The following is a 136181-nucleotide window of genomic DNA, read 5'->3' as shown; positions in this document are numbered from 1 at the left end:
GTTTTGTTCTCTGTCCACTAAACACTAGTGCTGTAATGCCAACGGTGGGGAAGGAGGAAGGTGTGTGTGATGTATGAGACTCCAGGGAGGGGAGTGATGTCTAAATCAGGGCTGTGGAGAGGTCCCAAGACCACCCTGCTCTACTGCGCTCCCCCTCTACCCACTACCGCTCTCCCGCTCTCCCCCTCTACCGCGCTCCCCCTCTACCGCGCTCCCCCTCTACCGCGCTCCCCCTCTACCGCGCTCCCCCTCTACCCACTACTGCGCTCCCCCTCTCCTGCTCTCCCACTCTACTGCTCTCCCCCTCTACCCACTACCGCTCTCCCCCTCTACCCACTACCACTCTCCCCCTCTACCCACTACCACTCTCCCCCTCTACCCACTACCACTCTCCCCCTCTACCCACTACCACTCTCCCCCCTCACCACTCTCCCCCTCTACCCACTACCGCTCTCCCCCCTCTACCCACTACCGCTCTCCCCCTTTACCCACTACCGCTCTCCCCCTCTACCCACTACCAGCTCTCCCCCTCTCCTGCTCTCCTCCTCTACCCTCTACTGCTCTCCCCCTCTACCCTCTACCGCTCTCCCCCTCTACCCCACTACCGCTCTCCCCCTCTACCCACTACCGCTCTCCCCCTCTACCCACTACCGCTCTCCCCCTCTACCGCTCTCCCCCTCTACCCTCTACTGCTCTCCCCCTTTACTGCTCTCCCCTTTACCCACTACTGCTCTCCCCCTCTCCTGCTCTCCCCCTCTCCTGCTCTCCCCCTCTACCGCTCTCCCCCTCTACCCACTACCGCTCTCCCGCTCTCCCCCTCTACCGCTCTCCCCCTTTACTGCTCTCCCCCTCTACCCACTACTGCGCTCCCCCTCTCCTGCTCTCCCCCTCTCCTGCTCTCCCACTCTACCGCTCTCCCACTCTACCCACTACCGCTCTCCCCCTCTACCCACTACCGCTCTCCTTCCCTCTACCCACTACCGCTCTCCCCCTCTACCGCTCTCCCCCTCTACCCACTACCGCTCTCCCCCTCTCCTGCTCTCCTCCTCTACTGCTCTCCCCCTCTACCCTCTACCGCTCTCCCCCTCTACCGCTCTCCCCCTCTACCCACTACCGCTCTCCCCCTCTACCCACTACTGCTCTCCCCCAACACCTTTCTTTTCATCCAGCTTCCCCTCTCTCAACCCTTCTCCTCCTCTTCCTTTTGCTACCACTCTACCGCTTCTTCTCAGCCATCTCTACCATCCTCCTCCCCCTCTTCTGCCATCTACTACACCTTCCTTTCCTCCCTCCCTCTCATGTCCCCCACACCACCCTCCTCTCCCTCAGTTTCTCTTCCCACACACGTGCACCCCCCCCACCACCACCACCACCACAACCACACAGTAGCTAAACCTTTCCATTGACACATGACAGTGAGACATGGTCCTCCAATCCCTCCTATAATAAAAACACAGGAAATGCATTTAAACCTCGGTCTCCAGTGGACCCAGAAGACCTAGAGCCTCAGTAACTGGAGGTGCTAAAAGGATGGAGTAGGTACAAGTGTTCCCTAAACACTGATACAGGGTCAGGGGCCACATTCATCAAGATTGTCTCTGAGTAAGAGTGCTGATCTGAGATCAGTCCCCCCGTCCATGTAATCTAATTCATTATGATTTATAAGGCAAAACTGATCTTAGATCAGCAGTGAGATGCTTTATTAATACAGGCCCTGATATATTCTAATCCTCCCAATGGTTAAAGGTTGGTTAATCTGATACTAGATCTGTGGTTAGGGTCAACAGGGTTGGTGGTTGGTCTGGGTGGTATAGTAGAGTGCTAGTAGAGAACAGCAGAGTGCTAGTAGAGAACAGCAGAGTGCTAGTAGAGAACAGCAGAGTGCTAGTAGAGAACAGCAGAGTGCTAGTAGAGAACAGCAGAGTGCTAGTAGAGAACAGCAGAGTGCTAGTAGAGAACAGCAGAGTGCTAGTAGAGAACAGCACAGTGCTAGTAGAGAACAGTAGTGTTGTGTCCCAAGGTTTCACTAAACAGCTTCCTGTAGAGAAATGCTTCCTCTCCTACGGTGTTTGGCATTCTAAACAGCATGGGACCAGCTCTCACCAGCATGATCACACACACCATATGTTTTACTATGCTTGTGGCGACCTAAAATTGATTTCCATTCAAAATCCTATTTTCCCTAACCCAAGATTAAAATAGCTTTTGTCCTCGTGGGGATGTGGGAAATTTCCCCCACGAGAGAGAATTTTCCTTGCGCGCACACACACACTTCTCCCAGTCAGGGAGTCAACACACTGAGCACAATGCCTTGGGAAGAGCAGTACACAATCCTCTCAATGAAAAATGCACTCAAATATCTCCCTCGCTCTCACTGGCACAACGCAGTTTCTCTGGACCCCCCGCAAGGTCAGAGTTCAGTCCCCCCTCCCTAAAATATAATAGAATGCGTCTGCCAGAGAGCCACACAAAGTATACACAACCGATCGCTGTCCATGACGCTGAAATTGCGACATGTCTATGCAGCTGCCTATCAAATCGATGACATGCTTTCTGTGGTGCCAGGGCATGTAGCCTATAGCTTTAGCTAATGGGTAAATGTTTATTGGTAGGCCTAATCGGTCGTCATTTCCTCATGTAAAGCCTAATATTTCACAGTTATACACGTTGTAGTAGGGCGTCCATTTAGACTGCTGGCTGGTGGCAATAATGTAATTACTTGTTCAGTAATTAAAGTTGGAAATTCAAACATTGCAGATAGTAAAATACATTTTCGATACAACAGCATACTAAATCAGCAACCAATTGATGTATTTATTTGATATAAAACTGTCGTGTATAGCCTACCTGAACCTGCATGACATGATCTGTAGTAAAACCAGTCTATTAATGCCAATCTCTTTTTTCCTATGTAGAGGCCTATGGTAGCTACAGTATGCTACTGCGTCACCTTGCATTTTTGTGTGCAAATGTTTTCACCACGGCCTGTAGGTCCAGGTTGCAGGCCCGACTGTTTTCTATACTGAGTATTGACAACCCAGACAGTCTTTCCTGAAACATTGTGCATTATATGTCCATGGCGCTGCACACAATTTAAACTTAGTCTTGAATGATGCATAGCAAGATATACCAGAGATAAGGGACTGTTGAAATTGCAACCACACAACTGAAATGGCGGTTCACCAGTATGAACAAAATCGCAAACCGCTTTTTTTGTTTGAGCTCTCAAGAACTGCTCAAGATAATAATCTGTTTGCATCTGCCAATTTACTGGCTGTCCAGTATCCAGACGACGTGTCCCAGAGATTCCTATACAGTTAATCTCTTTCCGTAACGTGTTGAGGCCGACAATTAAGGAGAATGCGAGAGGCTCAATTAAAGATGTTGCAGAACTGCTATATTTGAAGCACCCACTCCCTTCTGCCCAGTTCACCTTGTCTTGCTACAGCAATCAAGCTGTTTTTAACCATCCCTGTAACTGTCGCTTCTGCGGAGAGATCGTTTTCTAAATTAAAACTCAAAAGAACTACCTAAGGCTCTCGGTCTGACATACATTTTTGAACTCCTGGTAAGCTCCACTCATTGCACTGGCGCCGTCGTAGCCATGACAACAGCATTTGTTCACCGATATCCCCTTATACTTTCAATCCGTTTCATTATTTCTTTTTCAAGGCCTGAGGCACTTTGATCAGTCACATTCTCCAAGCCCAAGAAACAAATGCTTAGCTTCCTAGTACATTAAAAAGATTCTTAATGACTTTTTGGAGGGTTACTGTCAGGAGCATGGGCCCCAAGAGCTCATTGGCCCCCGGGGCTGTCTGGTATGCCAAAACACTATGCGTAGCTCCAGCACAAAAAACACTGGCTGAGGAAAACATGATGCTTTTTATAGATTGCGTCATGCACGACCATAAACTCCAAGTAACCGAAAGTAATGAGAGAGATGAGGTGGAAATAAAGCCTGCTGCCGCCCGCCTCCCAAAGACATGCAGCAGCAACCCCCAACCACACACACCACTCAGTGGTGCATGGGCATATATTACATTACATTATGGGAGAAGACGGATTGGGTGGTTTCTGGCTGGTTTCTTCACAGAGAGAGAGAGATGGTGAGTTAGCAGCTGTACTGAATGTGACTTATTGAATGGTCTGGATCAGACTATGTATACAGTATTATACATGTCTCTGGTCTTGACCATGTCTTAATGAGAGGTGGATGGATGTCATCAGAGGGCCAGTCAGGCCTGGAGGCTGGAGAGGAACAGACTACATTAGATATGTTCCCCCTCTCTGTACGAATGGCCAGAGACAGACAGACTGGGGGGAAGCGGAACGAAGGAGCTTCATCTTCTGAAGGGGGGCTGATTTTTATGTGACACCACTACAGGGGAATATGTGAAACGGAAAGGAAAAAGGTTAGTCTTCTGAACGGGTGGGGAAGGATTTTGATGTGACACCAGTGCATGGGAATTGGAGACAGTGGGGATGGCAGAAAGTGGGTTAGCTAACCGCGGCGGAGCAGGTTCCAGTGCAGGATCGGGGGAGCTAAGCAGTGATTAAGAGAGCTGGAATTTAAGCGTTAAGAGAAGGAGAGACCAGCTCAGCAGGATGAGAGAGAGAGATAGGGGGAAAGGGGGGGATGAGAGAGAGATAGAGGTATGAGAGAGAAAGGAAGGGAGATGGAGAGAGAGAGAAAATGGGGTGAGGCAGAGAGAGGGAGAGTGATCGAGAGATGGGGTGTGAGGGAGATCGAGGGGAAAGGGAGACAGGCTCAGTGCTGTGGGCTGGTATTGAAGAGAGAGAGAAAGGGGGTCTCAGAGATAACTAACGGCATGTCTCTCCACTGAGCACAGATCAGTACAGCGCTGTAGGAGCATGATAGGAACACTGACAGAGAGTAGAGAGAAGGGGGAGAGGATGAAGGGAGGGGGAGAAGGGAGGGAGAGTGAGAGGGCCTCTCCCTCCCCCTCCTTCCGTCCTTCCCTGGGATTGAGGCTAGTTAGAGAGGAACGGACCAGGGGCAGGGACACAGACAGACAAAAGAGACAGGTCCCAGGTCAGCTCATAACCCTGTGCAGGTCTCTGTGAATCAGTTGTCACACAGCTGGGGGCAGGACAGGAGCAGGACAGGGGCAGCAGCAGGAGCCTGCTATAGTCATTTCACACCCATCGCCCCCTCTCAGCCCTGTTTGGACACAGCTCCACTGCATTAGCACTCCATCGGTTTTTACACTACCTCTCTCCGTCTCTCTCTGTGTGTGCCTGCACTCAGTTCATTCATCCCCCTTTTGACTCTCTTACTCACTGAGGAGGGGGAATGACAGGAGAAAAGAAGAGAGGAGGGAGATGACTGGACAGGACAAGGGGAGGGGTAGGGAGGACAAGAAAAAATAAGGGAGGGGAGTATAGCAGGAGAGATGAAGGGGGAGGGGGGGAAGAGGAAAGAAAGGGAGTTAAGAGGGAAAGAAGAGGGAATTTAGGGGTGATGGACCAAGGAGGAGGAGAGAGAGGGAGGACAGGAAATTAACAATTCTGGGAGACAGGAAAGGACAGCAGAGTTTATGGGAGACAGGATGATGAGGGGGAGGAGAGGGAGGGAGGGAAGACGGGAGGGAGTTAAGAAGGAGAAGCAGCCAGGAGCTGAAGCAGCAGAGGCCGACTGATCCGCTCAGAGAGGATAGAGAGAGAGAGACTACACTACAGCACCCCGCTACACACACACACACACACACACACACACACTCACACTCACAGCACTGTCAGCCTGCTCGCTCACACACAAAATCAGAGAGAGAGGAGAAGCAGTGCCATAGATTCCCAAAAGGCTTTTAAATGCCATCAGCATCCTGTTCCCCTCTCACCTCCCTCTTTATTCTAAAAGCAGACACTCTCTCTACCCCTCTACCCTCTTCCAACCCTTCCCCTTTCTCTCTCCCAATCTCTCCCCATTTCAGTCTCTCCATCTCACTCGCTCAATCACCCCTCCCATTTTTCTCCCCTCCTCTCTCTACCTCCCTCCCCCCAGCCGCCTGTCCTGTACCCATACCCAGGCCTGTAATACCCAGTGGGCCTGCATGGGGACGTCCGTTATGGTCCAGAGAGACACTAGTGGCCCATCAGAGAGAATACATTAGTACCATGGGGAGGTGAGGGATGGAGCGAGGGAGAGGAGAGGTTTTTAAAACACATTCACCAGTGAATTGCACTTTTTATCCATTTGTCCTGCATTCCCCCGTGTCAGCACAAAACGACTTCAGGTAAAGTGCAGATCAGGGGGGTGGATGTATTTTTTATAAGAGAGAGAGAGCAAGGTGGAACTCGTGGAGGGGAAAGCTAAAGCTGTAGAGGGATGGAGGGATAGATGGACGGAGTGTTCTTTATTTAAACGGGCGCGGTCGACCGAACACGGAACATCCCTCTTTCAAGTGGTGCCGTGTGGATCTATCCCTACCCCCTCTCTCTCCCTCAGACCCCCCACAGGTGACCATCGTGGGCTATGATAATAACTGGTACGTGGGTCGGACCAACGTGGCTCTGACCTGTCAGGCTACTGGCAACCCCATCCCTACCACCCTCACATGGAAAACGTGAGTGTCAGTCCGTCTCTTTGTCTCGGTCTCTCTCGTTCTTTAATTATCACTCTATCCACAGGCCACTATAAACCACATATAGTTTTATGATCATAATTATCATTCTACCCACAGGCCACTATAAACCACAGATAGTTTTATGATCATAATTATCAATACTACAGCCACTGGCCTCTTATCTTATTCCATAGTGGAGTTTGTCACAGTACACAACAAGGAGATAGCAAGGCCATGGGGTTGCGTTTCAGTCCAGTCCAATGCAAACCGTACCCTCAATAAACTAACCCTGCAAGTGTATGGAGACTTGAAACTGTCTCTGATGATGATTCAATCCATTCTACCAGTAGATGAACAGACGAGTAGAGCTCAAACATCACAGCCAGGATCCATAGGTATGAACAGAAAGAAAGGAGTGATAAGGTTTCAAAGGGTAGAAGATGGATAGATGGAAAACCCAAACGGAGGTATAGAGGCCCAGTAAACTGTCTCACACCAAACACCCCCCACCACTAACCCCAGGGACAGAGCATGCTTCTACCTGACCCCTACAGTACAGGAAAGCGTCACCACACCCTCTGTGTGTGTGTGTGTGTGTGTGTGTGTGTTGTGTTAACCCGGCATGCCTGCATGTATAGTAAGTGTGTTTTCAGGTGTGTGTCCAGGTGGGTTTTTAGCATAGCATGCACATGTGTATGATTACAGTCATTTCAGGTGTGTGTGTTCAGGTGTGTGTTGACTCACCTCTGACCATAACAGTGACCTGGTCCTTGCCGGTGCCCAGGCGGTTCTTGACCTCGCAGACAAAGGTTGTGTTGGTCTGCTCATCCACCTTCAGCACGGTCAGCACATTTTCTTTTATCTGCACTGTGTTTGGCATCTGACCGCTCATACTGGGAGTAGAGGGAGAGTGGAGGAGGAGGAGGAGATGGTGGAAGAGAGGGAGGAAAACATAAGTATTGGAACCTGGCCCAGATCTCCCTACAAAAACATAATACAAGTAACTGACTTTGAACCAGCCAGTCAGGACATCGCATGGCTTATTGTTTCTACTGGGGTTGAACCTGGAGTCAAATTCCACTATGGAATAAAATAACAGGCCAGTGGCTGTAGAGTTGATAATTATGATCATAATACTATATGTGGTTTATAGTGGCCTGTGGATAGAGTGATAATTAAAGAACGAGAGAGACCGAGACAAAGAGACGGACTGACACTCACGTTTTCCATGTGAGGGTGGTAGGGATGGGGTTGCCAGTAGCCTGACAGGTCAGAGCCACGTTGGTCCGACCCACGTACCAGTTATTATCATAGCCCACGATGGTCACCTGTGGGGGGTCTGAGGGAGAGAGAGGGGGTAGGGATAGAGAAAAAGAGAGAGGTTCATTAGTGTAACTTCCTACAGGGAGAAAATAATTGTATTCTGATGCATGAAAACATTAAAAAGGTCTGAGAATACAGTCTGCATGAGTAAGTGTGTGTGTGTGCAGCGGCCTTACACTCTATGGTCAGTTTCATCAGGAAGCTCTCAGGCTTGGCCTGGGTCCGGTGGGACACCACACAGCTGATGTCTTTGCCGTTGTCTGCTGCTGTGGGAACCAGCATGTACTCGCTGGATACCGTCACGGTGTTGTCAACGCCCGCCTTAGAGGCGGAGGTAGCGTTGCCGTTGACAGCCGTCACCCAGGCGATCTGGGCAGCAGGGCGACCGTCGACCGACTCACAGCGGGCCACGACAACTGGCTTGGCTCCTGCGGCGACAGTGGAGGCTATCGCTGTTACCCCGGAGGCAGAGTTCCTGGGTTTGGCTGATGGAGGGATGGAGGGAGAGAGAATAATGAATGAACACCAATATTGATAAACGACGAGACCGGAGAAAACAAGACAGCCTTTATCTGTTTGTTCTCCCTCTCCCCCTCTCTCCATGGGTGTTGAACGTGAGTAGAGCAATCAGGAAAAGAGCCGACACCAAGCATGACAAGCAGCCGGATCAATAAACGCCCGAGGGGAGAGTTGCACCAAGGTTAGAGCAATGGTTCTAACGCATTAACAAAAACACAATTGATCTGACAATACCATTTATAATAGCAATTAAGCTGCATGGACAGGATTTTAGCCTGTAGGGTAGAGGTCGGATGGGATGGGGGGAGGGGGAGGCACGAGAGCACTTACACACAGATACATAATAGAACGTGGACACACACACATAACAGACCACACAAACACACACACCCTAAAGAAAGACACACATACGGTCCTACCTAGCATGACGAGGGAGGTGACGCCCTGTTCGTTGCCGCTGGGGTAGGTGGCGTATTCACAGATGTATTTCCCCTCGTCAGTCATCTTGACGTCCGAGATCTGGATGGAGGGGTTGCTGAGGGAGGGGGGGTTAGTTGTGAAGCTGACACGCCCCTTCAGGGGCGATGTGGGGTAACTTGCCCCAAAGCTAGGGTGGTACACTGCGATGTTGAGCCTCTCGCCCTCCTTGGGTTCATAGATCCAGGACACCTGCGTAGTACAGTCAAGTTTATTCATTCAGATATTACACAACCTGTCAAATGGGGAAAATAAATAACAGCTACTTTTACTATTTTCTTTGTGTACATGTATTACCATCTAAACTAAAGTAGATAAAAGCTTTCAAATCAAATACCATATCAGACTGAATCCATGTACAGGGCATGTAAACTTGGATGATCAAGGACAAAGTGTCTTTATAATAATGTATAATTTTCTCTTGTTAATGGCCATGGACGTAAATTGTTAAGACGGAAAAACCCACCAGTCCAGACATTAGTTCCTGTATGTGTGCCTTTGATGATCATTTATGACTTTCTTCTCAAGTTGTAAAAACCTATCCATTTGTCTACATTTGAGTTCCTGTCTGTCGGACACTGACCTGTGTGAGCTGTATCCCTCCAGCGTCTGTAAAGGCACACCTCAGGTTGACCGCCTGGCTGGGGTATGACATCACCTCCGGTTCCACCTTCACCCGCTGAGACACCACCCCTGGGAGGAATAGGAGAGGACGTTAGTGCACCTTTCACCACGGCTTCCGGTTTTCCCCTCCCTGTTCTACGTCAGAGGCCATGAAGGAAAGGAGAGTAGGAGAGGAAGCTTGTTGAGACTATTGGGACCCGGCCCCAGCCCCAGTCTGCCTGATGAGGAGACCCATGGGGCGGCGCACAATTGGCCCAGCGTCGTCCAGGGTAGGGGAGGGAATGGCCGGCAGGGATGTAGCTCAGTTGGTAGAGCATGGCGTTTGCAATGCCAGGGTTGTGGGTTCGATTCCCACAGGGGGAAAAATATATAATGTATGCACTAACTGTAAGTCGCTCTGGATAAGAGCGTCTGCTAAATGACTAAAATGTAATGTAAAATGAGAGGAAGCTTGTTGAGACTATTGGGACCAGGCCCCAGCCCCAGTTTGCCTGAAGAGGAGAGGAAGCTTGTTGGGACCAGGCCCTAGTCTGTCCGATGACAGATTATAGTACTGTGGAATCGTCTGGAACACCATTAAGACTACCTACAGTAAGCAAGTAGGTCAACGCTCCAGGAGTCTGCTAGAGGGGTGTGTGTGTGTGTGTGTGTGTGTGTGTGTGTTCACGCACGCCCCCCATTCTAGCGATGAGTGGAGGAAACAGGGACATATAGTGAAGAGGAAAAACACCAGTCTGCTCCACACAGGTCATAAATCATTTGGATGGCTTATGCTTTTCTAGAACCAGCCATTTACTCGGTGCAGGCACACACACTGTGTACAGGGATTGGTGTGTGTTTGTGTGTACATGTTTCCTACATTATCAGGACCACAACGTCCTGACAAGTCACCAGAATGTGTCTTTCGTCCATGTCTGCGTGAAAATGTAATTAACTGTATGAATGAATCGGTGTGTCTGTCTGATCTACCTGTTCTACGTAAAGACACAAACTATCTGGTGTGACACACCTGTCAATGTTTACCAACATATCGATCTCTCTCTGTGTCTCTCTGTGTGTGTGTGTGTCTTCTTCTTCCCATATTGTGTGTATCAATCACACGCGCACACACCCATGTGATTTGATACTGAAATCGATGTTCCCATCGAGACAAACAATTAGCATAAAAATAACAATAATGTATGCACTCACTAACTGTAAGTCGCTCTGGATAAGAGCGTCTGCTAAATGACGTAAATGTAATAACTGGTTCTACTGGTTTGTCCATCCTCTAGAGACTAAGACTAGAGAAGACGATGGGGTGGAAAACACACCATCCCTATAGAGACACGAGTCAAAGGCCAGGACTGACGTCTTCTCTGGTGGTGATGAGCAATCCACACAGCCTACCTCTGCTACCATGGTCTTTAAAAGAAAGAGAAAGAGAAAGAAAGAGAGAGCGGAAGAGAGAGGAGAGAGAGCGAGAGCAAAGAGGGAGGAGAGGAGACAAGAGAGGAAGAGCGAGGGAGAGCGATAGGAAAGAAAACAAGCAAGGTATTTCTAGAATAACCCACTATCTCTCCCAGCACCGACTCAAACCACAAAATAACCCTTCTGCAACCACAACCTCTTTACAACCACCCTGAGACTGCTGCCATGACTGAATAGAGCCAGAAGCACTGGTTGCAATCCCATTTCCCAGTCTTCTCTCTGAAGTGTGCACTTGTTCACTCCCCCTCATGGTATTAACAGCATTCAGTTGGTGTAAGCATGGGGCTATATGGAGTTTCCACCATATTCCTTCACAGATAAGGTTCAGTTCTTATACTGGCAAATCAATGAGTGGGAGTGAAGTGAATGAATCAGTGCACGGGGTGAAGGGTTCAGAATCCGAGTGTGTTCTAGCTGGATCCTGGTGCCTCTCCAGACCTTGAAGCCCTGTATGTATTATGCCCTAGTGTAGGGCCTATTGCTGTGTGATCTAGGTGTTGGGAGTGTTTGGGAGGGATCAGGCAGCAGCTAGACCCACTACAGATTAGCTCTGGGACCTGCTCGGCTCTAGCGAGGGAAGGATAGAGGGATGGAGGGCTATTGAAACCCAGGATTGATACTCCACTGGGGAGTATGGATTGAGTCAACTTTGCATGCCACAGGTCATTACACAGACCTGTATTGATAAGCGTGCACACACACACACATACAATTTGTAATCCCGGGAAGAAAGGCAGGCAGAAAGCCCAGAGGGACAGGGCTGAGGAAAGCCTGCCTGCTGTCAGTCACACAGAAAGAGCAATAAGAGGAAAACCAACCCAGTTTACGTCTCTAAGCCAAGAGAGGGGGACGAGAGGAGAAGAATGGTTTGAGACAGGGCTATAAAATATAACCCCCCCCCCCCGGGATGTAGACTATCATTAGAACGGCAAGGGTTGACTAGAATATTTATGGTGTGTATGTGTGCGTGCATGTGTACAGGAGGTGACGTGTGTGTGCTGTGTCACTAAGGTAAGGATGCCTTAAACAGATAACTAATATTAAACTATAAATACAGAGGAGAGAGATAAAGAGAGAGAGAGAGAGATAGATAAAGAGAGAGAAAGAGAGAGAAAGAGAGAGAAAGAGAGAGAAAGAGAGAGAGAGAGAGAGATGAGAGAGAGAGAGAGAGAGAGAGAGAGAGAGAGAGAGAGAGAGAGAGAGAGAGAGAGAGAGAGAGAGAGAGAGAGAGAGAGAGAGAGAGAGAGAGAGAGAGAGAGAGAGAGAGAGAGAGAGAGAGAGAGAGAGAGAGAGAGAGAGAGAGAGAGAGAGAGAGAGAGAGAGAGAGAGAAAGGATTGAAAGGTAGAGAAAACTGAGAGCGAGAGGAGTCTGGAACCAACAAGACCCTGAACATCTTCTACCCCCAAGCCATAAGACTGCCAAATAGTTTGTTAAATATACTGACACAGCATGCAACAATTAACGATTTTACTGAGTTACAGTTCATATAAGGAAATTAGTCAATTGAAATAAATTCATTAGGCCCTAATCTTTGGATTTCATATGACTGGGCAGGGGCGCAGCCAATCAGAATGAGTTTTTCCCCACAAAAGGACTTCATTACAGACAGAAATACTCCTCAGTTTCATCAGCTGTCCAGGTAGCTGGTCTCAGACGATCCTGCAGGTGAAGAAGCCGGATGTGGAGGTCCTGGGCTGGCGTGGTTACATGTGGTCTGCGGTTATGATGCCGGTTGGACTGCCAAATTATCTAAAACAACGTTGCCATTGTGTTGTGTGACAAAACTGCTCATTTTAGAGTGGCCTTTTATTGTCCCCAGCACAAGGTGCACCTGTGTAATGATCATGCTGTTTAATTAGCTTTGTGATATGCCACACTTGTCAGGTGGATGGATTATATTGGTAAAGGACAAATGTTCACTAACAGTGATGTAAACAAATTTGGCCACAAAATTTGAGAGAAATAAGCTTTTTGTGCATATGGAAAAATTCATAGATCTTTTATTTCAGCTCATGAAACATGGGACCAACATATTACATGTTGTGTTTATATTTTTGTTCAGTATAGTTAACCAATAGCTACCCGGACTTACTGCATTGATCCTTTTTGCACCAACTCTTTTGACTCATCACATACACTGCTGTTACTGTTTATAGTCTATCCTGTTGCCTAGTCAGTTTTTCTATTATTTGTATTTTCCCCCTCTCTGTATTGTTGGGAAGCGCCTGTAAGTAAGCATTTCATTGTTAGTCTGCACCTGTTGTTTACGAAGCATGTGACGAATAACATTTGATTTGAGAAGGGTAGAGGAAACAGAGAGAGAGGAGATGGTTGAAGGGTAGGATGGAGAGGGAGGAGAGAGAGAACAGAAGCTGTGTGTCAGTCAGTGCTGCTCTACTTTACTGTGCTTCAGTTTACCGCCTAAAGGACGGGTGACACACAACACGCCCACCAACACACACACACCCCAACACCGATTTGGGCATCTAAAAGAAGCACATCAATGTTCAAGTCGGCATCCTAAGTACTGTCACCAATCATTAAGTCGCTCTCACACACACCCTGAGAGCAGTGACACCCCTGCCATATTAACCCCGTCCTCTCTGATCTCTGCCTGACACGGACTGACATCTACATATTTCCCCCCATGCCTTTGATGGAGGTAAAACGGATCAGGAAAAGAGGTGGATGGAAGGACGAGAGGAGGGGAGACAGCTAGGAGATGTCAAAGTGATGCAGGATGAGTGGACAGCAAGAGAGAGCGGGGGATGAAAGGTCGAAAGAGAGAGAGGGTGAGAGGAATGGAGAGAGGAAGAGAGAGAGATGAGAGCCTGAAAAAGAAAGGGAGACAGCAGGGTGAGAGTGATGAGTGAAGGAAGGGACATGAGGGAGGAATGGAGAGAACAGGGAATGAAGGGAGGAGGGAAAGAGGGAGACCGAGAGAGGAGAGAAGGGGAAGCAATAAACAAGGTTGATGAGCGACATCTGAGGGACAGAGAGAGAAAGAAGGAGAGAGGGAGACAGAGAGGAGAGAAATAAAGTAGGAGAGAAAAGTAGAGAATGAGAATGAGGAGAGTGGAATCACAGAAGGAAAGAGGAAAAGGGAGAGAGGGAGGTGTGGAGCAGTAGAGGAGAGCAAAGGTAGACTACACACACTTGACCTTGAGAGAAAATGTGGACTGTCTCAGAATAGAGGGCAGAGGAACAGTGGGAGTATGACACACACCATTTGAACAGCCGAGGCTTTAAAGGGAACATACGCCTATTACCCTATCCTTGATTGTCTGCCTCCCTGCCGGCTTACCTCCCTCCCTCCCTGCCTGCCGGTCTACTTACCTCCCTGTCGGTCTGTCTGCCTGCTTACCTCCCTCCCTGCCTGCCTGCTTACCTCCCTGTCTGTCTGCTTACTTCCCTGCCTGCCTGCCTGCTTCTTACCTCCCTGCCTGCCTGCTTACTTCCCTGCCTGCCTACCGGTCTGTTTCTTACCTCCCTGCCTGCTTCTTTCCTCCCAGCCTGTCTCCCCGTCCGTCTCCCTACCTACCTGAATCAGTGCGTGACTGAGTGAGGGAGTGAGGCTGATGGCTAATTGGTTCTCTTGTCCTCGGTCTGATGGTCAATGTGATGCAGCACAGTCCATTTCCATTCCCAAAGTGGCCAGTTATTTACAGAGTAACACCACATCCCCAGTATTCACTAGAGCATTTACTGGCCAAAACAAGCATTCAGCCTACTGTCTAATACCATACAGGCTTAACCCTCAAACAGTATCCCTGCTGTGTGCCCTCTGGCCCCAAGTCCTGTTCAGTAGGGAGGAAACTGAAAACATTTGGAAATTGAGTGAAGCAGGGAGGTTCAACCTGCATCCAATAAGAACAAAGAATTTTGTTTTCCATTGCTAAACATTGTGCTGTGATATATCCAACTGAGAATGACTTTGTACATTAGCCCCTGTGCTACCCTGTACTCCACAGAGCTCTGTGGTGGTCCATTTGTTAAATGACCCTGGACCTTGATTTATTTGATTACCTACATTACCTGCTGCATTCCCTCTGGCATTCAACCAAATGCATTTAGCCTTTTAGCTTCTCAGTGTGATCCTGTGGGTTTGCCATTGGTTGTCTCTCTGGGGTTGATGCTAAATAACCTACATCTGCGCAAGTACTCCGAGTGTCATTGTGTCACTGTCATCCGTCCCAGATGGCACCTTATTCCCTATATAGTGTGCATTTAGAGCTCTGCGGGCCCTGGTCAAAAATAGTGCACTACATTAGGAATAGGGTACTATTTGGTACAAAGCCTGTGACTGGGCTAATAAGGTAGTCTTAATAAGTACTTGCTGCTGTAGGCTCTGTGGTGGCGAGGGAGAACGTACATTAGCCTTTGTGCCTTCTGGTCAAGGAGAATAATAGGATTGATGCATGCTACAGTGGTAGAATCTACAGTAACTGTGTAATGGCGGGCATTTGCCCTCTAAACTGCACACACTTCTCTTAAAGTAACAGCAGAATTGGGCTGCTCTGTAGTCTGTACAGTATCTCCACATGAAGTGAAGCCTCATCTTGGGCTGTAAAAAACATCCTTTGCTCTTTAGACGAGCATAACAACCTGTACTGTAGACAAGAAGTAATAACTTTGGTTGACTGTGTTTATTCAGCAAATTAAAAACACCCACCTGAAATATCTCCTTATTCAATGACATTGTTAGACTCGTACAATGACATTCATATTTCAAAAGAGGAAAAACGTTCTCTACACACACACACACACACACACACACACACACACACACACACAGACATGGTTTGGTATGCAGGGAGCAGAGTGTAGCGTAGTAAGACTTAGGTTGGACAGCAGCGGGCAGGGTAGGCAGTTGACATGCTAATAACAACAGGAGGAGAGGAAGTGGAGAGAAGGTGAAACGTGCCCCATCCTCTCATTGACCTTCTCACAGCCCACTACATCACCAGATAATCAATACACAGGAAGGATACATTTAGATACACTACAACTATAGGCAGCGCCTCAAATGACAGCCTATTCCACATATAGTGCACTACTTTTGACCAGAGCCCTATGGAGGTAGTGCACTATATTGGTAAAAGGGCTCTGGTCAAAAGTAGTGCACTATATATGAAATAAATAGGGTGTCATCTGAGATTTGCACACATATCACCCAAATGGATAAATATTCAGTCATATCTAGACTATTCAGTATTCAGAGACCAATCCGGTAGTGTTACAGTGAGGTTGCATGGGTTCTACTCCAGGTGAAAGCCTCTCTCTCTCTGACACAATAACACCAAACACCCAAAGGAGGAGAGAAGGGCATAGCTAGTACATGACAGTTTAACAATGACATGATGAAATATTGGAGAGTACAAAAGTCCTAAAACAGTCTGGAAAACACAGAGCCATGACAGAAAGAGGAATAGAGAGAAGGATGGAGGGCAGAAAGAGGAATAGAGAGAAGGATGGAGGGCAGAAAGAGGAATAGAGAGAAGGGATTGTATAATGAAAGAGGGATGGCATCAGGCAGGAATGAGCTTCAAAGTGACAGAAATTAATAGCTGCGGGAAATCTGTAGGGAGATAGAGGTGTGTGTGTGTGTATATGGAATAAAATTGTATTTGTCACATGCTTCATAAACAACAGATGTAGACTAACAGTGAAATTCTTACTTACGGGTCCTTTTTACAGGTCCAATGCAGAGTTATAGATAAAAATATATAATAAAAAATAAAAACAGTGACATGAGGAATATATACGCAGTGAATAACAATAATGAGTAAAAATAACATGGCTATATACAGGGAGTACCAGTACAGAGTCGATGTGCAGGGGTACGAGGTAATAACATACATACATATATACATATACATATACATACATATATATATATATATATATATATATATATATATATATATATATATATATATATATATATATATATATATATATATATATACAGTGAGGGAAAAAAGTATTTGATCCCCTGCTGATTTTGTACGTTTGCCCACTGACAAAGAATTGATCAGTCTATAATTTTAATGGTAGGTTTATTTGAACAGTGAGAGACAGAATAACAACAACAAAAATCCAGAAAAACACATGTCAAAAATGTTATAAATTGATTTGCATTTTAATGAGGGAAATAAGTATTTGATCCCCTCTCATTCAGAAAGATTTCTGGCTCCCAGGTGTCTTTTATACAGGTAACGAGCTGAGATTAGGTGCACACTCTTAAAGGGAGCGCTCCTAATCTCAGTTTATTACCTGTATAAAAGACACCTGTCCACAGAAGCAATCAATCAATCAGATTCCAAACTCTCCACCATGGCCAAGACCAAAGAGCTCTCCAAGGATGTCAGGGACAAGATTGTAGACCTACAAAAGGCTGGAATGGGCTACAAGACCATCGCCAATCAGCTTGGTGAGAAGGTGACAACAGTTGGTGCAATTATTCGCAAATGGAAGAAACACAACAGAACTGTCAATCTCCCTCGGCCTGGGGCTCCATGCATGATCTCACCTTGTGGAGTTGCAATGATCATGAGAACGGTGAGGAATCAGCCCAGAACTACATGGGAGGATCTTGTCAAGGATCTCAAGGCAGTTGGGACCATAGTCACCAAGAAAATAATTGGTAACACACTACGCCGTGAAGGACTGAAATCCTGCAGCGCCCACAAGGTCCCCCTGCTCAAGAAAGCACATATACAGGGCCGTCTGAAGTTTGCCAATGAACATCTGAATGATTCAGAGGAGAACTGGGTGAAAGTGTTGTGGTCAGATGAGACCAAAATCGAGCTCTTTGGCATCAACTCAACTCGCCGTGTTTGGAGAAGGAGGAATGCTGCCTATGACCCCAAGAACACCATCCCCACCGTCAAACATGGAGGTGGAAACATTATGCTTTGGGGGTGTTTTTCTACTAAGGGGACAGGACAACTTCACCGCATCAAAGGGACGATGGACGGGGCCATGTACCGTCAAATCTTGGGTGAGAACCTCCTTCCCTCAGCCAGGGCATTGAAAATGGGTCGTGGATGGGTATTGCAGCATGACAATGACCCAAAACACACAGCCAAGGCAACAAAGGAGTGGCTCAAGAAGAAGCACATTAAGGTCCTGGAGTGGCCTAGCCAGTCTCCAGACCTTAATCCCATAGAAAATCTGTGGAGGGAACTGAATGTTCGAGTTGCCAAACGTCAGCCTCGAAACCTTAATGACTTGGAGAAGATCTGCAAAGAGGAGTGGGACAAAATCCCTCCTGAGATGTGTGCAAACCTGGTGGCCAACTACAAGAAACGTCTGACCTCTGTGATTGCCAGCAAGGGTTTTGCCACCAAGTACTAAGTCATGTTTTGCAGAGGGGTCAAATACTTATTTCCCTCAGAAAAATGCAAATCAATTTATAACATTTTTGACATGCGTTTTTCTGGATTTTTTTGTTGTTATTCTGTCTCTCACTGTTCAAATAAACCTACCATTAAAATTATAGACTGATCATGTCTTTGTCAATGGGCAAACGTACAAAATCAGCAGGGGATCAAATACTTTTTTCCCTCACTGTATGTATGTGTGTGTATATATATATATATATATATATATATATATATATATATATATATATATATATGCCATTTAGCAGACGCTTTTATCCAAAGCGACTTAGTCATATACAGGGAGTACCAGTACAGAGTCGATGTGCAGGGGAACGAGGTAATAACATGGCTATATACAGGGAGCACCAGTACAGAGTCGATGTGCAGGGGTACGAGGTAATAACATGGCTATATACAGGGAGTACCAGTACAGAGTCGACGTGCAGGGGTACGAGGTAATTGAGGTAGCTATGTACATATAGGTAGGGGTAACGTGACTAGGCAACAGGATGGATAATAGACAGTAGCAGCAGCGTATGTGGAAGTGTGTGTGGGGCATCAATATGCATGTTATGTTATGTTATGTAGTGTCTGCGTGTGTTGGTGTGTAAATATGTGTGTGTGTGTGTTTCCCCCTGTCTGTTTGCATACCAAAGCTTGTTTGCTTACATGCTTTGTATTGGAGTTTGTTCTGTAGGGAGTATGTTAATATTTGCGCACAAAAGTCAAGTTTGTTCCTTTATTACACAAAAACAAAAAATGAAAACTAGTTCATTTAAATAGTTATTATGCCTCCAATTGAAAGTAAAACTAGACAGTGCACCTACCTGTACTCTCAGGTCACTGAAGCGTACTGTATATGACTGAGTGAGTGTGGGAACTACTACAGCAAGATCTGACAGAGGCCTCCAGTCCCTTTGCTACAGGGACCCCAGCAGGATCTGACAGAGGCCTCCAGATCCTTTACTACAGGGGCCCCAGCAGGATCTGACAGACTAAATATATTACATGCTGCATCTCTGTGGATTTCCACCCTTCCCCCTCTCCTTCCTCCCTCTCTCCCTGTCCCTCCATCTCGCTCCCTCACTCCTCCCCTCCCCCTCAGCAGGTATGCACATACCAGACAGCAGAAGGTGAATTCCGTTCCAGTGAGTTTGTTTGGATAGAGTGATCGTTATAGGAGTAGACTTTGAATAAGGCTCCACTCAGTCATATGATGCACCCCAAATGGCACCTTATTCACTATATACAGTAGTGCTCTACCTTTGACCAGGGCCCATAGGGCATGCATCCTATGTCCGCGTGCAGCCATACAGTAGCTGAATTTAGTTTCAACAGTAGTGTACTAAATGTCCAGAGTAGTGTAGTCTCCTAACAAGGGCTATACCTACTTACATACAGTACTGAACATTGACATGGTTTTGTACAATTCTGTACAGTACATACTACATCATTTAAGAGGTACAGGCAAAGCAAAAGCACAGTACTCAACTAAACAAAAAAACATGCATACCCATTCACACATTCAACTCAAAGCGTGTGCCCACTCAAACGTATAAATCACACACACACACAAGGCCAAGCGGACACACACGGCGGGGCCCAGGCAGGCACTCGTCTCTACAGGCTGAATTATTCATTTCCTTGTGAAAAAGAGAGCACAGCGCTCTCCTCTTCTCATACCTCCATTATTGATCAAGAGAAACATCTACACTGGAGAGAGAGAGAGAGCGAGCGAGAGAGCGAGAGAAAGAGAGAGAGAAAGAAAGAGAGAGAAAGAAAGAGGGAGAAAGAAAGAGAGAGAGAAAGAGAGAGCGAGAGAAAGAGAGAGAGAAAGAGAGAGAGAGAAAGAAAGAGGGAGAAAGAGAGGGAGATATAAAGAAAGAGAGGAAGGGTGTGTGACTCCAGACAGAGACTACAGAGGAGGATGTAAATGGTTGATGGCCTGTTCAGGCTCCATAAAGACAACACATGCTCGTTTCCAGAGGACAGAGAGGACACTGCTCTCCTCAGTCAAATATACTGCTGCTACTGACTCAGTATCTCTGCTGTTATACTGCTACAGTCTCTACGGATGCGTGGGCCCGGGTCAAACATAGTGCACTATAAAAGGGAATATAGGGTGGCATTTGGGACTCAGCCTCCTGCTACAGTACAGTCCACCTCTCCTCTGGGACTGTGTGGCCATGATAGCTTTGTCCTATCCTAGCCCAGGCCCAAGCCCAAGTCAAACTAGTCTTCCCTCTACACCTCATTCCAACCAATACCTCCCCAGGCAGATCCTAGCTAACACAAACCAGACCTCAGATCAGTGTAAGGGGAAGTAGTAACCCCTAAACACAGATTCGGGATCAGATTCTCAAAAACGTCCCTGATCTCACTTTTTAATTCTAGCCTTGTCCTACACCTCTTCAGCGAGTCTAGCAGGCTGCCAGCTTCAGCACAAAAAAACAGGTTCCCCGACATCTCTCTCACCCAGTCTGTCTGTCAGTATCTCACCTCCTCAGCCCCAGAATAGAGTTACCATCATTTATACAGGTGTAGGATCACAGGGAGTGGCAGGTGATCGGGTAGACACGCTGCACCAGACAGGTACTTCTCCAATAGGTTTTTAAGTTATGGACATGTTGCCTTAAAGATAAATAAATCAACACAATTGCAACTTTACGCTGGCCTTTTGTACTACTCACAACTGTCTGCATTCTATGTGGGTATGTGTCTGAACTGTGTGTGTGTGTGTGTGTGTGTGTGTGTGTGAGTGAGAGAGTCCATCATTCCTGTGCAGTGTAGCAATGTGCCTATATTAAGGGGATATTTTGGGTTACAGTAGGTGTGAGCTTCTGATTCATCTGCTGTATAAAATCCCTCCTGGGGTTTAGGGAGAGAGATTCCATGACAACACCTCAGTTTACACCTCGTCGACAACACAACCACAGCTGTGTTGCCGCGCTCCCTCGTTGCCATCGGTTACATTCAACTTTAATTCACCTTGGGCCGTTTCCCAGCTGCTCTTCCTACTTTGTCAGAGCTGTCACTCAGACCTAATTACACACGCCCATTGGTTGCCGTCGTGGCTGGTAAGGGCCCGTACCCCAATCAAAGAGGCGGGAGACCAATCCAATTGCTGATACTTTTAAAGGATTCAAATAGTGTACGTCAGGGATAGGCAACCCTGGTTCTGGACAGATGCAGGCACTTCATGTTTTTGATTTAACCGACCTGGAAGACCAGGTGACTTGAATTTAGGCAATTACTGAACTGATCAATTAGCTCAGTTGGTCGGGGCTGCATTCAGTACATCAAAACTTCATAGAGCGTTCAATTGAACTGAAACAGTGCTGTACTGAACAACCAGTTTAAAAAACGGGGAGGAGTTGGGTTGTGAGTTCAAAATGAACCGCTGCCCTTTAAATAGGTCACTTATTGCTTCAAGCCACAACACAGCACACCTACCGAACGGCGCAAACGTATCTCAAAGTCTGTTCAAGAACGTACAAGAACGTTTTGGGAAAACGTGTCGTTCAGTAGAAACCGTTCCACAACGTAGCAAATGTTCAAGCAAACTAAAACGCACCCCTGGTGTGGTACCTAGTTGGAACAAAATCTTGCACAGTACCTGCGGCACTCCAGGAACATGGTTGCCTACCCCTGGTGTACGTGATATAAAGAGGGCATTAAACCACAACAATCTGACTGGATCAGGACTTCTGCATCAAACCAATGCCAAGCCATATGGCTGGCTAACAGAAAGCTGACTGGGGGACGGTGTAGTGAACGGTTGGTCAGATATTATCAACTGATGATTGTCTACATCAGAACAGCTGAGGAAGACTCTGGCCTAAATTAGAAAGCTAGCCTGCTGGAATGAATCACTGCTGACAAGCAAGAGAGGTGAAGGAGAAGGAGAGCGAGAGAGACCGAGACCGAGAGACACAGAAAGGGAGACAGACATAATGTGAGACACACAAAGAAAGAGGCAGAGAATGAGCGACAGAAAGGGGGTGGAAAGAGAGAGAAGTCTTTGTGAAGGCAGTAACAGAACAGTTCCATTGTCCTGCGGTTTCTCTCAGGTCTGTTAGGACCAGTAGAGGGATGGGTTCCCTCCTGCCATTGTTCCCATTCTGAATAGGTGGCAGGCTATAATAAAACCCAGCGCTCTAACACACCTCCCATAGGCTCCCACCTCACTGGAGGTAAAGTGACATAAGAAGAGAGGGATGGGGTAAAATAGAGAACACAGCCTTCCTTCCTTTATGATCATCAACTGGATTTAAATAGGAGCTTTAGTTTACATTGTAAGAGAGAATGGTGTGAACCAACCAACAGCACTGTCCTATACCTCTTTCAAATCTAACACCTCTACAGCACAGGTCTATAGGGAGTTGGTATATTACCTACATCACCATGGTGACAGGCGTTGCGAACACTGTGAGCTTGCGGGTTTAAACAGTGTTATTAGTAAAGTGGTCCAAACATTATTATATCACCGAGGGTTTATTAAAGCAACAATCATTGAGTCGACATTTACCTGCTTCTCTTTGGGCTTTGAGTTTCTCATCCAGCTCCTGTGTTACGTATCCATAATGATTAGACTACGTCCTCAGACAGACACAGGACAGGAGGGAGGCAGCGGTGGACTGTGTCTGGGAGACAAGTCATTTAGCCTACAAACTCTGTCTGGCAAGCACACTGATCTAAGGCAATGGCAGCTCTCTGAAGATCACAAGGAGAGCTCTTGCCTAAGATCACACAGGAATAATAGCACACACACTATTACACACTATTACACACTATTACACACTATTACACACTATTACACACTATTACACACTATTACACACCATCAGGCAGGAACAGTCACCCATCTACCAGTCATTACAGTTGGGAGGGGCTGCCTTTGTTGACTGTATTCTGTTAAGATCGAGTGATCGATAGAGAGATGGAGGGGATAGATAGAAGGATGGACGGGAAATAGGACATTGTCCCTAAATAGACCCTCTCGCTTGGCCGTCCCTGCCATGCTCTGATGCCCTACTACAACAGGGGCCCATAGTCATTAGACTGTAATCAATAACACACAGACAGAGGGACAGATCATTGAGGCTGTGTTGTGTTGTGCCCTAATTTGACTGTATTCTCCACCTTGTCATTTCTGTTTAAGAGGCAAAGTTGTTCACCGTTTCCCCTTAACCAAGACCTGAAACTATTCATTTCGTTATCACACCGTGTTCTAACTTAGTTCACTAAAGGACCAGAACTGTTTTAATTCTGCCATTAGTATCAAAGTACACAGTTCTAATTTGGGCCAGAGGACATCTTTATAAAAAGCGAATTTTTAAAACACACACACACACACACACTTCCATTCCAAGCTATAACATACAGAGTCCATTATAATGGGTGGGTTAAGTTCCCATCCAGTGGACTAAATTCCTTACTAAGCAACCCAGACTGGTCTTTCAGGGAAATTTCCCATCAAACTGTTTCACTATGACAGTCAAATTCCAACAGACAAAGTGCAGCTGCAGAAACTGAACCCTGCCCATAATGTCACCATCAAACCAAATCTGTCCGTTGCCAAAGTGAAAGTAAATGTCTTACTCAGTAAACATTGTACATGTTTTCTAGTGTGATAACTCTTATGACTGACAGGTTAATAGAGAGCTTCCCTCCCACCTTCCTTCCCTCTCCAGGTGTGTGATGTTGGGAATAAAGGACACCTGGGATGCTACCTACCTGAGGACAGAGCTGCTGTGAGGTAACACACCAAGTGAGGACAGAGGGCAGTGCTGCTGTGAGGTAACACACCAAGTGAGGACAGAGGGCAGTGCTGCTGTGAGGTAACACACCAAGTGAGGACAGAGGACAGTGCTGCTGTGAGGTAACACACCAAGTGAGGACAGAGGGCAGTGCTGCTGTGAGGTAACACACCAAGTGAGGACAGAGGGCAGTGCTGATGTGAGGTAACACACCAAGTGAGGACAGAGGACAGTGCTGCTGTGAGGTAACACACCAAGTGAGGACAGAGGGCAGTGCTGCTGTGAGGTAACACACCAAGTGAGGACAGAGGGCAGTGCTGCTGTGAGGTAACACACCAAGTGAGGACAGAGGGCAGTGCTGCTGTGAGGTAACACACCAAGTGAGGACAGAGCTGCTGTGAGGTAACACACCAAGTGAGGACAGAGGGCAGTGCTGCTGTGAGGTAACACACCAAGTGAGGACAGAGGGCAGTGCTGCTGTGAGGTAACACACCAAGTGAGGACAGAGGGCAGTGCTGCTGTGAGGTAACACACCAAGTGAGGACAGAGGGCAGTGCTGCTGTGAGGTAACACACCAAGTGAGGACAGAGGGCAGTGCTGCTGTGAGGTAACACACCAAGTGCCACATCAAAGGCTAATCACACACTAGTTAATGAGTCAGATCCTCAAAGGAGAGCCAGGGAATGACTGATCCTTCCTTTGAATCTCCATCAGCCCAGGCAGGAATATTCAGATGAACAGCAGCTCTACAGAGAGAGGGAGAGGTCGAAGGTCATAGGAAACCTGGAACCAGCTTGTCTTGTGAAATCTGATCTAAGAGTACGAGGGCAAAGTGGCGTTCCATATCTCTGTTATGATGCTCTCTGTTCTCCACATGAGCAAAGTAGCACACACACACAGTCGCAGGCAGGGGCAGACACGCACGCACACACACACAGGAAGGGTAGAAGCTTTATCTCTGCATCTTTTAAATTAGACTGCTTGTTGCGTTTCCCATTAAGGGATTTGAGCGACGGTTAAATCCCAGCTCCTGTGATATTCCGGAGCCGTCGTTCCCGCCTAGTGTTCCAGGGAACAGCGTTGATTAGGAGCGGATCTGCCACGCTGATCCCAGATTTCTACCCCAGATCAGATCAGAGCCCCATCCATGAGCATAGAGGTCAGAGGTCAGAGGAACTAATTGCACACGTGGCAGCTAGTCACACACACACACCTAAGCCCGGGCAATGCCCCCAGGGCTCCAGACATCAGAATGACGCGACCCCCCCTCCTCCTTTTCAGAGAGCGAGAGCAATAAAAATAACCTTAAATTAGTTTCTCAAGTACTGAAAGGAACCCATACACAAACTCGTCACACTTACAGCTGACTACACTTGACGTGATGACATGTCTATCAATATCTAGTTCAGGCCAATACAAGCCCCTTAATACTACAGTACAGTATAGTCAACAGTAGTCATTGGCTTTATGTGACTAGCTATAATGTGGCAGGCAGTCAATCCTCCAACACCCAGCTCCATTCAGTCAGTCTGTTCAGCCCAGTTATGCTTTCAACCTAGCCGACAGAATTAGAGGGGAATGAGAGACAAATAGATGGAGACACAGAGAGATGCTCCAGAGTTGAGCAACAGCTGCTGAGCATCACATCTGTTCAGAGCAGAGTCATCAGCAAACAGACCGACTGGAACAGACCCCACAGAGCACTGCCATAGGGGGAGAGGGAGAAAGAGATGGAGAGAGGAGGGAAATCGCATAGATGGAGATAAAGCCATGGCAACAACCGGCTACTCTGTGAAATGGTAGAGGAATCTAGAAGCACACGTTCTCTTCCTGCCTCCCTCATCCCTTCACATCCCCCCTCTCCCTTCCTTCCTCCTTCCCTCGCTTTCTCATGTGAGACTGACAGAACAAGAGAGGCCTGTGAGTGTGAAGATGAAAGGCTGGGGGGGTGGGGCAGAGGGGTGTGTGTGTTTGTGTGTTCTCATGAATGAATGACCCCTCTTGTCGTTCCCCCTCACACAATGGCTAAAAACATATATACCACGGGGTAAGAGGTCACACTGTGTTAGTGATGGGGGAAAAATCTATACAGTTACATATCAGGATATTCTTTTTGACGATATCGTATTGACAATACCGCATATAATTTTTTTGAGGCATTTGGCTGTACCTGCACCAAGACTCCAGTATTTGTATAGCTTGTTCTCCATCTTCTTTTTAAATAGGAAGCCAAATTATTTCCATGACTGATCAAAACTCATTTTGTCATGGCTCTCTCTTGTTCCCCTGCAGCAGACATATGGTGAGCAATATGTTTGGAACGTCGAATCACAATAAAATCACAGTATCGAATCGCAATACATATAGAATCGTGAGAATCGCAATACATATCGTATCGGCACCTAAGTATAGTGATAATATCTTATCGTGAGGTCCCTGCGAATTTCCAGCCCTATTGTTTGTGTCCTTACTGTCCCCCATCTCAAGTTCTCATGGGTGGTATTAGCAAGTGAACCCCACTAAACCACACCTCCAACAAACTTGTCTAATCTTATCATCTTAGTGCAGGTAAAACTCATCGCCTCATCCCAGCTCCAACAATAATACTGAGTGTACTGAGCTATAGTGGCCATTCCACCCTGAGGAACACACAGTACTAGGAGAGGAACTAGCTGTCCAGTCATGACCGCGTCCCAAATAGCACCCTATCCCCTTTATAGTGCACTACTTTTGACCAGGGCACCACATGTCTATGGCCAGAGCCCTGTGGCAGTGTGAGTGCTCTACATCACATGTCATTTGGCAGCAAATGAAGGGAGAGAGCAGAGTAGTTTATGTTGATATCTCTCCAGGGTCCCTGAGCACAGCACAGAGCAGACTTTATGTGCATATCTCTCTAGTCTCTATAGTGGGGTAAACAACTGCACTCCTTTGAGCTCTACAGCTCTCCTCCTCCCCTCTTATCTCTCTCCTCCTCCTCCTCCTCTTTTCTCATCCGACGCCACAAATAACAATCTACCCCACACAGCAGGCCCTTCCAAAATATTTACTCAGTTCTGTTCTGAATACAAAGGCCATTCTCCCACTTCCTCTGATCTCCCACACACACAATTTATGACTATATCGTATTGACAATGTCACAATATTATTTGTGCACTAGTTGGATGTACCTGCACCAAAACTGCAGTATTTTTTCTTCATAGCTTGTTCTCCATCTTAAAAAATAAATAGGGATCCAATTTGTTTTCAGCACTTTTATTTCCATGACTGATCAAAACGTTGTCTCTCTGCAGCAGACATATGGTGAGCAATATGTTTGGAACATCGAATCACAATAAAAATCACACTATCGAATCGCAAAACATATAGAATCGTGAGAATCGCAATACATATTGTATCTGCACCTAAGTATCGTGATAATATCGTATCGTGAGGTCCCTGGAAATTCCCAGCACCACACACACGTTAGAATTCCTGTGTCTCTAGGCTCTCTCCTGCTGATCACCTCTGACTGTTCTACCGCTGTTACCGCTCTCTAATGAGGAGGACTGCAGGTCCAGTACAGTAGGCCCCCTTGGCTTGTCGTGTGTTGCTCACACTCTCTCCCACACAGACACTTCTCATTTCTCAGTGTTCACACCTCCTTTGTCCTCCATCTCTTCCTGTGCAGCTTGTGTCCTTCCTTTGTCTCGCTCATCATCCATCTTCACCTCTCTCTCCTCATCAGCCTCTCACTCTCGCTTTGCCCCTCTTCAGTCACTCTCCCATCTCTTTCCCCTCCTCTCTCACACTCCCTGTCACCCCCCCTCTCTTCCCCTCCTCCCCCTCTCTGGTTCCACAGGCTGCACCTGTGTCTCATTACCGCCACTGATGGTGTTGAAACGAGCTTCCCTTTCTCCTCTCTTCCCTCTCCTCTCCCCCTTTAGCTACTGCCAAGGCACATTTATCTCTGTGTGCTGAACAATAACCTACTTCTCACTTTCTCCCTCTCCTGTCCGTTCAGCCATGGTTCAGATGGTTTCCTAGGTGGTCTGGTCTGATGGTTGTGTTAGCTAGGTGGTCTGGTCTGATGGTTGGGTTAGCTAGGTGGTCTGGTGGTTGGGTTAGCTAGGTGGTCTGGTCTGATGGTTGTGTTAGCTAGGTGGTCTGGTCTGATGGTTGGGTTAGCTAGGTGGTCTGGTGGTTGGGTTAGCTAGGTGGTCTGGTCTGATGGTTGTGTTAGCTAGGTGGTCTGGTCTGATGGTTGTGTTAGCTAGGTGGTCTGGTCTGATGGTTGGGTTAGCTAGGTGGTCTGGTCTGATGGTTGGGTTAGCTAGGTGGTCTGGTCTGATGGTTGTGTTAGCTAGGTGGTCTGGTCTGATGGTTGTGTTAGCTAGGTGGTCTGATGGTTGGGTTAGCTAGGTGGTCTGGTCTGATGGTTGGGTTAGCTAGGTGGTCTGGTCTGATGGTTGGGTTAGCTAGGTGGTCTGGTCTGATGGTTGGGTTAGCTAGGTGGTCTGGTCTGGTGGTTGGGTTAGCTAGGTGGTCCTGGTCTGGTGGTCCATTCAGCTTCAATCTCCTCTATCCATCTATCTATAATATTCAATTATACAACAGGCCTTGTTGCGCCTCTCCTCTCCCACTGAGACTGATTCAGATGGGGTGGTACGGACAACAGAGAATGTACAGTACATACTGAAATCTAGAGAATGGTGGAAGATGTATCATTGTATGGGGGTTTTGGTTAACTCCAGCTACATCTGCATGGTAGGACAATGCCTTCCCCTTCCTCTAAACCATGACTCGCATCATTTACACTGAGTATACAAAACATTAGGAACACCTGCTCTTTACATAACAGACTGACCAGGTGAAAGCTATGATGTCACTTATTGATGTCACTTGTTAAATCCACTTCAATATCAGTGTAGATGAAGGGGAAGAGGCAGGTTAAAGAAGGATTTTTAAGCCTTGAGACATGGATTGTGTATGTCTGCCATTCAGAGGGAGAGATTTGATGACAAAAGCTTTAAGTGCCTTTGAACGGGGTATGGTAGTAGGTGCCAGGTGCACCGGTTTGTCATCAAAGCGAGAGGAACGTTGCTGGGTTTTTCCACTCTCAACAGTGTGTATCAAGAATGGCCCACCAACCAAATGACATCCAGCCAACTTGGCACAACTGAGGGAAGCACTGGAGTCAACATGGGCCAGCATCACTGTGGAACGCTTTTGACATCTTGTAGAGTCCATGCCCCAACAAATTGAGGCTGTTCTGAGGGCAAAAGGGGGTGCAACTCAATATTAGGAAGGTGTTCCTAGTGTTTTGTACACTAAGTGAACAGACATTTAGCACAGAGGGCAGTCATCTCACATTCACTAACAACACTAAATCTGACTATCACCAAAGATAGTCCTTATGAACAACTAACTGAGTATTAAATCACTGGGACATACAAACAAGCTGAGTAGTGTTAGTTCACCTTCCCACGCTGTGAATATTAATTTGTTCTCATTATGTCGCTAGGCTGCGGTTGTCACATTGGACACCGCATAATTATGTCATCAACAAGGGGACGAACCATGAACAGAAGAGGGGAAAGGAGCTGTGGATGGGAATACACCTTCTGCATTATTATGCTTCAGTCTCTAGAATGAGCTCCAACTCTAGATCTCTGCCTTATAAAAGGCCAGTTCATACTCTAGTTACATTTGGCACTAGTTTGAAATCAGCTTTAGTCCTAAGAGGAGAGGACTTGAGGAATAGTAAATCTAAATCTTAGAACACTGAAACGGAAGTAACTAATTGATGACATTGACAGAACACTAAAACGACTCAACGAACGCAGGAAGCCATTCGCCAAGTCATTAGCCATGTTTAGATTGACAGAACTGTTCAGCGTCTGTTCACATCCTGCCAGCCACCGAACCCCCTCCGTTCATCCATCCCTCCATATATACCTCTATTCATCCATCCCTCCATATATACACCTCTATTCAGCCTTCCCTCCATATATACACCTCTATTCATCCATCCCTCCATATATACACCTCTATTCATCCATCCCTCCATATATACACCTCTATTCATCCATCCCTCCATATATACACCTCTATTCATCCATCCCTCCATATATACACCTCTATTCATCCATCCCTCCATATATACACACCTCTATTCATCCATCCCTCCATATGCATGTAAATAAATATAGGCGGAGTGGGGAACAGACAGAGAGAGAAAGTAGGACACTCCAACCTGAGACAAGTAGGCCAGAAATGGAGAGAGAAATAACAGAACAAGAGAGAACAAGAGACAGGGGAAGACAGAGAGCGAGAGGAAAGAAGAGTTGAGCTGGGAACAGGAAGGAAGATGACAGTGGTTTTAGGGGGATAGATGGAGTCAGCTGGAAGGAATGAGGGGGGAGAGATAGCGAGGAAGAGAGGAAGGGAGGGAGGGAGAGCGGAAGGGAACGGACTGGTGCAGGGAAGAAAGCCAAAGGACTGAGGAAAAGGGAGGATGGCAGAGAGGAGGGTTATAGCTAGGGAGGACATCAATAATCTATGGCGGATAAAGCTATTCCGTGTTGAAGGGAGAAGAGAGAGAATGAGAAAACGAGAGAGAGAATGAGAGAGATGCAAAAGTTGGTAGGTGGGGCCTTGGGGACATCTATTTAAAACAAGAGAAATTAAAAGACGCTTGTGTTCGTTTAGAGAGCGGGGGCAACCCCCCCCCCCCGCTCCCTAGGCAATGTCTATTTAAATGTGGGTTTAAAATCAGCAAGTGTTACAGCTCTAATCATGGCTGGCTGGTGTCACAGCACATTCCCTCTCTCTTTCTCTCTCCCCATCTCTCTCTCGCTCTACCTTTCTCCCACGCCCAAAGCCCTCACCCGTCGCTCAGAATGAACACACACTCACAAACTGAACACACACACACACCAAGCCCCCCTGGAGGGGCTGTTGCACGACAGAGCTGAATTCATGAATCACTGATGGACGAATCAGCTGCGAGCGAGTGAACGCAGGGAGGAGGAGTGAGAAAGGAGAGGGAGGATTGTTTCGTTTAAAGACTTTAAAAGTTAAGCAGAAATCAGGAAATTGCCCTTAGCTGCCTACAAGGCCAGGACACGCAGGAGGGTTCCCAGTGACATGCCTGGCTCTGCGCGCACACACACACACACACACACACGTGTGTACTGAACAACAGCCCGTAAGTTGCTAAGAAAGCCAGTCAACTAGCATGAAGGAGATACACCAACACAGACACAGGAACTAAACACACAAACCAAAGTAGTGCTACCATCAACTAGCCACTGTCTACACCTGTTACTCCAACTGCCATTTCCTCAGGGGAGCTGGATAGTCAAAGGCAGCTCTGTCCATTCACACAGACAGACAGACCGGTGAGCTGGACAGGAAGGAGGGGAGGTGGGGGGGGTGAGCTGACCAGGTAGAGGAGGAGGAGGGGAGGTGGGGGGTGAGCTGACCAGGTAGAGGGGGGGGGGTGAGCTGACCAGGTAGAGGAGGAGGAGGGGAGGTAGGGGGTGAGCTGACCAGGTAGAGGGGGGGGGGGGTGAGCTGACCAGGTAGAGGAGGAGGAGGTTGGAGGCTCCCAGGTACAGGCTGCTCTGTGACGCTCTAGTGGCCCTGGGGGAAGGAGGGAGAAGGGGAAACTGGGAAAGTTAGGGGAGGGAGGAACTGGGGACTTCACTAGGAACACAATGGCAGGCCTGTTTCACTAACAGTGTATTATTGACCCACCAATCCCTGGCTGGCCCACAGTACAACAGTAACTTGATTTGAATGGAAATAACTCATCAAGTCAAGGCAAGGCACTGTTCTTCCTCAAACCTGCTGTAGAACCCAAGCATGGTACATTTAAGGGAGGTGACCTGGCTAGACTTCACCTCTGTGTATTGTGCTCTACAGCCCTTGTAACAGCTGTGTCCTGAGTGTGAATGAGCGTGATAGGAGTTCTCAGAGAGTCGAGTGTGGCCACAGCATCTCTGTGGGACAGGTTAGCCCTGATAAAACCATGCATCTGTTTCCCTTTCCCCTCTTTCCTCCTTCTCTTTCCCTTACACCACCTCCCTCCCTCTTTCTCGCTCCCTCTCGCCTTCCCTAGGCAATCTGTGATTCAGCCCACCATTGAGCCTGAGGTTCTGTGAAAAAAGAGTGTTCGTGTGTGTTGGAGGGATAGACGAGTGCCATTCTGCAGCCAGGGTGAGGGAGGGAGGCAGGGAGGAGGAGGGAAAGGGGTTGAGATGATTGTTGGGAAACGTTGTTGCACTGTCGCAGCAACTTAACCTTCAAAAACTGCCTTCTGGGACAGGGGCGGGGGAGGGAAGGAGAAAAAGGAACATTGTTAGGATGCAGAGAGAGACTGCAGTATAGAGACATGATGATGGGAAAGGCACCATTACAAAATAGTGAGGGAAAAGAAGCAGAAAAGAGAGTAGTTTGTATTGGCAGACTTAAAGAGAAACTTCAAGGTTGATGTAGGTGAAAGAGACAGAGGGAATTGGACAGAGACAGAGAGGGGAACCAAAGACATTCAAATTACAGCAGGAGAAACAAGGCAGTGATGACTCAGGAAAGAGAAGGAGAGAGAGAGCAAAGGAAGAAGGGATGAGGGGAAGGAGGGACGGAAGGAGAGGGGGACACAGACTAAGACAGGAGCTTACTGAACAGACGGATCAATGAGGACCAAATTACAGAGAGGAGGAAGTTAAGAAGCGACTCAGAAGAAATCTAGAGAGAGAGCGATGAGGAGACAGAGAGAGAAAGGAGCAGAGAGAGAGAGAGAGAGAGAGAGAGAGAGAGAGAGAGAGAGAGAGAGAGAGAGAGAGAGAGAGAGAGAGAGAGAGGAGCAGAGAGAGAGAGAGAGAGAGAGAGAGAGAGAGAGAGAGAGAGAGAGAGAGAGAGAGAGAGAGAGAGAGGGAGGAGCAGAGAGAGAGAGAGAGAGAGGAGCAGAGAGAGAGGAGCAGAGAGAGAGAGAGAGAGAGAGAGAGAGAGAGAGAGATGAGGAGACAGAGAGAGAGAGATGAGGAGACAGAGAGAGAAAGGAGCAGAGGGAGAGAGAGAGAGTGTGTGAAGGGAAGAGAGCGAGACATGGAGAAGGTGGAAGGAAGATAGGAAAGCAGAGAGAAAGAGAGAGCGCGATAGAGCTACAGGAGGTAGATTGGATTCATTAGTTAGAGGGATGGCAGAAGGATAGAGGGATAGGACTGAGTCTGAGACCCCACTGTGGCTGTGTAAGGAGGATGGATCAGAGGCCCTGCTATAGTGTGTGTGTTTGTGTCTGGGGGGGTGGGGGGGGGGGGGTCATTCAACACAATTCAATTTAGATGAAGTGCCAAGACTAGCCGTAGTAAACAAACACTTTGGCATGCCCTGTTGACAAAACTCAGTGAGAGGAAAAGGCCAACCTGTCACTCCAGTCTCCTCCTATTCTGCTTTCTACCAGTCCTGGTGGCTGCAATGAATCTCAAATGGTGTTAATTCAGATAGGCTAGTCGTTTGTAGAAATTCAAGGTCATCATGAGGTTTGCTTTGGGTGGCAGTTGCATAACTACACTATGAATTTTACAGAGGTTACATCTCAAATGGCACCTTAGTCCCTATATTCTGCACTTTTGACTAGGACCCATAGGGCTCTGGCAAAAATGAGTGCACTATATATGTAGCCATTTGGGATGCACACATAACAAGCCAAACAGAGCTGGTAAGATTGATAGCTATGGGCATGAGTGTGTTGTGACTAATCAGAAATGCAGTCTGCCGACGGCCATCTTCACTTTATGTTTCTGAGATTCAAACGAACGTGGGGATATAGAAGACGACTGAACATACTGTGTAATATCTCAGTTTATCTTCAACAGTTTAAACATGAACTGAATGTTCTGTTCCAGCTCCACTCTTATCTCTGATCAAATGGCCCACACTAAATAAACTCCCACTTTACTGCCTAAAAGTCTTCCCTGGCTGTATCCCAATAATACGGTATCTCCTCTCTCCTGCTCTAAATAACTACTTTCCACAAATCTAAAAGCATTGGATTGGTGGAAGCATGGGCTAGTGGGAGTGTCCACCATATTTCTTATACCAGTCATTTCCATTTCGAATCAGTGAAGGGAAGTGAACAAGTGCACACTTTGGGAAGAAGGAGAGATAACTGGGACATTAAATTCTTCACCATCTTCAGCCCATAGTAGCATGTGATGATGTGGTTGGGTCTTGGGAGTGTCACCCTAAACAAGTTCAGAGGCAACAAGGTCCTGTCACAATGAATTCAATGTCCTCCTCCAGCCCTTTCCTCCTCTCAGTCTGTCTGTCTGCCCAGACAGAGGCTGATAAGTGTGAATTTGACATGACCTTCTCAAAGTGAGCTGTACTGAGATGCAGAGAAAAGGCAACAGGGGGTGTAGAAGTGGAAGAGACAGGTTGTGACGTCACAGATAACATACAACACACTAAGAAAAGAGAGATAGGTGTGAAAAAAAAGAGCGAGGGAATGGGAGAGCAAAATAGGTGGTAACTGTCAAACTGAGAGACACAGACACAGACAGAGACAGAGACAGAGGTTTGACAGAGCTGTCAGTGCCAGACCTAAATCTTTTCAATAACACATAAGGACACTGCATCATTTCCTGATCGATACAGGATCAATAACATAAACCACTGCCCTTCCACCTCACACTCTCCATCTGGACACATTAAGGTGACTGCTAATGAGAACGGAGACGTGTGTGTGTCCCCATGTGTGTAGCTAGGACAATGTCAAGGGCCTCCGTGCTTAGTGCCATACAGATCTGCTGAGTGCACCACAGAGGATTTTACAGATGGAGAGGGAGAGAGATGAGAGAGAGAGAAAAGTGTGAGGAGAAAGACCGAAGATGTTAAAAAGAGAGAAAGATTAGAGATAATTGGCCTAACTCCATCAGTGATAGCTAGATCTGTCACTGTTAAAGTAAGTGTCATAGAGAGAGGGATGATGCTAAATTACAAATGAGCAGATCCTCCCTCCCTCCCTCTGTCCTCCAAATCCCCTTTTCCCTGTGCCAAGTTGCCACTGTGAGGAATTTAAAAGTATGATGTCATCCCTATCTCGACTCCCCCCTTCATTCCAACTGTAAAGAGAAGTGAGTGAGTGTGTGGGTCTCTGTGTTGCTGTGACTAAGACATTTTTGATAGAGGGATGGGTGATAAGGAGTACTTTATCAGCATTTCAGCTGATTGATACCATATCCAACCTTTATAACATCTACATACAAGTTTTTGTTTGAGTGTGTGTATGTGTGTGTGTGTCCTGCTCTAGTTGGAATCCAACCTGACCCCCAGTGACCTCAGCAGAGCAATGTTTTGTAAACCCTTCAACTCCCATTCATCTTAATGGCATTTGGCATTCCTTAAGAGGAGGGGGGGGGGGGGGGGGGGATTTCTACTTCTTCTCCCTTTGATTGGATGGGATGGCCTCCAATCTGGCATCCCTGCCAGGCAAACAAACACTCCCAGTGGGGATCTCTGTATGACCTCACCGTGGGCCACCACGTTTGCTCCCAGCACGCATTGGGAGCAGAGAGGGGGGACGACGACTGTGGGTGCACTTAAAATGTGTGTAGTTTCTTGGGGGGACCGAGTCATTCCGGGAAAGCTGCCCATGATCCATCTATCGTTACTTATTTAACAACCTCTGAAAGATGATCCGTTGAAAGGACGTGTCAGTTTAATGAATATGTATAGATAAAGGAGGATGTTCTCAGATGACTGTGGTAGACAGGGGGAGGAGGACACCACCACATCCTGAAGAAACCACCAGGCAAACTGCCTTTCTCTCACTCACACACGTCTGACAACAGGTTGTTGGGTTCCATCTGACTCACAGCTTTAGGGTTGTCCCCGACAAAAAAGAAATCTTGGTCGACCGAGAGTAGTCCGTTTTTTTCATATATAGACACACCGTTTGAATCAAATCAACTACAGTGCATTTGGAAAGTATTCAGACCCCTTGACTTTTTCCACTTTGTCACGTTACAGTCTTATTCTAAAATGTTTTTATTTTTATCCTCAATCTACACACAACACCCTATTATGAAGTGAAAACAGGTTTAGAATTAATGCAAATGTATTAAAAATAAAAAACAGACATACTTTATTTACATAAGTATTCAGCCCCTTTGCTATGAGACTCATTCTTAAAATGGAAGAAGTTTGGAACCACCAAGACTCTTCCTAGAGCTGGCCGCCCGGCTAAACTGAGCAATCGGGGGAGAAGGGCCTTGGTCAGGGAGGTGAGATTCCTCTGTGGAGATGGGAGAACCTTCCAGAAGGACAACCATCTCTGCAGCACTCCACCAATCAGGCCTTTCTGGTAGTGGCCAGATGGAAGCCACTCCTCAGTAAAAGGCACATGACAGCCCGCTTGGAGTTTGCCGAAAGGCACCTAAAGGACTCGCAGACCATGATTAACAAAATTGTCTGGTCTGATGAAACCAAGATTGAACTCTTTGGCCAGAATGCTAAGCGTCATGTCTGGAGGAAACCTGGCACCATCCCTACAGTGAAGCATAATGGTGGCATCATCATGCTGTGGGGATGTTTTTCAGCGGCAGGGACTGGGAGACTAGTCAGGATTGAGGGAAAGATGAATAGAGCAAAGTACAAAGAGATCCTTGATGAAAACCTGCTCCAGAGCGCTCAGGACTGGGGCGAAGGTTCACCTTCCAACAGGACAACGACCCTAAGCACACAGCCAAGACAACACAGGAGTGGCTTCGGGACAAGTCTCTGAATGTCCTTGAGTGGCCCAGCTAGAGCCCGAAATTGAACCTGATCTAACATCTCTGGAGAGACCTGAAAATAGCTGTGCAGCGACGCTCCCCATCCAACCTGACAGAGCTTGAGGGGATCTGCAGAGAACAATGGGGGAAGCTCCCCAAATACAGGTGGGCCAAGCTTGTAGAATCATACCCAAGAAGACCCGAGGCTGTAATCACTGCCAAAAGGTGATTCAACAAAGTACTGAGTAAAGGGTCTGAATACTTACGTAAATGTGATATTTCAGTTTATTTTTTATAAATTTGCAAAAATGTATAAAAACCTGTTTATTCTTTGTAATTATGGGGTGTGTAGATTGATGAAAACTATTTAATCCATTTTAGAATATGACTGTAACGTAACAAACTGTGGAAAAGGTCATGGGGTCTGAATACTTTCCGAATGCACTGTATATGTAGGCTACGGAGTTGATGCTTTAAGCACTGTGATAAAAAATTAAGACACAAATTACTAAAGAGGGAGCCAGAGATCAAGATAGCCTAACCAGAAGAAAAAAAACTTGATCCCGACCATCCTCCCGCTGCTGCTGGTCTTCGCAGATTCTGCCATTAGGCTCCTAAAGTTGCCGGTAATAGGCTAAACCAGCGGTCGGCAACCTTTTCCATTTGGAGTGCCAAGTTATCGTACCATTTCTACTGATCTGCGTGTCAGTTATGATTTTCATTTGATGGAACATTGATTTCATGGAACAGTTTCATTTCATTTATAATAAAGTCTTCATATCTCAAAATCAATGTCATGTGGTTAATCAAAATTCTATCTAAATGAAAATGATACAAATCTAAAAGTAACTTCTATTTCCATTGCAATATGTAGAAATGGCCTAAATAAACCAACTAATAAAAACATTGCAGCCTGCAGGTAGAAAATATGCAGAAAAATAAATACCCTACAAATCACATCGGCTATGCATGGCCTGTCTGCAAGGAACTTGAAACATTGTATCAACTATTAACTTGGTCCAGCCCTTGCTCTGGACAGACACAGCTGTAGACTATTTGCGCAAGGGGTAAGAAGTAATCAGGTAGGCCTATTTTATGACGTTTCCACCGGAGCAGAGCATGAAATAATGTTCCCCTTTCATGCCGAGTGGTTATCGAAAGGGAGAGAGCTGGAAAGATTTTTCAAATAGGCTACGTTGAGAAACTATTGTCATTCTCAATGGATGTAAAAACAGACTGTTTACTTGTCGTTTGAGGCGAAGAAAAAATTACTTTGAGAAGCTACACAGTGATGGTGAGTTAAGACAATCAGAAATAGTAGCCTATCAGATCCCCAAATGGGCACATTTATAAGCCTACATTTGCGCGCAGGCCAGGTAGCCTCGGCCTATTCTATGCACAATCAGGTGCATGTCCTTACTCAAGATTGACAGGACCACTCCAAACAAAAGACAATGAATAAATTGACAAGTCGTAAATGGAATGAAATAAACCAAACCTTTTTCTCACAAGTATAGCCTAGGTTGTGCACTCTACAAACAATGTGTCCACTCCTAAAATGACAAATGGTAAGACTGTGATAATAATAATTCATTAAATGCATTAACAGAAATTACCATAACCAAACAAACATTGTAGATGAGAAATTATGAGAATTAAGGGTAAATGTACTACTGGTGATAATGGTGTGCCATCCCCGCGGCCTCCACAATGGATTAGTCCACTGAGACAGGTGTGAATCAGATAGGTGTCTCGTGCGCCATACATTTTTGTAATATATTTGCTACTGCTCGTCTAAAAAAAACTTGGTCGACCAACAGCCTATTTAACAAACAATTGACCAGTCGACTAAATGGGTCAGCCCTACACAGCATAGCCTCGGGTTACACTCCCTCATTTATCGCTAGCTAGTGGTGTGTCGACTATTATCGCTCCTGCCTCCCAGTCCAATAGCAACACTTAACAATTCAGACACACAAGAACTGCTGCTGATCGACCGACCTCTCCCTCGCTCTCTATACATCTCCCTCTATCCTTCACTCACTCTCTCTTTCTACAACTATCCATCTTGTCTAATTATGTTTGTTAAATCAACAATAACCTAGTCTGGCCTTTGATTTAAAGGAAATATGTATACAAAGAGAAAATAACATTGCCTCCCCACAGAACACTGATTATATACACATCAATAAGCTCTATGGCTTGACTTACTGTAGGTATTTTCATTCTATGTGGAACGTAGTTAATTGACGAACTGTTATAAACTGCCATAAAATGAGGATTGAATTATAATTCCATGGAGGCAGCACGGGTGTTGGGCACCATTCACGCACACACACTTAGTATTACTTTCACGTCTCCATTAGGCTGTAAATTAAAAACACTAATTTATGTCTGAATCAACTGAGGTTTACTGGTGATGAGGGCAACTATTGATCTACGCTCTAAACAGGCCCTGCAGTGTGTGTGTGTGTGTGTGTGTGTGTGTGTGTGTGTGTGTGTGTGCGCCCGCGCCCGCACGTGTGACAGGGCCAGTGATGAGTCCATACTAAAAGCAGCCAAAGCAAGGCTAACGAACACACACACACACCTGACCTTTTCCCAATCCCCATGGCATTTGCAGCGCTAGAGAAGAGGGTCAAGGACACCTCATTAACATAATAATAACACCTCGAGCCTACAGACATTCATTGAAAAGTTCACACATTCAAAAAAGGTTGCTTTTCCAATTTGAAATAAGAATAGTCTATTTCTGCAGTGTTGTTTTTGCTGTTTTTGTCTGGGAAGAAACATTGATTTTGATAAGAATGTTTCAATTATATTCTCCCATCTCCCAAAAAAAAACACATTCCACATTATTTTATCCGTGGAATATCACATCTTTCTCTCTCACTCCCTTCTCGCTCCCCCTCTCAGACACCCATAAACAGCGTGGCCTTGAGGACAGAGGGAGGGGGAGAGGAGGGAATGCGTTTGAATAAACCAATAACTAACGTCGCTCAAACAAAAGCGCTGGACAGGAACATGAAAGATGGTGGAAAATAAAAGACTAGAGAACAAGGCCCCCTGTATGTACTGGGGTTGGCAGGCGGGGGAGGGAGGGAGGGAGCTCAAGTGGTGGTGGTGGGGAGGACAGGGGGAGGGGGGGTCTGAATCAGTTGTTTATTCCGTCCTATAAACCAACTGACCTACCAACCATCCATGGACTGACTCCGAACACAATCCTCAGCCTACACTGTCTCTGCATCATTCTAAAGAAGCCACCTGTTCCCAAAAGGCTAAAGAGACCCATCAAGAGGATCTCAAGTGTCTTCATTGCTGGTCATTGCACAAAGTCAATTTGGCCTAATGTGATATTTCTCCATTTCTCTCTTCTTCCAACAGCGTGTGACTGTAGCCTGCTCCCTCCCCTGCCATCCCACCAGTTGCTCTCACACGCACACCAACGCGGTTTACTCAGCCGTAAAGACGACGTAACCAATCACAGCTGACCCCATAGCCCTGTTTCAATTTAAAAACATCACCATGGCAACAGGGTTCAAGCCCTCCTGACCCACATAGGGCCTGGCCTGCACCTCGTTAGGGGGTATTACAGTGTCGTTTTAGGGCTCAAAGTGGACGCCATACATTCTCTCAAGATAACTTAATTTTCTACTACACGTCTTTTATTGATTGTTTTCATACTATAGAAGCGTACCTTAATAACAAAATAAACTCACTGTTATTACACTGTAAGCTGGGTTATGAGACTATATTAAAGTGAAATTGATGAGAACTGAACTAAGCCTGCCTTCCTCTACTAAGCTATTGAAACTCTGTCCGCTCATATCCTTATAAAACAAGATTTTCTTGGCTTAGCAGAGAATAGAAAATAATTTTTAATCAACCATTCTCCCACAAAGAAAACACACAAACAAGGCCAGAACATTGTCGCGTAAGAGGCTCTTTTTGGAAAATCAGTAAAGTGAAGAAGGAGATGTTTACACTTGAACTGGTTAAACCAGTGTTTTCCCTGATAAATATGCAGAAACCTTTTATTTTGTTTGCCACCGTTTTCCTTTCCCCTAAGTGCACTAGATGTTCTGTAAAATGGATTTGGCCTGAAAAGGTCCACACCATAAATAAATCAGAAAAGGAAATGCATTTCTGGGCCCGTTTATATTATTATTGTGTTATGAACAACAACGCTTCAATCAATTACAGCAGGCAGCATAGTAGGCCTCTGCTAGGCTACTACCATCTCTTTCTGTGGCACTAAAGTTCGCATAGACAGTGTTGACTATGGGAAAGGAAAAAATAAAGAGGTCTGGGTAAATTGCCACCACAAATAAATGAATATAGAGATTAACATTTGTTTGGGCCAACTTGCCTGATCACTCTGCAAGTGTAGGGAATGAATCTGCACACCTGAGCTCGAAGCCTACCACACCAGAATAAATTAACCTACTGAATACAGCAAATACATTACCAATATATTTTGATCTTTATGTCAAGACAAAGGAGATGATTGTGGACTACAGGGGGAAAAAATAGGACTGAGCACACCCCCATTCTCATCGACGGGGCTGTGGTGGAACAGGTTGAGAGCTTCAAGTTCCTTGGTGTCCACATCACCAACAAACTACCATGGTCCAAACATACCAAGACAGTCATGAAGAGGGCACGACAAAGCCTATTCCCCCTCAGGAGACTGAAAAGATTTGGCATGGGTCCTCAGATCCTCAAAAGATTCTACAGCTGCACCATCGAGAGCATCCTGACTGGTTGCATCACCGCCTGGTATGGCAACTGCTCGGCCTACGACCGCAAGGCACTACAGAGGGTAGTGCGTACGGCCCAGTACATCACTGAGGCCAAGCTTCCTGCCATCCAGGACCTCTATACCAGGCGGTGTCAGAGGAAGGCCCTAAAAATTGACAAAGACCTCAGCCACCCTAGTCATAGACTGTTCTCTCTGCTACCGCACGGCAAGCGGTACCGGAGCGCCAAGTCTAGGTCCAAAAGGATTCTTAACAGCTTCCACCCCCAAGCCATAAGACTCCTGAACAACTAATCATGGCTACCCGGACTATTTGCATTGTTCCCCCCACCCCCTCTTTTACGCTGCTGCTACTCTGTTTATTATCTATGCATAGTCACTTTAACTCTACCCACATGTACACATTACCTCAATTACCTTGACTAACTGGTGCCCCCGCACATTGACTCTGTACCGGTACCCCCTGTATATAGCCTCCCTACTGTTTTTTTATTGCTGCCCTTTAATTTTAGTAGAAAATTGTCCTGATCTATTTTTTACTTAACACTGCACTGTTGGTTAAGGGCTTGTAAGTAAGCATTTTACTGTAAGGTCTACACCTGTTGTATTCGGCGAATGTGGCAAATAACATTTGATTTGAAGTGTGACTCCAAAAGTGGGCACAGTTGAGAAGTTAAATATAGCTGCAGCACCCTCAGCACCCCTACTTCCTACTATGCAACCAGGTACTTTTTTACAGGTGCTGGAGTTATAGGTGAAATTATGAAAAATTAAAAACGCTGCACACTGCTGTTCATGCTCCCATGTGATTGATTTTTATTTTTTTATCACCTGGTAACATGAACAGCATTGACATTACATGGGGAATATATATTTTAATACTATAAAACTGAATGTCTAGAATGAGCATTATGATGCATTTACATGACACTACAACATTCTATGGCAGCCATGTTAGCTCAAAATCCACTATTGATACAGTCCCAAAATGTTTTGCATGTCAGAAGTAAAGTTTAAGATATTGGACATTCAAGAAGCAGTGTCACCGGCCACATCATCATGCTGATGCAAAATACATAATATGATGCAAAACGCATCATCATGGTGATGTGGCCGGTGACACTTTGCTTCTTGAAAGTCCAATATCTTAAACTTGACTGCTGACATGCAAAACATTTAGAAAAAATACCAAAAGATAGTTTGAGTGGATTTTTCCTTTAACATTATATGGGGAATATTTAAACGATACTATGCAACTGTATGTTTACAATTAGAACAATATTCAAAATTCTCAAAGGTAGTTTAACTCTAATTATAAACTGGGTGGTTCGTCCTGAATGCTGATTGGCTACAGGTATTTTTACTGCAGCCCGCCTTAGCCGTGGTATATTGGCCATATACCACATCCCTCGGGCCTTATTGCTTAAATATATGGCTCTGGGCACAGGTGTTTATTTAAAATTCACAGGCCACAATGAGGCTATCAAGTGCGATACTGTAGCGCCACCCAACAATAGGCTACAAGGATGGTATCAAGTGTGATACTGCAGCCTCAATCACTTTTTGTTGTTGGTGGCAACTAGGCTACACCCTGTTGCGGCTCAGTTTACATTAAAAGCTATTTCGAACCCAATTTCTGTGTTGTGAACTGGAACTGATCGAGGATGACGTGTCGGATAGAGGAAAGAAAAGGAGCAGAGGGACATAAGGAATTGAAGGAGAAGCGTGGTCCTGAGGAAAGGACACGTAACAGCGCTAGGGTTGAATTTGGAAAACAACAAGTGACAATGCACCTGCTGGCACCAGAGAAAAATATACTTCGATTGCCAATTGAGCCACACCTTAGTAGCAAAAACATGGCGTAGCCTACGTTACACCGAAACTCGGGTCACCGAGTGAGAGTGTCACTCAGAAAATAGTATAGTGAAATTAGTTTAGGGACACAAGTAGCCTTTTTGTTTATGAAAAATGTACTTCACGGCCGCAAGAAAAGGAAGATGTTGGCGTTAAAAAAACTAATTTCAAGACCACTTGAACGTTGATTGGATCGAAACTGAATCCTCCCCCGCAGGTGACAACCAAACAAACCGTGGTTAAGAGTAGAGGATAACAATTAGCGTAGGCTACTGGTGAATTTCAATGGTGGTTTTTGAAATATGTAATTACCTTGAAAAGTCAGTAAAGTGACCACGCTGAACAGTCCGATCATTTTTGTGAAGTCATGCCAGTTCCGAGCGTCCTCTCTTGCCATGCTGTCTGTGCTGCTTTATTTCTTTAGCACAGTGTCACCAATATTTTGATTTAAATTAATCTTATGTCGTTGATAAAACAATAAAAACCTCTGATATCCGTGTCCTTTACCAGTTTGAACTTAATCGAGAACTAATCAGAAGTCAATAATTCAAACGTCCTTCACTGACTGCGCTTCTGTCGGAGCCTGTTAAAATGAATACAAATCCTATCCAATTGGTCCAAGCGATGCGGACAAGACAATCACACAGATATATATTTCTCCCGTAGCTGAAAAGGTGTTTTGTGGATTAGACTTGCCTGCGCTCTACCAACTACTTCCACACTGCGGAGAGATCCCTACTGGGTGACTGATTGTGATGTCATAGACTATCCCTAGTCAACGTCACAGTTCCTTCAAATGAAATTATATGTGTGACTGGAAGTTTGGAAACTCCCTAAAAGGATGAGATAATCTTTAGGAATTCAAATTTTTTTTTTAAAGATTGTGTTATCCAAAACGGTAACTTTGTTGATTTCTAGAACTGACTGGACAACAAACAGTTAATAGGGCGCACACCTACCTGTGTTGAGCCTCGACGCGAGCACATTACTCGAGTTGTCTTGCCTGTATTTTACAAAAAATAAATTAGCCTATTAATCAATGTACCCTCTTCAGTTTTCTACTGTCTTTTTATTGGAAATTACATGTTTAGATGGAGGATGCTACAAACTTCAAGTTTTGTTTTAGAAATTGTAAAAAATCCTCCCGTAATGTGTAGGCTAATTTATGGGAAAGTATACCCTCTCCAATGTTTTACACTGATTAGGTAAATTGTAATACATGTACCATTCAATTATCTAATTCTAGGCACGGTAGCCCAGCGGTGGTGGATATGAGGCAAATTGATGATTATTGCGCCCTCTGCTGTTTGGCTCTGACGTCCCACAATCATGACATAGCCTACTAAAGGGTCACAATCAAATAACGAAAGATGTCGCAATCAAATAAACACTGGCACAAACGTTAAAATCCAATAACCACTAACATTGATGTCACAATCAAAGTCATTGACACAGATGTCACAATCAAATAACTACTGAGAGCATCCTGTCGGGCTGTATCACCGCCTTGTACGGCAACTGCACCGCACGCAACTGCAAGGCTCTCCAGAGGGTGGTGCGGTCTGCCCAACGCATTACTGGGGGCAAACTACCCACCCTCCAGGACACCTACAGCACCCGATGTCACAGGAAGGCCAAAAAGATCATCAAGGACATCAACCACCTGAGCCACTGCCTATTCACCCTGCTATCATCCAAAAGGCGAGGTTAGTACAGGTGCATCAAAGCTGGGACAGAGAGACTGAAAAACAGCTTCTATCTCAAGGCCATCAGACTGTTAAACAGCCATCACTAGCACATATAGACATAGACTAGAAATCACTGGCCACTTTAAGAAATGGAACACTAGCCACTTTAATAATGTTTACATATCTTGCATTACTCATCTCATATGTATATACTGTATTCTATACTATTCTACAGTATCTTAGTCACTTTAATAATGTTTTCATATCTTGCATTACTCATCTCATATGTATAGACTTTATTCTATACTATTCTACTGTATCTTAGTCCATGCCGCTCTGACATCGCTCGTCCATATATGTATATATTCTTAATTCATCCTTACTTAGATTTGTGTGTATTGGGTATACAGTGAGGGAAACAAGTATTTGATCCCCTGCTGATTTTGTACGTTTGCCCACTGACAAAGAAATGATCAGTCTATAATTTTAATGGTAGGTTTATTTGAACAGTGAGAGACAGATAACAACAAAAAAATCCAGAAAAACGCATGTCATAAATGATATAAATTGATTAGCATTTTAATGAGGGAAATAAGTATTTGACCCCCTCTCAATCAGAAAGATTTCTGGTTCCCAGGTGTCTTTTATACAGGTAACGAGCTGAGATTAGGAGCACACTCTTAAAGGGAGTGCTCCTAATATTACATTTACATTTACATTTATGTCATTTAGCAGACGCTCTTATCCAGAGCGACTTACAAATTGGTGCATTCACCTTATAGCCAGTGGGATAACCACTTTACAATATGTATTTTATATTTTATTTTTTTATTTTTTGGGGGGGTGGGGTAAGGGGGGTTAGAAGGATAACTTTATCCTATCCCAGGTATTCCTTAAAGAGGTGGGGTTTCAAGTGTCTCCGGAAGGTGGTGAGTGACTCCGCTGTCCTGGCGTCGTGAGGGAGCTTGTTCCACCATTGGGGTGCCAGAGCAGCGAACAGTTTTGACTGGGCTGAGCGGGAACTGTGCTTCCGCAGAGGTAGGGGGGCCAGCAGGCCAGAGGTGGATGAACGCAATGCCCTCGTTTGGGTGTAGGGACTGATCAGAGCCTGAAGGTACGGAGGTGCCGTTCCCCTCACAGCTCCGTAGGCAAGCACCATGGTCTTATAGCAGATGCGAGCTTCAACTGGAAGCCAGTGGAGTGTGCGAAGGAGCGGGGTGACGTGAGAGAACTTGGGAAGGTTGAACACCAGACGGGCTGCGGCATTTTGGATGAGTTGTAGGGGTTTAATGGCACAGGCAGGGAGCCCAGCCAACAGCGAGTTGCAGTAATCCAGACGGGAGATGACAAGTGCCTGGATTAGGACTTGCCGAGGTTCAGCTTGTTACCTGTATAAAAGACACCTGTCCACAGAATTAATCAATCAATCAGATTCCAAACTCTCCACCATGGCCAAGACCAAAGAGCTCTCCAAGGATGTCAGGGACAAGATTGTAGACCTACACAAGGCTGGAATGGGCTACAAGACCATCGCCAAGCAGCTTGGTGAGAAGGTGACAATAGTTGGTGCGATTATTCGCAAATGGAAGAAACGCCCAGAACTACACGGGAGGATCTTGTCAATGATCTCAAGGCAGCTGGGACCATAGTCACCAAGAAAACAATTGGTAACACACTACGCCGTGAAGGACTGAAATCCTGCAGCACCCGCAAAGTCCCCCTGCTCAAGAAAGCACATATACAGGCCCGTCTGAATTTGCCAATGAACATCTGAATGATTCAGAGGAGAACTGGGTGAAAGTGTTGTGGTCAGATGAGACCAAAATCAAGCTCTTTGGCATCAACTCAACTCGCCGTGTTTGGAGGAGGAGGAATGCTGCCTATGACCCCAAGAACACCATCCCCACCGTCAAACATGGAGGTGGAAACATTATGCTTTGGGGGTGTTTTTCTGCTAAGGGGACAGGACAACTTCACCGCATCAAAGGGACGATGGACGGGGCCATGTACCGTCAAATCTTGGGTGAGAACCTCCTTCCCTCAGCCAGGGAATTGAAAATGGGTTGTGGATGGGTATTCCAGCATGACAATGACCCAAAACACACGGCCAAGGCAACAAAGGAGTGGCTCAAGAAGAAGCACATTAAGGTCCTGGAGTGGCCTAGCCAGTCTCCAGACCTTAATCCCGTTGAAAATCTGTGGAGGGAGCTGAAGGTTCGAGTTGCCAAACGTCAGGCTCGAAACCTTAATGACTTGGAGAAGTTCTGCAAAGAGGAGTGGGACAAAATCCCTCCTGAGATGTGTGCAAACCTGGTGGCCAACTACAAGAAACGTCTGACCTCTGTGATTGCCAACAAGGGTTTTGCCACCAAGTACTAAGTCATGTTTTGCAGAGGGGTCAAATACTTATTTCCCTCATTCAAATGCAAATACATTTATAACATTTTTGACATGCGTTTTTCTGGATTTTTTTGTTGTTATTCTGTCTCTCACTGTTCAAATAAACCTACCATTAAAATTATAGACTGATCATGTCTTTGTTAGTGGGCAAACGTACAAAATCAGCAGGGGATCAAATACTTTTTTCCCTCACTGTATGTTGTGAAATTGTTAGATATTACTTGTTAGATATTACTACACTGTCGGAGCTTGAAGCACAAGCATTTCGCTACACCCGCAATAACATGTGACCAATAACATTTTATTTTATGTGATGAAGACCAGACATCACAATCAAATTACCACACTCAGGTGTGATTCTAAATACCTTGATTAGCTCAATCAGGTGTGTTAAAACAGGGCTGGAACTAAAGCTTGCACACCCAGATCAGCTCTCCAGGTCGGGGTTGGTCACCCCTGCACCCATCAATCAAAAAACAACATTTATTTTCCCTCGTTTTATCTGGGGGAGATCATTTTTCAATGACAGCTTTTTTTTCCAGAGAGGAAAGTGTTTCAAATCAGGGCATAAAAATGGGTGTAACTTCATTACATTTTTGTTATTGTCCACCAAAGCAACATAGCAAAGCCATATTATCCCCCAGCTTTAAGGCTAATCTGTAAGACCATGTGTTTTACAGGCGTGCAGAGAACATTGATTCAGTATAATTACCTCCTTCTCGTCCCATATTTCACTCTTTGCCCCTAACCTCTCATTTCTCATTCTCTCTCCTCTCCTCTCCTCTCCTCTGCTCTGCTCTCCCCTCTCCGTTTCTCCTCTCCTCTGCTCTGCCCTCCTCTCAGTCAGTCTACAATGGTCACCTCTGAATTCTCCCAATCTCTTTTCACTTTTGATACTCTGAGCCCTTCTCCTAGCCATGTAGGGGCCTAACTCATTTTCCCCCTCTCCCCTCATCCCTCACTCCTCTGGCCAATGTTATGTCTGGATTTGGTCACTCTTCCAGCTCCTTGTATTGTCACTCACATTCTTTGTCCCGGCCTTGTCCTTTACTCCTTTCTATTATTTTTTCCACTCCACTCATCTCACCCTGTCCTGAGGTTGTCTGTGGGTCTGTGTCTAGGATAAGGTTCATAGTTGTCTGATATTAGCTCATTGGCAGCACTCATTAAACTGAGCCAGAGCTTAGAGTGATTATTTATCCATGAGGGAGGAGATCAGGACTACCATGCTCTCTCTAGTCTCTCTCTCAATTCAATTCAATTCAAAGGGCTTTATTGGCATTGCCAAAGCAAGTGAAATAGACACACAAAAAAGGGAAATAAACAAGGGAAATAAACAAGGGAAATAAACAATAAAAAAATGAACAGTAAACATTACACTCACAAAAGTTTTAAAGAATATAGACATTTCAAATATTATTGTTGTAACAATGTGCAGATAGTTGAAGTATGAAAGGGAAAATAAATAAACAGATAAATACAGTGGGGGAAAAAAGTATTTAGTCAGCCACCAATTGTGCAAGTTCTCCCACTTAAAAAGATGAGAGAGGCCTGTAATTTTCATCATAGGTACACGTCAACTATGACAGACAAATTGAGAAAATAAATTCCAGAAAATCACATTGTAGGATTTTTAATGAATTTATTTGCAAATTATGGTGGAAAATAAGTATTTGGTCAATAACAAAAGTTTCTCAATACTTTGTTATATACCCTTTGTTGGCAATGACACAGGTCAAACGTTTTCTGTAAGTCTTCACAAGGTTTTCAGACACTGTTGCTGGTATTTTGGCCCATTCCTCCATGCAGATCTCCTCTAGAGCAGTGATGTTTTGGGGCTGTCGCTGGGCAACACAGACTTTCAACTCCCTCCAAAGATTTTCTATGGGGTTGAGATCTGGAGACTGGCTAGGCCACTCCAGGACCTTGAAATGCTTCTTACGAAGCCACTCCTTCATTGCCCGGGCGGTGTGTTTGGGATCATTGTCATGCTGAAAGACCCAGCCACGTTTCATCTTCAATGCCCTTGCTGATGGAAGGAGGTTTTCACTCAAAATCTCACGATACATGGCCCCATTCATTCTTTCCTTTACACGGATCAGTCGTCCTGGTCCCTTTGCAGAAAAACAGCCCCAAAGCATGATGTTTCCATCCCCATGCTTCACAGTAGGTATGGTGTTCTTTGGATGCAACTCAGCATTCTTTGTCCTCCAAACACGACGAGTTGAGTTTTTACCAAAAAGTTATATTTTGGTTTCATCTGACCATATGACATTCTCCCAATCCTCTTCTGGATCATCCAAATGCACTCTAGCAAACTTCAGACGGGCCTGGACATGTACTGTCTTAAGCAGGGGGACACGTCTTGCACTGCAGGATTTGAGTCCCTGGCGGCGTAGTGTGTTACTGATGGTAGGCTTTGTTACTTTGGTCCAAGCTCTCTGCAGGTCATTCACTAGGTCCCCCCGTGTGGTTCTGGGATTTTTGCTCACCGTTCTTGTGATCATTTTGACCCCACGGGGTGAGAACTTGCGTGGAGCCCCAGATCGAGGGAGATTATCAGTGGTCTTGTATGTCTTCCATTTCCTAATAATTGCTCCCACAGTTGATTTCTTCAAACCAAGCTGCTTACCTATTGCAGATTCAGTCTTCCCAGCCTGGTGCAGGTCTACAATTTTGTTTCTGGTGTCCTTTGACAGCTCTTTGGTCTTGGCCATAGTGGAGTTTGGAGTGTGACTGTTTGAGGTTGTGGACAGGTGTCTTTTATACTGACAACAAGTTCAAACAGGTGCCATTAATACAGGTAACAAGTGGAGGACAGAGGAGCCTCTTAAAGAAGAAGTTACAGGTCTGTGAGAGCCAGAAATCTTGCTTGTTTGTAGGTGACCAAATACTTATTTTCCACCATAATTTGCAAATAAATTCATTAAAAATCCTACAATGTGATTTTCTGGAATTTTTTTCTCAATTTGTCTGTCATAGTTGACGTGTACCTATGAAGAAAATTACAGGCCTCTCTCATCTTTTTAAGTGGGAGAACTTGCACAATTGGTGGCTGACTAAATACTTTTTTCCCCCACTGTATAGGTTGTATTTACAATGGTGATTGTGCTCCACTGGTTGCCCTTTTCTTGTGGCAACAGGTCACAAATATTGCTGCTGTGGTGGCACACTGTGGTATTTCACCTAATAGATATGGGAGTTTATCAATTATTTGTCTCTCTCTGTTACTCTCTCTCCCCTATCTATCTATCCATCTATCTATCTAAAGTATTCACCCCCCTTGGCATTTTTCCTATTTTGTTGCCTTACATCCTGGAATGAAAATTGATTTTTGGGGTGTTTGTATCATTTGATTTACACAACATGCCTACCACTTTGAAGATGCAAAATATTTTTTGTGTGTGAAACAAACATTAAATAAGACAAAAAAAAACAGAACTTGAGCGTGCATAACTATTCACCCCCCCAAAGTCAATAGTTTGTAGAACCACCTTTTGCAGCAATTACAGCTGCAAGTCTCTTGGGGTATGTCTCTATAAGCTTGGCACATCTAGCCACTGGTATTTTTGCCCATTCTTCAAGGCAAAACTGCTCCAGCTGCTTCAAGTTGGATGGGTTCTGCTGGTGTACAGCAATCTTTAAGTCATACCACAGATTCTCAATTGGATTGAGGTCTGGGCTTTGACTAGGCCATTCCAAGACATTTAAATGTTTCCCCTTAAACCTCTTGAGTGTTGCTTTAGCAGTATGCTTAGGGTCATTGTCCTGCTGGAAGGTGAACCTCCGTCCCAGTCTCAAATCTCTGGAAGACTGAAACAGGTTTCCCTCAAGAATTTCCTTGTATTTAGCGCCATCCATCATTCCTTCAATTCTGACCAGTTTCCCAGTCCCTGCCGATGAAAAACATCCCCACAGCATGATGCTGCCACCACCATGCTTCACTGTGGGGATGGTGTTCTCGGGGTGATGAGAGGTGTTGGGTTTGCGCCAGGCATTTTCCTTGATGGCCAAAAAGCTCAATTTAAGTCTCATCTGACCAGAGTACATTCTTCCATATGTTTGGGGAGTCTCCCACATGCCTTTTGGCGAACACCAAACGTGTTTGCTTATTTTTTTCTTTAAGCAATGGCTTTTTTCTGGCCACTCTTCCGTAAAGCCCAGCTCTGTGGAGTGTACGACTTAAAGTGGTCCTATGGACAGATACTCCAATCTCCGCTGTGGAGCTTTGCAGCTCCTTCAGGGTTATCTTTGATCTCTTTGTTTGCGTTTCTGATGAATGCCCTCCTTGCCTGGTCCGTGAGTTTTGGTGGGCGGCCCTCTCTTGGCAGGTTTGTTGTGGTGCCATATTCTTTCAATTTTTTAATAATGGATTTAATGGTGCTCTGTGGGATGTTCAACGTTTCTGATATTTTTTTATAACCCAACCGTGATCTGTACTTCTCCACAACTTTGTCCCTGAGCTGTTTGGAGAGCTCCTTGGTCTTCATGGTCCTGCTTGCTTGGTGGTGCCCCTTGCTTAGTGGTGTTGCAGACCTTTCAGAACAGGTGTATATATACTGAGATCATGTGACAGATCATATGATACTTAGATTGCACACAGGTGGACTTTATTTAACTAATTATGTGACTTCTGAAGGTAATTGGTTGCACCAGATCTTATTTAGGGGGTTCATAGCAAAGGGGGTGAATACATATGCATGCACCACTTTTCCGCTATTTATTTGTTATAATTTTTTGAAACAAGTAATTTTTTGAAACAAGTTATTTGGACTATTTTGTGTATGTCCATTACATGAAATCCAAATAAAAATCAATTTACATTACAGGTTGTAATGCAACAAAATAGGAAAAACGCCAAGGTGGATGAATACTTTTGCAAGGCACTGTATCTACAGACCCCCTGGTTTGATTCCAGGCTGTATCATAACCGGCCGTGATTGGAAGTCCCATAGGGCGGCGGCGTTCGGGTTTGGCCAGTGTAGGCCATCATTGTAAATAAGAATTTGTTCTTAACTGACTTGCGTAGTTAAATAAAGGTAAAATAAAAAATATATATATATCTATCTCTCTCTCTCTCTCTCTGATTTATCTCACTAACCCTGTCACTACTTCTCTTTCTGTTGCTACCTTCTCTCTCCATTGTCCCCTGTCTCTCTCCCCCTCTCTTTCTCTTTCTCCCACACCCTTCCCCTCTCTCTCACTCCCATGTCTCTCTCTCTCTCTCTTTCTCTCTCTAGCTCTCGCTCTCTCTCCCCTCTCTCTCTCTCTCGGTCTCCCCTCTCTCCCCGTCAGCCCAGTGGTAATTAAGAGTGTATCTGGTAATGGAGCTTAGAGGAGCTGATAACACCTTTAGCTTAATTAAACCCATTTATGGGATGTAAGACATTTAGCCCAGGGGTTCCACTGCTCCCACTATAACCCAAACCTTTTATCTCTCTAACTTCCTCGTTACCTCTCTGTCTTTCTCCCTCACTTTCATTCTGTCCATCTCTTCCTGTCTCTCTCTCTCTTTATTGGTCTTTTTCCCTTTCTCACTTTCACATATACTGTACGTGTGTTCATGTTTGTTCCTTTTGTCATTCTCCAACCCCAGTATTGAGGTCATCGTATGGATTTTATCCCAAGTGAAGTTCATCTCTCTGTTAAAGAACATACACAGTACAGTGACTGAGCTGCAGCATGAGTTTACATCAGCATGTAGCCCGGTGTGTTATACTGTGTGTGTATGTGTATTGGTGTGTATGTGCGTGTGAGCGTGCGTGCCTGTGTGCGTGTGTGTGTGTGTTTCTGTGCTGGCCTTTTTCCCTTGTGCCAGTCCTATAAGTGTTTATCAGTCACCAACAGACTACCAGTCAGTGAACACAGTGACACTCTCTTCCTGAACACTATCAAGGTTTTGGACGGGTTATATCCTGTTCAAAGCAAAGGCACAAGTTCGGCCCCAAATTGGACCATATTCCCTATATAGTGCACTACTTTTGACCAGTCCTATGGGCCCTGGTCAAAAGTAGTGCACTAAAAAGGGTATAGGATGCCATTTGGAATGCAACCCCATTCCCTGTTAATGACAATTATAGAATACAGAGATATTGCTAGTAAACTGGACATGAGAAGGGTGTTGTTGTTTGTGGTGGTGGTGGGTGCTAGTGGAGAGTGTGTGTGGGTCTGTGTGTGAGTTGACTTTATACCTGCTCGGCTGCCTCTGCTTGGACCATGGAGTTTAGATGTCTCCTCTTTGTTCTTATTTCTTCTTCGGTGGTGCTCATCACTCAATCTGACACGACCACTAAAGGTATGGTGAAATTTTAACCATTGATAGATGACATCGCACAAATTGCTTTCACTTGCAAGTATTTTCCCGCACAAGTGTTATGACTGGTTTACTCAATCGTTTTGAAGCTGAAAACTAATGTGAGATTCTTCTGTAGGTGTTCAGTGGATCTTTTATCAGAAAGTATATGGAAAACATAACATAAAGCATAATCAAGGTAGTATTTTATAAATAAGGTAGTATTTCAGTAGAGGTTTAGAAATATTCCTGTCATTTGGAGGTCAAACCAGGGATACACATCTCTAATCCTTCCAGTCTGGCTGGCTCTCAACTCTCCTTGGCGTTTAATTGGTCCATTAATGCCATTGATTGGGCTTAAAGAGTCCAAAACACACTGGGTCTTCCTGATCTAAATCAGTTACTGATTAAAAAGGAAGGATAAAAGCCTGGGTTACGTTCCAAATGGCACCCTATTCCCTATATAGTGCACTACTTTTGACCAGGGCTCTAAGAAATAGGGTGCCATTTGAGAGTCCTCTAGAAGCAGAGCTGTGCGTCTCTGGGTTAAGTCTGAGTGTTGATTGTGGCTCCAGCACTAGTCACCTCTTATCTCCTCAGGTCTAATCTATCAGTGGTGAGGCCAGAGCCTGATCCAACTGCAACCCCTTCTACTAGCACCTTTCGTTTTTACAGAGCACATAGAGCTGGATAGGTGTGAGCAGCCATGGCAGAAGGTCCCCTGTAAGCCCATTGGAAGGTTAGACCTATCACTATTTCACTCACTTGTTTTTGTGTGTGTTTTTGTCGTCATCAGACCCTGACTGGAGTGATGTCATCGTGACAATGGTTGGCAGGGCAGTCACCTTACCCTGTGTTGATTGGCCTCTCACTGGTTCTGTGAACATTAATTGGAAGATGAAGTCTCCCGGCGTAGACCACTGGAAACTGGTTCTCTCGGCCAATGAGAGGCAGCAGTTCTCAGGCGCAGCCTCAAAGGCTTCCATGCGATTGGTTGACTCACACTTTCAGGAAACTGGGGACTTCTCTCTGCTGATCATCCCCAAAATGGAGGACAAGGGTCGCTACTCCTGTCTGATTAAACAGCAAGAGATGAAACTGAGAGAGAAGATCATACTATTAGCGGTCCTCACAGGTATAGAACTGTGGTCCTGTACACAAAACAGGCTACCGTTACAGTACGTTCATATACATGTAATACACAGTTGTGATGGTATTGATAAAAATATTGTTTATAAATAATTTCATAATTTGCCACAATCAGGTCAGACTGTAGTAGCAATAGTCCACATGTTTTCTATCTCTTATATCCTTTCTCCTATTTCCTACCTCCTTTCTCCTATTTCCTACCTCCTTTCTCCTATTTCCTACCTCCTTTCTCCTATTTCCTACCTCCTATATCGGTCCCAGTCTCTATGTTTCCTTCAGCCACTCTCCCTCAAGACAGCACACTGCGTCTGATGGCAGAAGTGTCCCCCGCCTCCGCCATTTCTGAGGTAACCTGGCTGTCGCCCGGCGGGACACCCCTACGATTGTCAAGGAGGTCAGGGGGGGTGGTCACCAAGCTTCCCCAGATACGCCTCACTGACCAGGGGGTATACATCTGCCAGGTGTACCCGAGGGGTAACAGCAGCACCGCTCTGTTCCCCTTCACTGTGGACGTCCTCGTGGATGGTGAGATATGACGGGAGGGGGAGAGGGGAGGAAAGGGTGTAGTGCCATAATTGGAATCTGGGATGAATCTCAATACTCCAAACAAAGCATTGTATTTACGTCGGCATGGTAATGGCGTTGTTATATACAGTGCATTCGGAAAGTATTCAGACCCCTTGACTTTTTCCACATTTTGTCACGTTACAGCCTTATTCTAAATTGATTAAATCGTTTTTTCCCTTCATCAATTACACACAATACCCCATAATGACAAAGTAAAAACTGGTTTAGATTTTTTTGAAAATGTATTAAGAACACAAAACTGAAATATGACATTTACATAAGTATTCAGTATTTTGTTGAAGCACCTTTGGCAGCAATTACAGCCTTGAGTCATCTTGGGTATGACGCTATAAGCTTGGCACACCTGTATTTGGGGTGTTTCTCCCATTCTTCTCTGCAGATCCTCTCAAGCTCTGTCAGGTTGGATGGGGAGCGTCGCTGCACAGCTATTTTCAGGTCTCCCTAGAGATGTTAGATCGGGTTCAAGTCCGGGCTCTGGCTGGGCCACTCAAGGACTGATGAGGATTTTTCAGCAAACTATGAGATAAACAAGGTTAATCACAAACATGACGAACATGGAGTCAGAATTAAACATGGGTACTCTGTTGCTGGGCAATAACTTAATTGGTTCCTTTCACTGGGTTTGTGTGTGTGTGAAATGGGGATCTGACCTCGGGTCGAATTCCTTGCGCTTACCTAATCCACGGCTGTCCTACCTTATCAGAGACTGAAACCAGACTGTTGCCTTTTGCCTCTCTCCTCAAACAAAGTCCTGAGAGCGGAGCCAGAGTTGAACAGAGTTCAAACTAATCATGAGTAATTACAGCATGACGGGAGGGAAGAGAGGAGTAGTTGGGTGTGGGTATGTTTGAGAGATTGAGTGTGGACCTGCCATGTCCAACAATTAATCTCCAGGTCAAGCCAGGGTGAGCCGTGGTTGAACAGAGTTTAAACTGAACATGATTATTTTTGCATGACAAGGGCTTGATTGATTGAACTACTATTGTTTCTAAACTGAATAGAAGTCAAATTTAGCCGCTATCATGGACTAAGGAAGTGGGCGGAGCGGTCGAGAGGGGGATACTGCGGATAGTGATGGGGGAACCCAAGAGGGAGGGGCTTTAAGCTGAGATGTGGACAAGGAGATGCTTTGCAAATCACCTCGGCTTTGTTTATTTGTAATAAAGTCTATCTTAATTGTACAAAAACTCTGAAATACTTTGATTCTTTGATTAGTATAAGGACGAAATTTGCCACATCAGGACATTGAGACTTTTCCTGAAGCCACTCCTGCATTGTCTTGGCTGTATGCTTAGGGTTGTTGTCCTGTTGGAAGGTGAACCATCACCCCAGTCTGAGGTCCTGAGTGTTCTGGAGCAGGTTTTCATCAAGGATCTCTCTGTACTTTGCTCCATTAGTCTTTCCCTCGATTCTGACTAGTCTCCTAGTCCCTGCCACTGAAAAACATCCCCATGCTGCCACCACCATGCTTCACCGTAGGGTTGGTGCCAGGTTTCCTCAAGACGTGACGCTTGGCATTCTGGCCAAAGAGTTTAATATTGGTTTCATTAGACCAGAGAATCTTGTTTATCATGGTCTGAGAGTCCTTAAGGTGCTTTTTGGCAAACTCCAAGCAGGCTGTCATGTGCCTTTTACTAAGGAGTGGCTTCCATCTGGCCACTCTACCATAAAGGCCTGATTGGTGATGTGCTGCAGAGATGGTTGTCCTTCTGGAAGGTTCTCCAATCTCCACAGATGAACTCTGGAGCTCTGTCAGAGTCACCATTGGGTTCTTGGTCACCTCCCTGACCAAGGCCCTTCTCCCCCGATTGCTCAGTTTGGCCGGGCGGCCTGCTCTAGGAAGAGTCTTGGTGGTTCCAAACTTCTTCCATTTAAGAATGATGGAGGCCACTGTATTCTTGGAGACCTTCAATGCTGCAGAAATGTTTTGGTACCCTTCCCCAGATCTGTGCCTCGACACAATCCTGTCTTGGAGCTCTACGGACAATTCCTTCGACCTCATGGCTTGGTTTTTGCTCTGAAATGCACTGTCAACTGTGGGACCTTATATAGACAGGTGTGTTCATTTTCAAATCAGGTCCAATCAATTGAATTTACCACAGGTGCACTCCAATGATGTTGTAGAAACAAATCAAGGATGATCAATGTAAACCGGATGCACCTAAGCTACATTTTGAGTCTCATAGCAAAGGGTCTGAATAAGAACCCTTCCCTTTTCCACATGTTGTTACGTTACAGCCTTATTCTAAAAATGATTAAATAAATAAAAAATCCTCATCAATCTACACACAATACCCCATAATGACAAAGCGAAAACAGGTTTTTAGAATGTTTACAAATGTATTAAAAATAAAAAACAGTAATACCTTATTTACATACAGGACCAGTCAAAAGTTTCCAGGGTTTTTCTTTATTTGTACTATTTTCTACATTGTATAATAATAGTGAAGACATCAAAACTATGAAATAACACATATGGAATCATGTAGTAATCAGAAAAGTGTTAAACAAATCAAAATATATGTTATATTTGAGATTCTTCAAAGTACATTTACATTTACATTTACGTCATTTAGCAGACGCTCTTATCCAGAGCGACTTACAAATTGGTGCATTCACCTTATAGCCAGTGGGATAACCACTTTACAATGTGTTTTTTTATTTTTTTTTTGGGGGGGGGGGGGTTGGGGTAAGGGAGGGGTAGAAGGATTACTTTATCCTATCCCAGGTATTCCTTAAAGAGGTGGGGTTTCAAATGTCTCCGGAAGGTGGTGAGTGACTCCGCTGTCCTGGCGTCGTGAGGGAGCTTGTTCCACCATTGGGGTGCCAGAGCAGCGAACAGTTTTGACTGGGCTGAGCGGGAACTATGCTTCCGCAGAGGAAGGGGAGCCAGCAGGCCAGAGGTGGATGAACGCAATGCCCTCGTTTGGGTGTAGGGACTGATCAGAGCCTGAAGGTACGGAGGTGCCGTTCCCCTCACAGCTCCATAGGCAAGCACCATGGTCTTGTAACAGATGCGAGCCTCAACTGGAAGCCAGTGGAGTGTGCGGAGGAGGGGGGTGACGTGAGAGAACTTGGGAAGGTTGAACACCAGACGGGCTGCGGCATTCTGGATGAGTTGTAGGGGTTTAATGGCACAGGCAGGGAGCCCAGCCAACAGCGAGTTGCAGTAATCCAGACGGGAGATGACAAGTGCCTGGATTAGGACCTGTGCCGCTTCCTGTGTAAGGCAGGGTCGTACTCTCCGAATGTTGTAGAGCATGAACCTACAGGATCGGGTCACCGCCTTGATGTTAGCGGAGAACGACAGGGTGTTGTCCAGGGTCACGCCAAGGCTCTTCGCACTCTGGGAGGAGGACACAACGGAGTTGTCAACCGTGATGGCGAGATCATGGAACAGGCAGTCCTTTCCCGGGAGGAAGAGCAGCTCCGTCTTGCCAAGGTTCAGCTTGAGGTGGTGATCTGTCATCCATACTGATATATCTGCCAGACATGCAGAGATGCGATTCGCCACCTGGTTATCAGAAGGGGGAAAGGAGAAGATTAGTTGTGTGTCGTCAGCGTAGCAATGATAGGAGAGGCCATGTGAGGATATGACAGAGCCAAGTGACTTGGTGTATAGCGAGAATAGGAGAGGGCCTAGAACTGAGCCCTGGGGGACACCAGTGGTGAGAGCACGTGGTGCGGAGACAGCTTCTCGCCACGCCACTTGGTAGGAGCGACCGGTCAGGTAGGACGCAATCCAAGAGTGAGCCGCGCCGGAGATGCCCAGCTCGGAGAGGGTGGAGAGGAGGATCTGATGGTTCACACTATCAAAGGCAGCAGACAGGTCTAGAAGGACAAGAGCAGAGGAGAGAGAGTTAGCTTTAGCAGTGCGGAGAACCTCCGTGACACAGAGAAGAGCAGTCTCAGTTGAATGACCAGTCTTGAAACCTGACTGGTTTGGATCAAGAAGGTCATTCTGAGAGAGATAGCAAGAGAGTTGGCTAAAGACGGCACGCTCAATAGTTTTGGAGAGAAAAGAAAGAAGGGATACTGGTCTGTAGTTGTTGACATCAGAGGGATTGAGTGTTGGTTTTTTGAGAAGGGGTGCAACTCTCGCTCTCTTGAAGACGGAAGGGACATAGCCAGCGGTCAAGGATGAGTTGATCAGCGAGGTGAGGTAGGGGAGAAGGTCACCGGAGATGGTCTGGAGAAGAGAGGAGGGGATAGGGTCAAGCGGGCAGGTTGTTGGGCGGCCTGCAGTCACAAGTCGCAAGATTTTATCTGGAGAGAGAGGGGAGAAAGAAGTCAAAGCATAGGGTAGGGCAGTGTGAGCAGGACCAGCAGTGTCATTTGACTTAACAAACGAGAATCGGATGTCGTCAACCTTCTTTTCAAAGTGGTTGACGAAGTCATCCACAGAGAGGGAGGAGGGGGGAGGATTCAGCAGGGAGGAGAATGTGGCAATGAGCTTCCTAGGGTTAGAGGCAGATGCTTGGAATTTAGCGTGGTAGAAAGTGGCCTTAGCAGCAGAAACAGATGAAGAAAATGTAGAGAGGAGGGAGTGAAAAGATGCCAGTCTAGTTTTCTTCCATTTCCGCTCAGCTGCCCGGAGCTCTGTTCTGTGAGCTCGCAATGAGTCATCAAGCCACAGAGCTGGAGGGGAGGACCAAGCCGGCCGGGAGGATAGGGGACATAGAGAGTCAAAGGATGCAGAAAGGGAGGAGAGGAGGGTTGAGGAGGCAGAATCAGGAGATTGGAGGGAGAAGGATTGAGCAGAGGGAAGAGATGATAGGATGGAAGAGGAGAGAGTAGCGGGAGAGAGAGAGCGAAGGTTGCGACGGCGCATTACCATCTGTGTAGGGGCAGAGTGAGTAGTGTTGGAGGAGAGCGAGAGAGAAAAGGATACAAAGTAGTGGTCGGAGACATGGAGGGGAGTTGCATTGAGATTAGTAGAAGAACGGCATCTAGTAAAGATGAGGTCAAGCGTATTGCCTGCCTTGTGAGTAGGGGGGGACGGTGAGAGGGTGAGGTCAAAAGAGGAGAGGAGTGGAAAGAAGGAGGCAGAGAGAAATGAGTCAAATGTAGACGTAGGGAGGTTGAAATCCCCCAGAACTGTGAGGGGTGAGCCATCCTCAGGAAAGGAACTTATCAAGGCGTCAAGCTCATTGATGAACTCTCCAAGGGAACCTGGAGGGCGATAGATGACAAGGATATTAAGCTTAAATGGGCTAGTGACTGTGACAGCATGGAATTCAAATGAGGAGATAGACAGATGGGTTAGGGGAAAATTGAGAATGTCCACATGGGAGAGATGAGGATTCCTGTGCCACCACCCCGCTGACCAGATGCTCTCGGGGTATGCGAGAACACATGGTCAGACGAGGAGAGAGCAGTAGGAGTAGCAGTGTTTTCAGTGGTAATCCATGTTTCCGTCAGCGCCAAGAAGTCGAGGGACTGGAGGGTAGCATAGGCTGGGATGAAGTCTGCCTTGTTGGCAGCAGAACGGCAGTTCCAGAGGCTGCCTGAGACCTGGAACTCCAGGTGTGTGGTGCGTGCAGGGACCACCAGGTTAGAGAGGCAGCAGCCACGCGGTGTGAGGCGTTTGTGTAGCCTGTGCGGAGAGGAGAGAACAGGGATAGGCAGAGGCATAGTTGACAGGCTGCAGCAAATGGCTACAATAATGCAGAGGAGATCGGAATGAAATGGACTAAACATCTGGGAAAGGAGAGAGCGGGGCCTCCCTCAGCACAACTCCCAAATATAACTCTCCCAACTTCCACCTCAGAAACTATAATTGTTGTAAACTACAGCGGTTCAATGTTTCTAGGAATAGACTAACTCAGTTTATTCAGCTAGCTAACTAGGTGCAGTATTATTCCGTGAAAATCGTCCGGGCATCAAGTCATATGACGCCACAGCCAGCTAGCATGCCGGACTCCAGCAACACGGTTTAGCGCCAATACTCTGCCACAACAAACCACCAGTGTATCAACACGCAAGCAGATCGTTCGTGTCCGTGTCTAACGTTGTGGGTTAGTCCCAACAGCTTGAGCGAGTCCGTCGTCAACTTATTCAGCCAGTTAGTTAGCTAGAATAGTTAGCAAACTAGCTAGCCATTGCTTTCAGACAAAGAAGAACCCTTCCTTTCACGGCACGAACACACAGAGAGAGCCAAACTAACGTTAACTAGTCACCCATGTCCCAAATTCCTTGAACGACTCGGGCTATCAATATGTAAAAAACAAAACACAAATGTAGGTTATGACTTACCCCTAGCAGCTACTGTTAGCTAGCCAAGTGCAAAGCTAGCCACTGAATTGACTCAGCCAGTTCGCGTCTGTTCACACGGTCGTTCCAGCTATTGTTTACTAGTAGCTATCCAGGTAGCAACAAGCTAGCTAATATTTCAAGCACAGTAGCCACTTGCTACCTAATGTTAACGGTTCAGACAATGAGGTTAGGAAACAGCTGAATGGTAGGCAATTATTGTATGTAATTATTGTAGGCAGCCAGCTGGCGTAATTACAGGCACTCTCAGGCGTGAAATAACTATACCGTTGCTAATAGCTACTCGCCAGCTAGTCCCGGTGGTGGGTTAGCTAGCTAGCTAGCTAGCTTCGTGCTACGCTGGGCACAGCCGAATACAATACTAACCTACAATAATTACATACAACAACCCACAATAACTAACTACAATCTAAATACATAGTTTAAGCCTTACTCGACAAAGCCCAAGCTATGTGTAAAGCCAAGCTTACCCGACGCCAAGCTTACCCGACGACCTAAGTAGCCACCCTTTGACTTGATGACAGCTTTGCACACTCTTGGCATTCTCACAACCAGCTTCATGAGGTAGTCACCTGGAATTCATTTCAATTAACAGGTGTGCCTTGTTAAAAGTTAATTTGTGGAATTTCTTTCCTTCTTAATGCATTTGAGCCAATCAGTTGTGTTGTGACAAAGGTGGGGTGGTATTCAGAAGATAGCTCTATTTGGTAAAAGACCAAGTCCATATTATGGCAAGAACAACTCAAATATGCAAAGAAAAACGACAGTCCATCATTACTTTAAGACATGAAGGTCAGTCAATACGGAACATTTCAAGAACTTTGAAAGTTTCTTCAAGTGCAGTCGCAAAAACCATCAAGCGCTGTGATGAAACTGGCTCTCATGAGGACCACCACAGGAAAGGAAGACCCAGAGTTACCTCTGCTGCAGAGGATAAGTTCATTAAAGTTACCAGCCTCAGAAATTGCAGCCCAAATAAATGTTTCACAGAGTTCAAGTAACAGACACATCTCAACATCAGCTGTTCAGAGGAGACTACGGGAATCAGGCCTTCATGGTCGAATTGCTACAAAGAAACCACTACTAAAGGACACCAATAAGAAGAAGAGACTTGCTTGGACCAAGAAACACGAGCAATGGACATTAGACCGGTGGAAATCTTTCCTTTGGTCTGATGAGTCCAGATGTGAGATTTTTGGTTCCAACCGCTGTGTCTTTGTGAGACGCAGAGTAGGTGAACAGATGATCTCCACATGTGTGGTTCCCACCATGAAGCATGGAGGAGGTGTGATGGTGTGGGGGTGCTTTGCTGGTGACACTGTCAGTGAGTTATTTAGAATTCAAGGCACACTTAACCAGTATGGCTACCACAGCATTCTGCAGCGATACGCTATCCCATCTGGTTTGCCTTTAGTGGGACTATCATTTGTTTTTCAACAGGACAATGACCCAACACAGCTCAAGGCTGTGTAAGGGCTATTTGACCAAGAACGAGAGTGATGGAGTGCTGCGTCGGATGATGCTTCTGATAGTGGTGTCAGCATTCTGTGAGGACAGACGCTGGGAGACGAGAAGCGGGTACAGGGAGTGAATATTTAATATAAACAGACATGAAACAAAACATGTCTGGACAGGGGAAACATAACGACGTTAATGCTGACACCAGAATGAAACTGAGGAAGTGACAGATATAGGGGAGGCAATCAATGACGTGATGGAGTCCAGGTGAGTCCGATGAAGTGCTAGTGCACGTAACGATGGTGACAGGTGTGCGTAATGATGAGCAGCCTGGCGCCCTTGAGCGCCAGAGAGGTGGAGCGGGAGCAGGCGTGACAAAGGCAAAGGGTGGCTACTTTGAAGAATATAAAATATAAAATATATTTTGATTTGTTTAACACTTTTTTGGTTACTACTTGATTCCATATGTGTTATTTCATAGTTTTGATGTCTTCACTATTATTTTACAATGTAGAAAATAGTACAAATAAAGACCCTTGAATAAGTAGGTGTGTCCAAACTTTTGACTGGTACTGTATGTAAATAAGGTATTACTTTTTTTTATTTTGAATACATTTGCAAACATTTCTAAAAACCTGTTTTCGCTTTGTCATTATGGGGTATTTTGTGTAGATTGATGAGGACATTATTTTTATTTAATCCATTTTAGAATAAGGCTGTAACGTAACAAAATGTGGAAAAGAGAAGGGGTCTGAATAATTTCAGAATGCTCTGTAATTGACTAGTATTTATATGTGTTCCCACTATAACCACTGCTTCCACGCTAACCCAAATGCTTTATGTCTCTCCCTTTATCTCTCTCAATCCCTTGTTCCCTCTCTGTCGTTCTCCCTCCCTCCCTCGCTCTCCCTCCCTCTCCCTTGCTTTCTCTCTCTCTCTCTCTCTCTAGGTATGAATGTTGCCTCGTTCACCAATATAAGCCATAGTGAGTGACATCACAGTGTACAGTATACTCTAGTCTAGCTAAAGCACAGAGCCAGCAGCCTCTGGATCAAGCAGCACAATGCAAACTAACCTTACTGAGGGACCAGCTCTCTCTCAGAAACATAACAACATAATCCCTAATGTCACTGTGCACCTCTCTCTCTCTCTCTCTCTCTCTCTTTCTTTTCTTCTGTCTGTTCTGTTCCTCTCTCCACGGCCACCTCTGTCACTCATCCTCCTCTCTATATCTCTCAAACCGTCCCCCCACCACTCTCTCTCTCTCTCTTCATATCTCTCACGTTCTCTCTCTCACTTACGCACCTCTCATTCTCTTTCGCTCCCCCATTCCCCGCTTTCTCTCTCTCTCTCTCCCTCCCCCCTCCCTCTCCTCTCCACCTCCCTAGGTCCTCAGATCTCTATGGCCAGTCTCACCCAGACCCCTCTCACCCTCGCCTGCCCTCCGATGCGGGGCGACTATGTCCTGCTCTACTGGCAGCCCCCAGACAACAGAAACCCCAACGCCACAACCCTGGTCTACGGGTACGACCGCTGGAGGGACCGTACAGAGCAAAGCAAGGTACCACCAGAAGAGGATGTGTGTGTGTGTGTGTGTGTTCATGCTTGCGTGCGTGTGAACTGGGTTCCTCTACAGGTTTCTTATTTCAAAGGGTTTTTTCCTGGCCACTGTGCTTCTGTTTCTGCCTGCTCCAAGGGGTCCAGGCCGGGTTACTGTAAAAGCACTGTATGACAACTGCTGATGTAAATAGAGCCTTTATAAATGAATGTGATTGAATGAATTTGATTGATCTAGACTCATGCCCACCTGAGCCTGGATGGGCCATTGTCTACCCCAAAAGAGGGTTTCTTCTCCTTCCTGCTGAGCCCAGGGCTGAACGACGGAGGCCTGTACATGTGTGAGGTGTTCCTCAATGACAACGTGTTCAGCCAGAGGACCCTGCTTAGCATTCTCCAAGGTACTGAGGGGAAGAGGGAGGAGAGAGGGATGAAAGAGGGAGGAGAGAGAGATGAGTGAAGAGAGAAGAGTGATGTATTTATGTCTGCTATAGAGATATCAGTATTAATAAAAACAAAGACTAAAAATACTGTCCAACTCCCACACACACACACACATACGCACACACCCGTCTGTCCATTTTCACAGCCTTGGAAGGATTTAATAATCAGTGTCCCTCTGGCAGCCATCTCAGCTGCCCAGACATGACCAAGCGATCTGTCACTGTCACCCTGCTCCACACGTCTGTCACAGACATACACATACAGCCCTGCGGACCAATATATTTTTAACCTGCCTCATTATGGGTGTAATTATGTATGATTATACCTGCCACACTCCCGCCAGGCTGTGGGAGGCACACATTAAACACTGTAATCACGGACAGAGACGTGTGTGTGTGTGTGTCTGTAGGGCTTGATTACACCCAGATTGATCCTCATTGGGGTTTGATGAGACATGGGGCATCAGTCACCCTTAGGCGGCACATTAGAAGCAATTCTGTGTAATGAATATATATTATTTTGACCCCTCTCTAATTCACTTATTGTTTTTTTTCTATCTCTCCTTGCCCCCCTTCTCTATTTGTCCCCTGACTTCCCCTTTTATTGGTACTTCCTTCACTCTCTCCTTATCCCTACCCCACATTGTCTTTCTCTTTCTAACTCCCTTGCCCTCCACTCTCTCTCCTCTCCTTCCCCCTTTCTCCCCATCCATCCATCCCAGTGAAAGCCAGACATTATCCATCAGTCCTGGTTCTGACGTGTCAGTATACAGAGCGCTCCCAGGTAGGTAACCATCCCCTGACTGGCAACATTCATCCCTCATCTCTTCACTGTGATAGTTAGCTGATGTGTGGTGAGCTTTCAGGCACAAAATGGCTCCTTGAGCACCTGGGCTGAGTTCATTAGGCACAAAACGGAAAACTGACTGAAACAGGAAACGACTACCTGGACTTGTCCAATTAGAAACACACATTTTAGTATTCTGTTGTAAGTTTTCTATTGCATAGTGCCCTAATGAACACGGCCCTGGTGTATAAAGAACATGCTGTACAGTATAAACCCAATCCACCATCCTCCATCCACCAGGTGAAGCGGGTGGTGTGGAGCCACCAGAACCAGAGTCGCACGCTGAAGTGGAGCTCCTCTGGCCCGGGTCGCCTCAGCACCGAGGTCCCCCTGTCCCCCACCCAGGACACGGCTGGGAACTACACCTGCACCATGCAGCTGAGGAACGGACAGGCGGTCAAGGCTGTTTACACCGTCATACTGCCCCCTAAAGGTGGGGAGAACCAAACTGTCCAACTCCCAAAACAAACATGGATAGTCGAGGTAGACTACGGATTGGGTCTTTAGATCTAAGATCAGCTTACCCTCTCCTAATGATAACCATAATCAGTAGTGCTAAACTGTTCTCAGGTCAGTGTCAACTAACTGTACCTAGCAGGACCAACAGTGGATATATAGGCCTACATGTTTGTCCAAATAAGTTCCTTTACAATGCTTCCTTTCCTTCTTGCTATCATCTTATCCTTTCTTCCTCGCACCTACGCAGTCAGTTCCAGCTGGGGACTGGGCCGGTGTGTTAGAAATGCCAGGGCCGATTTCTGGTCCCAGTCCGCCCCTGGTCAGTTCCCATCAGTAATTCTCATCAGTGATTAACAGAGAAGTTGTAAAACCAGGAAGTTATGTAACTCATCTGTTTGTATGGATACATTTGAGACCTTTAAATATACTTTGCTCTTTAACACCCTTATAGCCAACACCACTATAATCATTATGACCAAATAGGGACTCATCCAAGTCCATGTTCACTGAACATGCACATCCTCTATCAGCGGTCCCCAACAGCACACATATTTGTTGTAGCCCCGGACAAACATAGCTGATTCATTTCTTTGAGGGCCTTATGATTAAGTTGCCAAGTTGAATCAGGTGTGCTTGTCTGGGGCTACAATAAAAAGGTGTAATGTTGGGGGTACTAGAGGACCGGAGTTGGGAACCACTGCTCTAGATCAGTGGTTCCCAACCTTTTTCGGTTACTGTACCACCAACTGAATTCTGCTTTGCCCAGAGTACCCTTGCAGTACCCCCTCATGTGCATTGTACCAGTAAGCCTATGGTCTCATGATTCTTCTCAAGTACCCCCTGTGGATAGGCCAGGTACCCCCAGGGGTCCTAGTACCCCTGGTTGGGAACCACTGCTCTAGATAATAATCCCTTCCCAATAGAGAGAAGTGAACAGCAGGTAAGCTCAGCTGCTAATCCATTAGCTATGTAAACACACCTGCCTGTGTTGATCTATCTCTCCTCTCCTCTCCTCTCCCGTCGCTCCTGTCCTGCAGTGCTGGATGTGTGCCCACTCCAACCTCATCTCGTTATCTCCAGAGACCTGTTGTGAGCTAAGCAATCAGCCCAGAAATGGATGCATTCTAAATTCCACATAAACTTTAAATGTTCCACAATATGGTAGTGAGAATAACAAGAATTGTACACATTTAGAAGACAGAGAAAGGCACTGAATTCTGCGTGCCAAGTATTGACTGAAGAAAACTTCCACATGACACCCAATATGGTCCCATGTCTGATCCATCCACACACCTGTCACGATCGTTTACGAACGAGACGGACCAAGGCGCAGCGTGATAAGCATACATGTTTATTTTAACTTAATAAACACAGGACAAAACAACAAACGAAACGTGAAGTCCAAGGTAGCATACACACAACATACCTTACACGGAACAAGATCCCACAACTAACAGGTGCCAAAAGGCTACCTAAGTATTGACCCCAATCAGAGACAACGAGCAACAGCTGCCTCTGATTGGGAACCACACAGGCCAACATAGATCTAGACATACAAGATCTAAACATAGAAAATCCAACATAGAACCTAACCACAATATATTCACAACAAGGAAAATCACACCCTGACTCAACAAATACGAGTCCTTAGAGTCAGGGCGTGACAGTACCCCCCCCCCAAAGGTGCGGACTCCGACCGCGCCACATAAACATAACAGGGTAGGGGCCGGGTGGGCATTCTGCCTCGGAGGCGGATCCGGCTCAGGGCGTGACCACCACTTACTCTCCACCTCCCTGTTGCGCCCCTGGTCTGGTCTGGTCTGGACCTCGGCGCGCTGCTTCCCCTCTCCTTCCTCCCACGACGTACCAAGCCCTGTCTGGACCCTGGTGTGGGAGACCCCGAACCTGGAGAGTGGCTGACGTCTGGGTCTGGACTGGAACCGCTGACTGGAGCTGGACCCGACGACGGTGGATCGAACTGCTCTGGCTCCGGAGTGGAGCCGCTGACCGTAGCTGGATCAGGCACCGGTGGAGCGGACTGCTCTGGCTCCGGAGTGGAGCGGTTGACCGGAGCTGGACTAGACCCCGGTGGAGCGGATTGCTCTGGCTCCGGAGTGGATCCGCTGACCGGAGTTGGACCGGACCCCGGTGGAGCGGATTGCTCTGGTTCCGGAGTGGAGCAGCTGAAACAGGCATGGGCCGTGCCGGACTGGACACACGCACCATTGGCTTGGTGCGGGGAGCAGGAACAGGCCGTGCCGGACTGGACACACGCACCACTGGCTTGGTGCGGGGAGCAGGAACGGGCCGGACCGGGCTGACGACGCGCACCACTGGCTTGGTGCGGGGAGCAGGAACGGGCCGTACCGGACTGGCGACACGCACCACTGGCTTGGTGCGAGGGAGAGGAACAGGCCGGACCGGGCTGGCGACGCGCACCACTGGCTTGGTGCGGGGAGCAGGAACGGGCCGTACCGGACTGGCGACGCGCACCACTGGCTTGGTGCGAGGGAGAGGAACAGGCCGGACCGGGCTGGCGACGCGCACCACTGGCTTGGTGCGAGGGACAGGGACAGGCCGGGCCGGGCTGGCGACGCGCACCACTGGCTTGGTGCGAGGGGCAGGAACAGGCCGGGCCGGGCTGGCGACGCGCACCACCGGTTTGGTGCGAGGAGCAGGAACAGGCCGGGCCGGGCTGGCGACGCGCACCACCAGTTTGGTGCGAGGGACAGGAACAGGCCGGACCGGGCTGGCGACTCGCACCACTGGCTTGGTGCGAGGGGCAGGAACAGGCCGGGCCGGGCCGGCGACGCGCACCACTGGTTAGGTGCGAGGGACAGGAACAGGCCGGACCGGGCTGGCGACGCGCACCACAGGCTTGGTGCGAGGGGCAGGAATGGGTCGGGCCGTACTGGGAACACGCACCACTGGCTTAGTGCGGGGATCAGGAACAGGCCGGACCGGGCTGGCGACGCGCACCACCGGCCGGGCTGGCGACGCGCACCACAGGCTTGGTGCGAGGGGCAGGAACAGGCCGGGCCGGGCTGGCGACGCGCACCACTGGCTTGGTGCCAGGGACAGGAACAGGCCGGGCCGGGCTGGCGACGCGCACCACTGGTTTGGTGCGAGGGTCAGGAACAGGCCGGACCGGGCTGGCGACGCGCACCACCGGTTTGGTGCGAGGACCAGGAACAGGCCGGACCGGGCTGGCGACGCGCACCACCGGTTTGGTGCGAGGGAGAGGAACAGGCTGGACCGGGATGGCGACGCGCACCACTGGCTTGGTGCGAGGGACAGGAACAGGCCGGGCCGGGCTGGCGACGCGCACCACTGGCTTGGTGCGAGGGACAGGAACAGGCCGGGCCGGGCTGGCGACGCGCACCACTGGTTTGGTGCGAGGAGCAGGAACAGGCCGGGCCGGGCTGGCGACGCGCACCACTGGTTTGGTGCGAGGGACAGGAACAGGCCGGACCGGGCTGGCGACCCGCACCACTGGTTTGGTGCGAGGAGCAGGAACAGGCCGGACCGGGCTGGCGACGCGCACCACCGGTTTGGTGCGAGGGAGAGGAACAGGCTGGACCGGGCTGGCAACGCGCACCACTGGCTTGGTGCGAGGGACAGGAACAGGCCGGGCCGGGCTGGCGACGCGCACCAATGGCTTGGTGCGAGGGGCAGGAACAGGCCGGACCGGGCTGGCGACGCGCACCACCGGTTTGGTGCGAGGAGCAGGAACAGTCCGGGCCGGGCTGGCGACGCGCACCACTGGTTTGGTGCGAGGGACAGGAACAGGCCGGACCGGGCTGGCGACCCGCACCACTGGCTTAGTGCGGGGAGCAGGAACGGGTCGGGCCGTACTGGGAACACGCACCACTGGCTTAGTGCGGGGAGCAGGAACGGGTCGGGCCGTACTGGGAACACGCACCACTGGCTTAGTGCGGGGAGCAGGAACGGGTCGGGCCGTACTGGGAACACGCACCACTGGCTTAGTGCGGGGAGCAGGAACGGGCCGGACCGGACCGTACTGGGAACACACACCACTGGCCTTGTGCGGGAAGCAGGAATGGGTCGGGCCGTACTGGGAACACGCACCACTGGCTTAGTGCGGGGATCAGGAACGGGCCGGACCGGACTGGCGACACGCACCACTTGCTTGGTGCGAGGAGCGGGACTGGGTTCCCTTATAAACCCCCGCTCCTTCTGCTGCCTAACCAGCTCCTCTCGCCGTGCCTCTACACTCTCCTTCTCCCTTATAGCCTCCTCTAGCTCCTCCCTCTGACCAAATAACTCCTGCTCCCTCTGAACCAATAGCCCCCGTAACCTGGTGGCCTCCTCTCCTAACCTGCAGAATCGCCCTGTCGCTGCCTCCTGCTGCCTCGTCGTCCACACCGTGTGCCCCCCCAAAACATTTTCTTGGGGTTGCCTCTCGGGTCTCCGTCGTCGGCACTGTTGGCGCCGTTTCTCCTCTCCTACCTGGGCATCCTCCTTCATCGCCTTCCGGTAGCGGACGGCCTCCTCCTCCGTGATTCTCCCCCAACCGAGGAGGACATCTACTAAAGTCACCTCCTGTTTAATTCCCGGCGTTTGCTCCTGAACACGCTGCTTGGTCCTATTTTGGTGGGATCTTCTGTCACGAACGAGACGGACCAAGGCGCAGCGTGATAAGCATACATGTTTATTTTAACTTAATAAACACACGACAAAACAACAAACGAAACGTGAAGTCCAAGGTAGCATACACACAACATACCTTACACGGAACAAGATCCCACAACTAACAGGTGCCAAAAGGCTACCTAAGTATTGACCCCAATCAGAGACAACGAGCAACAGCTGCCTCTGATTGGGAACCACACAGGCCAACATAGATCTAGACATACAAGATCTAAACATAGAAAATCCAACATAGAACCTAACCACAATATATTCACAACAAGGAAAATCACACCCTGACTCAACAAATACGAGTCCTTAGAGTCAGGGCGTGACAACACCACAGAACATTGCTTTGAATGGGAGTTAAATTGTCTGTTTCATTCCATTCTATCCTATTCTACATCCTTAACCCATTGTTCTGTTGCTTATCACAGCCAGACAGGTTGACCAGAAGTTGCACTACAACCACTATAAAACGCTTCACAGAGCACTGACCTTGTAGTCCTGCCTGCCTTCCTGCCCGTGTGCCTGCCTGCCTGAGTTTATTCACATTCATTGTATCTGAGGAAGGACACAAAACAACAGAAGGATCTGACAGTTGAATGAATCTCCTTATGAAGATGAGCTCCCTACCAATACCCCCATACATCACTGATACCGAGGAGCCATGATGATGACACACAACAAAGCAATGGTTTAACAAGAGTAATGGATATGCAAAGGAAAGTGTTGCATATAGAATGAGCTCTTGCTTGTGATGGCTGATTGAATGTTGTATTGTGGTCTTGTTGTCCCATTTACTCTCTTATTGGGATGTGGGAGAGAAGAGAGGAGTAGGGAGGAAGGGAGGGAGTTGGGAGAAGAGTGAAAGGGGAAGGAGAGAGAGAGAGCAAGATGGGAGGAAAGAATAGTGGAACAGAGGGGAGCAAAGGTTTATTATAGTATAAAAACTGTAAATACTATAGTTCAAAAACCATATTATATACTAAATTAATTACTGTATTGTTTTTGCAGACATTACTGTAGTATTTACTAAGTGTTTTAGTTTTATTATCTTTGACATAGAAGTGGGGGGCTTTCTCCTTGAGGAAACCTACTGGACAAATACTAAAAGAGAAAATGTTCCATAACCTGTAGAACTGTAATCTGAATGGATAGTTCATCGCTTCTGCTCTTTTCTATAACCTGTAGGGAACACAATATATAGTCTATACTTGGCATGTAGGTTTCTCACTCATGGGTGGCACAAATTGGGATATGGGTGATGGCAATGGATGGGGTATATGCAAAAGGAATACTGTAGTATTACTATAGTAAAAAAAAACGGTGGTGTTTTTGTGGACACTAGTGTTTTGCGGACATTACTGTAGTATTTACTTCAGAGTATTTTTTCGGATAAAACTGTAGTATTCTAAACAGTATACTACTAAGTTATATAGTAAGTATTACACATGATTGAGTGATACTACAGTGTGTAAAATATTATTTGACAGAATTCTGCAGTATACTACAATATTATAATGTAAGAACTACACGATCGAGGGATACTACAGTGTGTAGTATATTATTTTACAGTATTCTACAGTATACTACAATATTATAATGTAAGAACTACACGATCGAGGGATACTACAGTATGGAGTATAGTATTCTACAGTATGCTACAATATTCTATAGTAAGAAGTACACGGTCGAGGGATACTACAGTGTGGAGTATAGTATTCTACAGTGTCCTACAGTTTACTACAGAATTCTATAGTAAGGACTATAGTATTCTGTAGTAAACTGTAGTATTTTGTCATGTGGGGAAGTGTGTAAGGAAAGGAAATTAGAGGAGAGCAGAGAGGAAGGAACAAGAGAAGGTGCACCCAGGCCATTGAGGAGTGATGGTATTTACGCCTCGCATCGCTGCACCCAATTACCATAATTCATGCAGGGTTAAAGAAGCTGGCATTGAGAACAGAGCAGGTCAACCTGGCCCGGGTGTGCAAAGCTGTGATCAAGGCAAAGGGTTGCTACTTTGAACAATCTCAAATATAAAATATATTTTGATTTGTTTAACATTTTTTTGGTTACTACATGATTCCATATGTGTTATTTCATAGTTTTGATGTCTTCACTATTATTCTACAATGTATAAAATAGTAAAAATAAAGAAAAACCCTGGAATGAGTAGGTGTGTCCAAACTTTTGACTGGAACTGTAAGTAACAGTAAAATGTTACTAATGGTCACATCGCTGGTATATAAATTAAGAGATATATAAATGAAGATATACACTGGTGACATCAAAGTCTCTCTTATATTGTGGATGCTTGTGAGCAGGTAGTTGTCACTGTGGTAACTGACACCTCCCACACATCTCCCATGTCTCCCTGTTGCTGTGTTTGCAGGAATGATGTCACCTCACCTCACCATGCAAACACACCAGACTACTGTATTCAGGTCGCGTGTGGCACTTTGTCTGTCTACAAATGGCTAATTTGAATACCATGAGCTAATCACATGGTTATGTAATGTAATATGTCTGTCTTCCCTCCCAACCTTCTCTTTCATTGTTCTGTTTCATCCAGAGTACTGTATGGAGTGTGACACAGGATTTATACTGAGTGTCTTGCCATGATAAGAAGTTAGACTTCCAGCAATTAGCTGCAGAGATCTTGGATGAATTTCAACATACCCACATTGACTCCCCCTCCCATCTTGTCTCTCTCTATATAGATAGGACCTCTCTGGAGCTAAACCAGGGAGCAGGCCTGCCCCCTGCTGGGAATGAGACCACACCGCTCACTAATCAATGATCTACAAGTGTTCAATTCATACAACACTCATTAACTTATTATATTTTTCTCTTTCTCACTTATTTCTCTCCTCTTCTCGCAGAGAACACAGCGAGCACTGCTTCTATCTCTCCTCCTCACCCAGAGAACAACAGTGCCTCCCTCCTTCCCTCCCTCCTCTCTGCTTTATTACTCCTGGTGCCCCTGGTTGCCGCGGTTGCCGGAGTGTTGCTATGGAGACAGAAAGACATTTCTCGCCGCGGTGAGTCTTCCGGCGTTTTCTTTTTTGACATCCCTACCTCCTTCGTGTTTTCTCCATTTCTGGACCTGTCAACTCCAGTGAGTGATCTGGGGCATGACATACAGTACTATCAGGTCGACGCAATGAATCTGGCAGTCTGCCTCTCACTGTGTGTGTGTGTGTGTGTGTGTGTGTGTGTGTGTGTGTGTGTGTGTGTGTGTGTGTGTGTGTGTGTGTGTGTGTGTGTCTGTGTCTGTGTCTGTGTCTGTGTCTGTTTCTCCACAGGTATTGAACAGTCTCTCTCCCACTACTCTGGGGAAGTGGAGAATATCTATGAGAATCCTGAGGATGTCAGACAGGTGATGGATTCATGCCTTCTCTGTGATGGATCTCTGTTCTCTTCTCCCGCTCTCTCTCCTCCTTCTGTCTCCCCACCATTTAATTTCCTGTCTCTGGCCCTCTGTTTCTGTCTCTCTCTTCTTCTCTCTTTGTTTTCCCGCTTCTTCTTCTTTACCCCTCATCAAACTCCCTGCCTCTCCCTTTCTCTATATTTCACTACCCCCTCTGTCTATTCCCCCCCCCCCCCTCTCTTTCTCCCTCTCTTTCTCTCACACTCTGTGTGGTTATTAAACACTGTTTTCTCTCCTGTCTCCCTATAGACTTCTCCCCAGGGTTCAGTGTACATGGTGAGTTATTGTGTTCTGTTCTCAGGATCGCAGACACAGGTGTTCCCCTGAGTTTGTGTGTGCGTGGGAAGGGGAGGTTGTAGTGCCCTCCCTTGCTAGTCTTTCCTCTGTGTGTGTGTGTGTGTGTGTGTGTGTGTGTGTGTGTGTGTGTGTGTGTGTGTGTGTGCGTGCGTGCGTGCGTGCGTGCGTGCGTATGGGTGTGTGTGTGTCTCCCTCTGCTGTCAGCAGATATGTCTTCCCACAACCCCCTCCCCTCCCATCAGGCCTGTGGTTAAAATAAACCCATCAGTTCTTAACTGTCAGCCTTACATTAGTGATATTAACAAATCAAATGTGCTCTCCTCTCCCTCCCTCTTGTCTCGCTCTCCCTTCCTCCCCTTCACTCCCTTCTCCTTCTCCCCCCTCTCTCCTTCTCTCTCCTTCTTCTCCCCTCCTCTCTCTCGCTGTATTATGCCCTTCTCCCTTCTCTTTCCCTTCTCTCTCTCTCTCTCTCTCTCTCTCCTCTTCTTATCCTCTTCTTCTCAGGACCTGAAGCCCAGAGGGGAGGATGATGTCTATAAGGAATTGGATGGGTAAGAATTAAAGAGCCCTGGGTCATGCGTGGTGTGTTTGTGTGTGTGTGTGTGTACGGTTCTGTCACAATTTCCCATCTGCCGTTCACATGCCCTCTCACCCCCACCAATCATGTTGCTCTGAACATCACTATGACACTGTCAACCTGCCGCTGCACGTCGGTAACATAATTTCACACAATGCACTGACAGTGAAGTGTGTGTGTGGTTTTGGGTGCGACGTGCAGCACGTCATGTATTGGTGCATACGTTTGTGTGCGTGTGTACCTGTGTGTGTCTGTGTGGTTTAAGAGTGTGATCTCCTTTTAGATACGAATCATGAAGCCTTTGGAGACCTCCACATCACAGGATTTATCAGCAACAGCTTGAAGCAAGATTATCTCACCTCTGTTCAGTATATGGACATCTACACTGCCTTCAAAAAGTATTCACACCCCTTGACTTTTTCCACATTTTGTTGTGTTACAGCCTGAATTTAAAATGGATTACATTGAGATTTTATATCACTGGCCAACACACAATACCAAATAATGTGAAATGGGGAATTATGTTTTTTGACATTTTTACAAATGAATAAAAAATGAAAAGCTGAAATGTCTTGAGTCAATAAGTATTCAACCCCTTTGTTATGGCAAGCCTAAATAAGTTCAGGAATAAAAATGTGCTTAACAAGTCACATAATAAGTTGCATGGACTCACTCTGTGTGCAATAATAGTGTTTAACATGATTTTTGAATGACTACCCAATCTCTGTAACCCACACATACAATTACTACATCTGTAAGGTCCCTCAGTCGAGCAGTGAATTTCAAACACAGATTCAACCACAAAGACCAGGGAGGTTTTCCTATGCCTCGCAAAGAAGGGCACCTATTGGTAGATGGGTAAGAATAGTAAAAAGCAGACATTGAATATCTGTTAGAGGATGGTGAAGTTATTAATTACACTTTGGATGGTGTATCAATACACCCAGTCATTACAAAGATACAGGCGTCCTTCCTAACTCAGTTGCCGGAGAGGAAGGAAACCGCTCAGGGATTTCACCATGAGGCCAATGGTGACTTTAAAACAGGTACAGAGTTTAATGGCTGTGATAGGAGAAAAATGAGGATGGATCAACACCATTGTAGTTACACCACAATACTAACCTAAATGACAGAGTGAAAAGAAGGAAGCCTGTGCAGAATACAAATATTCCAAAACATGCATCTTGTTTGCAATAAGGCACTAAAATAAAACTGGAAAAAATGCGGCACAGAAAGTAAATATATGTCCTGAATACAAAGCATTACAGTGGGGAAAAAAAGTATTTAGTCAGCCACCAATTGTGCAAGTTCTCCCACTTAAAAAGATGAGAGAGGCCTGTAATTTTCATCATAGGTACACGTCAACTATGACAGACAAAATGAGAAAAAGAAATCCAGAAAATCACATTGTAGGATTTTTTATGAATTTATTTGCAAATTATGGTGGAAAATAAGTATTTTATAATATAATAATATATTTTCCAACAGTCTTGAAGGAGTTCCCACATATGCTGAGCACTTGTTGGCTGCTTTTCCTTCACTCTGGGGTCCGACTCATCCCAAACCATCTCAATTGGGTGGAGGTCATGGGATTGTGGAGGCCAGGTCATCTGAGGCAGCACTCCATCACTTCTTTCTTGGTCAAATAGCCCTTACACAGCCTGGAGGTGTGTTGGGTCATTGTCCTGTTGAAAAACAAATGATAGTCCCACTAAGCCCAAACCAGATGGGATTTTTTTGTGATCCAATTGACATTTTAGTCATTTAGCAGACGCTCTTATCCAGAGCGACTTACAATTAGTGAGTGCATACATTTTTCATACTGGCCCCCCGTGGGAATCGAACCCACAACCCTTGCATTGCAAGCACCATGCTCTACCAACTGAGCTACAGGAGGGCCATCACTGCAGAATGCTGTGGTAGCCATGCTGGTTAAGTGTGCCTTTAATTCTAAATAAATCACAGACAGTGTCACCAGCAGAGCACACCCACACCATAACACCTCCTCCTCCATGCTTCACGGTGGGAACTACACTTGCGGAGGTCATCCGTTCACCCACACCGCGTCTCACAAAGACACAGCGGTTGGAACCAAAAATCTCAAATTTGGACTCCAGACCCAAGGACACATTTCCACCGATCTAATGTCCATTGCTCGTGTTTCTTGGCCCAAGCATGTCTCTTCTTCTTATGGGTGTCCTTTAGTAGTGGTTTCTTTACAGCAATTCAACCATGAAGGCCTGATTCACACAGTCGCCTCTGCACAGTTGATGTTGAGATGTGTCTGTAACTTGAACTCTGTGAAGCATTTATTTGGGCTACAATTTCTGAGGCTGTTAACTCTAATGAACTTATCCTCTGCAGCAGAGGAAACTCTGGGTCTTTCATTCCTGTGGCGGTCCTCATGAGAGCCAGTTTCATCATAGCGCTTGATGGTTTTTGCGACTGCACTTGAAGAAACTTTCAAAGTTCTTGAAATGTTCCGTATTGACTGACCTTCATGTCTTAAAGTAATGATGGACTGTCGTTTTTCTTTGCATATTTGAGTTGTTCTTGCCATAATATGGACTTGGTCTTTTACCAAATAGGGCTATCTTCTGTATACCCCCCCTACCCTGTCACAACACAACTGATTGGCTCAAACGCATTAAGAAGGAAATCAATTCCACAAATTAACTTTTAAGAAGGCACACCTGTTAATTTAAATGCATTCCCATGTGACTATCTCATGAAGCTAGTTGAGAGAATGCCAAAAATATAAATATAAATATGCCATTTAGCAGACGCTTTTATCCAAAGCGACTTACAGTCATGCGTGCATACATTGCCAAGAGTGTGCAAAGCTGTCATCAAGGCAAAGGATGGCTATTTGAAGAATATTTTGATTTCTTTAACACTTGTTTGGTTACTACATGATTCCATATGTGTTATTTCATAGTTTTGATGTCTTTACTATTATTCTACAATGTAAAAATAGTACAAATAAAGAAAAACCCTTGAATTAGTAGGTGTGTCCAAACTTTGGACTGGTAGTGTATAAGAGCGTTCATGCAAAACCCGATGTAATGCAAGAAATGTAGAAAGTTTGGCCATGTGTCAAGTGTTTGCAGATGGAAGGAATATGTTATTGAAGCGTCTGTGAATGTAAAATGTTGCAACTGTGGTGGGGATCATATTCCCGAATTCCCAGTGCCCTGTTAGGGTGAAAGAGGTTGAGGTGTCAAGGATCAGGGCTGTACAGCAAATCACTTATATGAAGGCGGGGCAAGAGGCCACAGTTCTGAAGAAGATATGGCGGTGGATGCACCGCAACCTGTTGCAAATGTTATACATCAATCAAGTGATCTGGATACACTTATTGTGAAGAAGGTGGATTGTGTAGCATTTACAGCCACAGTTATTAATTGTACTGCACAAGTGTCCAAGAAGCTGGACATCATTATATCTGCAGCTGAGAAGTTTATGGGCCTCCAAGACTTCATGGCAGAAGCACTGCAAAGACTACTGTCGCCAGAAAATGTCCCACCCTCACAGGATCCTTCTGAGCTTGTGTAGGAAGCTGATTAGAACCGAAAAGCAGGCTGATTTAGTTTAATTTAAATGTTGTTATTGATAGTTTATCGAATTTTTTTATATGTTTATTTTTACCCCGAATTATTTCATTTTTGGGATCTTTATTATCCACCTGTACAGTAGGTGGCGGAATGCACATATAATTGCTGCGAACGCTATTATACCAAAGAAGAAAACTAATGCACTTTTTCCGTTTGGAATTTACGTCCTGTGTCGGCTGCGGTAGCTACCGGAGGAAGAATGGGCGGCTGGATGTGGTTTCGCTGCTTTTTTGGGCCTCATCTCCAGAGAGTTCACCGTTCACAGGAGCAGTCCCGACCCGAAGGAAGAGCGGGGAGGAGGGTAGGCTCACGGAAGATACCATGCATGTGTTTGTGACCGACCAGGAAGAGATAGAAATGTATCTTTGTTCAACGCTAGCTCGCGCTCCGGTCCGGAAGTGTCAGTACGTGTTATTGAAACCGCTGTCAGTCACTGAATGACAGAGGTGACAGTGAAAAATGATGCATAGTCAACACATTTTGGAATGTTAAGATAGTTAGATAGCTAGATACCTGGATAATTAAGTATAATAGCTATCTTTGCGTTGTTGCAGGTGAGCGTGCTAGCAAGCACGTAACCTAAGCCACTGTTGTTAGCTTTGCTAGGTAGCTAGCTGTAATATCTAGGCAGGGAGATCATTGCAGTTATCCAGTTAGCTGGTTTGGCTAGTCACCACTCATTTAGCAGCTAGCTATTAGCTAACTACTCTCCCATTCTCTTACAACACCAGGGATGGACTTATCAACCCAAGAGCCTGGAGAAACACACAGACAGCATCCTCGGATGGGTCAGTATATAATTAGCAAGTTACCACAAGTTGTAGTATCTAACGTTAATTGTTGATCATGACTCTGTTTTGATTAGCTAGAACAAACTATTTTACTATTCTATGCAGTGGCCTGCACTGTAATACACAAACTTTTGATTTTTGTTTTTGCATAAATTGAAGCCACCAGTAAATAATAATAATAATATGCCATTTAGCAGTAAAGACAAGTAGTACACACACATAGCTATACAGGTAGTCTATACATTCTCACATTTTCTGTTGAGATGTAACTGTTCTTTTGTGTGTTCTCCTCCCTCCACCAGGCGTCAGCCCTGTGGTCTCTGTCGTACTACAGCTCCCCTCTCCTCCTCTGCTACCTTTACAGAAAAGGTAATGTGTGTGTGTGTGTGTGTGTGTGCTCTCGCTCACATGATATGAAAGGTAATAAAAATGACTCATGCAGTAATGCTCTTATTGGGTTTAACTATTAATAGCTCCCAGCTAGGTAGGTATTGGTAGTGGCTAGTGGTGATATGGTTTCACATAGGACGTGTGCATGCTTGAGTGCAGGAAATAGAGAGCAGATGAGTATTACTAGCCTAATTATTTGTTTGTTTGTAGCCCTAACCATTGCTGTGTGTTTCAGGGTACATCTGCAGCAGTAAGCTGGTCCCAGTCAGTCAGTATGTGGGAACAGTAATGGTTTGTCTGCTGGGAGTCGCCTGCCTGAGAGGTGAGAACTTTACCACTCTTTTTACTGAACTTGTATTGCTCTTCCTGGATTTGTCTGGTTTGAGAAATCCTCTGTGTTCAATGCTTTTTTCCCATCAAATATAATCAAATCTCAAAAACTAATTGTAGAGAATATAGTGTCTGGTGTTCTTCATCTACTACAGACATTGGATTGTGTGTGACTAGGCTACCGGTAACTACGATTGCATTCCTGTGGGGTTACGATTTCACACACTCAGACTGCCACACAAGGTGTGGGTCTATCAGGTACACTAAGTACACCCCTGAGACTCTCTCCCTCTCTGGCGCTCTCTGCTTCTCTCTCCCTCTCCCTCCTTCTCAGGTTGGGGTCGGTGGAGGAACTCTGAGTATCAACAGTTCATCTCCATTCTGGAGGAAACCAGGAAGAACCACACGCCTAGCAACAAGGTAACACTGCTATGGCAACAGCTGGTCAACAGCTGGGCTGCGTCTCAAATGACACCCTATTCCCCATATGGTGCGTTATATCTAACCAGTACCCTATATGTCATTTGATGTTATTCTCAGGCCTGTTTTGCTAGAGGTTGTCAATCTTAAATTCAAGAAACAAGCCACAGCTATTCTATCTGATCACTAATTTTGAATGTTCTGTCTGTAGAAAAAACTGGCCTGCTATGATTTTGACTTCTCTCACTGGCCGGCAGACTTCAGCTGGAAAGAAGTTAGCAATCCGTGAGTTGTGTGTGTGTAATTTGCGTATACGTGTGAACCTTTTACATGTGTGTTAATTTGTACACTGTGATTATAGTTTTTTTGGTATGAAATACACAAGATTGTACAGTAAACTGGATGACTGTGTCTGGGTTATGATTTGAGAGTAAGGCTCTGTTTTCACTATATAACTCTTGTTGATTTGTTACATTTCCCATCTAACATCCTGTGTGACAGGAAGCTGCTGTCCAAGGCAGGAGTGTCTCTACTGAAGCCAGAGCCCAAACTGAGAGGGGCAGCAGACAGCATGCTCAACTCTTTACGCACTCTACCATGCCACATCGTCAGGTATAGACAGAGTACAATATCCACAATACACTGTACTCTACCAGGGCTTGACATTAACTTTTTTTAGCCACTTGTCATTTGGAGAAGTAGGATTTATTATTATTATTATTATTTATTTTTTTGTTTTACTTGTCTGAAAGCTCAAGTCACTTGTCCCCCTCCCAAAAAAAGTGATGTAACACCATGGGCCAAAAAGGTAACTGAAAATGGTGTTGTATGTTGCAAGGAACCACTTCACAAAATAACCTTCATTGTTATCACTGGTATTGACAATGGAAGGCTGCTGGTCTCTGATCCCATGTATTATTTTAGGACATCGGACATGACAATGACATTAATACATGCTAAGTAGTTAACTAGCAAGATAACCAGTGAAACTACACAATAGGTTTTGAATTGGCTGTCTAGTTTGTCTGTTGGATATAATTATTTTACCTGCTGCACAATTGTCTCTATCTCGCTCTCTCTCTCTGCTCTGGCAACGGCCCACTGGCACACGCAGGTGATGCACACACCATGACTTTTCCAGGATTTTCATTGCGGATCAAAAATGAGCTGTAAGTGGTCAAATGACTCACTAACTAGCAATGAATATCAACAAATGTGCACACGTGGCTCGCTTTGATCTCAAAAACGCATCTCTTGACTGCCTGATTGAAAGACCACTCGTGCCTGTCAATGCAGGCCTACAATAATTATACTTCGATGCGCTCTGCATAGATTGGGAGGACAGTGTGTAATATAAATGCAACATTCAACAATTTCAAAGGTTTTACTGAGTTATAGTTCATATAAGGAAATCAGTCAATTAAAATAAATAAATTAGGCCCTATGGATTTCACATGACTGGGAATACAGATAAGCATCTGTTGATCACAGATACCTTAAAAAAAAAAAAAGTGGGGGATTGGATCAGAAAACTAGTCAGTGTCTGGTGTGACCACCATTTGCCTCATGCAGCGCGACACATCTCCTTCGCGTAGAGTTGATCAGGCTGTTGATTGTGACCTCTTGGATATTGTCCCACTCCTCTTCAATGGCTGTGCGAAGTTTCTGGATATTGGCGGGAACTGGATCATGCTGTCGTTCACGTTGATCCAGAGCATCCCAAACATGCTCAATGGGTGACATGTATGGTGAGTATGCAGGCCATGGAAGAACTGGGACATTTTCAGCTTCCAGGAATTGTGTACAGATCCTTGCGACATGGGGCTGAAACATGAGGTGATGGTGGCGGATGAATGGCACGACAATGGGCCTCCAGGATCTCGTCAAGGTATCTCTGTGCATTCAAATTTCCATCGATAAAATGCAATTGTATGCTTTGTCCGTAGCTTATGCCTGCCCATACCATAACTCAGCGTTTCCCAAACTCGGTCCTTGGGACCCCAAGTGGTGCACGTTTTGGTTTTTGCCCTAGCACTACACAGCTGATTCAAATGATCAAAGCTTGATTATTTGAATCAGCTGTGTAGTGCTAGGGCAAAAAACTAAACGTGCACCCCTTGGGGTCCCAAAGGCTGAGTTTGGTAAACCCTGCCATAATCCCAGCGACACCATGGGACATTGTTGACATCAGCAAACCGCTTACCCACACAACGCCATACACGACGTCTGCGGTTGTGAGGCCGGTTGGACGTACTGCCAAATTCGTTTGTGGTGGCTTATGGTAAAGAAATTAACATTCTCTGGCATCCACTCTGGTGGAAATTCCTGTAGTCAGCATGCCAATAGCACGCTCCCTCAACTTGACATCTGTGCCATTGTGTTGTGACAAAACTGCACATTTTAGTGGCCTTTTATTGTCCCCAGCACAAGGTGCACCTGTGTAATGATCATGCTGTTTAATCAGCTTCTTGATATGCCACATCTGTCAGGTGAATGGATTATCTTGGCAAAGGAGAAATGCTCACTAACATAGACATAAACAAATTTGTGCACAAAATTGGAGAGAAATAAGCTTTTTGTGCATATGGAACATTTCTGGGATCTTTTATTTCAGCTCATGAAACATGGGATCAACACTTAACATGTTGCGTTTATATTTTTGTTCAGTGTAAATACATTATATTCTACCATACCACATCATCAGGTACTAAACTAAATACACTATTCTACCATGCCACATCATCAGGTACTAAACTAAATACACTATATTCGACCATGCCACATCATCAGGTACTAAACTAAATACACTATATTCTACCATACCACATTATCAGGTACTAAACTAAATACACTATATTCTACCATACCACATCATCAGGTATAAACACTCAATAGACTACAGTATACCACACTACCATGCAGCATTGTCAGATATTGTACTACACAGGTCATAATGTGTAACTAACTACAACTACTGTTTCTATCACTGTCGCTCTCTGCTTCACACTGTTACAGCAGGCAGGCTTGGTATATTTGATTGATATTACATTATGGCCTGCTAGCCCACTGATGCTACCTCTTCACTCCCCTCCCCCTTGCTCCTCCTCTCCAGTTTTCTGATTGCCCACTCGTTTGGGAGGAGGATGCTGTACCCTGGCTCTGTATACCTACTGCAGAAGGCTATGAGACCCATGCTACAACAGGGCCAGGCTAGACTTATAGAAGAGGTGAGTCACCACACACCACAGTAGGGTCAAGTTGCACTCATTTACAATAGTTCAAGATGTAGTCATTTATTTATTTATGGGGGACAATGCACATTAATCAACATCAATATTGCAATAATGCCATAAGCTAATTTGCAACCGTAGTCCCAGGGCAAGTAAGGGCAATTACACAGCCACAATACAAATACTCACTAAAACAATACAAAATACATTACATCCAACAATATATAATTCTAACAACAACTTATTCGTAATAAAACACTATCCTCAACTGTCGTCTTACATATGAGGAACAGATAACTCGTGTACAGGTCTGGATAGATTTGAGCCATGTTTTCATTTTAAATGTAAAATGACAATAATCAGTGCAGCTTCTCAAGTCCATGGGCATTACATTCCAGTATATTGTAGCTCTAACAGAGAAGGCTGATTGGCCAAATTTACTGTGACGAAAAGGGACAATGTAATCCCCTCTAGTTACTGCCCTTGTTATCCTGGAGGTGCTTGCCTTGAGCGTGATATGCCGGCATAGGGGTGGAGGGGCAAGGACGTGCAGGATCTTAAAGACAAGGCTTGTATCTACATACTGCTTAAAGCTATCCAGACTGAATACATTATGTTTGTGAATGATGTGACAATGGTGGTAACTGGTTTGTTATCAAAAATCTTAAGGGTTTGTTTGTAGAGTGATTTCAATTGGTTTCAGAATAGTAGCTCCTGCTTGTGACCAGCATGTGAGGCAATATCTCAGATGTGAGAAGATCATAGCATGCATATATAGTTTGGCGGCCTCTAGAGGAAGGTAAGGTCTGATAAACCTAAAGTTGGATAATCCAAACTTGACTGTTAACCACCACCTTCACATGTTTCTTAAATGTCAAGTTGGAGTCCAAAATGACGCCGAAATACCTGAAGTTAGACACAATTTTCAGATTCTCCCCATTAACAAGAACAGCTCGTTGGGAAGAATCAATGGATTTCTATATATGCAACCTTTCGATTTATAGAACGGCTTAACTTGAAGTTTATCTTTTCTGATCCGTTTCTGTACTTCCCTCCCTCTTCTCTGTGTGCAGTGTGAGGGCCAGAGGAACAAGCTGGTGGCGTGTGATGGGAATGAGATCGATACCATGTTTGTGGACCGCAGGGGTGACGAAGGACAGCACGGACAGACTCTGGTAAGGACCTGGACTAGGCTCTATGAACCATCAGAACTACATTACCCATGATTCCTCTTGTAAGGAACTGGACTACAGTACGCTCTATGAACCATCAGAACTACATTACACATGGTTCCCTGTGAGGTCTATAGTGTTTGCTGTATGTCCTGCTGTAGGTGATCTGCTGTGAGGGCAACGCAGGCTTCTATGAGGTGGGCTGTATGAACACTCCATTGGAAGGTAAGGAACCTCTGTGTCTGACACTTTTACACATCAGAAATACTTTCTTCCTTCCTCCCTCCCTTCCAACCTACTTACCATCCTTCCTCCCGCCGTTGTAAAGGTCACTGTTCATACATAGTTGTTAACATATTCTCATAACCTGTCAAATTGAAACTAGAGCAGTATAAACTGTGTTGTCTGTCTGTGTTGCAGGTGGATACTCGGTGCTTGGCTGGAACCACCCTGGCTTTGCAGGAAGCACGGTAAGCATTAGTGTCCCTCGCTCGTCCCCATCAAGCTTCTGTGTGAACTTACCTGCGTATTTCAACGGAATTATTAGGCAAGTTTGTCTTATGTGGAAAGTCTGGTTTGTCTACACGTGTCATTCATAGAGAAGGTTGGAAGAAACACAGGGTTGTGGGTTTGATTTCAAAGGCGGGACCAGTACGTAAAAGTAGGAAAATGTATGCACTCACTACTGTAAATCACTCTGGATAAGAGCATCCGCTAAATTACTCAAATGTAAATGTCTGTGTGTTAGCAGCAGATTTGTTTCCATCTCAAAATGTGCATTGACATGAAAGTAAATGTAAAACAATAACTATTTTGTTCCCCTTTCCACTCCTTTATTTCTCTCAGGGCGTACCGTTCCCCCAGAATGAGGCCAATGCCATGGATGTAGTGATCCAGTTTGCAGTGCACAAGCTGGGCTTCCAGCTCAGTGACATAGTGGTGTATGCCTGGTCCATAGGGGGATTCACAGGTAGGGACCATACTGGATATGCAGTGCGTGTCTGGCCGTAGTCTATTGTGGGTATGAGTTGACCAATTTCACCAACATACTGTAAGCACCACTTCTTTATTTCTCTCCCTCTTCTTGCTCACCCTCTCTCCCCACTCTCCTCCCCTCTCATACTTCCTTTCCTCTTTCTCTCTGTCTCTCAGCCAGTTGGGCGGTGATGTCCTATCCAGAGATCCAAGCACTGGTGTTGGACGCCTCCTTTGATGACCTGCTGCCTCTGGCCCTCAAGGTCATGCCCGACAGCTGGAGTGAGTCTCTCGCAGGGGTCATAGGTCAAGGCGTGGAAAAGACCAATAATGTCATATAAACAAATATATTATGTCTCTGGATAACACTTTTTTTTCTATTATGATATCTATTCTATAACAATACTCTGGATAATAGCATCTGCTAAAGGCCTGAGGTTTGTGTGTGTGTGTCTATGTAAGGGCTGTGTTTGGTTCAGGATCTGACAATGAAAATTGTGTGTTTCAGGGCCGCTGGTGACACACACAGTCAGGCAGTACATGAACCTCAACAGCGCAGATCAGCTCTGCAAGTAAGTGCAACACTCTTTACTCACACAAACACTTTACCCACGTGTGTGTGACTGACACAAACATATCATCCAATATGGGGTAAATCCATTTGAATTCAATCACTTTTTGACAGCATCCCATTTGATTTGTACAACACTTTCCGTATATGTTTACCCATGGAAGAAGTGGTCAGAAAGGGACTTTTTGGACCTGAATGCCAAAATATTCAGGAGAATAAAGGTACTCAATGTTGACCTATTTTGCATACCCCACCATACCATGAGATATCCATGTCTTCATCACCGGAAAAGATAAACAGTTGAGTTTGATATCAATTAAAAGCTTAAAAACAGGGTTGTCAAACTAGTGTATAAATTCAAGATTTTTTTTTTTGTACTTTTTAAAGGGTAGGAAACATGAGTTTTTACTCACCAAAGACTTAGTAGCTTAGTTGTAGTCACGATCTGGTTACCTATAAGTACAAACGTATAGTTATGTTTTTGGGTTGTTACACATTTATTAACTTATTTCAGGATAACTTCTAAACTACCCACAATGCACTATTTCTCAACGTCATATGGAGGATCTACTCTGTGCTACAGAGTTCGTATTCTAGATCGGTAGCTATCTCAAGCTGGCTGTTCAGACTTTGTGGCTGTGTTATCTAGTGGGAACCTGTTACCACTCAAAACGAAAGAGAAAATCCTACCTGCTTGCTCTAATTGTGTAGTACCGTGTCTGTTCTACTTTTATTTTGTCAACTTTTCAGAATGTTCTCTGAAGTAGGCTACGGGAGTTTTGTAACTTTTTCCACCTTGGCTTAGTGCTAGCGCACTAGCTGACTGACATCTGGAATCTATCTATTTTGGATTTTGGCCTGGTGAAGCGCCCACCTCCCCCTAGCTTTGGTAGTTAACTCAGCCTGCACTCTTTTACTATCGGATGGGCCCCAACCATCCATTCTGTAAGTCTCTGCTCACTTTGCTTTTAATCTGTGGTTTTGTTTTAGTTTTGCTCTAGCTGGTCTCCAGTAGTTGGGCTCTAGCTTGCTGACCATAACCGTGGTGGTTGGCTAAATAATGATGGGGGGGGGGGGGGGAATCGCTAGTTACATATTGGAATATAATTTTTTACGATGTATTGTTTTGAGAATCTAGCAGTACCTGCACCAAAACTCCAGTATTTTTGGAGACAATTAATTTTCAGCACTTCTTATTTCCATGACTCGTTTTCTTAAGGCTCTCTCTTGTCCCTCTGCAGCAGACATATGGTGAGCAATATGTTTGGATCATCGAATCGCCATAAAATCACAGTATCGAATTGCGAGAATCGCAATACATATCGTATCTGCACCTAAGGGGTGTAACTCAATATTAGGAAGGTGTTCTTAATGTTTTCTACACTGTGTATAGGCCTAGGCTACAACGATTTACCCTTGTTTATCAATAGAGATTTACCATTCAAATAAATTACCATTATGTAAATAGATTGGTGAAAACAAAGTAAAATGTATTGTATAATTGATTCATTCAGCCATACATAGCAGTCTCTGAAAAATGTTGCCGTAAAAACGTTCAAATCTAATGATATTGAACTCAAAAGATGCCCAACGATTGAACAGAGCAGTCAGTAGCTGAGTTTCTGTCTGGATCAAGTGCCATTCTGTGACTGGCTAATATTCCTTCTTGTTTTGGTGTTAAGTATCGTGATGGTATCTTGATACTAATCCTGGTATCGAAGTCAAAATTCTGGTATCGTGACCACTATTGTATTCAAGAGCATGTTGTCTCAACCGATGGCGGGCACAACACAAAAACATCAGATGTGAAGTAGGGTATAAGCTACATTTTTGGATAATTGTGTTTAAGGTTAAAATTACTATTTATAAAAAATAACATTTTAAAGAAATAATAAGAGTTTGACAACCCTGTTTTTTAAAAGCTTTTAAATGATAAATTACAACTGTTTATCTTTTCCAGTAATGAAGACATGGATGTCTCATAGTATTGTGGGGTATGCAAAATAGATCAACTTTGAGCACCTTTATCTCTTGAATGTTTTGGCATTCAGGTCCAAAGGACACTTTCTGGGCACTTTTACAATGGGCAAATATGTATGGAAAGTTTCGTTCAAATCAAAAGGGGCGGGAAGATGGGAGGTTTTGTGTATTTTGTGACCCTAACACTCATGAGTTCTTCCTTAGGTACCAGGGACCAGTGCTTCTGATCAGAAGAACCAAAGATGAGATCATTACCACCACGTGAGTCACTATGAAGGCATGAATAAAGAAAATACTTATGGCGCGTTCAGATTCACTAGACTTGTTACCAGCGCATAGCTATAGTGGCTGGTTTCACTAACTGACGGTGTTGTGTTTCAGGGGTCCAGAAGATATCATGTCCAACAGAGGAAACAACCTCCTGCTCAAACTTCTGCAGTTCAGGTCGGTTCTCCGTCTCGAAGACCTCACATAGGCTGTGTAGGCCTATATCTATGTACACTACAGACCTGATTATTCACAACCTCACACAGACATCTAAGGTGTTGCCTTGTACCATATATATTCACCAGGAACAGAGAGAGTGAGCACTGTGTTTCTGTTTAAATCCTTTCTGATGTCATATCTTCAGGTACCCCAAGGTGATGACAGACGATGGAGTCAGGGCCATCAGAGCATGGCTGGCAGCCACCAACCCCATAGAAGAGGCGGCAGTGTACAGTAGCTATGAGGTGGATGATGACTGGTGTGTGTCTGTACTGCAGTCGTATAAGACAGAGAGAGACGTTTTCTTCCCCTGGAGCGTTGGTAAGACTGCTCTTCAAACACTATTACAGCTGGTTGACAGATTAGAATCTCCCTAGATGAACTACTTAACAATGATGACGGAATTAATGTCTTTGTCAAAAGAGTTTGTTTACTGCCCCTTAGACACTCCTCTGCTGAGATCGTGTATCCATATTTAAACACACACACACGTGTTGTGGTTTTAACCCTTTCCGTTTTGTCAGGTGAGGACATGACACTGGAGGGAAGACGGCAGCTGGCTCTTTTCCTGGTGAGAAACAACTTCTATTGTTCCCCCTCTCAACAACATTACTTGCATTCTATTCTCTCTCTCTATCCATCAGTGCCTTTCTTCTTATGTCCCTCTTCTCTCTGCCTTACAAATAGCCTACCTTTATTCTTCACCCCATCCTTTATTGCTTACCTGTCCTCCCTCTCTGTTCTTAAGGGTAATTATCATGCTGAAGAACACTTGAGGTTTCCATAGTAACTAGGTCACCTGTGCTCTCCTTGTGACTGGTGTAATGTATTTCTATTGAGCTCTGTGGTTATTGAAGTAATTTACTACAGCATGATAGGAGTGTCAATTACTGCTAATGCAGCTGCATTTATTATGTGGCTTGCTAATGCCTGTTAAGTACATCTGATTCCCTTTATATGGAAATGTAAGGAGGTGGTGGGATTCCATTAAAGTCAGTCAGACAAAAGCAAATCTAATCTACGGAGTTCCATTTATTGGGAATGTTCTCTCTCGTTCATTGTCCGACTCCCTTTTTTTCTTCTCCGTTTCCATCACTTGTTCCCTCCCTCCTTTCCTCAGGCACGGAAGTACATGCGGAACTTCGAGTCAACGCACTGCACTCCTCTCCCCTACTCTGAATTCGCTGCCCCTTGGAGACTGTAAAAAGAGGGATGACGGATGGATAGAAGATAACGAGAGGCAAAGAGGCTGGCGAGACCAACCAATCAGAAGAAGAAGAATGTGTTATCATGTATCTATGGGAGGTGTTCAAGGCAGCTAGACCCAGTCGATATTACAACGTTTCGACCCTGCCCACCTGTGGGGAAAACACCTGTGGTTACCCCATTGGCTCATAGCAAAAACTTGGCATTTTGTCTACTTGTTTTAATCAATTACAAAACTACATTTAAGAAAAGTAAATGTCTAAAGAGTACTGCTCCCTAGCGTTCTCACTACTTAGAAAAACGTTATATTGCCTCATGCCCCTTTTTATGACGATGCTAGCAGCCCCTTGAGTGCTAGCTAGCGACTGGAACATTAAGCTAGTCAAGACCAACAACACAAACAAACGGACTAATGTTATACAGCTACAAGTAGTGAGTGGGGTTAAACAAACTGTACTGAACAAGTTAAACGTCTTACCTGTGATATGTTTTCCACACGCATAGCAACGCTTACTCTGCGTCCCCACATGCCACAGGGCTCTTCTCGCAGGCTCTATTTCCCTACGTGGGAGCATTGCGAACAGTAGGTTGTGATTTTTGACCTGGCTACATGTACATTGAACAACACAGCAGCTTTTCGGCATGTTTTGTTATTTCTGTAGAACAAAAAAAAAAATGTACGACGAATTTGGCTCTTTTACAAATGGGGTGAATGGCAAAGAATGTTTGTTTTCCCAATTTGTGGGCGTGGTCTAGTGGAATTCCTTATTACGTTAATATCGACTCGGGAGTATCAGATTCATGTTTTTGTTGTTACTGTCGGCACGGTAACGGCTTTGTTCACGTTTATAAACTGGGTGGTTCCAGCCCTGAATGCTGATTGGCTGACAGCCAATGGTTACCAACGTAATTAGAGCAGTAAAAATGTTTTGTCATACCCGTGGTATACTGATATACCACGGGTATGACAAAACATTTTTACTGCTCTAATTACGTTGGTAACCAGTTTATAATGGCAATAAGGCACCTCGGGGGGTTGTGATATATAGCCAATATACCACGGCTAAGGGCTGTATCCAGGCACTCCGCGTTGTGTCAAGGGTAAGCACAGCCCTTAGCCATGGTATATTGGCCATATACCACACCCCCTCGTGCCTTATTGCTTAAATATACACTGCAGTCCTCAAGCCTCTGGCACTGAGAACTAGATATTTAAAATGCTTCCTCCCTTCCATGAAGTAACCACTGATCTGTAGGTAATTTTATTTTTTTTATTTTTAAAGGCTCCATCCTATTGCTTCTGTGACTACATTACTACAAGGAAGGAAAGATGCATCTTAAAGGAATAAGAGGAGCTCGTCTCTCTCCCTCCTTTCCTCCCTCTGGCTGCATTTTTAAAACGTAAACAGTTATTCCAACTACTCTACTATAAACAAATTGGCTTTGATAGCCTCAGATTCAGCCTAGACTCGAAGATCTACTTTTTACAAATACAGCCAGGCCATCCTCACTTTCTAAAGCTCAAAAATATATATAACTATTATTTTATGTGGACACAGTCATTATGAACAAATCTGTATCCTGATAATGCTCTTAATGTTAAATAAATGCTAAATAAAATGTTGGGGAAATAATTGTATTTCTTATGAAACTGCAATCCTACATGTATCATTAGAGGCCAGGGTTTTTTCCTGACCATAACTATGTAACGCCAGGGTAGTGGATTCGATCCCCGGGACCACCCATACGTAAAAATGTATGCATGCATGACTAAGTCGCTTTGGATAAAAGCGTCTGCTAAATGGCATATTTATTTTTATTTAACTATCAAAGTTCCAGGCCCTAATTAGACAACTAGGGCCCTGAGGTTTTCCAGGTCAGGTCACATCCTCAGGAAAAACTCCTGGACCTAATCATTTCACCAAAGGAGCAGAATACACAGGAATGGCAGCAAGGTCAAAGAAAGAACAGAGATCCCGGCCTGTCTAATATAAGGTCTTTATTCACTTACTTCCCTTCAGAGAATCCTTTATGAAAAGTGGCATAATACTTTGACATGAGACAATAACAGGAGGGTGAAATACAGTGAGCTCAAAGTATTGGGACAGTGAAATTGTTGTTTTGGCTCTCTGTACTCCACATTTTGGGTTAAAGGTTAAAGTGCAGACTTTCAGCTTTAACTTGAGGGTATTTTCATCCATATCAGATTAACTTTTTGTACATAGTCTCATAATCGTGAATGAGTGAGAATGTTAGAGGCACAAATCATACCCCCAAGACATGGGGGGTATGATATTTGTGCATCTGTACATTTCTCACTCATTCTAAATTCATTCTGGATTATTCGTAATCATGGCAGCATCCACATTCATGTAGAAATGTTCACCCTATATGGATGAAAATACCCTCAAATTAAATCTAACAGTCTGCACTTTAACCTCAGTCATTGTATCATTTCAAATCCAAAGTGCTGGAGACAGAGCCAAAATGAGTCACTGTCCCAATACTTTTGGAGCTCACTGTCCCAATACTTTTGGAGCTCACTGTATCTTAAGAAATCTACCAAACCATATTGTAAAAGGGGATGGGGGAGGAGGTTACATCATTCTCTTGAAGTTGTCTATGGCTTCCTTTGCTTTCTCTAGCTCTGTCTGGCTCTGACGCAGCTGGAAGAGGAAGATGAGGGTTAGAGAGCAGGACCACAAGTCACCACACACTTCAGAAGAGGCTGATGAAATCTAACCAATTCTCTCCACCACATCCCTCCCCCTCCCTTTCCACCCCTCCTTACCTTCTCAGCGTCCAGCTCCTGTACTTTAACAGGCACCTTCTCCTTGTAGTCACTCTTATCCATCTTTTCTCTCAGTTTATCCATCTGTTTCTCCAGCTCTCCCTTCTTCACAGTCAGCTTGGCCACCTCCTTCTCCAAGTCTATCAGACCCTGGGAGAGAGAGATATTAACAATGAGGAGATAAGAAAAGGAAGCGTAGTTGGAAAAACAGAGGAAAAAGTGAAACAAAAAATGTTACTAGGGAATAAACAGATGTCTGTTTGGCACACAGTCATCGGATTACTCTAATATACACTGTTAGCCAATCACAACACAGAATAATGTGCGGTTGAAGCCTGTAAAATTGACCTCTTACCTTGAGCATGAGGTGGACGGTGCACCTGTCGGAGGCAATGGCCACAGCACAGCCCTCTGGGACGGCCCCGTTGGCTGGGATGGGCTGGATGGTCTGGGAAAGGGACAGGGTCTGGATCTGCAGACTGTACTGCTCCACCAGAGACACCGTTTCACTGTCTATACACTGGAGGTAGCCTGGGGAGGGAGGGGGGAAGAGTTAGGGCTATAATATGGTTATAATATGTAACACTATGCTAGGAGAAGTGTTCTAGTCATCAAAGTAGGTAATCATGCCAATTTTGACTAAGTCATATACCCTTGCTATAACAAAGTAGTAAATATAGTACAGTGCTTATGGTCAGCGTGTGGTCATGTATGAACTCACAATCGGCGCGTGTCTTGGTCAGGTTGTAGTCGGCCCTGAGTGAACGGATGGTCCGGACCACGGTCATCACAAACTCCATCTGACGGTCCACCTCCTCACTGTGCCAGCAGAACTAGAGACCACACAGAGACGACGGTCAGACAACCACCTCAAACCACAAATTACAGTCAATATGATAACACATTCCCTGTGGTTTATTATACAGACATCCAGTGTACTCAGTGTATCAATATAAAGTTCAGTCCCTCGAATCCCTCCCTCCTCACCTCCTCAGTCTCAGGGTAGGGCGTGACATGGATACTAGGGCGGCCGCCCTGGGATCGTCGACGTGGCAACCTCTGGTAGAGCTCCTCGCCCACGAAGGGCATGATGGGAGCTAGGAGGCGCAGGCCGGTCTCCAGGCAGGTGAACAGGGTCTGTCTGCAGATTACAGCCTGGCTCTGAGACCCACTGTCCTCCTCCGCCCTGGAGAACACTGGCTTCACACTCTCCTGGAGCGGTGAGGAGGGAGGGAGGAAGGTAGAGAAGGGGGGAGGGATGTGGATGAAGGTAGGGAGCGGGAAGTTAAGGAATGGCAATATATTAATCCCACACACACACACACACACCACTCTCACACATATTCTCACACCACTTCGCACTGACAGACAGGCAAACAGACTCTCACCAGATAGACGTCACAGAGCTCGTAGAGCCAGAAGTTGTAGATGGCTGTGGTGATAGCTGGGAAGTCGTAGGCCTGGAACCCTGCATTACACAGCCCCACAGCAGTACACAGACGGGACAGAATCCACCGGTCTGACACACTCTCCTCCCCACACAGCTGACAGGAGGAGGAGAAGGATAATTGGACATTTTACAGAGATATAAACCTAAATACCATTTTATCATACAAAGACATGTATTCACTCACTGATTAACTGTATCAAATTAAGAGCATTTTCTCTAAGCAAGTTTATTTTCCTTCATTTACATGGGCATGACACTGCAGTATGCACACACTGAATAGGCTTAGATAAAGATACTGTAGTAGAGTTCTCACCTGGGCTTTCTCTGAAGGAACAAAGTTGTCTCCCAGCGTCCTCATGGCAAACTTCACAGCATTCCACAGCTTGTTACAGAAGTGACGGTAGCCAAGGATACGATTCACATCCATGTTAATGTCCCTGCCTGAGAGAGTTAAGAGTGTGAGAACACGGAAAAGACCAGAGGGGGAGAGAGGAAAAAGAAAGTGTAGTGTTGGTGTGTACATGCCATGCCAGCCATAACATATCACTGCCAACACCACCAGATGGCAGTAGTGAGTGGTGCACCTTGGCTGGTGTAGGCACACAGGGCGAAGCGGAGGGCATCTGTGCCACACTCTGGGATACCAGTGGGGTAGTCAGACTTCTGTCCCTGCTTGGCCTTCTCTACCTCTACTGGGTCCAGATTACTGTCCTGCAGCTGGGCATACAGACCCTGCACACATGCGCACACACACACAAACAAAGGGTCAGCAGAGATACATCTCTCTGTGTCCTGGTGCTTCGTTCTCGGCCCTTAACCACACTTGCAGTTCAACAGCTTTGTGACAACATAAATGCATGACACCTTGATTCAACACAGCAAAAGACACTGTTGGTTCCTCAATCCACCTGATATACAGTGGGGAGAACAAGTATTTGATACACTGCCGATTTTGCAGGTTTTCCTACTTACAAAGCATGTAGAGGTCTGTAATTTGTATCATTGGTACACTTCAACTGTGAGAGACGGAATCCAGAAAATCACATTGTATGATTTTTAAGTAATTAATTTGCATTTTATTGAATGACATAAGTATTTGATACATCAGAAAAGCAGAACTTAATATTTGGTACAGAAACCTTTGTTTGCAATTACAGAGATCATACGTTTCCTGTAGGTCTTTAACAGGTTTGCACACACTGCAGCAGGGATTTTGGCCCACTCCTCCATACGGACCTTCTCCAGATCCTTCAGGTTTCGGGGCAGTCGCTGGGCAATACGGACTTTCAGCTCCCACCAAAAGATTTTCTATTGGGTTCAGGTCTGGAGACTGGCTAGGCCACTCCAGGACCTTGAGATGCTTCTTACGGAGCCACTCCTTAGTTGCCCTGGCTGTGTGTTTCGGGTCGTTGTCATGCTGGAAGACCCAACCACGACCCATCTTCAATGCTCTTACTGAGGGAAGGAGGTTGTTGGCCAAGATCTCGCGATACATGGCCCCATCCATCCTCCCCTCAATACGGTGCAGTCGTCCTGTCCCCTTTGCAGAAAAGCATCCCCAAAGAATGATGTTTCCACCTCCATGCTTCACGGTTGGGATGGTGTTCTTGGGGTTGTACTCATCCTTCTACTTCCTCCAAACATGGCGAGTGGAGTTTAGACCAAAAAGCTCTATTTTTGTCTCATCAGACCACATGACCTTCTCCCATTCCTCCTTTGGATCATCCAGATGGTCATTGGCAAACTTCAGACGGGCCTGGACATGCGCTGGCTTGAGCAGGGGGACCTTGCGTGCGCTGCAGGATTTTAATCCATGACGGCGTAGTGTGTTACTAATGGTTTTCTTTGAGACTGTGGTCCCAGCTCTCTTCAGGTCATTGACCAGGTCCTGCCGTGTAGTTCTGGGCTGATCCCTCACCTTCCTCATGATCATTGATGCCCCACGAGGTGAGATCTTGCATGGAGCCCCAGACAGAGGGTGATTGACCGTCATCTTGAACTTCTTCCATTTTCTAATAATTGCGCCAACAGTTGTTGCCTTCTCACCAAGCTGCTTGCCTATTGTCCTGTAACCCATCCCAGCCTTGTGCAGGTCTACAATTTTATCCCTGATGTCCTTACACAGCTCTCTGGTCTTGGCCATTGTGGAGAGGTTGGAGTCTGTTTGATTGAGTGTGTGGACAGGTGTCTTTCATACAGGTAACGAGTTCAAACAGGTGCAGTTAATACAGGTAATGAGTGGAGAACAGGAGGGCTTCTTAAAGAAAAACTAACAGGTCTGTGAGAGCCGGAATTCTTACTGGTTGGTAGGTGATCAAATACTTATGTCATGCAATAAAATGCAAATTAATTACTTAAAAATCATACAATGTGATTTTCTGGATTTTTGTTTTAGATTCCGTCTCTCACAGTTGAAGTGTACCTATGATAAAAATGACAGACCTCTACATGCTTTGTAAGTAGGAAAACCTGCAAAATCGGCAGTGTATCAAATACTTGTTCTCCCCACTGTAGTAAGAGTATGGGCTGTCATTTCATTTGTCTGTAAAGTCACACTGCGCCTACCCAGCAGACCGGGAGATCTGTGGCTAAATCGAGTGCGCCTACCGCACTTGCAATTCGGATAGCTCAAATTACCGTGTCTACAGCTTCCATGACCCCGGCTACAGCAAAGTTTGATACTAGCCTACATGAGATTTCATAACTTTTAAAATCATGACCACAGAGACTGTCAAAGAATACAGCAAAGAGCTGCTGTTTTTATGAGTGAGTTCATGTCTAAGTTTTTATTCAGTACTGTTAACACTGTTTTTATTCAACATTATTACAAAACATTAAACGCGCTTCTCCCTACTTCCACTCGCACTGCAGCTGCAATGAACGAGTAGCCAAGTGTATCGATAGCCCTGCGTTTTTATTATTATTAGCAGCTCATCGTGTCTATTTTAATATTGAGGAATAGAGCAGGGACCGTGAGAGGCGGACCCTCTGCTGCTCTCTCCCTCCCTTCGCTGAGACTAATGCCATGTTCAAAACAACTGGGAACTCCGAAAAAAACGAGATCCGACTGGGAAAAAAACGTTTTGAATGATCATCCAACTCTGACGCGGCAGGTGGCTTAGTGGGTAAGAGCGTTGTGCCAGTAACTGAAAGGTCGCTGGTTCTAATCCCCGAGCCGACTAGGTGAAAAATCTGTCGATGTGCCCTTGAGCAAGGCACTTAACCCTAATTGCTCCTGTAAGTCGCTCTGGATAAGAGTGTCTGCTAAATGACTAAAATGTAAATGTAAATCCAAGTTGGAAACATGACTTTCCAACCTGAAGATCACTGACGTCATGATTTGACCTCTTCTTTTTTTTTTTTTTCAGTTGTCTTGAAAGCACCATGACCATCAGATGCAGGTACCACCGTCCAGTAAAATAAAAATTATCTCAATTATTCGCAGTTGTGCCTCGCAAGTGCTACACAAACTGATCTATTTTGTTATCAAAGCTTGAGTTTTTAAATATAATATGGTCTGAGAATAACCATATTGGCAGGCCAGGCATATAGCCAATATGCTGTGATAAGGCATTGGGCCTACTGCACAAACCTCATTCCTACAGAACTGTCTTTATTAGGATAAATGTTTTATTTTATTTATCTTAGCGGTAGATATCGGCTTGTTTTTTGACTACGAAAGTGACCTTGACTCAAAAAAGGTTGGTGACCACTGCTCTAGAGGGTTGACTCAGCTCTAGGTTTGGGCGATATACCGTTTATACCGTATACCGGGGTATTTCAGCTGCACGCTATGCCACTGCTTTTAACTATAAGTTAGGTATAGCTATAAGAAACCTAAGATGTGTCAAACAAATTTCATCCAGCTCAGGGCTCCAGCTATGCATTTGGTTTGCTAACTTGCTAGCTAAGTGGCTAGATGTCAAGATCAAGCTTCTTGGTTACAGCTTATTGGTCACATTCAATCCAGATTAACATCTGTGTTGCATAAATAGTTTTGTGCCCCTTGTGTGCATTTCAGGTAATACTGTATACCCCGGTATGGTACAGAAACGGTATGACGGTAAGAACATGTGGATACCTCCAAACCCTACTCAGCTCAGCTTGAGGGAGCAACACTAGGAGAGATAGATAAATGGCCTCAATAGAGCTTGTCATGAGCTGGAATAGCTGCTTAATAAAGCGTGTGTATGTGTTACCTCCAGAGAGATGCCTGTGATGACGTCCAGAGGGTCGATGACGTTCCCCAGAGATTTGCTCATCTTCCTCCCATGGGCGTCCCTCACCACTGCATGGAGGTACACCTAGTAACAAACACAAACATTACCATTACTATACAGGCTGTCCCCACTGTAATCAATGACACATGCTACACCGGTCAGAGGCAACACGCCATTACTTCCAAATGAGCCGTACCTCTTTGAAGGGCAGCTTGCCGGTGAGTTTGAGGCCCATCATCACCATGCGGGCCACCCAGAAGAACAGGATGTCATGACCCGTCTCCAGCAGGGTGCCTGGGTAGAACACACTCAGGTCCTGGGTCTAGACAGAGAGAGAAAACACATTTATACACACAGAGGGTATTACACACTCAGCTCTAGACACCTTACCCACACATTCAATATCATCAATACAGGAAGTATGGAAAGCATATGTAACAACTTTAATACACACACACAGCCTCACACACACACAGCCTCACCTCGTTGGGCCAGCCGAAGATGGAGAAGGGGAAAATACCAGAGGAGAACCATGTGTCGAGGACATCCTCATCTGTAACACAGGAAGTGAACAAAAATCCCTGGGCAATGGGCAGAATACTACATTACACTGTAAATTAACATCATTTGCGAGAAGATCTTACCCTGTCTGAGGGTGATCTTGTCAGTGGAGACATTGAAGCGCTTGGCAGCTTTCTCTCTGGCCTCCTCCTCTGTCCTCCCACTCACCCAGTAATGACCATCCATGTCCTAGAGGACAGGAGGGAGGGAGAAGGGAGAGTGAAGCCAGAGAGATGGGGCATGGGTTGTTAGGGCAGGTTTGACTTAAATGACACAGAGAATGAGAGAGAGAGAAAGAGAGAGATGGATCGTACCTCTCCTGGTTTGACCGAAGGGTCGTTCACAGTGACAAAGTAGGCTGGGATCCTGTGACCCCACCACAGCTGACGAGAGATACACCAGTCCCTGGGAGGAAGGGACAGAGAGGTGGATGAGTTCAAGTGAATATGTAAGACATAATAAGAGGGTGAGGAAACCTGAGTACAACTGGTGACAGATGAAACACTAAAGAAGAAAAGGGGTTTGGTGCTCAAACCAACAACTGGAGTAGAGGTGCTACCTGTTTTTAACTAGGATCTGTAATACACTGTATTTCTATAATGGAGAGAATGTGGTGTCTTACCTTCTAATGCGTCGAGAGATGGAGCACATTAAAGAGTAGGACGGGAAGGAGAGTGAGGAAAGAGAAAGTAAAGACTGACAGAACGACTGATGACAAAAGAGGTATAGAGGGAAGAGAAAAACAGAACCAGAAAGGAGATGATGGGATGGAGATGATGGAGAGAGAGGACGGGACTGGGAGGGAGGGAGGGGTGTAGAGTAAGCCTACCTGATGTTGTCCAACCAGTTGAACCAGGTCTTATGGTGGTGGTCTGGGATGATTTTGAGTCTTCCCTCCCGGACCGAGTCAGCTGCCTGCTTGCCCATGTCAGCACAGTTTACATACCACTGAGGCTTCAGCAGGGGCTCCACTATGTCCTTAGAACGACTGGAGAGAGGGGAAACACACTCACATTCAATACTATTCAAATCCATCATTTTCTCACTAACACGCTCCCACACCTGCACACAGACGTGACCACATTTCACCCACTGATGCGTGTCAAGCTGAAAAAAGGAATGCATATTGACTAGACTGGAATATCTGTGCTTATGTGCTCGTAATGTGGACTGATCGTAACACACCTGCAGACAGGCACCACCATGGGGTTGTCTTTGGTCTCCTTGAACTGGCCTCTGTCCTTCAGAGCCTGCAGCACAGCCTTCCTCGCCTCAAAGCGTTTCATACCCTGAGAGAGAGACGATAGAGAAAGAGAGAGAGCGAGAGAGAGAGAGAGGAGGTAGGCAGAGAAAAACAGAGAGGATGTTACCAAACAGAACACAACAAGGAGGTTAAGGTAGAAGAGCGACAATACACCTCAACTACTAAGATGGCATGAAGACAAGATCCAGTGAAGACGAAGTGGGAGTGTACTGTACCAGGAATGGAGCCGGCACGTTGATGAGCAGCCCGTTCTCATCCAGGATGTTGATGAAGGCCAGGTTGTGTCTGTTTCCAACCTCATAATCATTATGGTCATGGGCTGGGGTTATCTTCACAGCACCTAGAGGAGAGAGAGAACGGAGAGAGAGGGAGGGAGAGATATATGAGAAGAGAGGGAGAGATAGAGAAAAGGTTTAGTACAGCTCAACCATACAAACCAACAGTGTACCTTGGACCACCAGACTACTCCAGGGAAGCCACATGGCCACACAGCATGGTTAGTACCTGTTCCAAAGTTGACGTCCACAAACTCATCAAACACGATGGGCATCTTCCTGTCACAGAAGGGATGAAGCACCATCTTCCCTTTAAGGTGCTGAGAGACACAGATAAACCAAAACGCGTTAGTTCTCAATAAGAACGCCAAAAACATTCATCAAAACGACATTTAAATGTCAAGAAAGCATAACATTTTATGGATTTTCCCAAAGAATGCATCTATTGGAAGGTTGTAGAGTCGGCAGGGCGTGTGTGTGTGTGTGTGTGTAGGTTGTAGAGTCGGCAGGGCGTGTGTGTGTAGGCTGTAAAGACCTGGTATCTGGGGTCGGCAGGGTGGACGGCCACAGCAGAATCTCCCAGCATGGTCTCTATACGAGTGGTCGCCACAATCACCTCCTCATCTGACATAGTGAGACAGAGGGAGACATTTAATAAAAGAAGACTGAAATACGTGAGGGAGAAAAAAATGGAAGGGAGAGATCAATTAACACAATTGACAGAAACACTCACGATAAGTCCCTGTCCCTGTACCTCCCCAGCCCAAAATTACTCTTTCCCCCTTTCTCTCAATTTCTTACCTGATCCCTCTATCTTGTAGGAGAAGGAGACCAGTACTCCAAACTCCACCTTGTCCTTGTAGCCAGGCACGGGTAGCAGAGTCCTGCCAGTCAGCTCCTTCTTATCCACCTGGAGAACAACACAGCATCATGGGGGTGTTCATTACGGCATGCAACAGAATGGACGTTTCAAAACGGTTTAAAATATTTTGCAACAGAATCATACCTCTATATCCGAGATGGCAGAGTTGAGGGTGCAGGACCAGTTGACCAGCCTCTTGCTCCTGTAGATCACACCGTCCTCATGCAGACGAATGAACGCCTCCTGGACTGCATAGGACAGTTTCTAGAGATGGAGTCACAATAGTTTAGTATTGGGAACATTACAACATGGGTAAAGGCTCAGTCTAGACATAGTACTTTATGTATTAGACTAATAAATGTCTCATGAGTTGTCCATGACGACACAGGAAAAGGTGATAGGTAATGTAAAGTGTAAGGTAATGGAAATGATGGTGAACTCACAGGGTCCATAGTGAAGCAGGCTCTGTCCCAGTCCAGAGAGGAACCCAGCTTCTTCAGCTGGTGGTAGATACGGTCTCCCTTCCTACAACACAGCACAGGGAGGACGAAAGAGAAGGAGGGAGGAAGGAAGGAGAAGAAAGGGAGAAATTCTAGCTCTTACTTTCTCTACTATTGTTGTTCTTTCTTTTGAAACCCTCTCTCCTTCTCCCTCTCCTCTCCCTCCACTCACTCGTTCTTCCACTTCCAGACCTCCTGGATGAACTGGTCTCTCCCCAGGTCGTGTCGGCTCATGCCCCTCTCCCTCATCAGCTTTTTCTCCACCACCACCTGGGTGGCGATGCCCGCGTGGTCACAGCCTGGGTTCCACAGGGTCGTCTCGCCACGCATACGATGCCTGGGGAGAGGGAGGAAACAGGAAACGCATCATCATACTGCGATAAGTATGATCCTCAACACGGGGGCCCCTCAGGGGTGCGTGCTCAGTCCCCTCCTGTACTCCCTGTTCACCCATGACTGCATGGCCAGGCACGACTCCAACACCATCATTAAGTTTGCCGACGACACAACAGTGGTAGGCCTGATCACCGACAACGATGAGACAGCCTATAGGGAGGAGGTCAGAGACCTGGCCGTGTGGTGCCAGGATAACAACCTCTCCCTCAACGTGACCAAGACAAAGGAGATGATTGTGGACTACAGGAAAAAAAAGAGGACTGAGCACGCCCCCATTCTCATCGACAGGGCTGTAGTGGAACAGGTTGAGAGCTTCAAGTTCCTTGGTGTCCACATCACCAATGAACTATCATGGTCCAAACACACCAAGACAGTCGTGAAGAGGGCACGACAAAGCCTATTCCCCCTCAGGAGACTGAAAAGATTTGGCATGGGTCCTCAGATCCTCAAAAAAGTCTACAGCTGAACCATCGAGAGCATCCTGACTGGTTGCATCACCGCCTGGTATGGCAACTGCTTGGCCTCCGACCGCAAGGCACTACAGAGGGTAGTGCGTACGGCCCAGTACATCACTGGGGCCAAGCTTCCTGCCATCCAGGACCTCTATACCAGGCAGTGTCAGAGGAAGGCCCTCAAAATTGTCAAAGACTCCAGCCACCCTAGTCATAGACTGTTCTCTCTGCTACCACACGGCAAGCGGTACCGGAGTGCCAAGTCTAGGTCCAAAAGACTTCTCAACAGCTTCTACCCCCAAGCCATAAGACTCCTGAACAGCTAATCATGGCTACCCGGACTATTTGCACTGCCCCCCCACCCCATCTTTTTACGCTGCTGCTACTCTGTTAATTATTTATGCATAGTCACTTTAACTCTACCCACATGTATATATTACTTCAACTACCTCAACTAGCCGGTGCCCCCGCACATTGACTCTGCACCGGTACCCCCCTGTATATATAGCCTCCCTACTGTTATTTTATTTTACTTCTGCTCTTTTTTTCTCAACACTTTTTTGTTGTTGTTTTTATTTTTATTCACTGTAATGTCTGCACCTGTTGTATTCGGCGCATGTGGCCAATAAAATTGGATTTGATTTGATAAGGACAGAACTAGATTACAGGACTTCAGAATGTTTAGAATGGGACATGAGAGAGGTGGAGAGAGAAGTGGGACACGTAGTGTCATGACAGCAAGAGAGAGAAAGCAAGACAGTGAGAGAGAGAATGAAAGAGAAAGTGTGAGGTTGGTAGAAAGAAGAAAGAGAGTGAGATTGGTGAAAGGATGTGAAAACAAACTGCTAGAAAGAAAGAGAGCAGATTGGTGTAATCAGATAGAGAATCCCATTACCATCTGGTCAGACAGTCCTGGATGGCGTTGGTTAGGGCATGGCCTAAGTGAAGAGATCCCGTCACATTGGGCGGAGGGATACACATCATGAAGACTCCACGGGGGTTTGGCTCACTGATACTCTTCCGCTGAAGAATATAGGAGCATCATAATAGCTTGATTGTGACCTCAAAGCCATGGGTTGGTTAAATGTCACATTTCATAAACAAGCATAAACTATGAAATACATAAAGAGTGTGACAGTCTCACCCCATACTCAGGCTTGAAGTATCCCTGCTTCTCCCACCAGGAGTACCAGGCTGCCTCCACGTACTGAGGACTGTACGAGTCTGGCAGGGGGCTCAGGACGTCTGACACAGGGAGAGATAGGAGTTTAATATGCACAACACACACAAGTGAGTATAATAGAGAGAGTGGTGGATTAAACATGGTTAATAACAGAGATCCTATTAAATTATTCTAATTCCTAATTCTATGGTTAATAAGCACCTTTTTTCTCTCCAGGAGGAGTGGGAACGTCGTATGAGATCACTCCCAGGTCCTTCTTCTCTGGTTTGGCCTTTTTCTGGAGAGAGACCAGAATGAGACTGATGAGACCTATTGGCCAGACACCTACTGAATTACATTATCTAGGCTGTAAAAACAGTAAAGGGAGTATACTTTAAGGATCATCATCTTGTTGGGTTCCTCTTTAGTTGTGTTTTCCAGTTGATCCAGACAGCAATGGTCTTTGCAACAGTGAAAATGAGAAATGAAACCAGCCATCTATCCATCTTCATACCTCTGTCGGGGGTGCCAGTTTCCTTTCTTGCTTTTTCTTCTCCTCTATCTCCTTCTTCTTTTGGAACTTCTCCAGCTTCTCTCTGTTTTTAGCCTCCTTCTTCAGCTGAGCTTCTGTCTTTGGTTTGCCTGAGAGAGAGAACACACTTCTGAGAATAACACACACACAAACAAACACAGGCTGACTCACACACACACACAAGGAATCACTCATGCTGCTATGTATCCAGAAAATAAATGTACCTAACTGATAAGATGCCAAATGTAGTGAAAACTGAAACTGATTGGCCATTCATTTACAGCTTGACAAGAAAACACTGTTGGTCTTCAGGATAATAAAGTTATTCTTCATTCTAAAGCTGATCTCACACAAAGAAACTTGGGCAGAATTTCTGTAGCATTTGCAGGTTGCAAATGACATCTCAAGCAACTTTGCAGATATACGAGTCAACTCACAATTATTATAATTGTTTTATTGCATGCAATATACAATCAAATTGAAGGTGCTTTTGTCATTTTATTGATTCCATATTGTTTGCAAATTCTTAAAGCTGCAACATGTAACTTTTCGGGCGACCCGACAAATTCACATAGAAATGTGTGTTATAGATCTGCCATTCTCATTGAAAGCAAGTCTAAGAAGCGGTAGATCTGTTCTTTTTTTTTTTTTTTTTTTCCCCACCTTTATTTAACCAGTTAAGCCAGTTGAGAACAAGTTCTCATTTACAACTGCGACCTGGCCAAGATAAAGCAAAGCAGTGCGATAAAAACAACAACACAGAGTTACATATGGGGTAAAAAACATAAAGTCAAAAAATACAACAGAAAATATATATACAGTGTGTGCTGTTATGGAGGTAAGGCAATAAATAGGCTATAGTGCAAAATAATTACAATTAGTATTAACACTGGAATGCTAGATGTGCAAGAGATTATGTGCAAGTAGAGATACTGGGGTGCAAAAGAGCAAAATAAATAACAATATAGGGATGAGGTAGTTGGGTGGGCTAATTTCAGATGGGCTGTGTACAGGTGCAGTGATCGGTAAGGTGCTCTGACAACTGATGCTTAAAGTTAGTGAGGGAGATAAGAGTCTCCAGCTTCAGAGATTTTTGCAATTCGTTCCAGTCATTGCTAGCAGAGAACTGGAAGGAATGGCGGCCAAAGGAGGTGTTGGCTTTGGGGATGACCAGTGAGATATACCTGCTGGAGCGCAGACTACGGGTGGGTGCTGCTATGGTGACCAATGAGCTAAGATAAGGCGGGGAATTGCCTAGCAGTGATTTATAGATGGCCTGGAGCCAGTGGGTTTGACGACGAACATGTAGTGAGGACCAGCCAACAAGAGCGTACAGGTCACAGTGGTGGGTAGTGTATGGGGCTTTGGAGACAAAACGGATGGCACTGTGATAGACTACATCCAATTTGCTGAGTAGAGTGTTGGAGGCTATTTTGTAAATGACATCGCCGAAGTCAAGGATCGGTAGGATAGTCAGTTTTACGAGGGCATGTTTGGCAGCATGAGTGAAGGAGGCTTTGTTGCGAAATAGGAAGCCAATTCTAGATTTAACTTTGGATTGGAGATTCTTAATGTGAGTCTGGAAGGAGAGTTTACAGTCTAACCAGACACCTAGGTATTTGTAGTTGTCCACATACTCTAGGTCAGACCCGTCGAGAGTAGTGATTCTAGTGGGGTGGGCGGGTGCCAGCAGCGTTCGATTGAAGAGCATGCATTTAGTTTTACTCGTGTTTAAGAGCAGTTGGAGGCTACTGAAGGAGTGTTGTATGGCATTGAAGCTCGTTTGGAGGTTTGTTAACACAGTGTCCAATGAAGGGCCAGATGTATACAAAATGGTGTCGTCTGCGTAGCAGCCAGCAGCAAGAGCGACATCATTGATATACACGGAGAAAAGAGTCGGCCCAAGAATTGAACCCTGTGGCACCCCCATAGAGACTGCCATAGGTCCAGACAACAGGCCCTCCGATTTGACACATTGAACTCTATCTGAGAAGTAGTTGGTGAACCAGGCTAGGCAGTCATTTGAGAAACCAAGGCTATTTAGTCTGCCAATAAGAATGCGGTGGTTGACAGAGTTCTACCTGCGCTATTTCTATGCTTCCCGCGCTCAAGTTTAGTTTTTGCATCTTTTACTTTCGGTTTTGTACACCAGCTTCAAACAGCTGAAAATACAATATTTTTGGTTATGGAAAATATATTTCACAGTGGTTTAGATGGTACAATGATTCTCTACACTATACTGGCTTGTTGTTTAGTCATTTAGCAGACGCTCTTATCCAGAGCGACTTACAGTTAGTGCATACATTTTAATTTTTTCATACTGGCTCCGTGGTAAACGAACCCACAACCCTGGCGTTGCAAGCGCCATGCTCTACCAACTGAGCTACACGTTATGTTATGTTGTATAAACTGAAATTAGGCGCACTATTAGAATTTTTGCAACCAGGAAATGGGGGAGCAATTTCTGCATAGTGCATCTTTAACACATACTACCAGACAAGTTACTCACAGTCAAAGACATGGCCTAAGCCCCTTACCATTGGCAGCGTTGGCATCAGCAGTTGGATTGGCGTTAGCAGCAGGAACAGGAGCAACGCTGGGTTTGGGTGTGACGGGCACCATCTTCTCACACAGAGAGATCTGTCCCAGGACCTTGACAAACTGAGGCTGGTTGACACAGGTCAGAAACCACCTGGTCACGTTGGTGAGGGCTTTCCTGTTGGACGGCTCCACGGCCTAGAATGGCATAATAAAAGGAATGTTATTGGAGTTCAAACAAACAATGCGAAACAGGTAGATCTTACATTGGATGTTGCATGCAATTTCAGTCGAGTTGCTTTGTGTATCAACAAAGTTGCTTGAGATGATGACACTTGCAATCTGCAACAGAAATTGCATACAGATTGCTTCGTGTGACATCAGCTTTACAACTGGGGTGTATTCATTACGCCGATTCTGTTGCTAAACGTTTAGTCTGTTGCAAAATGTTTCGCAAGAGAAACAGTTTACTCCAAACGGGGAAATGTTTTATACAACGAAAACAAGTGTTTCTATAGGACAAATGCAGGTAGGCCCCCCGTTTCGTTCTGCTTGCTCCATTTGCTTCCGTTTGGTTCTTAAACGGTAAACAGGTTCTGTTGCAAGACGTAATGAATACACCCCAGCACTCACTTACCAGACAGTCTGTTAACAGAAGACAAATACTTCCACTTCTTCCTAACATTAAAGAATGAGGAAGATGATAAACATACAGTGGGGGAAAAAAGTATTTAGTCAGCCACCAATTGTGCAAGTTCTCCCACTTAAAAAGATGAGAGAGGCCTGTAATTTTCATCATAGGTACATGTCAACTATGACAGACAAAATGAGAAGAAAAAAAATCCAGAAAATCACATTGTAGGATTTTTTATGAATTTATTTGCAAATTATGGTGGAAAATAAGTATTTGGTCAATAACAAAAGTTTCTCAATACTTTGTTATATACCCCTTGTTGGCAATGACACAGGTCAAACGTTTTCTGTAAGTCTTCACAAGGTTTTCACACACTGTTGCTGGTATCTTGGCCCATTCCTCCAAGCAGATCTCCTCTAGAGCAGTGATGTTTTGGGGCTGTCGCTGGGCAACACAGACTTTCAACTCCCTCCAAAGATTTTCTATGGGGTTGAGATCTGGAGACTGGCTAGGCCACTCCAGGACCTTGAAATGCTTCTTACGAAGCCACTCCTTCGTTGCCCGGGAGGTGTGTTTGGGATCATTGTCATGCTAAAAGACCCAGCCACATTTCATCTTCAATGCCCTTGCTGATGGAAGGAGGTTTTCACTCAAAATCTCACGATACATGGCCCCATTCATTCTTTCCTTTACACGGATCAGTCGTCCTGGTCCCTTTGCAGAAAAACAGCCCCAAAGCATGAAGTTTCCACCCCCATGCTTCACAGTAGGTATGGTGTTCTTTGGATGCAACTCAGCATTCTTTGTCCTCCAAACACGATGAGTTGAGTTTTTACCAAAAAGTTATATTTTGGTTTCATCTGACCATATGACATTCTCCCAAACTTCAGACGGGCCTGGACATGTACTGGCTTAAGCAGGGGGACACGTCTGGCAATGCAGGATCTGAGTCCCTGGCAGAGTAGTGTGTTACTGATGGTAGGCTTTGTTACTTTGGTCCCAGCTCTCTGCAGGTCATTCACTAGGTCCCCCCGTGTGGTTCTGGGATTTTTGCTCACCGTTCTTGTGATCATTTTGACCCCACGGGGTGAGATCTTGCGTGGAGCCCCAGATCGAGGGAGATTATCAGTGGTCTTGTATGTCTTCCATTTCCTAATAATTGCTCCCACAGTTGATTTCTTCAAACCAAGCTGCTTACCTATTGCATATTCAGTCTTCCCAGCCTGGTGCAGGTCTACAATTTTGTTTCTGGTGTCCTTTGACAGCTCTTTGGTCTTGACCATAGTGGAGTTTGGAGTGTGACTGTTTGAGGTTGTGGACAGGTGTCTTTTATACTGATAACAAGTTCAAACAGGTGCCATTAATACAGGTAACGAGCGGAGGACAGAGGAGCCTCTTAAAGAAGAAGTTACAGGTCTGTGAGAGCCAGAAATCTTGCTTGTTTGTAGGTGACCAAATACTTATTTTCCACCATAATTTGCAAATAAATTCATTAAAAATCCTACAATGTGATTTTCTGGATTTTTTTCTTCTCAATTTGTCTGTCATAGTTGACGTGTACCTATGATGAAAATGACAGGCCTCTCTCATCTTTTTAAGTGAGAGAACTTGCACAATTGGTGGCTGACTAAATACTTTTTTCCCCCACTGTATACACTTAAGATAAAAATATAAACGTTAACATAAAGACTTGGCTCACATATTTGAAGGGCAGGAGTGCTGCGGTTGCCACAGCGATGTCGGCCAGAGTGAGGCTGTCTCCCACCAGGAATGTTCTAGGCTCCAGGTTCTTATCTAGAATGTTTAGCACGCGCATCATCTCAGCATGAGAACTCTGCTGAAGCTGCATGGAATCATCAGAATCAGAAAAAACTATTGGCAATCAACAATGTCAACACAGGGATTTGTCTTGGGCTGTGTTTTATTCCAGATTAGTGTTCCATCCCCTTGCTTTGTCATTGTTCAATCACTCCCATAGTCCCAATCATTTGAAATTAAGTAAATATTCACCATTATACTCCTATGTGTGTGTTTGTGATTGCATGGGTTGCTGCCAGTGGTGAGACCCTCTCCCTCACCTTCTTATCCAGTCCCATCACCCCCAGCAGTGGGAACACCACAGCACAGGACACAGGAGTCAGCTCATTGTCTGCAAAGCTGAGCCACTGCCACACCTGACTCTCCTGCTTAGCATTCAACCCTGTCTTCTTCCCCTGAGAGGCTAGGTACCATCCAACAGCACTGGCCCCAGAGAGCACCTCACCTCCCCCAGAGCCCAGCACCAAGCTGGGGCGAGACCGCAGGGCCAGGGAAGCAGGAGGGTCCTCTATGAGTGTGCAGGGCCGAGAGGGGCAGAACTCTGCAGCGACCAGGGCCATGAGGCTCCTGAAGTCGTCAGGGTGGGGGGAGACGTAGAGCGAAGCCATCCCTAGGAGAGGGGAGAGAATGATGAGGGAGATGGGTGTGTCAGACAATATAATGGCAGGCAAATGATAACGCTTCCATAGCTTCATTAAATAGTATAGAGGTGTATTTGGATGCAAACCACTTCACAAGTCATGATATCCTTGTGAGCTCATCAATCTCAGCTAAAACTAGCTTGCTAGCAGCCTAGCTACATAACAGTAGTCAGTACCGTTACTGTCTTGGGCATGTTTGTTTATGCTAACTTAAGTTATGCTATACTAACGTTACATCTCTGGCAAGTAACAAACGCTAACGTTAGCTACAAATCTGGGAAGTAAACAGACAGTTCCACAAACAGAGATGTGCCCAGATGGCTATGCCACGATTCATGCGCTATTTTCTAATGCAACAAATCTGTCAAACTGGAAAGGCCTGCTAACCTACTAGTTAGCTAACCATTAGCGGACTAAACTCAACTCCATGTTGAAGGAAGTTTATGAGTGGAGTTCAGTCGGCTAGCTAATCATCAGCTTTGGCAAGCTGTAACGTTAAAGGGACAATCTGCAGTTGCAATATCCATTTAAAGTAAATGTGTACTCATTCATTCTTGAAAAATATAACTTATAGCTAAATGCCTCATGAGCTTCGTTCAACGGTGTGCACCATCAGAACCCAAAATATATGCTTGTTTTACTCCAATGTTTGTAAACAAAGTAGCTAAATGTAAACAAACACTATATAGCCTTAAAAAATTGTTAAAACTATCATGTTGATATCATGAATGGTCAGTCCTTGCATCCATAGCTCTATCTTTGAATTTGAGAATTGTTACATTTCACCAGCCCCATCCCTCAGCTTTTTACCGAAACAATGGCAGTTATTCGCCTGCCTTACACAATTAATTACGTACACAAAGTTTCCATATCATTTAAAACTAAATGGCACTTGCAAAAGTTGCCCATACCTTTGAATGAAGAAGAAAGAGACGTCAACTCATGAGTTCCGGATAAGCAGCGTATTCCAGTGGTTGGCCGTCTGATGCAATGTGACCCACATGTTTGGTTCGAAGGACCCTTTGGTCCGATTCATTTCCGCCACACCAAGGCGGCCTGTAAGAATGCCTTTTCCAAATTGACAATGACATTTGTCCAGACTCTCACTCAGATCAATTATTGTAGTGTTACGAATGTGCAAATTAAACGAGCCAGCTTCAAGGCAAAATATATTTATAGACAAATGAATGAATGAATCACAAATAAATAAATTGCACTAATCTGAGTGAATGTGATCAATCAATTATCATTTTTTAATCAAGCAAGCATAAAGTTCATAAAGTAACATAAATTCTAACACCTTTTACCATGTGAACTCACACAGTAAAAGCATGTTTCCCAAAAATAATACCATATTGTAATTGATCAAATGACCAGCACACCCATAGGGCTACATTACTTCTCTTTCTGACACATATACTATTCATCTCAGCTTTAGTCTTTTGGGATCCTGCTTCTTTACAACTAAGAAGTAGTAGAAGTAGAAGTAATCTACTTTAGGGAGTAAAACAATATGAAAATGTGCTGTGTGCCTAACTATGCGTTTGTGGTAGACAGCTTAGCTAGAGGCATTGGCATTGCGGCATACACATCAATTCTCTCTTGCTATCTGGTGCATTTTTACATAATTTATAAGAACAAAATATACAATTTTCAAGGTTTGCAAAAAAATCTGCAACGTTATTGATTAACATTCTCTGTAGACCCAAACCACCCACAGTTCTGGTCCTGCCCAAAGGCCTCCATCACATTCTCCACAACCGTTTCCACACTTCCTACTACTAGCCCCCCTGCCATCCTTACCACGTTCCCCACCCCGTTCCCACACCTCCACGCCAGCTTCCCCATTCCCCCACCAACCGCCTTCATCTGCCCTCCCATCTCAGACACCACCGACCCCACATACCCCCCACCCTGCTCCCACGCCTGGTCCCCAACCACCCTGGACACCCACCAGGCATTGTCCACAATCCCCCCGAATATGCCCACCCCATCCCAGGCCAGGGTGCCCACCCCTGTGACCCCGTCCTGGCAGCTGGTGAACAAGGAGCCCACCAGAGGGGCTGTAATGCAGTACAGGGTGGAGAAGCACATCTCCCCCACACCAAGTATCAGGCCTGTGACTGAGCCGACCCCAGACACCAGGTCAGACGCCATGTTGTAGAACACAGAGAGGGTGTCACCTGGCAGGGCAGACAGGACCCCCAGGTCCTCCTGTAGGACAAAGGCCACCTAGACGAGGAGATATGTTCTGTTACAAGATATTGTCTGTTATAACAGAAACATATTTTTGTGATCAGAAATATAAAAGGATATATACAGGATATGGAAACATCACAGTATTGTATTCCATCAGTAATCACCTGTCCAGGGATCCCGATGAGGGTGGAGACTACAGGGCGTAGTGGGGCGATGAGCAGGGAGACAGAGGAGGTGATGATATACACCAGAGTGCTGCCGGACGACTCTGTGTCCGACTCGGAGGCCAGTGTCTCGTTGTCCACTGAGGGAGTGATGAGAGGTTCTGTGTCGGCAGTTAGTGCCTCTATGCTTCGGTCAGTAGTCTCATCTAGTGTTTCCTGAATGGCGTCTGGCCTTGCAGCTGTTCTCTGCTTTTCTACGACTCCAACCATCGCATCACTGAGCAGTGTCACTATGTCTCCCTCCGTGTCCCCATCTGCTTCCCCGCAACCCTCTGAAAATAGATCTGTCACTCCAATCATGTGTTCCAGCTCCTTAACACTCACCACCCTCTCCACTCCTCCCCCTGTCTCTCTCACTACCCCCACACTGAACCCACTCTGTCCCTCTGGGCCAGCACAGCACACTGCAGACCACTGCACCCCAGCCTCACACCCCTCATCCCCACCCTCCTCCACCCCGGGCCCCAGCCTGAGCCCCGTGGCTCCTGTCAGGACGTAGAGCTGGCCCCCTGTGGAGCCACACGGGGGCAGGACGCTGCTCTGAATCAGCTCTGTGACCAGGGAGTCCCACTGGTGGAGGGGAGAGTCAGAGCGAGCTTGGGATTTACCCCCCGCCACATCCCCTCGGAGCAGGGCTGGGGTCATCACCAGGGGGGGACTCTGGGACCCTTTGTCCTCTTCCTCCTTCTCTGTCTAGGAGATAGGTTTGGAATCATGAGTCGAAGTGCACATATTGAATCACTAATGCAATTAGTATTGACATCACGATAAATGTATGTTTGGCCTTTATTTGGGTAAAGCCTACTGTATATTATAAATACATTCAGTATCAATGCAGTTTGTAAATAGAGTAGGTAGAGGAGGACGTATTTTACTCGGGAGTCATGGCAGAAATAATATACCATGCAGACCATTCTAGTCTTGTGAGTGTTAGGGAGCTTGTCCACTGACAGACATCTGAGTCAAATATCAAACTGTTGTTCACATTCATCTTTCTGTTAACTCTGACTTGTTGAAACAAGGCCAGGTTTGCATGGAACGTTGATTTCAACAGTAAGTTAACTGCCTCTACAGGACAAGAGTTTCCTTTCACTTGAACAAGTTTCATATCGCAAAAACATTATTGTACTACAGCTGGAGGAAAAGAGTGGTATACTGTTGGTTTGATCATGTCCGCTGTAACTTGTGTGATTGTGTTGAGAATGTACACTAAACTGTACAAGGTAGTGCTTACGCAGTCCATGCATGACAATGATTCCACTGTTTCTACATAATAGAAATGAAATAATCCTCCCTTACCCCCTCCTCCTTTCCTCCTCTCTCCCCCCATCCTTGGCTGAGATGGAAGGCAGAGTAAACAGCTGCGTCACAGGTCGGGTGGTAGAGCGTGGCGAATGACTGTCCCCCTGGCAGCCTGTGACAGAGGGGGGTCAGGAGGGCCCCCCCACCTCCGGAGAGGCCCAGAGGGGGGGTCTGTCTGTAGAAGCTCTGTCTGCAGAGGGAGAAGCCTGGGTCTGGTTCTGATAGTGCTGTGACTGGTAGAGACAGCTCCAGAGTTAGCCCCAGCAGGATCCAGCCTGCAGTATTGATACTGACACCAGTAGGACACCACCGCAGCAGCAGCATGTTGAGCTCAGCAAACCCAGACACTCACAGAGAGAGGCTGGTAAATAATCCAGAGGTTTCTGCTGTATCTACGCGGATGGGAGAAGATAATGGCCGATAGCTAGGGTTGGCAGCCAGGGAATCTCTGGTATGTCGTTCTTCTATCGCTTTCTCAATCTCTCCCTTCTTTTTTATCTTCCACCCAGTCAGCGTCTCCACCCATGTCTTTCTCCTTGGACTGTGCTGTCTGTATGTGTCTGGGCACAGTCTTGCTTACACTCTGCTTCTCCCTCCCTCACTGACAAGGGCACAGTCTTGCTTACACTCTGCTTCTCCCTCCCTCACTGACAAGCTCACTCTTCCTCCCTCCCTCACACATTCACCCTTTAGCTACACCTCTACCTGTCTCTCCCTCCCTCCCTCCTTCTCTTTCATAGCTCTTTTTGGTTACACCTTTACCTCTCATCATTGTTAGGTACACACACCAGACCCACACCCTGTAACCAGTTCCTATTACCTGTAAGTCTGCATTCCCAAACAATGTTTCCACAAGGTTTGGCTCAATGGTTAATTTTCTCTGTTAAAACACACACCTCTTAGAAAGTGCTGACTCCTCTATGTATGTAGCCGAGTGCTTAAGTATGCACTATTAGGGTGCACAGTGAAACCGCAGCAGTATATCTTACAGCAGTGTCCTAGTGTTGAATATCACACAGTATATCTATCCACCACCAAGGTTCCAAGATATATCTTATTGACTGAATTACATTCTCTCTGCTTTAAAGCCACAATTCTTTTTGATGTTGTGTTTCAGCCGCCACTTGGTTTGGTAAAGCTGAGGGAAATGGGGAAATGTACCCACTCTCAAATTCATAGAGGGAGTCATCCAATCCGATCCATCGCAATCTCTGTGAGATGACAAGAGAGGAAAGATGAGAGCACAATAATGAAGCTCTTCACCTAGGTGACCTCTGACATAGAGTCACAAACCAGGTTTGTCCTGCTACGTGTTATGACTGGAATCACATGGAGTCTTCAGTGCACCCTTGGGCCTGACAGTCAGAACTGTCTGGTAGGAGAATTCCTTTTTTGGGATAGGCTACACATCAATGCACATCTGATGGAGATTAGGCTAATAGTTTGACATGTGTAATTTCCACCAGGAAAAATCTTTAGCAGTGCATAATCAGTTTTCCAACAGTGTCACACTGTTCCTTATTCTACTCACTGACAGTTATTGGTCTGTAGCAAAGACACTCATTATTCCCTCATTACATCCTTTGTCTGTAGCTTTAGGTAGTCTGGATGTGTTCAATACTGACAGCTGCATGGCTGCTGCGGTATGAGAGCTTTTGGGTGTGATGGTTTTGGGTTGGGCTTTATGCAGCGTTCATAAACAAGTGGGAAGGTAGTAATTACCAGTTGTCAAGTCGTAAATACCAGTTGGATGCATTCTCAACATGTTGAGAAACACTGATTGGCTAATGGCCAACAATCTGTGTCAACCATAAACTAAAAGTACAGCTATAATGCTTGTAAACAAATGATAGTGTTCAAAAAACGTATTAATAGATTTCTTTTTTATAAATAATGTTTTGTTACATTTAACTGCCGAAAATGCTGATATCGAGGTAATTTCCTTAGTTGGTGACTTCAGATGTCAGCATGTGGGAGAAGTCATAGCTCAGGGATGATAGACGAGTTTCCCACTAGTTATTATGAGTTGAAGGGGCGTTCAAGTGGATTTTTCCCAGTCGTAAGGTTAAATACCACCTTCCCACTTGGTTATGAACGCAGCATAAAAGGCTTTTGTCTCCAGGCGCAGCCAACAGAAACAGTTGTTTTGAGTAAAAGCGCAGTACTGCATGTCTGTGCAGCACCTACTGTCCATAACATTTGGACATCATCAATGAAGTAACATACTGCCATAATATCCTGGACTCTTTTAATTTTCTACTGAGGAAGAATAACCCTTTAAATGAATGGTCAGGAATTGAAAATTAAGAGTTCAGGATATTATATATAATTGATGATGTCCCAACGTTATGGACTTTCCTACAGCCTACTGTAGGCCTGCATCTAACCTGCCATATGAGGTTCATTTATACTGTAGAAACACCCTCGTCTAGACCCTAACTCAATACCCTACGTGGCACATGTCTGTTCCCTCATCTGGGACCATTAGGCTTTCAACAACATCTGAAATGTTACCACTTGAATGCGATTTAATTTAGAAAAGTAATTGGTAGAAAACACAACATCTCCATTATCTCCAACAGAAACTTCCTCATTTGACAGTTTTGTATAAAAAGGTAGGTGCTGTAGCTGTCCATGCCTTCAATACAATTTCTTCCATGACTTGTATAACAGTAGAAGGCAGTAAAATTACAATAATGGAGTACATTAGTAACATTATTATGACAGGTCACATTGTTTTGAGAGATATTGTTGCAGTAACCTGAAGGTCCACTGGGGGGAGCTTGGCTAAGCATTTGACAGTGGGAGGGGTTGAATACACACACACACTCAAGCCGTGATCTTACACACTCTTTCAAACAATCCTTTACACACGAACACACACACACACAGTTCACTCGTTGGGGATATCGATGACAAGGTCAGCCTCTTCTCCCTCCCCCCTGTCGTCGTCTCCTCTGTCTGAGTCTCCGTCGCTCTCTCCCTCCTCCTCCGCCGCGTCTCCACTCAGCATCTGCCTGGGAACCCAGTTGAACGAGGCGCTGGATGTGGGAGGGGCCGCCGGGCCTGCTGGATAGTTGGCTGCTAGAGGAGCCACCACCTAAGGGGAGGGAGGTGGAAGGAAGAGGGTAGATGGGATGGAGAAAGATAGAGAGGTAGATGACTTGGACTCCCAAATGGCACCCTATTCCTTTTATAGTGCACTACTTTTGACCCGAGCCCTCTGGGGTAGGAATAGGGTTCCATTTGGGATGTAGTTACGTCTACTGAGGAAGAATAACCCTTTGAATGAATGGTCAAAAATTGAAAATTAAGAGTCCAGGATATTACGGCAATATGTTACTTCATTGATGATGTCCCAACGTTATGGACTTTCCTATAGCCTACTGTAGGCCTGCACCTAACCTGCCATATGTGGTGCAGTTACAGTGCAATCGGAAAGTATTCAGACCCCTTGACTTTTTCCACATTTTGTTACGTTACAGCCTTATTCTAAAATGGATTAAATTAATCTACACACAATACCCGATAATGACAAAGCAAAAACAGGTTTTTAGAAATGTTAGCAAATGTATTAAAAATAAATGTATTAAAAAAAACAAATATCACATTTACTGAAGTATTCAGACCCTTTACTCAGTACTTTGTTGAAGCACCTTTAGCAGCGATTACAGCCTCGAGTCTTCTTGGGTATAACGCTACAAGCTTGGCACACCTGTATTTGGGGAGTTTCTCCCATTCTTCTCTGCAGATCCTCTCAAGCGCTGTCAGGCTGGATGGGGAGCGTCGCTGCACAGCTATTTTCAGGTCTCTCCAGAGATGTTCGATCGGGTTCAAGTCAGGGCTCTGGCCGGGCCACTCAAGGACATTCAGAGACTTGTCCCGAAGCCCCTCATGCGTTATCTTGGCTGTGTACTTAGGGTCGTTGTCCTGTTGGAAGGTGAACATTCACCCCAGTCTGAGGTCCTGAGCACTCTGGAGCAGGTTTTCATCACAGATCTCTCTGTACTTTGCTCTATTCATCTTTCCCTCGATCCTGACTAGTCTACCAGTCCCTGCCGCTGAAAAACATGCCCACAGCATGATGCCACCACCATGCTTCACCGTAGGGATGGTGCCAGGTTTCCTCCAGAGGTGATGCTTGGCATTCAGGCCTTGGCTTCATCAGACCAGAGAATCAGGTTTCTCATGGTCTGAGAGTCCTTTAGGTGCCTTTTGGCAAACTCCAAGCGGGCTGTCATGTGCCTTTTACTGAGGAGTGGCTTCCGTCTGGCCACTCTACCATAAAGGCCTGATTGGTGGACTGCTGCAGAGATGGTTGTCCTTCTGGAAGGTTCTCCCATCTCCACAGAGGAACTCTGGAGCTCTGTCAGAGTGACCATCGGGTTGTTGGTCACCTCCCTGACCAAGGCCCTTCTCCCCCGATTGCTCAGTTTGGCCGGGCGGCCAGCTCTAGGAAGAGTCTTGGTGGTTCCAAACTTCTTCCATTTAAGAATGATGGAGGCCACTGTGTTCTTGGGGACCTTCAATGCAGCAGACATTTTTTGGTACCCTTCCCCAGATCTGTGCCTCGATACAATCCTGTCTCGGAGCTCTACGGACAATTCCTTCGACCACATGGCTTGGTTTTTGCTCTGACATGCACTGTCAACTGTGGGATCTTATATATAGAGGTGTGTGCCTTTCCAAATAATGTCCAATCAATTGAATTGACCACAGGTGAACTCCAATCAAGTTGTAGAAACATCTCAAGGATGATCAACAGAAACAGGATGCACCTGAGCTCAATTTCAAGTCTCATAGCAAAGAGTGTGAATACTTTGTCATTACGGGGTATCGTGTGTAGATTGATGAGGGAAAATATATATTTTATCCATTTTAGAATAAGGCTGTAACGTAACAAAATGTGGAAAAAGTGAAGGGGTCTGAATACTTTCCGAATGCACTGTACACTGTAGAATCTCCCTCGTCTAGACCCTAACTCAATACACTACGTGCCACATGTCTGTTCCCTCATCTGTGATGTCCTCCTCCTCCTCCCCTCTCACCTTCCCCGATGTCTCTTTCTTGTGTTTGGGCGCCTTTGTCTTTCTCTCTTTCTTCATTCTCTCAGCTGGTGGAGCCAAATACTCTGGTGGGAAGGGCAACTGCCCGCCACACACACACACAGGCCCCATGTGTCAATTTAACACACACACACACACAAACAAAAATGCACATACGAACAGAAAACAAGCGTACACAACCACACCGTGACAATTTACAAAACACAAACATACACAGTGTGTACAAATACAGCCGAGAAAATGAAAACATGATAGACAGCAAAAGATAACAAAAGGAAAACATATAATAAAACAATATTAATAATGCCCCAAATCAAAACAGTGATTATCTTTGGTAATGAGAAAACGATAATGGCAACAATCAATGATGTTATAGTTATTGATTGTATAGATTCAGTGAGGTGATGGTGATCATAACTCACTGTGTTGAGGTAGGGGGTACTGCCAGATGACTGGAGAGGGTTCACTCCAGAACGAGAGAGGAGAGAGAGATGGGAAGATGAGGGCAAAGGAATGCCTACACCAGGGCTACTCCTTCTCCTGAAAGAGAGACAGTTGAATAAATAGTGAGACAGTGAGAGAGAATGGCAAAGATGGAGAGAATGTGCAGTAATAGAAAGAGTGCATACTCACTTCTTTCCTCCGTCTCTCTCCCTCTCCCTGGGGCCCTCTCCTTCACTGTTCTCAGAAGAGGCTGTGGCATCAGAATCTGAAACACAACATGACAATCAGACACTGTACATCAGCATACTAACATGATCCATACTGAACATACTCCACAGCAAGGAAGGTAACTGCATGATTATTATTGGGTGAGCTATGGATAAGAGAACAAATATTGTGGAGAATGAAACGTTGAGACTTGGTGCTTTAGACCTACCTGAGGAGTCCTCGTCCACCCGCTCATATTGTAACAGTCGGTCCAAAAGAAAACTGCAAGAGAAGAGAATAGAAGCCAAGGAATGACCCGTTTTAACTTTGAACATGCTTGTACAGTATGTGTACACATTCAACAGGGGTGTATTTATTAGTAGCACATGGTAGTAAAAGGTTCTGCACTGTGCAAAAGGTTTTGCTACAGTGTGCCACAAATAAATACACCCCAGCTGTCCAAACTAAACAAACGTTATAGATTCACCCACCCACCTTTTATCTCTGGACACTTTGAGCAGCTTCCTCTGGGATCTTCTGAGCTCTTCCTGAAAACACTCCTGCTCCTAAACGGAGACAAGTAGCGAAATACAACAGTTCAACTCTGTAAATTACAGTTCATTGGCTAATAGGTGTTATAATAATAAAACCACTTCTTTGACACTGGGATGAAAAATTAAGACTCACATAAACCAGGAATTTCAATTTGCGTTTGAGATTTTTGTATTTCTGCTTGTAGTCCACCTCCATATCGGCTTGACCGTTCATTTCTGACGCTGTTGAACCATCAGTCTACCTGCTATACAGGTAGGATAATTGTTAGTGTCGTGGTTATGTAAGCTGTAGCTAACTAGGTCAAAATAATTTAGTATTTATAGACCATTCACGTCAAACCAGCTTGTTGGCTAGCTCACTGCTAGCCTTTCCAGTGCATTATCGTTGTTATTTTAAGCATTTAGCTGGAAGCAGAATACTAGCAATGGAAAACGCTTGAAAGTAGGATAATAAGGAGACGAAACCATGTAATTATAAACTTAAATAGCTGGAATTAATATTTAAAAATGCTTCATACCTCTCCTTTGAATGAATCTGTGCGACGTGCTCTTTGTTTACTTCTGGTCTCCTTCTTCTGTAGGATTTGGTTGGCAGTTCGCATATACCGCCACCTACTGTACTGGTGTGTGAGGCCATTCACGGCTTACCTACATTACATTCTTGAGTTTACTTCCGTTTTGTGTGTGTGTGTGTGTGTGTGTGTGTGTGTGTGTGTGTGTGTGTGTGTGTGTGTGTGTGTGTGTGTGTGTGTGTGTATATAGTACCAGTCAAAAGTTTGGACACACCTACTCATTCAAGGGTTTTTCTTTATTTTTACTATTTTCTACATTTTATATTTTATATTCTAAGAAGCCACCCTTTGCCTTGATGACAGCTTTGCACACTCTAGGCATTCTCTCAACCAGCTTTGCCAGTATGAAAAATGTATGCACTCACTAAAAACTGTAAGTCGCTCTGGATAAGAGCGTCTGCTAAATGACTAAAATGCAAATGTCATGCATTTCCAACAGTCTTGAAGGAGTTCCCACATATGCTGAGCACTTGTTGGCTACTATTCCTTCACTCTGCGGTGCAACTCATCCCAAACCATCTCAATTGGGTTGAGGTCGGGTAATTGTGGAGGCCAGGTCATCTGATGCAGCACTCCATAACTCTCATTCTTGGTCAAATAGCCCTTACACAGCCTGGAGGTGTGTTGGGTCATCGTCCTGTTGAAAAACAAATGATAGTCCCACTAAGCGCAAACCAGATGGGATGGCGTATCGCTGCAGAATGCTGTGGTAGCCATGCTGGTTAAGTGTGCCTTGAATTCTAAATAAATCACAGACAGTGTCACCAGCAAAGCACCCCCACACCATCACTCCTCCATGCTTCACGGTGGGAACTACACATGAGGAGATCATCCGTTCACCTACTCTGCGTCTCACAAAGACATGGCGGTTGGAACCAAAAATCTCAAATTTGGACTCATCAGTCCAAAGGACAGATTTCCACCGCTCTAATGTCCATTGCTCGTGTTTCTTGGCCCAAGCAAGTCTCTTCTTATTATTGGTGTCCTTTAGTAGTGGTTTCTTTGCAGCAATTCGACCATGAAGGCCTGATTCACGCAGTCTCCTCTGAACAGTTGATGTTGAGGCTGGTAAATCTAATGAAATTATCATCTGCAGCAGAGGTAACTCTGGGTCTTCCTTTCCGGTGCATACACCGCCACCTACAGTACTGGAGTGTGAGTCCGGTAACGACCTCCCTATTAATCTATTTGGCTTTTCCACCCTTGTATTTTCCGCCTACTGTAGTGTGAATTCATTACACTTTGTGACACAAAAGGGAAGAGAAAAGGACGGGGAAAAGGGAAGAAAAATGATCCTACCAACTAACCCTACAGTGGCACCCATTAAAACCTCACCACTAGTTGGGTGTCCTTTTCAAGCTCCGGAAGTTACATTTAGAACAGTGGGCGGGGCCAGACATAGAGCCAGAATGAAATAAAATAATCTAACCCCTGTAGTGGTCACATAAATCAAATACATACACGAGGGATCTAGGCTATTTTATGGAGAGTGAGACCTATTCATACCCATGGAAAATAGGCTATATCAACTAATGATAATGGACCAAACAAGATGACCTTGAATATAGAAATATATGGGATACAAAAGCAGCCACATTTCCTATAGAAAATGGTTCTGTTGCATATTAAAACAAGTGAATCATGTTCAGTGTGTGCAGCTCTGCATGTGAGTAACATTCATAATAATGCATTGTGTTAGTGTTCTGTATTCTGTCCACCCACAGTACTGGAGTAGACTACAGTAGTGTGGTTTATGGCGTTGATTGTGCAGCTTGCTCACTTCAGCAGAGCACACAGCAGTCACATCATCAGGACCCAGGACAATGAATTATAGATGAGGAACATTGGCAGAGATGAGTAATGCTACCTCTGCACACACACAGCCAACCAGACAGGCTATGTGTGCATGCGAGCATGTGTGTGTATTAGAAGGGGAGAGAGCTAGAGGGAGAGAGGGAGGCAAGGAGAAAGAGTGTGTGTGCATGTCTGTGTGTGTGTGCGTGTGTGTGTCAGTGTGTGTGTTTGTCTCTGAGGGGGAGAATATTGCGAGAGAAAATGCTGACTGCTTGCTTTTATACCACTGCTCCCCACTCTGTTTTCTTTTATGTCAGGAAGAGAAGGAAGAACAGATGGAAACAAACCTCAGTTTGCCCTACATCTACCAATATGTATGTTCAGTTTTAACACCAACATTTTATTGTTTACAGTTGTCATACTGCCCTCTCCAGACGCCCTAGACAGGGTAGTACAAACCAAAATAAATACACAGCCTCTCTCTCCTATCCCTTCCAGGCAAACCACTCCCTATGAAAAACGATATCCCCCCTACCTCCCCGACTCACTGCCTGATTCTATCCCCTGACCGATTCCCTCTTTTGTTTCCAGAATGACAACGGCAGACAGAAATAGAATCTTCTCCACTGTGCAATGCCATAAATCGCTGCTGCCTGCCTTCCCATCCTGGCCAGCAGCTGTGGCTCCCTCCCTCGCTCCCTGCCCCCTCCCTCCCTCCCTCTGTTTCTCCTCAGTGTTAATGGACCCTCGTCTTCAGCCAAGCTGCGTGTGGAGAGAGAGGGAGAAGGCTACTGTAGGATGGTGTTTGATGGTGACCCTTGTCTGTCTGTCAGTTTAATTGTTTCTAGATAAATCTCCATCTGACTGGTTGGATGTATGACACTCATTCTGTCTTCATGCTAATTGTTTTGATGACCTCAGAGAGGGTATCTCTTCCTATTGGTTTCTCTCTGTGTGTCTCTCTCTGTCTATCTGTCTCTCTTTCTGTCTATCTCTCTTTCTCTCTCTCTGATTGATCAATTTCTCTTTCCATGTCCTTCCATTCTCTGTCACTGTCCCTCCCTCTTTCCTCTTTACTGCCTCCCTCTCTTTTATTACACCTCTGTCGTTCCCTCTTTTCATTCCCAAGAGTCCCTTGTTTTATTTCCCGTCTTGTTAGGAGAAATTGGAATGTACAAAAGTAACATAAAAGACACCAACAACAACTGCAATAAAAACCTTCTCCCTGACCATAAGGTAAGCTGCAAAGTTTATCATTTTACCTTTGGGTTTATGTCTAAAGGGAAGTCAGGCGATAGAAAGTTTAATTAATTATGAAAGGGATTAGGTTTGGAAAAATGCTCTCCCATAAAATCCAATAGACTATATCAATGGGACAGTTTTGTAGTTAATTTTCAATGGCACAACAATATCATGTTCAATAAATAAATTACTTCTAAACTCATAGGAAAAACTATTATCTAAATACATGCATGCTGAACTTACTATTTAGTTAAATAACTTGAGTCACTATTCTGTCACTATTTGACAATAACTTCTGTCACTATTTGACAATAACTTCTGTCACTATTTGACAATAACTTCTGTCACTATTTAACAATAACTTCTGTCACTATTTGACAATAACTTCTGTCACTATTTGACAATAACTTCTGTCACTATTTGACAATAACTTCTGTCACTATTTGACATTGTTTCTCTGTGTTTTTCCTCTTCCCTTTCTTTTTCCATTCTCTCCTCTCCCCTCATGTTTGTCTGTGTGTGTGTTACAGGAGAAGCTGATCCAGGCTATTAAAAGAATAAAGCATGAGGTAGACGAGTGCTGGGAGGCAGAGAGAGAGACGTACATATGGTCTATTGGTGTAGAGGTACAGTACTGGCTGCCAATGCATTATTTACCACAGTCAATTACTTTTCATTATTCATTTATTTTATTATTTTATTAAAACCTGAATAAGATAATCTGTGAATGTATTAGTGTGTCAGTAATATTACAAGCAATTTGCCTGATACTGGTTGGAAATGTTATCTAACAACGTTAGGATAAATAATTTGTAGTATTTACATATTTAGCATTAAAATGAACATACTGTAATTGTTGCGTGTTGGCTAAAGCTGAAAAATCTCTCTCCCAACCAGGCTAGCATCCTTCTACTACCCACTATATAGTAACAAAATAGTAAAGTCTGTCCCTCTGTCTATCTCTCAGAGATGTTTTGATAATCTGGAACGGGAGGTCCGAGCTGAGTTCCAGAACCTCCATCGCTTCCTGGACGAAGAGGAGACCCTGGACATGGAGCGACTGAAGAAGGAGAAAGACAAGAGGGTGAAGCTGCTTAGGGAGAGAGAGAGGAAGATCGCCATGCAGGGAAGAGATCTAGAAAGAGGCATTGCCACGCTAAACAACAAACTGGCCGAGGAGGATAGTCCCAAACTGCTGAAAGTGAGTGAGTTAGGGTGTGCAGGCTATTGTTCTATTCAATTTGCCTGAAATCAAATAAAGAATTTGACTGATCAATGTAATTTTTTTAATTTAATGGAAGCTTCTAAATTGCTTTCAACACCTCATGAGTATTCACATTGCATAGTGGTGGGAGCAATATAGCTGTGGCAGCCTATCAGGACAGTTGGGGGCGTGGCCTATTGGGGCGTGGCTTTCTGTTTGTTATTTTTGGCCACCCGTGAGAGTGAATGTCATTCCAGGTAATGTGTTCTGTTTTTTTAATGATTATATGTTCACTGCCAGGATTGATTCTTAAATGATATCTGCTTAAGAAGTGTGATACTAAAGTGCCTGGAAAGGCTACCATTGATGAGTTGGTTACCATTTGGTTACAATATTGTAACCGGTTAATCTCTTCTTATAACCCAATTGAAGAAATTTGGATAGGTAATTCCAGAGTGAAAAATCTACTTGGTACAACATGAAAAAATTGGTTATAATGTATATACACTGAGTGTACAATACTTTTGTCCTCGAAAGCGTTCCACAGGGATGCTGGCCCATGTTGACTCCAATGTTTCCCACAGTTGTCAAGTTGTGTGGATGTCCTTTGGGTGCTGGACCATTTTTGATACACACGGGAATCTGTTGAACGTGAAAAACCCAGCAGCATCTATGTCATGGAAAGAGCAGATGTTCTTCATCTTTTGTATACTCAGTGTATATTAGTTTGCATTTATGTTATTTATTAGGTTTAACCAAAGGTTTAATCCCACAGCACCCCCCCTCGCACCCCCTCCTCGCTCCCCCGCCCCCCCAAAAAAAAGAGCCTTTCATGAACTAATACTCGCATGACTTTTTCCCCCCTTACTAGCTCTGACTATGCTGATAGTTACTTTATTGAGGAAAAATGTAGTTACTATGATTGTGATATATAGTTGTCCCACCTAGCTATTTTTAGATGAATGCACTAACTAGAAGTCGCTCTGGATAACAGCGTCTGCTAAATTACTAAAATGGTAATGTAAATGTAGTGCAGGGATGGAACTAAAGCCTGCACACTGCAGTAGCGCTCCATGAGGAGAGTTGGCAACCGTCAATAATCATAAAATAAAACCAACTGTCATAACTGTTTATGACATCTCTTATGTCATTATTACGACACCGTCATTCAGGTCTTATGACGAAAGGTTGGAGAGCAAAGTGTTACAGAGAATGTGATGAATGGCAGGAGGGAGGGAGTGAATTGCGGAGGGTCAGGGGAGTGAGAAGCTTGGAGTACCTCCACAGAATCTACTGGATGCTGCTATCAGCCTCCACAACAGCTAGCCTACGCCGGCACATTGATGTCAAAGCTGCAGTCCTCTAGGACCACCGCGTCAGCTTATTGCCTTCTCTTCTGGCACTAATTTGATCAATCAAAGTAATTGATTGGCTAAATAGTCTACTTGCCTGCTTTCGTTGGTCTAAATCAATTTCTCATTAAAAGGTTGGCGGACAAAAAGCACCACAGTGCAGTCCTGGAGTACTAGCTGAGGTTTGGCACCAAACAATGACTGAGAGAGAATATCAACTGCATATTGTGTTCATTTGGGCACAATTCTGATTTGTTTTCTGATGGAAAACAAATGTAATATGTATTTTTATTGGACACTTTTATCAGTTGAACAAATACACTGTTGTGTGCTATGTTGCTTTGAGTGATTTAAGTCTTTCACTACTGTAATGACCACTCCTTTTTTCTCTCTGAAGGAGATTCAAGACCTCTTGAAAAGGCAAGTGATTATATTTAATTATTTAACTGATTATGTCTCCATCTATTTCTCGTATCACAAATCACTCCCTTCTCCTGATCGGCCATAATCTCTCAAATTGCATCTTTGGCATCCCATTCTCTCTCTCTCTCTCTCTCCTCTCGTTGGTATCCCCCTTTTCTTCTCTCCACTCGTTCTATCCTCTCGTTCTCTCTTTGGCATCCCACTTTCTTTCTTCACTCTCTCTACCCTCTCTCTCTTTCTCACTCATTTCCCAATCCTTTCACAAAAAACATAATCCTGTCCTTCTTTTCGATCACTTTCTCATTCATCTTTGCACTCCTCCTCCCCTGCACCTCTCCCTCTCTCATCCCCCTCTCCCTGCAGGTCCCAGGTGGCTTTCATTCCCCCTCCACAGGTGGATGTGGAGGTGCGATCAGCACACTTTGTGGGGCCCATCCAGTACAGGATATGGAAACACATGAAGAGCTGCCTCTATCCAAGTAATGCACATCGTATCTTTCTGTTACATTAGTATTGTTATAGAATTGTTATAGTATTGTTATACAATGAGTATAATGCTGAATTAAAGAGATTAACCATGTATAGCACCCTCTCTCTCTCTCGCTCTCTCTCTCTCTCTGTCTTCTAGTGACATAGTGCTAATGTACCGGTATATCTGGTTTTTACATTCCTAGGGATGTACTTACATATATACCATTAGACCATTCTAGATTACAACAATACATCTCACCTGAGCCCCCCCCCCCCCCCCCCCCAGACATCACTGAAGTGACCTTTGACCCAGAGACAGCCCACCCCCTCCTCACCCTCTCCCCCAGCTGCACCTCCGTGTGGTTCGAGGACGACAAAGTTATCCCCAAGGCCTCGGAGGAGGAGCAGCCACCCAACCCCCGCCGCTTCCACTACTACTACAGTGTAATGGGCCGAGAAGGCTTCATCACCGGACGCCATTACTGGGAAGTGGAGGTGGGCCGCAAGACAGCATGGCGGGTGGGTGTGGCCAGGGAGGATGTCCACAGGGGGGAGATGGACTCCAGCGGGACCAGCAGCGGTCTCTGGACCCTGTCCCTGAAGGGAGGGGCCATCTTGGCCTGTACAGACCCCAAACCCACCAAGGTCCCAGTGTCCATCAGGCCCGTCCGGATCGGAGTGTTCTTAGACTGTGAGAAGGAGGAAGTAGCGTTCTATAACGCTGTTACCATGACGCCGCTGTACACATTCTCCATGGAAACAGTGTTCGTTCCGCTGATCCCCTTCTATAACCCTTGTGACACGGACGATGGGAGGAACCTTGGTCCCCTGAACCTCTTTAGCCCCTCTATATGAGAGTTTGGAAAACCAAGGAGAACCAAGGTTCGACTGGAGTATATTCTGTTTGGGGATGTGGTGGAAGGATAGATAGCATTTGGAAATGGTTTGTTTTATACAGTGTATCTTTCCTGTATAATTTCATAGCTGGCCTGGAAGCATGATGTAAATTGTATCAGTTAAAAAATCCAATGAGTTTATGATACGCATTTACATTTACCAGTGGAGGCTGGTGGGTGGAGCTATAGGAGGATGGGCTCATTGTATTGGCTGGAATGGAATTATGGAATGGAGTGAAACATGGTTTCCATATGTTTGATGTGTTTGATACCGTTCCATTTATTCCATTCCACCCATTACAATGAGCCCTTCCTCCTATAGCTCCTCCCACTAGCCTCCACTGACATTTACCTACCCAGTTCTATGTATGTTATAGCACTATCAGTTCATGTTTATGCCGTTGTGTTCAGTTGTTTGCGTTGTGGTTTGAATATTGACATTTTATTGGCATTAAATACACAAATAAATAGGTTAACAAATTAATTAACACAAAACCTTTGTCTGTGCTTATAACACCAGAATGTGATATTTTTGTCATATTGTCAGATAATAGGTCATGAATGTAGAAAAACAAGACTAAGGTATCTAAAACAAGATACCCTGGGGCTTCAGGACTTAACAGCAGGTGTTAACTGCACAATGATGTCACCTTTGGCCCATCTATAAATACTGTGGTCATGCGTCCACAACTGTGACACTTTGTCTATGTTGTAAATGTCACCCTATTCCCTATATAGTGCACTACTTCTGACCAACAACAAAAAAAGTAGTGCACTATGTAGGGAATAAGGTGCCATTTGGGACGCAGACATTGTGGCATGGGTATGGGAGCAATGCAGGGGAGTATAGAGGGGTGGGAGGAGGACACAAAGGGTGACACAGGAGAGTGTGACACTGTGGGAGAACAACTAAATATGTGTGACATTGAGTGAAATGACTGTCGTGAGGCTGCATGAAAACACCGTCACATTTACAGAGACCAAGCCTTCCTCAGTGAGCGCGGCCATTAGTATGATTTCTTACACTATGCACGGTGCTACAGATAGACAGCTAGGAGAAAAGTGCTCCACGAAATGACATCGTAAAATCAAAGGGTAGGTAAGCCATGTTATACCCTATCTACCCTATTAACATTATGACAAATTCAAAGCTTTGGAAAAGGACAGAATCAATGACAAGGAAAGGACACTATTTTTTTCTCATAATCTTTCGTTTATTCTTCATATGTTTTTTTAGACATGAAAAAAAGAAAATAACACCTTTCCTTTACAAAACGCCTGTGTGTCGTGTTGTGCAAAAAGGGTGTGGGGAGATCAACAGACTGTAGAACGCTACACACACCATCACAGCAGAAGAAGTAAACAGACAGAATCAGAATCAGGGCAGAGAGAGATCGCTCACATAGTGCAAGGAACGCCAATGAGAACTGTAGTGAATTTGAGGGGTCTGTCCCAGCCAGGGGGGGAATTGAACCCACAACCTTCTGGTCCCAAGACCCAGACACTAACCAACCAGCCCAAATAGAGTTAACTCACTAGGAGGTGCTGGTAATGTGGTTACCAATGGCAGGTTTGTTACATTACCCCCTCTTTTGGGAAGCACTATAATACAGTAGTGGTATAAAACATTTCAAATTCATCCACATGCACATCTCAGTTCCACATCAGGAGGGCTAGATCTCAAATACTGTTTGAGGCTTTGGCATCCATTTTGAATTCAACCTGGTGTTTACATACAAACAGTTCCACTGAATTCCCAAGATGTACAGCAGTTACTGTCTCACCAAGTTACACAATACACTTCAATATGATGGTATTCATCTCATGCTAATGCACATTCAAATAAACCCTGACAACCAAATACCAAGCAACTAGGTAGTTTATCACTCTTCCAATCACGACTGAGTGTCGAAGTGCTTTACATTTATCACCTCCTGTCCTGACTACAATATTCTGTATCTCCTGACTGTGTTATGTCTCTATATACAGTATAGTAGACCTATAGGGTAGTCAGGTCTGCATATAGTACTTTCCCGCTTTTTAGTCTGTGACCACCCTACATCATATAAACCAAACAGTGCCTCTTGGAGTGTATTTATAGAATAAAGGCTGACTAGCCATTGAATATTTGATTTCATATCTTAGGCACTAAAACAAAGATGAGAGTCATCCCGTGTAGAGCACCTCAGAGCTGCAGGCTGTGTGATGTTAACCACATACTGAGTCTGGACTAACGCAGATAGTTTGTTTTCTAAACAAATGTTAATTGACATACAGTTGAAATAGTTTATTTATTTTTATTGCACACACATAGGCTAGACACTTATACCTAGACACAATACAAAATGATGTGTCACACGCACGCACGCATGCATGCACACAACACGGCACGCACAACACACACACACACACACACACAGGTACGATCACACACGCACACACACACAAATGCCATGATGAAGATAACACTATGACTGATCAATCCTCTGTCCACACACACAGATGGCTTTTATAAAACAAAACTAATATGAATATCATGTGGACATGCTGCAATAAACATCTTTATCTTTAAAGTGACATAGATCATTCTTTGTTATATATATATATAAGTTATGTAAGGGTGTTATACTGTGAGTGTTATCATCATAGGGTTGAAATAGTAATAATAAAAGTTAATCCAATCAAAATATTCTAGAGATCTATTTGAAGATCTGTGATGCGGAGAAATATGCACTTATTCAGTTGTGGTTACCATTTTCAGTTGATCAAGTTAGGATTTGATAAGTTAGTGAAGATTAGTTTGTATGTATACAGTATATTCAATAATCAGCATGTAGGCTTTGCACAAGTGAGACATTAGATTAGCTTTTTTATATAATCAAGTATAATATAACAACCATTCTATACACTAAACACATTCAACCTTTGAGAGGAGACTTTTTAAACCTTACACATGCAATATTTACAATGCTGAACCTCGTCAGCAGGGCCATTAGGGAGTGTGTGTGTGTGTGTGTGTGCAGAAACAGATAAACACTGCTTTTAGTATTGCCTAAATGGGTGTTACAGCTCCACACAACAGAGCTTGATTAGCATTGCGATCGAGATTGAGATTGGAGCCAAATATCTCCAGTGGTAGAATTTTACATAATCCTTGACCTTTTATCACTAAAATGCCTACATCACTTACATCAGTTGAATGACAATATAGCAAAGCATTTAGGCACCTCGAACACTAAAGTATTCATACTGTATTCATCATGATTCATATACTGTACTTATCATATTAACATCTATATATCTTATCATATGGCTTTTAACTTTCATTTTATTCTCATATTAATTTTAGCGTTAAAAAAACGTCTTCGAATTCTGGAATCGTTTAGAAAGAGAAAGGCCATCGTTTGAAGTTGAAGATGGATCTACTTACTATGTGTTCCATCAACTGATTGATTTGTTGGTTCACTTAACACTTTGTGCTTCTCTTCTCTCTCTCTGCTTTTAGATTTAGTCCACTGAACACAATGTACCTTTCATGGTGTCTGTCACGATGGTCAGTTAAAACACTGAGGTAGAGATATGTCTTTTGTCAAGCAAAATGTATCTGCACACCTCCTCTTGTACCACATAGCGGCTACAGGAGTTTTAACCCCCATCAAAGTCTTATTGCACTGTAAATCTAGGCTAGATCAACATAGCTTCAAGCAACTAAAGACAGATGGCATCATGGCACAGTCCTGGAGATGGTGGTACAGTAAGTCAATAGTTAGTGAAGTTCTCGCAGGACATTTTAGGGCAGTCAGAGCGACAAATGGCAATAGGGTAGGCTATTAGAACACATCAACCTACCCATGCCTTGCCTTGACATCATATCCAGTACTGTGGATGGATGCTAGTGGGTTAACCCTATTTGTGAATATTTAGGCTGGAGCAAATAACCATAACTACATGTATACTGTACTATGAGATCACTATACTATGCATCAGAGCCATGGAGCACATCTACAGTTGGCTCAAGGCCTCCAGTATGTAGCTCATAGATGACTGTAATGCATTTAGATGTGTGTAGGCAAGGAACAGTCTGACATGGATTTGTTCTATTATCTCAGGGAATACTATACTTTCATACTGTACTTTTATAAATCATCATGGGATATAACGGCTGACCCATAATCTATAAATGAGAAGTCAAGTGGGCAGGACCAACAGTAAAACTACATCTATCGGCCAGATGAAACCATGGTATAATACTTCACTACCTCCTGCAAGCAAGGGAGGAAGGAAAAGAGGGAGTAGAGAAGGAAGGAAGGAAGGAAGGAAGGAAGGAAGGAAGGAAGGAAGGAAGGAAGGAAGGAAGGAAGGAAGGAAGGAAGGAAGGAAGGAAGGAAGGAAGGAAGGAAGGAAGGAAGGAAGGAAGGAAGGACAGAACGAAGAACATAGAGAAGGGAGGATTAATTTTTTAAATGTTAGGACTAAGCCAATGACATCACTCACCATACGCCTCCACCTCTCCCTCTCCCACTCTCATAGTTGTAGTCAGCACAATAACAATCAGCACTACATTTCCCAAGATTCACTGGGGCTTCCTTAAAGTGCTGAGGTGTGTCCTTGGGGTCTTCAGGTGCTGGGGTGAGGTCTAGGGTCAAAACAAGCTCTTTCTCTTGGATTAAACTGATTCTAGAGATCCACTGGGACAGTCAGTCAGAGTTGGCCAACACCTTATAACCAATACAGTCTCTCATGTAGTTGGGAGCGCAATCACAGGAGACATTCATTTTAAACAAAAGTTAGATTTAGTTTAACAGAAGGTATCGATGTTAGAGTTCAGCATTCAGGTGTTAGTGTTGCTGGGATAATGCCATGCTCCTTTGTATCCGGATGTTTCATCATTCAAGCACTCTAGATGTTTCTATAGGAGGGCAGAGGATCAGCAGGAAAATGTCCAGATTCCCAGATTCTCAGGTTTCAGGAAAACTACTAGAGAATGTCACAAGGAGATTGAAGGAATCCAGTCCCGTTTGATAGAAAGGTGATTTAAATTCATCCAGTTTGATGAGGAGGTTATGTCATAGTCACATTTATAAGTCTTTGGGGGGGTTAAATCATGTAATTGGTTTCATCATATGAGATAAAAAATGGCCGTTGCAAATTTACAAGCTGTTCGTGCTTTTGTTTTGGTCTGTTTTTCCACATGCTGAGATTAGAGCAGGCATCATCAAAGGTTTTATCAGTCCACAAATGGAGTAGATGGTCATAGATGTAGTTGAACTAGATTGAGTCATGTTCACTTGCCATTCTGTTGTTCGTATATCTATGTAAAAGGGTGTGGAACCATTCTGCACACCTCTGAACATAAACAATATCTAAAGTAGCTAGGTTTAACATTTTACTTGTAAACTCTGCAACTGATTTTGTTGGCAGACCGGCAGTCATGCTCTAGTTTACACACTACAAAAGAGTATGCAGCATAGAAAGTTAAAAAAGAAACAACAACAACTAAAATGTCTGACAAAACGGAACTCGTTTGCTTATATTTCCTATCTTGTGAATAGTATCTGTGAATTGAAAAAAGTATCTCAAAGATAACGTTAGTGTTAGTTACAGGTGAGTTAGCTATCATAACAACCTACAGCATGTTTGAGCATTAGAAGTGTTAAATCTAAGTCCCAGCCTCGACAGTAGCAGTGATTTCTTCCTTATTTGGTAAGGGGGTGTTCGATTGTCTGTCTACAGTGGTGGAGGAGGATAGAATAATGGATCTGTGGGGTTTCCCTTGGAGGGGTGCAGGGGCTGTTCTCAGGTTGCGGTGGTGGCGGTGTTGTCCTCAGCTGGGGCGTCAGTTTTGGCCTCAAGGGATGGACTAGATGGGGCGGTCACCTCCACCTCAGGGGTCTTAGGAGGGGTTGCCTTGGCGACAGGACTTTCGATCAGACTCACTGGGGCCGGAGCAGTGTCAGGTTTGGATTCAGGTGCTGGTGGTTCGGGTGTGCCATTGGTGGTCGGAGTAGGTTCAGGGCTCAGCATTGAGGTTGGGGTCGGAGTCTGGATTGATGTCACAGGCTTGGGGAATTCCGGGGTTGGTGTCACAAGCTTGGGGGATTCCGGGGTTGGTGTTAGAATCTTGGGGTGTTCGGGAGTTGGTGTCACAGGCTTGGGGGATTCTGGGGTTGGTGTCACCGGCTTGGGGGGTTCGGGGGCTGGTATCACCAGTTTGGGGGGTTCGGGGGTTGATGGCTGGGGTGTAGTTGGTTTGGAGACAGGGGTCATGGGTGGGGTTGGCTTATGGGACACTGGGCTTGGAGACACAGCAATAGGTGTTTTGGCTGGTTCAGGTGTTTTCAATTCAGGTGTTTTCGGATCAGGAGTTTTCAAATCAGGAGTTTTCAATTCAGGAGTTTTGGCTGGTTCAGGTGTTTTGGCAATGGGGCTTGGAGCCTGCTTGGAGACTGGGCTTGGGATTGGGCTGAGTTTGGTCTCAACGGGTTTGGTTATGGTCAACTTTGGTTCAGGAGCTGGTTCAGGGATTTTCTTGATCTCGGGAACCGGGCTAGGTTTGGTAACCAGGGGTGGGCTTGGCTTGGTTTCTGGGACGAAGGCAACACTCTCAGCCTCAGCCTCTGATTCTGGAATCTGGTCGGGAACGTCAGTGTCAGTGTCCAATGGGAGGCCAGTGGTGTTAAACTCCACCCCTGAGTCGCTGGTCTCCAGGTTACCACCTGTCACCTCCTTGGAAGACACTTCCAGACCCTGCGGTCAACACACAGAGGTCAGAGGGGAGAGGTCAGGGTGAAGACAGGAGAGTAGATTTTAACAGCTATTTAGACAAAATTCCCCTTCCGTTATTCTCATTAATTCCCTCAAGTCTACAGAAATAACCACTGTGTTACTAATACTTACTTTAATGTCCACCTCAGTGCTCTGAGACTTCTCTGTGACGTCGATGGACTGGGCTATTGACTCCTCAAACTGAGTAATGTTCTTCACCACCTGGAAACCACACATACATGTTATGTCGAGTGCTGAGCATTATATAGGGAACAGGGTGTCATTTGAGACATCACCAGTGTCTCTGTCTCTGTCTCTGTGGTACCTGTCTAAAGGCATCTCCCTCGTCCTCCTTGCCTGCGTTCTGGGCAATCTTCTCGATTGCTCGGGCCTTGGCAGCCCTCTTCCTCTGCTTGACCAGGCAGGACAGCAGACACACCAACAGCAGGAAGACCAGGAAGCCCACCAGTGCTATGATCGCCACGTAGAGGGACGGCAGCTTGTAGGCTGGAGGAGAGAGGGGAGGGGGAGGGAGAGTAGGGAGAAGGGAGAAAGAGGGGAGGGAGAGGATATAG

At 45.3% G+C, this 136181-nt stretch overlaps 7 protein-coding genes across 13 annotated transcripts in view; 3 read left to right on the top strand and 4 right to left on the bottom strand.

Moving 5' to 3' along the window:
- The window catches only part of LOC311140238 (poliovirus receptor homolog), a 73720-nt gene extending 29456 nt beyond the window's left edge, over positions 1–44264 (bottom strand). The window contains exons 1-6 of one of the 2 annotated variants that reach the window (XM_084175189.1): positions 43832–44264; positions 9490–9599; positions 8849–9098; positions 8087–8395; positions 7809–7926; positions 7332–7480 (exon numbers count right to left, since the gene is read on the bottom strand). In XM_084175189.1, coding sequence (XP_084031315.1) covers positions 7332–7480; positions 7809–7926; positions 8087–8395; positions 8849–9098; positions 9490–9599; positions 43832–43916 — 1021 coding nt within the window. In that variant the 5' untranslated portion in view covers positions 43917–44264. The remainder of the gene's footprint in view (positions 1–7331; positions 7481–7808; positions 7927–8086; positions 8396–8848; positions 9099–9489; positions 9600–43831) is intronic. The other variant, XM_084175188.1, reaches the window with a different exon arrangement.
- A 9557-nt stretch (positions 44265–53821) lies between these two features.
- Positions 53822–76250, top strand: LOC311139772 (uncharacterized protein). Its single transcript, XM_084174720.1, has 13 exons — positions 53822–53902; positions 54696–55034; positions 55310–55573; positions 64317–64352; positions 64756–64928; positions 65163–65325; positions 66090–66151; positions 66455–66647; positions 74209–74367; positions 74632–74705; positions 75006–75032; positions 75558–75604; positions 75914–76250. The coding sequence occupies exons 1-13, from the start codon at positions 53824–53826 to the stop codon at positions 75924–75926; spliced, it is 1629 nt and encodes a 542-aa protein (XP_084030846.1). The 5' UTR covers positions 53822–53823; the 3' UTR covers positions 75927–76250.
- Positions 76251–79428: 3178 nt separating this feature from the next.
- LOC311140237 (phosphatidylserine lipase ABHD16A-like) lies at positions 79429–92423 on the top strand. Of its 2 annotated transcripts, XR_014614129.1 has the most exons (20): positions 79429–79545; positions 79976–80032; positions 80338–80404; positions 80661–80747; positions 81090–81175; positions 81387–81460; positions 81677–81787; positions 84288–84402; positions 85479–85580; positions 85739–85802; positions 85998–86047; positions 86424–86547; positions 86730–86834; positions 87061–87124; positions 89308–89364; positions 89485–89547; positions 89735–89910; positions 90114–90160; positions 90710–91097; positions 91914–92423. XR_014614129.1 is itself a non-coding variant. In XM_084175187.1 (19 exons), exons 1-19 carry the CDS (start codon positions 79444–79446, stop codon positions 90791–90793), a joined length of 1635 nt encoding a protein of 544 aa, XP_084031313.1. In that variant the 5' UTR covers positions 79429–79443; the 3' UTR covers positions 90794–92423. The 2 variants fall into 2 exon arrangements, 1 of the variants encoding a protein (XP_084031313.1); XM_084175187.1 differs by having other exon boundaries at positions 90710–92423.
- A 356-nt stretch (positions 92424–92779) lies between these two features.
- On the bottom strand, positions 92780–111874 carry LOC311139735 (valine--tRNA ligase-like). 2 transcript variants are annotated; one of them, XR_014614104.1, is made up of 31 exons: positions 111803–111874; positions 110511–110860; positions 110132–110275; positions 107798–107996; positions 105243–105370; positions 104951–105026; positions 104711–104811; positions 104462–104589; positions 102891–103055; positions 102662–102743; positions 102363–102482; positions 102158–102266; positions 101892–101980; positions 101586–101676; positions 101297–101421; positions 101003–101106; positions 100647–100805; positions 100132–100222; positions 99901–100006; positions 99739–99809; positions 99453–99578; positions 99236–99340; positions 95621–95768; positions 95350–95477; positions 94975–95130; positions 94574–94798; positions 94308–94419; positions 93942–94117; positions 93587–93736; positions 93267–93461; positions 92780–92962 (listed from the first exon to the last, which is right to left on the bottom strand). XR_014614104.1 is itself a non-coding variant. In XM_084174665.1 (30 exons), exons 2-30 carry the CDS (start codon positions 110856–110858, stop codon positions 93393–93395), a joined length of 3831 nt encoding a protein of 1276 aa, XP_084030791.1. In that variant the 5' UTR covers positions 110859–110860; positions 111803–111869; the 3' UTR covers positions 92780–93392. The 2 variants fall into 2 exon arrangements, 1 of the variants encoding a protein (XP_084030791.1); XM_084174665.1 differs by having other exon boundaries at positions 92780–93461; positions 111803–111869.
- A 175-nt stretch (positions 111875–112049) lies between these two features.
- On the bottom strand, positions 112050–115279 carry LOC311140469 (uncharacterized protein). Of its 2 annotated transcripts, XM_084175541.1 has the most exons (4): positions 114614–115219; positions 113255–114007; positions 112995–113123; positions 112056–112805 (listed from the first exon to the last, which is right to left on the bottom strand). In XM_084175541.1, the coding sequence occupies exons 1-4, from the start codon at positions 114938–114940 to the stop codon at positions 112572–112574; spliced, it is 1443 nt and encodes a 480-aa protein (XP_084031667.1). In that variant the 5' UTR covers positions 114941–115219; the 3' UTR covers positions 112056–112571. The 2 variants fall into 2 exon arrangements, with proteins under 2 accessions (XP_084031666.1, XP_084031667.1); XM_084175540.1 differs by having other exon boundaries at positions 112050–113123; positions 114614–115279.
- Positions 115280–117119: 1840 nt separating this feature from the next.
- On the bottom strand, positions 117120–121473 carry LOC311140127 (INO80 complex subunit E-like). Of its 3 annotated transcripts, none has more exons than XM_084175066.1 (8): positions 121406–121473; positions 121021–121132; positions 120829–120899; positions 120563–120615; positions 120316–120391; positions 120105–120222; positions 119665–119763; positions 117120–117716 (listed from the first exon to the last, which is right to left on the bottom strand). In XM_084175066.1, exons 2-8 carry the CDS (start codon positions 121099–121101, stop codon positions 117510–117512), a joined length of 705 nt encoding a protein of 234 aa, XP_084031192.1. In that variant the 5' UTR covers positions 121102–121132; positions 121406–121473; the 3' UTR covers positions 117120–117509. The 3 variants fall into 3 exon arrangements, with proteins under 3 accessions (XP_084031192.1, XP_084031191.1, XP_084031193.1); XM_084175065.1 differs by having other exon boundaries at positions 121021–121129; positions 121406–121451; XM_084175067.1 differs by lacking the exon at positions 119665–119763 and having other exon boundaries at positions 117417–117716; positions 121406–121468.
- Positions 121474–124423: 2950 nt separating this feature from the next.
- LOC311139949 (zinc-binding protein A33-like) lies at positions 124424–128800 on the top strand (the record flags this gene model as incomplete). Its single annotated transcript, XM_084174946.1, has 6 exons — positions 124424–124489; positions 125026–125121; positions 125463–125696; positions 127449–127475; positions 127845–127953; positions 128232–128800. The coding sequence occupies 6 exons, from the start codon at positions 124424–124426 to the stop codon at positions 128798–128800; spliced, it is 1101 nt and encodes a 366-aa protein (XP_084031072.1).
- Positions 128801–136181: the final 7381 nt, after the last annotated feature.

This window comes from Coregonus lavaretus (genome assembly GCF_964263955.1).
Source record: "Coregonus lavaretus genome assembly, chromosome: 13".
In the NCBI taxonomy this organism is placed as follows: domain Eukaryota; kingdom Metazoa; phylum Chordata; class Actinopteri; order Salmoniformes; family Salmonidae; genus Coregonus; species Coregonus lavaretus.
The sequence above is the reverse complement of the archived record's forward strand: the minus strand, read 5'-3'. Positions and strand labels throughout refer to the sequence as shown.

Bases quoted from the DNA above. Each gene is read 5' to 3' on its own strand.
- LOC311139772 (XM_084174720.1), top strand. From the start codon at position 53,824: ATGGAGTTTAGATGTCTCCTCTTTGTTCTTATTTCTTCTTCGGTGGTG. The intron at 64,929-65,162 runs GTACCACCAGAA...TGATTGATCTAG, and splicing joins ACCGTACAGAGCAAAGCAAG to ACTCATGCCCACCTGAGCCT. The intron at 65,326-66,089 runs GTACTGAGGGGA...CATCCATCCCAG, and splicing joins CCTGCTTAGCATTCTCCAAG to TGAAAGCCAGACATTATCCA.
- LOC311140469 (XM_084175540.1), bottom strand. From the start codon at position 114,940: ATGCTGCTGCTGCGGTGGTGTCCTACTGGTGTCAGTATCAATACTGCA. The intron at 114,008-114,613 runs GTAAGGGAGGAT...CCTATCTCCTAG, and splicing joins GAGGAGGAAAGGAGGAGGGG to ACAGAGAAGGAGGAAGAGGA. The intron at 113,124-113,254 runs GTGATTACTGAT...CTCCTCGTCTAG, and splicing joins TCATCGGGATCCCTGGACAG to GTGGCCTTTGTCCTACAGGA.
- LOC311140127 (XM_084175066.1), bottom strand. From the start codon at position 121,101: ATGAACGGTCAAGCCGATATGGAGGTGGACTACAAGCAGAAATACAAA. The intron at 120,900-121,020 runs GTGAGTCTTAAT...GTCTCCGTTTAG, and splicing joins AATTGAAATTCCTGGTTTAT to GAGCAGGAGTGTTTTCAGGA. The intron at 119,764-120,104 runs GTGAGTTATGAT...TGTGGCGGGCAG, and splicing joins GTACCCCCTACCTCAACACA to TTGCCCTTCCCACCAGAGTA.
- LOC311139735 (XM_084174665.1), bottom strand. From the start codon at position 110,858: ATGGCTTCGCTCTACGTCTCCCCCCACCCTGACGACTTCAGGAGCCTC. The intron at 107,997-110,131 runs GTGAGCCAAGTC...ATGCCATTCTAG, and splicing joins CACTCCTGCCCTTCAAATAT to GCCGTGGAGCCGTCCAACAG. The intron at 102,483-102,661 runs GTGAGTTCACCA...CTCCATCTCTAG, and splicing joins CCTGCTTCACTATGGACCCT to AAACTGTCCTATGCAGTCCA.
- LOC311140237 (XM_084175187.1), top strand. From the start codon at position 79,444: ATGGGCGGCTGGATGTGGTTTCGCTGCTTTTTTGGGCCTCATCTCCAG. The intron at 79,546-79,975 runs GTAGGCTCACGG...TTACAACACCAG, and splicing joins AAGGAAGAGCGGGGAGGAGG to GGATGGACTTATCAACCCAA. The intron at 90,161-90,709 runs GTGAGAAACAAC...TCCTTTCCTCAG, and splicing joins GGCAGCTGGCTCTTTTCCTG to GCACGGAAGTACATGCGGAA.